The sequence below is a fragment of the Vombatus ursinus genome, unplaced genomic scaffold (genome assembly GCF_900497805.2).
Source record: "Vombatus ursinus unplaced genomic scaffold, bare-nosed wombat genome assembly UNPS02014793.1, whole genome shotgun sequence".
NCBI lineage: Eukaryota > Metazoa > Chordata > Mammalia > Diprotodontia > Vombatidae > Vombatus > Vombatus ursinus.
In genome coordinates, this window is record NW_020954571.1 from 7,095,349 (window position 1) to 7,220,324 (window position 124,976).

Sequence of the window (124,976 nt, forward strand, 5' to 3'; positions counted from 1 at the left end):
ATTAGCTCCACGGGCCTTTCATTTCCATGCCTTGGTATGGGCCTGGAATGCCCTCTCTCCTTGCCCCCACTTTCTTGTCTCCCTGTCTTCTTTCAAGACTGAGGGCAGATCTCACCTTCTGTGGGAGGCCTTCCCTCTATGATTATCTCCAATTTATTCTATATATATCTTTTTTGTATATTGCCTCCCCAATTAGAACTCTTGTGAACTCTTCAGGAGCAGGGACTGTCTTTGCTGTTCTTCGTATGGGTCAGGGCTTAGCATAGCGCCTGGCACATTGTAAACACTCAATTAATGCTTGTTGACTGGGAAACTGTGCACAGGAAACTTCCCTGGCCTGGGGTCAGGGAACCACATTCTTCTATTTCTTTATGAATCAAAATAAAAAAGACATTAAAAAAATAAAAGAGAACAGAATACCTACACAGAAATGAAAACAGGGTGGAGAAACAGCAGTTAACAGGTCTTTTACTTTGTAGGATTATATGCCATCATCCCAACACCCACGGTGAATGGCTCTTCCCTTCCTGTCCCCTAGATATGTGGGACACAATACAAACAAAAATAATTCTTTACAAAACAAAGTACCCATCCCTACACTCTTCAGAGCCTTCCCCACCTCGAGACAGTGAAGTTCTCACCTCAACCCCAGGGCTGACCTTAGGGACCTGGTGGTTTGCAAAAGGAAACCAAAGTGAGAATACAAAACATCATAAATTCAGCATCGAGATTTGTAGGCAACTGTAATTCCAGGTTGTCCACCCAGCTGTGTGATGAATTGGACAGGTGCTTGCTGCTGGTACTCAGTCCACCAGAAAGATTTGGGAGGGATGCTGTTGTTGCCTTGTCAGAACTTGGGGTGTGGAAGGGGAGAGTGGTCACTGTCCCTCCCTCCCCCACAAAACCCCCCGGGGAAATGAGAAAACCAGAGGTAAAACCAAAATTGTAGGGTGGTTTGCTTTGGCAGGGGGATCTGGGTCCCAGGCCCTGAACAATGGCCTACGTTGGGAAGAGAGGATGGGTCAAGGGTCCATGAAGGAGAAAGAGCAGAGACTTTGCTGAGGAAGCCCGAGAAAGGGCTTGACTGGCACCCTTCTAGCAGGAAGGATTAGTGTTCCTCGGCCAGGTCTCCATGACTGCTCCTGGTATTCAGAAGGACGTGAGTGAGAATGGAGTGGAGGTGAACAGTCCTGGTAGTGAGGCAGTCCCTGGGGGTGAAGATGGGGGGGCACCTTTGCCCCGGTGCTCCCTCCTTGCCCCCAGCTTTGGGGATGAGGCGGTGTCAGTAACCTAGGCAGCCTGCCAGCCACAGAAGCAACCCAGAGCCAAGGAGCACAGCGAGGTGGGGGCCAGCATGGGGAGCAGGGTCGCAGGCTTGGCCTTCCTCCCCCTGGCAGAGAGGCTGGTCGCACAGCACGCCCTGGTAGCCACTGGGACAGAGGCAACGCTGGTTCTGGTAGCACGTCCCCCCATTTTGGCAGAGTAAGGATTCGTCGTCACAGACATTGGCTGGGGAAGGAGAAAGAGAGGGAGGTGCGTAATTAATAAGACAGAGAACAAATCCTAAGCGTTTCAGATGGTTTGCTCAGCTGAATGAAGCCACCTGCCTCCACCAAAGCCAATTCAGAGGCAGAAAAAAAGTCCTCCCTCTAAATTCTTTTTCTTTCTTTCTTCCATCCTATTGACAACTTTTGCGTTTATGTAACAATAATTTCTGGAAGTTTCCTGCTTCTCCCAGCCCTACTCCCACCCTCAGATCAAACTTTTGCACTTGCAATAAAGAAAAACAATGAAGTAAAAACTTGCTACAGTGAACAGATCTGACAGTGTATACAGTAGCCTGTCCCCGAAGTCCCACCCCTCTGCTGTGAGGAGACAAATAGGTTCTATTATCTGGCCTCGGAGACCTTAATTCCTTTTAGGCTATTTCCCTCCAACTCCAGTAAAGGAATTCTCTTGGCCATTTGCTCTCACAGGCTTAAACTGTAAGGATTTTCTTTCTCTAGTCAATCAGAATCCCTCTGGCTGTATTCTCAGCCTACTTCTTCTGATTCTGTCCTCTGGAGACCTGTGCCATAGCTTATGCTACCCTCCTCACAGTGTTCTCCCTCTATTTGCCAGAGTTCATGCATAGTTCCCTCACAGCCTTCTCTTCTCTAGGCTAAATAACCCTGATGCCTTTCATCTTCCCTCAGGAGACCCAGCTTCTAGGGAGCCCACAGATTGCTCTGGGGTCAGCTGGTGCCAGATGAAGTAGGGTCACTGGGACAAGATTTCAAAGGCAAGAACCCACCCACCTGAGAAATAATCAAAAACTGGATTCAGAAGGAGCCAAACCTGGTCCTTGTTAGCATTCTCCACACTTCCAGAAGGAAGAACACTGAATGTGGAAACACTACAGAAAACCCAAAGCCTCCACTCATCAGAGTGCTTGATGGTTGATTGGCCTGGTTTGCATAGCACCCTTCCGCAGGCTCCTCGGCAGCCTGGTGCATGTACTTTTCCCTTGCCCAGATGCAAGGGGGCAGCAGTGGGTAGGTAGGTATAGGGTGGGAGCCTTGGAGAAATAGAATGCAGGCCCCCTTTCCCATTGGAGATTGTCCCTAGAGCAGGGATTCTTAAACCTTTTTTTTATGTCACAGACCCCTTTGGCTGGGTGAAGCTGATGGACCTCTTTTCAGGATGTGTTTAAATGCACAAAATAAAATATATAGGATTATAAAGGAAGCCAGAGGTTAGTGAAATAAAGATGTACTTTCTTTTCCCATTCAGTTTTAGGGACCCTGAAATCTATTCACACACAGACCACAGGTTAAGAACCTTTGCACTAGAAAGACACTCCTCCCCAAATCCTTCCATATATTCAATCAGAAACACACACACACACACACTCTTCTGTTTTTCCCATCTCCATCTTTCCTTGCTCCCATATCTCCATTCTATCTCTGTCCACCTTTCTATTCTCTCTGACCCATCTTCAGTCCCCAGCAGGATCCAGCTGGGAGATTAGCTAGACAAATGCCTTGCTCACTGCTCTGGGTCTTTCCTGAGGTGAGACCTTCCTGTCTACACAGCCTCTGGGCATCCCTGTTTTTTATTCTCCCTGCACTTGCTCTGTGTAAGCATAGGCTCTCCCAGTCTGAAAATATCTAGATTGGATCATAGATTTATTGGGCAGCTAGGTGGCTCGGTGAATAGAGTGCCAGGCCTGGAGTCAGGAAGACCTGAATTCAAATTTGGCCTCATACACTTACTAGATGTGTGACCCTGGGCACTCAACCCTGTTTGCCTCAGTTTCTTTATCTGTAAAATGATCTAGAGGAGGAAATGGCAAACCACTTTAGTATCTTCCAAGAAAACCCCAAATGAGGTCGTGAAGAGTTGGACACAACCAAAACGACTGAACAATACAACAACAATAGATTCAGAGGTGGAAAGGATCTTAGAAATAACTGGGTCCAACCCCCCCATTTTATAGATGAAGAAAATGATGCAAAGAGAGAGGCCCAGGGTGCCAAAGTTAGTAAGTGTCTGAATGGAATTTGACGTAGTAGATCTTCCTGACTCCCAATCCAGCGCCATGTCTACTTCTCCCATGATGCTAAATACCTTTGCGTTCATTACCCTCCCAACTCTACTCTGATTGTTCAAATCCTAGTCATTCTTCAAGGCCTAATCCAAGTGCTCTTCTATGTCCTTCCCTGACTACTTGAGCCCACATTAACCTCTCCCTTCTCTGCATTCCCATCTCCTTTACACTCTCTATCACGTAATCTGGCATTGGCTTCCATATTGTCTAGTATAATTCCCTGATTGTTTTGTGCATTTGGGTGTGCTTTGCATTCTCACTCGGGCTGTGAGCTCCACTGGGATAGGGGGACTCTTGCTATATACTATGCTCATTATAGTGCTTTCTAGCCCAGGGCTACACACATGGAAGGAATGCTTTATTACCTACTGGGTACAGTTTAAATCTTTCAGCCTGGCATTCAAGGCTTTCCAAAATCTAGTGAAAACCTACCTCTCCAGCCTTAGTTTATATTACTGTCCTTTGAACATTCTCTGCTCTGGTCAAACTGAACAAATTCTCTGCCTTCTGATTCTACCCCATGCCCTCCAATCTCCACGCCTTTACTTGGGTTATTCCCTATGCCTGAAATATCCCTTCTTCCTTCCTTTTCCTGTTGAGTTCCTCCCCAGGCTATAAAATTCAAATCAAATTTCCCCTCCCCCCCACCCCAACCCAATCCCTCCTCATAAGTTTTCTCCTTTGACCTTACATAGTACTTTGTTAATTTTGTTGTTCAGTTGTGTCCAACTCTTTGTTGACCTGATTTGGGTCAAAGATACTGGAGTGATTTGCCATTTTTCCTTCTCCAGCTCATTTTACAGATGAGGGAACTGAGGAAAAACATTGTTAAGTGACTTGCCTAGGGGCAGACAGCTAGTAGGCATCTGAGGCCAGACTTGAACTCAGAAAGATGAATGAATCTTCCTGACTGTAGGCCCAGCACTCTCTCCACTGTGCCACCTAGCTGCCCCCACTTTGCTTAGACCTTTCTAATATGCTTTCCCATGTTTTATGTTGTATTGTAGTTAGCTGTGTCTGTGTCATTCCCTCTACCACGCTATTGGGGGGAGGGAAGCAGGGAGGACGGAAAGGGTATCTTACCTAAACTTTGTGAACCTCTGCACACAGTAGATGTGACTGATGAATATGCTGTGGTCAATTTGAAATAAAGACTTTTCGAACTGAATCCCAGAGAAGTAACACAGTCTCAGGCCCCCGTTTTCATTCCATTCCCTGGCTCTCCTTCAGCATCTTCCGAGATACAAATTAGGAGAAAGGGAGCCCAGGCCTCCAGTGTAAACCCTGCCCCCACCAACTTACGGAAGCAGCCCTGGCGCCAGTAGTGACTGGGGAGGCAGTCATCACACTTGGGCCCTGCAGCCCCTTCTCGGCACTCACAGTGACCGGTCTCATTGCACCGGTCATTGATGGATCCTATCTGGTTGCAGTTACATTCTTTGCAAATACAGGAAAGAAAAAACAAAACAAAAATAAAACTACGGTCACTTTTACTGTTATACCTCTTCCCCATACATAACCTCCCTCCTTAGTTCCCTCACCACCAACTTCCTGCCCCTCATCTTCATTCCCTGGAATAGGACCCCAGAAATGATACAACCTTACCAACCATCTGTCCCTCCCTCCTCTGGTTGTTGTTCAGTCGAGTTCAACTCTTCATGACCCCATTTGGGGTTTTCTTGGCGAAGATACAGAAGGGGTTTGGCATTTCCTTCTCTGGCTCATTTTACAGATGAGGAAACTGAGGCAAACAGGATTAAGTGACTTGCCCAGGATCATACAGCTAATAAATATCTAAGGTCAGATTTGAGCTCATGAAGGAGTCTTCCTCACTCCCAACCTGGTGCTCTATCCACTGTGCCACCTAGCTGCTTAACCCCTTCCCATTTTAGAAGGCAGGAACAAGAAGGAAGGGGAAAGTAATACACATTTATTGAACACCTCCTATGTGCCTGGCACTGTACCAACTGCTGATCCTTTCAACAATCCCATGAGGGAGGTGCTATTATGACCCCATTTTACAGTAGAAGAATAGAGGTCTTCCCTAGACGACACTTGGAAATTTGGCTGTGGGGTGCCCTGGGTCTATTATGTTTTTTTAGGGAGGGGGAAGGGCACAAGGGTACATACTGTGCCCTCAGCCCCAGGGTGTGCTACATTATGACTGCACCTCTACAGGCTGGGGCCAGCCTATTTGCATAGGGCAACCCTCCCCACCCAAAGAACATTCAGTAGAGTGTATGGGAAAGTATAGCAGAATCAGAGCCAAGAATCTGGGTTCAAATCCTGGCTCTCTGACCTTGGGTAAGTCACTTCTCTTCTCTGGGCCTCAGTTTCTTTATCTGCAAAATGAGGGATTGTACTAGATGATCTTTGAAGATCTCCTTCCTGCTCTAAATCTTATAATCACCAAGCTCCTTTTGAGCACTAACATTCTCTGGGGCATTGTGGATGACCAATTACTGCATAGTTCCTGGCCACAGATGCTGAATTGGTAATTTTGATTTTGAGACATTCATTCACTCAGCTGTAATCATTTTCTGCCTATAATTTTCCACTCACCTCTACCCCACCTTCCCACCCCACCACCTGTCATTCCCATTCAACCTTCTCCTTCCTGTGTATTGTGTTCCTAATGTTTTTGCCAGCACTGGTGGAATCCCCACTTGTCTTTTTCCCATGATGTCAACCTGGGTCCTATTAGCTCTGTCCTCACCCATTTACACATAGACACATGGACACAGACACACACACACACAGACACACAGACACAGACACACACACACACACACACACACACATACACACACACACACTGCTCTGTGTTCCATAGGGAAAAGGAGGGGAGGGAGCCTACCATAATCCAACCAGAAGGTTCTGACTGTCCTGCTGTAACCTAACCCTGGCCCTAGGGTTGCGGCCAAAGCACAATTTAATTTTGATCACCTGAAAGCTGATGGAATTATCCCCTGTACCCTGGGATACCCAGAGCCTTAATACAGACTGACAGCTCCAGGCCTGGGGCCTGGGACAGGATGGCAAGATGATTCTGACTCTCTCCTTGCAAACAGGCTGCAGGCACTAGAAGTGATGCCCCCCCGAGGACAGGGTAGCCAGCCAAACAGGGCCCAAAGGGCCTAATTGAGAAAAGGTGTGTACATGCATATCTCTCTGTGTTTAGGGGGAGGGAAAGCGGCACTAGCAGTGCAGACATCAGCCTTCTCCTTGGATAGAGGTTAAAAACAAAACAAAGGAAAAATGAAGGGCAGGGTTTGGGCAGCAGAAACTAGGCTCTACCCATGGCCAAGCTGTCCAGACATATTCCCATGATCATGGGCTCTTAAGATTTGGATTTGGCAGGGACCTCCCAAAGCATCTTCTCCAAACCTCTCTTTTAACAGCTCAGGAAACTGAGGTTCACAAAGGGGAAGTGACTTCCCCCAGGTCTCTTAGGTAGCAGAAACAGTATGCAAACTCAGGTCCTCTGACAGTTGGCAGTTTCCAGGGACTCAGGCCCCCTAGAACAAGACAGCCATTAGCTGACTGTTTATTGGCCTTCTGGCATGACCCCTCTTAGCGAGGAGGTCTCCAGCCTTTACTTCTAACCAAGGAATATCATATATTTTTCCTTTCTGGGCTTCCAGGCATAGAATCATTCATTGGTGTAGAAGGTTAGAGCTTGAAGGAGATTTAGAGATTATTCTATAAGCAAGAGAAGGCCTTCTCCTGGCACTGGTGGAATCCCTACTTGTCTTTTTCCCATGATGTCTTTGAGAGGGGTGCTCTGGACATTATTGAATACAGCCCTCTCACTTTAGAGATGGAGAAACTGAGGCCAAAAAAATGGAAAGGACTGGCTCAAGGTCATATAGATGTTTAAGGGCACCAGCAGAATTAAAACCCAGGCCTCCTGGCTCAAAGACCAGAACTTGTTCTGCCCTGCCTTGCTGTTCAGCTCACCATGCTCCCTCCAAAGGGAAGCCCTTCTTGATCAATAAATCAACCCCCAAGTATTTATTACATACCTACTCAGTGCCAGACACTGTGCCAATGTAGTTGGTAGTGCTTGCTCTCTCTTTTCCAAATGATCATGTATCTACTTGTATACCTACCATATCCCCTCTCTGCTTCTCTAGTAGAACGCAAAATCCTTAAAGGCAGGGTTGTTGCTGGTTTGTTTGTTTGTTTGTTTTTTTTATATTGGCTATGCATCCCCAATTTCTGGCACAGTACTTAGCACACTGTAGGGACTTAATAAATGTTGCTGGATTGGTTTGGCATTCTGTGTTACGTGTAACTGGCATACCACTTGCTTGTTGCTGACCGATCCCTTCTCCCCTTTTTCCCTCTGGAGTTCATGCACCCTTCAAGGCCTTCTTGGCTTACCCATGGCCCTGGTTGGGACATTCCCAGTCTGGCCTTGGGCACCAGGTGGGTCTACTCACCAATGCAGACATTTTCATCATCGAGCTCGGCAGAGCCATTGCGGTAGTAGCCCAGGCGGCAGTGCTGGCAGTGTTGGCCTCGGGTGTTGTGTTTACAGCTCACACAGGTCACCACATTCAAGAAGTCGATGTAGCTACAGCGGTTGGAATGACCATAACATTCACAGTCTGCCAAGGAGTGAGAAGATGAATTACATATGGACATCGTAGATAGGTATGTCACAGCCGGGAGGGACTTCAGACGCCATCTGCCCCATCCCCTTTATTTTGCAGAGGTAAAAAAATGGAATCTGGGCCCAAAGAATTCAAGTAACTTGCCCAGCGTCATTTAGCAAGTTAGAGGCTCTCTACTGGAACAAGTATCTAGGTCTCTAAGTAAGAATTCTCTTTAGGTCTCTTGCTGTACATCTCTGGTAGTCCAGCGGCAAGGGGCTCTAGGAAATGGAATAATCATTCTCACTTGCTTCCAAAAATTAATGGGAGCTCTTGGGGCTAATAGACAAATCCTCTTTGGGATTGACCAGTTTTGAGGTCATTTAACTCTGTTCTGACAAAGAATGACTTCCAGAAAGCTTTCAGGTATAGCGAAGAGTAGTCTTTTGGCTAGCATCAAACACTGCACTCAGTCTTTGAGATAGATTCATGGGTCTGGGGATTTGGGGGAGATGTTCGCAGTCCCCTAGGCTTTTTCGGGAGCAGCCAGGAAACAGCACTTAGAAAATGTGGCCTAAAGCACCGGGTTCAAAGAAGAGTCAATCTAGGGCTTCCAGCACTGAGCTGGGCCCCTGACTTGCCAGTTCCCATGGTAGGGATTAGGGGATAGCAGAATCCAATGAAGGTGAGGAACTAGGTTTTGACCAGGTGGAACTGGTAGACCCTAGAAAGAAGTGAGCATGCAAGGAATAGATGGAATGGGCAGATATCTGCAAGGGTTGGGGTGGTGAATTGAAACCACATCAAACATGACAGAATGAGCCAAGAGCTTTCTCCCCCCCTCCCCATGCTGCATTGGAAACAGGAACCTGGAAGCATGAACTCCCCAGAAAGGATGGGAACAGAAGGAGGGAGGCATTAGCCATATTGGCTAGGATAGCCTTTCCCATTAGACTTGAATCCCTTACAGACCTGAGACAGCTCCATAAACTTTCAGCTCACCTGTGTCTGGATTAGTCTTTGTTCCAGCCTGAGGACAAATGTCTTTGTTTCATCTTCTTTGTACATCCAGTGCTTAGCACAGTGTCTGGCTCACAGTAAGCACTTAATAAATTATTCTTGTTGTCTGCCTACTGCTTGAGGTAGAGTGGCCCATTCCCTCCCCTTTCCTACTCCTAGATCCTTTCCCTTGGGGTTCTGGGGAATTAAAAGACATTCTAAGATTAGACTAGATATGCTAAAAGAAGGAGGCAAATTCCATGATGTCCTAAGTGGAGTGTCCAGGGACTGCAAGATTTTGGTCATGTTTCTCTCCTGATGACATCATTAAGGTCAGAGATTTGGGGTGGAGAGGGCAGGGAGGTGAGGAGGAAGAGGTTAGAGCCCAGCGTCCCTTCCCCTATCTCAGGAAGGCAGAGTCTGCCTTTAGAAACACTGGGCAAAATGCCCAAATGTCTTTTGGGGTTGACCCATCCCAAGGGAGTCTTACTCTCCATTGAACACGAATTACAATGTTTATATTACATAATTAAAATGAAAAAGGTTTACAAGGTACTCTCCCCTAAACAGTTGTATGAGGTGTTTAGTATTAAGTATTACTGTCCCCTTCACATGTATAATTGATATCATATTGTTTGCCTTCTCAATGGTTGGGGAGGGGCTCAAGGGAGGGAGAAAATTTGGAACTCAAAATTTAAAAAAAATGAATGTTAAAATAAAATATAATTATATTTAAAAACCCCCAAAATATATATACTATTGTACCCATTTTAAGGATGAGGAAACTGAGCTTCAAAGAAACTTGTCCACAGGAACACCATTTGTCAGAGCTGGGACTCAACCCCAGGTCTCCTGATGCCATATCCAGTGTTCTTTCTACTACATCATGCTCTGTTTCATGGCAAGGAAAGACCTACTATCTCAAAAACACAGATGTCTTTGAAAAAGCCTCTTCCATCTGAAGGAAGAGAAGATTCATTCTTAGTGTCTTGGAGAGTATGGGGTCTCTGAGGGAATAGTCCCTGAGTTCTACTCAAGGAGAGGCAAAGGGCTCTATCCTCTTCATTACCAGAGGGCTGCTTGGCAATGCTCTTTACCTCCAAGAGAGACCAAAAAGACGTAACCTTGATCTCAGCTCATTCCTTCAGGCTGATTCTTTAGACACAGTCCATGCTAAGAGCCCCCCAGTCACCACAGTGTGCCCAAGATGGTAGCAGGCAGACCCAGCCTCCTTCCTGCCACCAATCCCAGGGGTCCTCAAGCTCCTACTTTCCAAAGAAGCCTAAGAAAAAATTAGGTTTCTGGAAGGAAACCTTTTTCTGCTTCAAGCACAGCAGCCCCAAGCCTGGTCAACCTCAGGCTGGCTCTCTAGAGTTGGGAGGATCATAAAGAAAAAAGGAGTTTGACTTTGGCTCAACCATTCAAGTGGATGTTCCCAGTCAGGAGCTAGGAATGGCCTTTTGGAACTCCCTTCTTTTCCTCCTGGTGGCCTGTTAGCTTTGGCTTCCTAGCCTTGCCTTGATGCTCTCCTCTGAGACTCTTGTCTCTCTTACCTTTGAATACTTCAATGGGCACCACTTGAGGAGACTTAGGCTTGAGCTGGAAAAGTTTGGAGATCTTGGCAGGGGCAGCAACAATGGGGGCAGCAACAGTGGTGGTGGCTTGGAGAAACAAGAGACAAACTCTTTTATCACTTTCCCTAAGTTCTCTGGATATACAGGACAGGAGGCCATGAAAAGGCCACTGTTGGCCTTATCAAAGGCCTGGAAAAGTCCCATCCAGGCAGAGAGAGGTTAAATAATTGACTGTAGATCACACAACAAAGCCAAAGAGAACCCTAGCCCTGCCTGATCTCCCTTCCAATCCATCCTACATAGACCTACCAGATTAATCTTCCTAAAACACTGATTTTATGCATGCCATTACCCCCAAAAACTTTTCAGTGGCCCCCTATTTCCAACAGTATAAATTTCAAACTCCTAACTTTGCAATTCAATGCTTCTATTCAAGGTAGTCAAGCCGCTTATTCTTATCTGCTACTAGGCTCTAATCCTTCTGGTTTATTTATTCTCTTCTGAACAAACTAGATTCTTTCCTACCTTGGACCTTCTCTCACACTTACCCAAGACCCAGGACTGGAATACCTTCTCCAACTATATGTTCTATCTTCAAGCATTTAAGGTTCAGTTCAAGGCACACTTTCTCTCCCACTTAAGGTGAATCTTCCCTTCTCTGCACTTCTAGGACACTCAATGGACACCATTGAAAAATGCAGAATCATGGAATCTTACAGTTGGGAGGAATTAGTGATAATCTAGTCCAATCTTTTCATTTTACAGAGCAGAAAACTGAGGTCCTTTGAGAGGGAGAGACTTGCCCAAGGACCCACAACAAGGCAGTGGCTGGACCAGGATTTCTAGAACACTGGTCTTTCAAATCACAATCCAGTGATTTTTATACTATCCCATGCATTCTACACATATCCCCAGCTAGACTGTCAGTTCTTGGAGGACAGGGACCAGGTACTATTTATCTATATAGTCTCCACAGTGCCTAACATACAGTCCACATTTGATAAAGCATAGAACTAAAAGGGACCTTGTTGGTCATTTGGTCTTATTCCTTTTTTTTTACAATGAAAATATTGAGGCCCAGAGAAGGAATGTGACCTGTTCAAAATTATACAACTGAGATTCCAAATCAGGTACTCTGACTCCAAAATTATTTATAAGGATGATGAAAGGGGCTCTAGAACATCAGCTTCTGTTTCCCTTTCAGGTCCCAGATATCCCACCTCTTTAGAATTGGAGTAAAGTTCCAGGTTAGACTATTGGTTCCCATAAAAAAATTGTACTTTGACCCCCAATGCTCTCCAAGGCAGAGCCAGTATTCACCTATCATTCCCCATCACAAGGATGTCGTTCATGTTGGCAGCCAGCTCTGGGAGCTGTTGACCAGCAGAGGGTGCTGAAAGCCTTGATTTATTCGCTGCAGCCCCTTATAAACACAAAGAGACATCATTCTCTGGCAGAGCAGGGACTCAGGGCAGAGAGGGTGGGTCTGGCGAGACTGTTGAGATCCAAGCCCACCATCACTTTCCAGTTTGGAAACGGCTCCTTTCTTAGGGCTAAGGATGCTCGTAGGCAGTAGTGGGAATGGCAGGGAGGAAGCAGGGAACCAAGAGATGAGAAAGTTAGTCTCTGATTCTAGCACTGCTCTGACTCCTTGCAGGAAAATCATTTCCCTTCTTTGGGCCTTAGTGTCCTCATCTGTAGAATGGGGGCTGATAAGCCCTGATTTTCCCCATCTCACAGGGCAGTACGGTGAGGACAAAATGAGATAATGGATGTGAAAGTGCTTTCAAAGCTGTCAAGTATGATTCAAAATGTGAAGGAAGGGAATAAGAATTTACATCGCATCTACTATGTGCCAGGCACTGCGTGCTTTACAAATAACTCATTTGATCTTCACAACAATCCTGTAAGGTAGCTGCTATTATGACCTCCATTTTACAGTTGAGGAAACTGAGGCAAACAGAAGTTGAGTGACTTGCTTAGGGTCATACAGCTGGTGTCGGAGGCCAAATATGAACTCAGGTCTTCCTGACTCCAGGCCCAATGCTTTCTCCATGGTGACTCCCAGCTGCCTTTAAGGCCAGGAAGAAGGGAGAGTAGCAGTGGTGGTATATAGTAGAAAGAGCATTGGCTTTGAAGTCAGAGGACCTAGGTTCAAATTCTGCCTCTGTCACTCTCTATGTGACCCTGGGCAAGTGACTTAATCTCCTTGGGCCTTTGTCTCCTCATCTATAAAATGACAGGGTTTGGACTAGATGACCTCTGTGCCTTTTAGCTCTGATTCTAGAATCTCCCATTATTACTTGGCACAAAAAGACCAGAGATATGCTCAGTTTACCTGATCTTTCCCCATGAGAAAGTCAGAAGAATACATTTTTCCACCTGTCTTCATGACTCAGTCTCTCTATCTGCCTCCTTCCCACTTCTCTCTGCATATTCCCTATTGCTTCAGGAAATAGGATCATAGATGTAGAGCCAGAAGGTGCCATATTGGGAGGGTCTGGAAGAGACTTCACGTGACATACCTTGCCCAATGTCACACAAGAAGTGGGTAACAGTGCCAGAATTCCATCCCAAATCTTCTGACTCCAAATCTAGGCATCCTTCACTCTAAATTCTAAACTCCTTGGCTTGGCATTCTAAGCCCTGGCATTATTTGGCATCATCATAACTACAACAACAACAACAACAACAACAATAATAATAATCCATGTTTCTCCAGGGCTTTCCAGTCTACAAAGAGCTCCCTTCATAGTAAGTGTATAAGGTAGGCAGCATGAAAGCTTACTTATCCTTTTCTGTCCCTGTCCCTTCTTCCCAGAATACTAACCTGTCTGTTGCCCCTTGGTTGGTTTCTTCGTTGTTTTCTCCCCCTAGCAGCAGCTCATTCTTGACCTTGCTACTTCCTCTGAATGAGTTGCTTTCCCTATTCCTTATCTAAACCCTCCCCATCCTTCAAGGCCCAGCTTGTCTTATTGAGCTTCCTCCTCTGAAGCCCTAGAGCACTTGGTGTTGATGCCATGGTCTAGCACTGACTCTTTGAACATGTCACTCCTCTACTCCAAAGCTTTCCGTGGCCCTCCCCCAACCCCATCTTTTCTTAACCAGAACCATAAAATCCAGGGTTAAAGATTTGCTCTTATGTATTTTTGTATCTTTCACTTTGTATGTGTCACCTACTATGTGCCTGACACAGAGAGGGCACGTAGCAGGTGACACATACTTATTAACTGGCTTGTACACATATATGCAAACATATACACATATGCACATGTGTAAGGGCTACTTTCCCCCAATAAAATTGTGTGCTTTATTTAAAGGGCACAATGGAAAAGCATACATTGGCCACAACTCTGTCCATACGTATATACAGAAAGGCAGCCACATCGCCCGCCAGGTGAAAGCTAGGGCTAGCTAAGCATCAAGGCTGAGGTCAGGACAGCTGCTGGTTTCTCCCCAGTGATCTCTATCAGCAAGTATTCACTTCTCTGTAACCAGATGAACATCATGGCCAGAGCAGGTAAGGGGAATAGGCTGGGAGGCACTGGGAGGATCCCTACGTGACTTCAGGTGTCTCCTGGGTAAAGGAAGCCAGATGCCATAGATTCTCAGAGCAAGCCTATTGACCTGCTGAGTGGCCTCATCCCCAGAGCAGGATAGAGGTACTGCCTAGGGTCACGGGATTTGAATCAGACTATTCCAGTGAGCGTTCAGCCAGACAAATTTCCTTTCCAAAGCAGACTGGGTAAATCCCTCAGATGCCAGGCAGAATTCACACAGTTTGGGTGGATGGGGTCAGTAGCATGCTCTTCCCTGTCTTTCCCCGGAAAAATGCAGATTTTTCTAAAGGGCAATTTGATAATGGAAAGAGCCCTCTTTGGCTCTGGAATCAGAGGACCTGGATTCAAATGTTACTTTGACACTACATGTCTGACCTCAAATAACTCATTTGACCTCCACAGGCTTCAGGATCCTCATCTCTAAAGTCAGGGGCTTGCACTAGATGGCCTTGGAGGTCCCCTCCAGATCCATGGTCCTTCATGTCTCAGAGCACATGGGATTACATCCCTGTAGGAGTAACTCCTACCCTAGATTTTCTGAGTTACTCTTATAATTCCCTGCATTTTTTCTTAGGGGAAAAGTGAGACACATCATGTGTAGTACTCTGAAAGAGATAAGTACTCATTAGAGCTCACTGAATGAATGAATGATCCAGAGCAGCTTACTCTACCCTCAGTGACATAATATCATACATAATGCCTTCTCCTTTCCCCCGCTCCCTGGGTGGTTCTATTCAATTTCTACTCAATGTTCATTAATAATCTTCAATGTTCTCCCCAGCTGGAAAGACTAGATCTCCTTCTACAACTTCTCATTTTAAACTCCATTCCTAACAGCACTAACAACTGACATTTCTGTAGCACTTTAAGTTTTATAAAGCACTTTACATGCATGCTATCATTTGGTCCTCACAACCATCCTATGAAGTAAGGGGGCTACTGATAGTAATATCTGCATCATATAGATTTGGAAACTGAGGCAGAGAGAAGTCAAACAGCTGGTAAGTGTCTGTGTGTGTGTGTGAGCAGGATTTATTATTATTATTATTATTATTATTATTTAGGCAATTGGGGTTAAGTGACTTGCCCAGGGTCACACAGCTAGTAAGTGTCAAGTGTTTGGTCTGAGGCCAGATTTGAACTCAGGTCCTCCTGCATCCAGGGCTGGTGCTCTATCCACTGCGCCACCTAGCTGCCCTTGGGAGCAGGATTTAAACCCAGCTCTTCCTGACTCCAAGTCCAATGCTCTATCCACTTCACCATGCTACTGCTCTAGTTACAAAGAAAGACCTAAGGCCGGAGGAAATGCTCTCCCTTCTCTGATCACTAGGAAGAGAGCCCAAGTAGGCTAGCTCCAATAGGAGGCTGAACAAGTTCTTGTGGTACCTTGGCTGGAACTCCCACCTGGTGATCTGTGATGTTTCAGGGATATCCCTTAGGAAAGTAATAACAATAATAGTTGACATGTAGCATGTAAAGCTTTGCAAAGTGCTTCATATGCATTAGGTCATCTGGTGGGGGAAGAATTTTTAAGGATCATAGACTCAGAGCTGAAAGGGGCTTTAGAGGCTATTAGGAACCTGAGGTAGGGAAGAGAGAAGAAGGAAAAAAGAGGGGGAGAGAGAGAGAGAGATGGAGGGAGGGAGGGCAAGAGAGACAGAGACAGAGACACAGAGACAGAGAGAGATAGTGACAAGGACAGAGAGAGATAGAGAGAGGAGGGGGAAGGAATGAGAAGGAGAGACAGAGAGAGAAAGAAGAGAGAGAGAACAGAAAGACAGAAAACTAGAGACAGAGAAGGAGAAGAGACAGACAGAGGCAGGAAAAGACGGAGAGATGGAGACAGAGAGGCAGAGAGAGAGAGACAGACAGAGACAGAAAAGCAAGAGAGAGCAGCAGTGACCTAGGAGACTCTCCTCCAGGTGCTTTCCCCAACAATTTCTTATTCCTGCAAGGCCCAGAAATAGTACCCAGGGGGATGCTGTAATCAGCAATAAATACATCCCTACCTTCTGTTTTGGTGTTAACCTTGGGCATAGGGGTGCCCATCTGCAGAGGGGCAGCTGTTGATGACCTGGTCCACTCTCATGTAGAAATAAGAGGAAAGTCCAGTTACAAGGTGAAATACGCACTAGAGGGTCCCAGTTTCATATTCAATTGTTCCATTCTGATGATATGGATATAACCTTGGGTGTTATATCTCTCAGGGTCCTTTCCCAGAAACCTCTTTTAGTTGCCACCTCCCTAGCTGGGAAAGCTAGGTTGCCCACTTTTATCCTACCTCCCAGACACAGGAATACCCTGAGGAGGATATAAAAAATCATGATGTATCAAGAGTGGCTATGTCTACACTGGTTGAGTAGACTGGATCCAAATCAACATGAATAGCAGCACCTATACTAATATAACCTTTGGCCACATATGTGAATTTGATGCCAAATGTGATAGGTACATGTTATCTTCACTCTCCTGTATGGGCCTTTTGCTCACTTTGAAGTCCAGATATACAAAACACTTGGAATGTGCAGTTCAACTTTCAAATCATCTAATCAATATACAACACAGTCTATCTACACTGCCAAATGTAGACCCAGCCGCTCATGGGGAAACATAGCACTAGAAGCAGTATCTCTGGCAAACATTTGCTAAAGAGCAAAATTATTGCCATACATATGTCTGTTCCTACATTAGACCTGACTCCTAAGTCACTATGGATGGATCTCCATCCCTTTGTCTCATTCTTGAGTTTTCTCAGAAGAATGTTGTTGTTGTTTAGTCGTGTCTAATTCTTCTTGATCCCATTTGGGTTTTTAAAATTTTTTTGCAAAGATAATGTAGTGGTTTGCCATTTCCTTCTCCGGCTTATTTTACATATGAGGAAACTGAGGCAAATAAGGTTAAGTGACTTGCCCAGGGTCACACAGAGAGGGTCTGAGGCTGGATTTGAACTCAGGTCTTCCTGACTCCAGGCCTGGCACTCTATTCACTGAGCCACCTAGCTGCCCATAGTAAGCACTTACCAAATCATTATTCATTCACTCATTAGGAAGTGTTTCATCACATGTAGCCAAAACTCACTTCTCTACAGAGTCTGATCATTGCTTCTAGCTCAGCCTTCTGAGGCTAAGGAAGGAAAATCTTCCTTTTCCACATGACAGCCTTTCAACTGCTTGAACATGGCTATCATGCCTCCTCTCAGTCTTCCCTTCTCTAGGATACACATCTCCACTTCCTCCACCCAATCCTCAAAAAACATAATCTCAAGGCTCTTCATCATCCTGGATGTCCTCCAGTCAAACCCCAAAATACCACTGTTCATTTTAGGATCTAAAAAAGAACTCAATGATGGGAAGATGGAATGAAAGAGAGAATGAGGGTGAACGAAATCTCTCCTTTGCTCAATTTCAAAGGATAAACCCATGGGGACAAAATTTGATTTTTCAGTTCCTTCGAGGGATTTATAAACAACAGCGGCTGGTGGAGTATGAAAAAAAAATCGAATGTCTAAAAAGTACAGGATACTTTTAAACTGTGAGCTGGGAGCCTTTGGATATAAAATTGATATTAATATGGTGCTCAATGAGGAGAGGAGACTGCCCTCCTCAAATTGGCAAGGGCTTAATTAGAGTCATAATAAAATCCAGCCCTGAAGGCATTTTGCTTTTTAGTCATGCACATACATCACCCCTCTTCCTCCTCCTGCTGAGCAGGAAAAACGAAGAGTGGTTTTTCAGATTTCATCCTGACCAGCAGGCCGGTCTCTGCTTTCTCTGAGTCCCCACCTGTGGACATCCTGACTGGCAGGAGGGAAAAGCAGATGTTCCAGATGTTCTGAGTTTTCCTATTTGTGTCCATAGCACTTAGCACAGTTTTGTTCTTTTGTTTTTTGCACATAATACGCACTTAACAAATACTTTATCTTTTGTTCATTTTGGGAGCCTCAGCTGGACTTCGGCCAAAGGGCTGGAATCATGTGTGTAGAGGTACTGAGATGGCCCTAGGAATTTTCTGGCTTGGTATCCGGAGGGAGGAAAGAGTGCACACAGAAAATGATGTCCAGGCTTCCAGGTTGTTCTGGGAATGTTCTCAGGTGCCTCTGAAAAGTGTTCACTTAGGAAGCCTGAGGTAAATGCCAGGGCCACATGGAGGATGTGATTGCGTCTCCCTTACTACTTCTCAAGGCACTGGGGTGCTGGGGGCTCTCTCAGGGAGGGGTGCCAGGAGCAGACAAGGCCAAGAGCCCAGGTATTGGCAGGAACAATAGAGCTCACACAGCTGGTACTCTAGGATTGTTTGTGGATAATATGAACAGTGATGAGGACGGTGATAATAAAAACACTGAAGAGGAAGATGATTTTGTGTGGGCCCAGCCACTTCATCCTTCTGTACTTGGGTCACCTGAATTCTAGCTTCAAGATTGGAGTTTTGTCCTTCTTTTTGACCTGAGGCGAATCACTTTATTTCTCTTAGACTCAGTTTCTTCATTTTTAAAATGAGGAAGTCGGACTAGATGTGCTCTAAGGCTTCTCTTCCAGGTCTAAATTTATGATCCTGTCTATTATTGTCTCCTTCAGAAGGATAATTTGATTCTCCTGCTCTGGGCTGAAAATTTTACAATGTTCTCCACACTGTCTAACTGTTAGCCCCACCATATGGAGGGCTTCCATTAGCTGGATGTACTAGGTTTTTCAAAATGCCCCTTTTTATTGAAGCTCCCTGATCAACCCCCCCAAACCCCTTAGTCAATCCTTGCCTTTGCTTTCTCCCAGGAAAAGGTTCTTAACCTTTAGGGGGTGGTCATGGACCCCTTACGCAGTCTGGTGAAGCCTATGGACCCTTCTCAAAATAATGTTTTTAAATTCATAAAATAAAGTACATAGGATTACGAAAGAAACCAATCATATTGAAATACAGATGTAATTTTTCCTATCCAAATTCCCAGACCTCCAGAAATCTCTCCATGGACCTCAGGTTAAGAACCCATGCTCTCAGCACTTTTTTATGGAGAGAGTTCCCAGTACACCTGTTGGTAGTTGTTTGGCCCTTCCTATATGCTCTCTCAGCTCACATATATGTGTGTGTGTGTGTGTGTGTGTATGTATGTGTATACACACATACACACATACATACACACATACATATATACATACATACACACGCATATATCTCATCTTCCCAACTTAATTGTAAATTCCCTGAAGATAGAAAATGTGTCTCTGATTTTTTTTTCTTTCTCTCTTCTTTCCAAATCAAAGAATCCTTCTGCAAGATGTAGCAGAAACTAGCAACTCGAAACTTAGTCTAAGACCATACACAATCTCTTGGGCTCTCAGACCCTCTAGAAAACCCCACTCATCGCAATCAGTGAGGTCCCCAAGGCCAAGAGGCTCCCTTGACATACCTGGACTTCCCTGAGTTCTTCCATTTGCCCTGGTAACAGGCTGCCCACTGGGAGTGACCTCTGAGTACAGAGGCGGCAAAAGAACAAAAACCCATCAATCATATTAAGCAAAGGACATCACCTCTTAGGGATGAGGAGAACTCTCCTATGGTCTTACCACCCCATCCCCTCCCCTACTTCTGCCTCCCAAGGCTCACAGAATAGTTCAACTAAAAGCAATAGGGAAACCCAACTTGGAGTGATTGCTCTAGCTCTAACTCTTATTTCCAACCCCCAGAGATGGATGTATTCAACCCAAGAAATTGAGGAGGGTTTGCCTGCTAAGACTCGAGGATTAATTGGGATAATGAGTAGAAATCTGCTTATGTGTCTTGCAGGAAGGTTTCTTGGTCCTTGTTTCTCCCATCCACCCAGGACTGCTATGATCTCCTTCAGTATTGGGCTCTGCCCAGTGGGCTGAGAACTGGGGGCAACCCTGATAAAGCTCCAGAGGATCTTCCTGTCCTAGGGGCCACTCTTGTCCTACTTCCCCCTCACCCCAGTTCTATTTTCCTTTTCATGAGGATGCACTTAACCTGTTTCCCCCAGAAAATTTAGAAACAAACAGTGGGCTTTCCCCTTAAACATATTCTGCATGCCTCTTGCTCCTCATCTACCTTGAGTATTAATAGCCGGAAAATTCACCTCCTAGGAAAAATAACAACAACAACAACAGCAATACTTTAGTTATATCCAATTCCCATGCTTGGGAGCCATGAGATCATAGTAAACTAGTTCTCCATCTAATCTTGTGTTTTAAGACGGCTATGGGTCTGAGGGTGCTGGAGATATTGCTGGGCTGGAATTGGAAGGGGAGAAAGCAAGCTAGGCTAGTCAAGTAGCAACCCAGCTCCCACCCAGTCAGTCTAAAAGGACAAGGAAAACTATAGAGATCCTCCCTTTCCCCATCAAGTCACCTTCATTCATTTGGTTCCATTGACATGACTTGGGGAAACCATGTGCTAGGCTTCTGGGGACCCAGCTCAAGTCAACTTAACCAATAAGGTGTCCAGACAATGATGTTTGCCAGGTTTGAGAGGACATCATTTAGTGGTTCTTTTCCCTCTCTCTTGCACCCCGCCCTGGAAATATGGCAAGCAATCAAGAAGATGAGGATCTAAATTTCTGTCCAAGCTGACATTTAATCCCCACAACAGGGATCTGCTGTAGAAGGGCTTCCTCTACTGGGTGGGAACTTGGAGTAGATGACCTGTAAGGTCTTATCCAACTCCAAAAGTCAATGACTCTAAGGGTCTATGAATCAATGATCAGACTAATTTCTTCTCTGCTATCATAAGGGATATTATGGAGAAAGGAAGGACAACTATCTAAGAATGAGATAAGGCAGCCAGGATTATTTGCTGTGCACTATTGGGAAATGGGGTCTAACTTCTGGTACCCACCTGTGGATTGTTGGGTGCTGGGAAGGGTGAGGGCTTGTGTGGTGGGGGTTGTGGGAGTAGAAGTGGTGATGGCCACCTCAGGGGCCATTGAGGTGGCAGTGGCCTTGGGGACAGTGACTTTCTGTGGCCGACTGATTCCTGGCAAGACATGAGGAAAACAAGAGTGGGGCAGATGGAGAAAGGGAATTGGAGGAGGGAAAGGGAATGACCATTTCAGAAACACCATCTATTTCTTGCAATACATCAGGAAAAATCAAATGGATACATGTCTCCTGTTGGATCCAGGACCATTCTCATGACATTTTCCACCCCCACCAGCATCCCGAGCAAGAGGGAAGCAAGATAGGTAGTTGCTTAGGACTCAGCCCTGAAGAATAAAGGTTGGGGCCATGGTATGGCCTTCCCAGCCCATGGAGAAAAATAGGAAATGATGAAAGTTAACATACATCAAATTCCACATCATTTCCTCAGAAGGCCTCCCTGATACTCCCTCAGTTCCCCCACCCTCTGGTCCTAAATGTCTTCCCCCAGCTCTGACACTTGACTACGTGGTGTCTGGATATCAGACAGGTTTCCCTAAGTGGAAGGCTAAAAAAAAAAAGACCCTTTACCCAATTTGGATTAAGAGCTTAGGACTTAAATCTGTCACTGGTTATAAGGAAAACCACCAGCAATGGAATTCCCTGTGAGTGCCACTGCCCACCATCCAGGAGGGGCACTTTCACCAGTCCAGGTGAGAGGAGAGGCTGGTCAGTGGGAAGAAGGAGGAGTTCACTGGGGGGTCAAGGGGACTTGCAAAAAGTCCAGTTTGTTCCTTTTTTCCAAGGCAGTGCTAATGAAGCTCTAGGGGAGAAACTGAAGAGGCAGTAAGCTGCCGGGTGCAGCAAAACAACAAAAAAGAAATCAGAAGAGACTAGGGGAGGGAGGAGGGGGACAGCAAATGAGACACAATTAGAGGAACGAGATGGATGGCTGGCAGGCACAGAAAGAACATTAAAGTCCCTTTGTTTTTTTCCCCGTGCAAACAGGCTCATGCAATAAGGATGTCAACCTTCTTTCCGTTCTCTAGGTCTTTACTTACTGCCAAAGGCGGAGCCTGCAGCCGCACCTAGAAGAGAGAAAAGACAAGGTCACATTATGGAGCCTAAGGAATGGAGCTTCTTCTCTGCAGAGGGTTCATGTCTCCTGAGGAAGGAAGGGAGATGGTGATGAAGCATCCATCTCCAGCTCGAAGATACCCTGGTCCCAAAAGAAAAGGTTGCCAATTAGGTTTGGGGGCATTTCTGAGGACACAAAGGGGAGGTGGCATCCTTCACTGGTTGCAATGTGGATTAGGAGGGGGGTTGCATTTTTTTTCCAAGGTGCTGGAGGAATCCAGAAATAATTCACTCCAGATCCCCCTCGTACATCATCCTCCCCACCCCTGCCCCTAAGCTCTATTACTCTCCACCACACTAGAAGAAAAAACAAAAGCATCTCTTTCTAAGCCTCAGCAATATCTTAGACAACTCTAGAAGACTCCTGGGAATCTGGGAGCTTCTGCAAATATACTGTAGCTACCTGCTATGTAGCTGCCACGGCTTTCCCTGCCACACTTTTCCTCCCAAGTCCAATGAAGGAACTTCCCCTACAAAGAGCTTTCCCCTGTGCAGAGGTGTTTCTCTTCCTATAGTGGAAGGCAGGAAGAGAGAAGAGGATCAAAGTAGTTACATGGATCTCTCTTTCGCACTTCTTACTCAATCTTGTATCATAGTTACTTGTGTACTTGTCCTTCCCACACTTTAGAAAGTCTCTTGAGAGCAGGACCTGTGTGTCATACCTAACCTTGTGTCCTCAGTATGTGATGCAGTGCTTTGCAGATACACTTAAATATTTGTCAAATTGATATGAAGAGAGGTGTGGTATAATGGAAAGAACAATGGACTTGCGGCCAGAGAGCTGGTTTAAATCCCATCTCAGATACTTACTAGTCGAGTGACCCTGGGTCAGTCACTCAACCTCTCTAGGCCTCAGTTACTTTATCTGTAAAATGAGATGGGGTGGGGGGAGGGGAGGAGTCAGATTCCATGACCTCCAAGGTTCCTTCCACTTCCGTATTTATGATCCTATGACCTGAATTTGAGTCCCAGCTCTGACACTTATTAAATATCTGATCTTGAGCAATTCACTCATTTTCTCAGGTTCTCATTTTCTTCAACTAAAAAAATTAGAGGGTTGGACTAGAGTGATCTCTAAGGTCCTTTTCAACTCTGATATTCCAAAATTTTCTGAGTGTACGAAATGATACAGGAAGCCAAGCCATTGGTTAGATGGGAAATCACCAGGCTGCATAGGAAACTGCAAGAGGCAGAAGGTTTTCCTTAATCATTCAAAGTTTATTAGGGATATGAAATAGGTCATGGGTTGGAACGAAAAGAAGACCTCATTTAAGAAATAAGGCTGGCTTTTCAGGCACCGAGTGAGGACCAAAGGTCAGACAAGAGAAGGGAGGGCATCTTGGGATGGGGATGACAAATGGCCTGGAAGAATACTCTACACAAAGAGGGTGAGATAGAGCACACAGAGAGAAGGAAGGAGGAAGGAGGAGGGAGAGAAAAGGAAGGAGGGAGAGGAAGAGGGAAGAAGAGGAAGAAATAGTTCTAGAAGACGTAGGCACAAAGGGAGAGAGAAGGAAATAGAAAGGAAAAGGAGGAGAGGAACAAAGGGGGAGGAAAAAAGTGAGTGGAACACAAAGGAAAGAAGAAGAGAGAGGTACAGAGGGAGAGAAAAAGAAATGGGAAGGAAAAGAAGAGGAACAAAAGGGAAGAAAAAGAGTGAGTGGAACATAAAGGGAAGAAGAGAGGAAGAAGGAAAGGAAAGGAGAGAAAGATGATTTCAACAGATTGAGGCTGATGTGAGAGAGGGAGGGAGGGAGAAAGAGAGAAAGAGACAGAGACAGAGAGACAGAGAGACAGAGAGACAGAGAGACAGAGAGAGAGAGAGAGAAACAGAGATAGTTAAATGAGAATAAAACCTGGAGACAAACAGAGACAAAGGGAGACAAACAGAGACAAAGGGAGACAGGAGAGGAGGCAGCAGTCACGGAGCTCTCATCACAGCCCCAGAATGCTCTCCTTGCTCTCTGAAGACCCACAAGCGCTATCCAGCAGCTGACAAGCTCATTCTCTTTCAAAGGCTCTGTCGTCTCCCATCCCTGGCACACACACAACATTCCTGTCACGGCCCTCGCAGCCTGTATTTTAGCTTTGATCATCTTAAAGCCACATAAATCTTTCACCCACTGAGAGGAGAAGCAAAAGAGCAAGGCTAAGCCTCCATTCCCAGGCAAGACCATTAGAAACCCAAGCAGTGACATTTGCAAGTCTGAGCTGTGTTTAAGGCCTCCAAGTGGGCTGGGGTCCCAGGGGTGGGACATCCAGAGACCAAAGATCATTCTGCCTCCACAGATGATCTCACCAACTTTGGCCTCCCCCTTCCCCTCCCCCTTATCACTGCTTTGTGGAGATTTCTGAGATCACCTACAGAGAGACTTGCAGACCCTCTCAACTGGCTGGCCCTGCTGCTTGTTGGGGATTCTTACAAGATCATAAGATTTTGAGCTGGAAGGGACATTAGAGGTTTTCATTTTGCAGATGAGGAAACTGAGGTCTGGAGAGGTTAAAGACAGAGGTCACACAGGTAAATGAGAAAGCTGTGAATCCTTTGACTACAAATCCTGCTCCCTTTCCACCACACATGCAGCTTCCCTGCAGGACTGCTCATCCCATCAAAGATGCCCTCCCTTAGAAAAGAGGAAGATTGAAGAGTGACGTCGTTGTAGTCTTTAGAACAAGAAATGCTTTCTGAGTGATGGTCTGAACCCACTGAGGGTGAGGCGGATCACACGAACATAGTTCTAGAGCCAGAAGAAAACCCAGAGGGCGTCTAGTCTAACCCTCTCATTTTACAGATGAGGCAACTGAGGCTCAGGGACTTTGAATAACTTGATCAATGTGACCAAAGATTTGAACTGAGGTCTTCTGACTCCAAAGCCATTCTCCTTTGACTGTACCAACTTGCCTCTTGGGTTAGAGGCACCTTATATTCAGGAGATCCTGGATTGTAAATTGATGAAACATTGGGGAATCTTGGTATCATAGTGGATACAACACTGGACTTAGAGTCAGGAAGTCATGAGTTTGAATCCTACCTCAGTCCTACTTATTTACTAGCTATATAACTCTGAGCAAGTTTTTTAAACCTCTTAGCCTGTTTCCTCATCTTCAAAAGAGGCATAATAAAAATACCTACCTAAATCATAAATAAGATAACATAAATAGTGTTTTGAAAACCTTAAAATTCTATTGGAATGTTATTATTATTATTATTATTTGAGATGATTAAGGATGTGGTTTTGCCCAGAGGCAGGGGGGTGAACACAAAGACCTCTGCCATCCCCAGCCTCAGAGTTAGCTCCTTGTTATACATACATGCATTAGGGGAGCCATTAGGGAGGGGCAGGTAGGACCCTGCTCTCCATGAGCGGGTTCGAAAGTTCTTCTTGCATTTGCCACAGTCCTGGCCGGTGGTATTGTGTTCACACTCACACTGAAGGCCTCCTTCTTTGTAGGAACACAGGTTGGCATGGAGGTTGCATTTACACCTGAAAGGACACAAGACAGGAGACATCATGTGAGTCATCAGGGACTCCTGGAGCTAACAGGACAGAATTTCGCCAGAATTCCCCAGGGACACCTCAAGGTTACGGATGCAACCTCAGCTGAGAGGAGTAGAAGGAAAGGTTCATGAAGCATTTAGAAGGTCTTGGATGAGAGAGGCCCAACAAGAGTTGAGCGTTGTCTATCTGTTTCTAAGCACTTCTCTACCAGATTTCACTCTCCAGAGACAAGGGCTTTCCAACATTTTTTTTTCCAGTTTGTGCTAGATGTGGGAATTTTCTGGTTTATTCAGAAGAGAAAAGAACCTCTAACCTTCTCCATCCATCTCCTCACCCATCCTGCTACCCTCAAATCCATTATTTAGCCATATGATAGATTCAGTACTATCTAACCTCTGTTAAACAGAATATTTAATTAACTAGTATGGCCTAGTTCCTTAACTTGTAACACTTTTCATTGCTGCTCTCCAACATGAGGCAGAGTGTGGTCAATTCTAGACAGTAGTAATGAAGTGGGCTGATTTTCTTTGGTGCTCTGAATTGCCCCTTTAACAACACAGGGGTATGTTGGAGCCAGCTCATACCAATTTTCAAGTATTATTTATGAAGAGGTATGAGAAGACACTCCCAATTCTTCTTTGGGGGAGGTGGGAGTTCCACAGGTTTTCTGACTTTTTCAATATATTAATTGGTTATGCTGGTTTTTTCCTTTTCTTTTTCTTTCTATTTTTTTTGTCTTTAAAAATACTATTTGTTATATGAGATGTCTCTCTGGGAAGGAGGGAGAGAGGGAAACCAAGGAAAACTGGGTTGATATAAAAAAGAAAAGACACCAATAAAAACTTACTTTTTAAAAAAGTGTGTCTTTGTATATTTTTTTTATTTCAGAGAGCCAGTTGTTAAACATTTAACACTGCACTGCTGTGGTGTTACTTTCCCCACTGTTACTTAGGTTCAATCTTTTAAGGTTTTTTTTAAAATTCAGCTTTATTTAGTTTTCAGTTCTGAATTCTCTACCTCTACCTCTACCTCCCCTACCCATTGAGAAGGCAAGAAAAACAAAATCTACTATGAATATGTAGAGTCTTCTGAAATAAATTCTCACATTAGCCATGTCCAAAAGAAAAAGAAAGAAAGAAAGAAAAAGAGAAGATAATATGTTTCAATCTGTACTGTGAATCCATCCATTCTCTATTTGGAGAAGGACAACATATTTCATCATGAGTCCTTCAGAATTGTGGTCATCGTGTTGATCAAAATTATTAAGTTTTCCAGAGGTCTTTACAATATTGCTGTTACTGTATAAATTGTTGTCCTGGTTCTACTCACTTCACTTTGCATCAGTTCATATAAGTCTTCCCAGGTTTTTCTGAAACCATTCCTTTCATCATTTCTTACAGCACAATAGTATTCCATCACAATCATACACCACAACTTGTTCAGTCATTCCCTAATTGACAGATACAGTGTTTATCTACTTTGGTTGTTCATAAGACCAGGTCTGTGTCTGTTTCTCCTAACCACCCCCAATCATCCTCCCTCTTCTCCTTAGCATGGTGACCTATACCTCCACTCTCCTAATCAAACAGTAACAAAGGAGAACAAGGAAACCGGGACATTTGGACAAAATTGGAATGACTGATATTCAGTAAGAGGAAGAACGTTGGGCTCATGAGGGTTCTCAAACACTGGAGGTCTTTAAAGACAAAACTTATGGGTCCCGGTTGGTTTATGGGACTTCCTGCCAGGAAGCAGATGATAGACTAAATGACCCCTCAAAGTCTCTTCCAGCCCTAAAATTTTATCTATCTTGCCTCCACTATATGCTCCCTGTGCGACCTTGGGTAAGTCATTGCCTCATCTGGACATCAGTTTTCTCATATGTAAAATGAGAGTACTGGACTGGATAATCTTTAAAGTCTCTTCTAGTTCTAAATACTGTGAATATATGATGAATCCTAGGGTCTTACCCTTATTACTCTTGGGCATCTTGTGGTCTGGAAATTTCAGGACTTCCCCTGATCAGTTTAGTATCTTCCCATAGGTGTACCTAGACCCAGCTCATCCCTAACATCCCTCTCGGGGATGCGCAATTTGGCTAAACTGTATTAACACTAGAAGCTAGGTGCATCAAGTGACACAAAAATTTATTATAATAATACATTGAAATAAAATACTTTAGTCCACCTCTATTTTCTTTGCCTGATGGATAAAAAAAATGCACTGTGTCAATTGGTACAGATAGGTCCTTTGAGGCATTCTTAAATTCCAGTCTATCTTTAAGATAGCTTGGTGGTGCAGTAGATAGACTGTTGGACTTAAGAGTCAAGAAGACCTTAGTTGAAATCTATCTTCAGAAACTTATTAACTGTGTGACTCAGGGTTTGTCATTTAACCTTTTTGCCTCAGTTGCCTCTTCTGTAAAATAAGGATAATAATAGCACCCATCTCCCAGGGTTGTTTTGAAGAGCCAATGAGATATTTGTAAAATGCTCGACAAATCTTAAAGCACTCTATAAATGCTATCTATTATTAAGTTATAGGTTGAACATATCCCATTGTATAGGTCTCAAGATCTCTGTACACTTGAGTTTCTCTTGCGTGAGCAGGAATATGTCCATACTCTATGCATGCCTGTGGGTCTACTATCACTCAAATTTTCTCCTGACATTTAACCAACATTTTTTCCCACTTAATCTGCTTTAAGCTCATCCTTCTCTTCATAGTGATACCCTTTCCATTGTACTGATTCTTCTTTCTCCAATAGGAGGATTTAAAAATACTTGCAGACAGTTATATCTCCCTTTAGCTGTTGCTTATCCACATTCTACATATTTAACTCTTTTAATCTTCCCTCTACTCATAAATCAATCCTGCTAGCCCCCTAATCACTCCCGTTACTTGCTTCTCCACTTCCTCTCATTTATCTCCATCTGCCTAGTAATGCCAGATCTAGAGATGCACCAGACCTTCCCGAGAAGGTCTGCCATGGTTGTGGAAAAGGGTCAAACATCCCTAATTGGCACCTGGTCTTCTAGACATTCTCTGGTTGTTTGGCTTTGGGCAGACAATAGCTAACTCTCTGTCTATTCACTCCACAGCCTTGTAGGGTGTATTCCAGTCTAAAGACATATCAGGAGAAGCCTGGTAGGGGAAGGCTGCTACCCTTCTTACTAGCCTTGGGATTTTCTTGGACTCTTCCCTCTCCCTCACCTCTCATATCCAATCGATGACCACATCCTTTTGCTTCCCCCTCGACAGCATCTCTCACTCCTGTCTCTTGCTCTCTATTCTTATTCCCAATATTCTAATAGAGGTAATCGTTATCATCTGCCCAGACTCTTACAACAGCTTCCTAACAGATCTACCTGCCTCTGCCCTATGTCTGCTTCAGCCCATCCTTCATTCTACTGCCAGATAAGGCCATGTCATTCCTCTGCTCAAAGATCTTAGGTGGCTCATTATTGCCTCTGGAGTAAAACTCAAGCTTCCCTGCTTGGCATTTGGGGTCCTCCACAATCTGACCCCAGCTAACCTTCTCAGTCTTATTTAATATCACGCCCTTCTACCTAGTGAGTGTGGTGTAGTGAATAGAGAGCTAGTCTTAGAGGCAGGCTGACCTGAGTTCAAGCGCCACATCTGGTACATCCTGGCTGTGTGACCCTGGGTAAATTGTTTAACCTTTCTGTGCTCCCAGGCAACTTTCTTACAGACCATAAATTGTAGAGAAGGTGTTGACCTGATTGGTAGGAGGAGTTTCCTCATCTGGGACTTCTGAATACCAATTAAAGCAGAGATGCAGTCCCTACATACACTTTACACCCCAACCAAATTATACTACTCTGCCCTCATGTCCCCTGTGCTTTCCCACCTCCATTCCTTTGTTCAATCTGCTCCTCATGCTTGGAATGACCTTTCTTCCTTCCTACTTCTTCTCTAAAGACCATTTCAAATTCTTCCTCCTCCAAGGAGCCTTCCCTGTTTCCCCAGGTGGGGTAACAACCTTGCCCCTCCTACCTTGTTTTACAAAGTTAATGCATCTGGTCTGCAATGTTGCACATTACAGTCATCTATATTTGTGTCTTATCTGCCTATTAGATTGTAAGTCTAATGAAAGCATTAGACATGGAATAATATGAAAGCAGGGACTATGCCTTATCTAAATTTGGTAGAACAGGGCTCTATAAATCGCTTGCACATAGTTATTTGAATGTTGTCCCCACCATTAAAGTATAAGCTCCTTGAAGGCAGGGACTGTCTTCTGCCTCTTTTTGCATCCCCAGTGCTTGGCACAGTGTCTTTCACATAGTAAGCACTTAATAAATGCTTATTGATTGACTGATTGCATGTAGTAGGCATAGAATCAATGTTTCTTGAATGAATGAATAAATATATGGTCACTAAGACCTTGGAGAAACCATATTAATGTCTGGTTCCCTTCAAAGCTCAGCTCAAGGATTCCTTCCTACATGGGACCTTTCTTCCATACATGCCCATTGTCTTGATTTGATGACTCTCTCCAGCTGCAAGTGCCTCTGAAATGACCTAGCACTTACTTTTTATATATTTTACATTTTAGAGAGTTGCCTAGAGTAGTGGAGTCAAACTTGAATAGAATGAGGGCCACTAAGCCATAAGCATCCCAACAGGCACATGTTGACTTAGAAAACCACATGTAAACATTATCTACGTTCTATTGTATTTTTATTTCTTTTGTTAAATACTTCCAATTACAGTTTAATGTAGTTCCCGGATGTGTTATGGGCTGCACAGGGTCCATGGGTCATGTCTGACGCTTCTGGCCTAGAGCATAGAGAGGTAAAGTCACTTGCCCATAGACACACAGCCAGTAGGTGTCCAAAGTACATTTATAAATATGTCTAAATGTTGTTCCTCCCATAGAATGTAAGCACCTTGAGAGCAGGGACTGTTTGTCTTGGTCTTTCCAGATTCTAGTACTGTGTCTGGCACACAGTCCAGGCTTAATAAAAGTTTACTGCTTGACTGCCTGAGGCCCCAAAGAGCAGATAACAAAACAACTCTTCTGTGTTACAACATAGCCCCTTAAGGCAGCTAGGTGGTACAGTGGATATAATGTTGGCACTTTGGGTCAGGGAGACCTGAGTTCAAATCCAGTCTTAGAAACTTACTGGCTATGTAACCCTGGGCAAGTCACGTTACCTTTTGCCTCAGTTTTCCCAAATGAAAAATGGGGAAATTAACAGCACCTATCTCTCAGGGCTGTTGTGAGGATGAAATAAAATGTTTGCTTTGCAAAACTCAAAGCACTATATAAATGCTATAGCTAGTGTATCTCTGTCCCACTCCATTCTGATCATCCTGATCATTATATCTTATGGATCATACTGAGAAAAAACTCAATGGGACTCAGGAGAGGCCATAGGGAGAATGGGGAAGATTATAATGAGCCTGGCTGGTTGCCAAATATCAAACTAACAACAAGTCTAGATTTGATGATGACCAGTGGCAAAGTTCAGCTGTAACTCAGGTCCCCTATTCTGCCTGTTCTGTGGCAACTACCCATCAAAGCTCCTATGGAATTTCTTCAGTGTCTTTCTTGCAATCAGTTTTCCCTATTGGAATTATGTAGGGATGTGGGTAGCACAGACATCGTGTGTGTGTGTGTGTGTGTGTGTGTGTGTGTGTGTGTGTGTGTGTCTGGAGGGCTCTGGTCATCATGACTAGCACAAAACTAAGATGAGGCTCCTGCTGAGCCAGACTCACTTGGGGCATAATGAGGAGAATTTGCATTTCTAAGCAGAGTTTCTGCTCTCCCCCTGGAGCTTGTGGACACAGAAGAACAGGGGGAGGGAGCTGGGATGGCCGAATGACTCTTTGATTGCTCAGGCTTTGGAGGTGACCCCAACCCCCTTCTGCTTCCCTAGGGCACCAGACTGTCCATGCAGCTCAGGGGCCTCCGTGACCCTCAACTTGATGTTTTCCTTTCTTCTGCATACTCTAGCTGCTGCCCATAGAAAGTCTTGAATTCTGTCTGTCCATTCTTGCCCAGTGAGTGAGACAGAAGAATTTTTTTTTTGACTCTTTCACTACCTAAACAACCTTAGGGAAGTCATTTCTCCTCTCTAGGTCTTGGTTTCCTCTTCTATCAAATGATGGCTTTGAACTAGATGAACTTTGAGACCCTTCTAGCTTTTATAATCTATAATTCCTGAAACTCCACTTGCCCAGTTCCTCTGGCAGCTAGTGCCAGGATGTCTGTTACACCTTAATTCCTGAGCCCTCGGGCACTCCCTCCCCTGTAGCTGTGCCTTAGTCTGGCCCTTCTTTGTCTTACTCCTGGCCCTAGTGAGAAGCCTTTCCTAGAAGGGATAAAGCTAATAAATCTAATCAGCCTTAAAAACGAAGAAGGTTTCTATTCACAAAACAGATAGGACTGCACTGAGGAAGGGAAGGAGAAAAGGCCAGTCTATAGGCGGTAGAACCACAGCAAGAGTACTCCATGTTGGAAGGACTGTAGAGCATCACCTAGTCCAACCTATCACCCAATGGTGAAAACCTAACTTCAGCATCTTTGGGAAAAAGAAAATCATCTGGCCTTTGCTTGAATACCTGCAGTGATAGGGAACTCACTATTGTTTAAAATCAATTATGGGACAATCCCATTCAGAAAAAAAAAACATTCTTATGCTGAACCAAAGTCAGCTTCTTTGTAACTCCTCCTCTTTAGTCATAGTGATGCCCTCTGGAATCATACAGACCTATAAGCTATTTCTCCTCCATGACAATCCTGCAGATATTTGAAGTATAGCAAGAATGTTGAATTAGAATACTTCTCATGGAATTGAGCATGTTTACTTTGGCTCTGAAAAGGGGGACATGTGCTTGAGCTCCTTACAAAAGGGTATGTGAGACCAAGAGGCACCTGGAGGATTCCTTGGTGTAACATTGGAATGGCTGGAGGGTGTGGGATTTCTGCCAAAGGGGATTAGTAACCAAGCCAGGAATTGCCTCATACTCTGGGGGCCATAAAGAATGAAAAGAGATGGCCTTCAATTTCCTTTGAAGTGGATTAACTGAAGTTAGTTTCTTTCACTGCCAGAGACATCTCTTCCTTAGACTTCTAGAGAGGGAGAAGGGGATTTCTCTCTGGCTCATCCTCAGAGGCATCTATGCTCTTTGTCCAAGGAGACGAAGTGTACACAACTGTACGGGAGGGGCTCCAATGTTCTCCCCTGCTCCTCACTACCTTGCATAAGATAGCTTGGTGTCAGCGGAAAGAGCACAGGACGTGGAGTCAGATGACTTGGATTTACTCCATATAAGACCTTGGGCAAGTCACTGAACCTCACCTATAAAATGGCAGGGTGCACCCTTCTAGCTCTAAATCTATGATCGTTTGTTCAGGTTCCTCCTCATCTCCAAGGCAAACAATCTCAATTTCTTCAACTGTTACACATGTGACATGGTTTCTAGACTTCCACTCACTGTTATGGTTGCCCTTCTCCAAATGCACCCTGTAGATTCTCAGTGCTCTCTTAAAGTGTGTCCCCTGGAAGGTGAGAGGGAATGAGTGAATCTTATTCTCATAGGATTTGGCTTAAGGAGGGAATAACATACACAGTGGAGTATGGAAATCTCTTACCCTACAGGAAAATAAGGGGGGAAGAGGACAAGAGAGCAGGGGGTTGATAGAGGGGAGAGCAGATTGGGGGAGGGGATAATCAAAAGCAAACACTTCTGAGGAGGGACAGGGTCAAAAGAGAGAATAGAATAAATGGGGGCGGCAGGATAGGATTAAGGGAAATAGAGTTAGTTTTTCACAACAGGACTACTATGGAAGTGTTTTGCATGGCTACACATCTATAACCCGTATCGAGATGCTTGCTTTTTCAATGAGGGTGGGTGGGGAGGGAGGAAGGGAGAAAATTTGCAACCCAAAGTTTTAAAAATACATGTTGAAAATAAAAAAAAGAAAATAAGAATTAAAAAAAGAAAAAAAAAAGTGTATCCCCTGGTGTTGAACTGGTCTCTCTAGGAACACATGAAAAAGGCAGTGTCACCCACCCCCTAGGCTTCTGTGGAAAAAAGAATTTCCTCAAATTGGAAGAGAATCAGCTTCCCTACTCACTCTCTCCCTCCCATAATCTTCCTTCCTTTCTCTTCCTCTCTCCCTTTCCCTCCCCTTCCCCTTTCTCCCCCCCCTCTGTCTTTCTCTCTCTCCCTTCCTCCCTCCTTCCCTTTCTCTCTTTCTTCTCTCCCTCCTTCTCCCCTTCTCCCTCTTTCTCTCTCTCCTCCCTCTCCTTTCCCACCATCCATGTTTTAGTTGTTTTTTTTTGTCCCAGGCAAAGCCAGTGACTGGGGCTCCCTGATCCCCAGACCCCTAATGGAACGGGCCCCATGAATTATTTAGTGGTCAGGACTTGTTAGGTCTGCTCAGGATATTCTTTTCTCCTGAAGAGGGAAAGAAGTATGGAGGCTGAAGAAGAGGATGCCCCTCCCTGATGCTTCCCTCGGCCGCAGAGGGTAAAGACAGGACTGAATTCCTAAGCTCTCTTCTGGCTCCTTAGCTACCACTTAGGTCTCCCAAGTGACCCAACCTGGGGTGAAGTCCAGGATCACCACACCTTTGGCACAAGCCTTCTGTGACTGCTGGGAAGACGGGTGAAGGGATGAAGCTCCATGTTTCTTTCTCTCAAGGAGTTCAACTCCCATAGGTTACAGGAGAGGTAGCATTGTATCATGGATACAGTACATACTAGATCTACAATCAGGACGACCCGGGTTTGAATCCTCCCTCAGATGTTTACTAGCTGTGTGAGCCTGGGCAAGTCACTTAATTTCTTTCTGCCTCATTTTCTTCATTTGCAAAACAAGGGGGCTGAACCTCAAAGGTCCCTTCTAGCTCCAAATCTGTGATCCTATTCTATCATCTGCCTTCCTGGGAGACATTCAAGTTACTGCCCTGTCTCACTTAAGTGGGATGAGATGAGGTCCAGAGACCTCAGGGGATTGGGCAAAGGCTACACAGAAAAGCAAATTTGCTGGAGAATGAACCCAGATGTGCCAACTTCTGGAATCTAGCACATTCTTGACTATGCTCCCCATCTAACTTCTTCATATGTAGAAAGACATGAGTGCTAGCTTTGGACCCAGGACATGTGGGTGGATCATGGACCAGTCACTTACTCTCAACCTCAGTCTTCTTTTCTGTAAGATGGGGGTCATAACACAGAGAAGGACACTGAGGCAGAGGTTCAACAACTTGCCCAGAGTCACACAGCTAGTAAAATGTCTGAGGTGGGATTTGAACTCAGGTCTTCCTGACTCCAGGTCCAGTGCTCCACCCACTGTGCCCTCTAGCTGCCACAGGGTCATTGTGGGGAAAGCCTTTTGGAAGACCCATCACAGGTACAGAACTGGACCTAGAGTCAGGAAGTCTTGGTTTCAAAACTAGCCTATGGTACTTATTAGCTGTGTGACCCTAGGCAAATCATTTAACCTCTCTGAGCCTCAGTTTTCTCATCTATAAATGGGGACAGAATGTCTGTTGTACTTATCTTGGAGGGCTATTGTGAGGCTCAAGTGAGATAAGCAATATGAAATGCTTTGCAAACTTTCAAGTGTCCTGCAAACATCACTTTGATTGTGCAGCACTGAGCAAGTCACTCATCCTCATCGTCCCCCACGGAACTCTCTAAAACTATACATTTCATACATTTCAAGGCAGGTGCCAACCTGAATGAGTGGAAGGAGTTTCCTCTCCCAGAGTTCCTCATACAAAAACTTACTGAGTCTTAAAATGCTACAGAAATGCTATTTGCTAAATGCTAAAATGCTATTATTAAGAACACAGTTGCTCACCTCTGCACGGACTCCCTCCTCACACACATACCCTTTTATTTTGACTTCCGAGGTCCTGATTAACTTTCTTTCATTTCATCTACAGGTATTGAAAAGGGGGGGGAGGATAAGTTTAGAGGAAGTAACTCTTCTCTTCCTCCACCCCTTCCCCATTCAGCACTTAGAGAGATGATTCTTTTAATGATGAAGTTAATAATGCCCTTTTAGGGTGAATTCTTAGGGTTAGAAAGGACTTGAGAGTTGGGACTGAAATAAGATCCCCTTCTATAATACCCTTGACAAATGAGTTTCTAGCCTCTCTTTGAATATCTACAGTGACAAGCAACTCACTACTTCTCTTCTTTTGTTTTTTTAATTCTGAACTTTACAAACAGCAATTAAAATGAGCATTTCCAAGTATGTAGTAGAGAAGAAGGGACCTGTACACAAATCAGCAAATCTCTATTATGTAGAGCTTGCTTTTCTTTTTAAGTACAGAATAAATTCAACATGTAACTTTCAAAGTTTCCCTACTTGTCAATGATCCCTTGAACTCACTTCTCCAGACTTTCCATTCCTCTCTGGGAAAGTTCTAACTGTTTGGGAGTTTTCCCTTATATTGAGTTGAAATCAGCCTGTTCATCCTAGCAAAGAAGTCTAATCTCTTAACCTCTATATGCCTCAGTTTCCTCAGTTGTAAAGTAAACATAATAATAACACCTACCTCGAAGGGTTGTTATGTGGATCAGATGAGATAATGTTTGTAAAAAAGCACTAAGCATGGTGCCTGGCACCGAGTAGGTACTATATAAATGCTTTTTTCTTTCCCTTTTCCCTCCTCTTCCATGTCAGCCCCTAGAACGATTGAAGACAGTGATTAGGTCTTCCTGAAGTCTCCTTCCAAGAGCTTGGACAGACTTCGGGAGATGGTGGAGGATAGAAGGGCCTGGTGTGCAATGGTCAGTGGGGGTCACCAAGAGTTGGACATGACTGAATGACTGAACAAGAGGTCTTCTTTTCCCCAGACTAAATACCTTTAGTTCCTTCGATTTTGCCCTCATGTGCCACAGTCTTGAGGGCCCTCATTACCCTGGTTGCCCTCCTCTGGATGTCCTCCAGCTTGTCAATGTCTATTCTAAAATGTCAGCCAGGAACAGGACACTCTTTTGTGAAGGTGGGACATTCACAGTTTTCACAGGAGCTGGCAGCTGTGCTCTGGGTTTCATTTGTTTCCTTTCTCCAACTCCATCAAAGGCATGGGCACAATGGAAAGACCGTGACATGTATGGTGGCTCTCAACCCCAAAGATGCTGCTCTAAATAGCAAAAATGTGACCTAAGCAACCTGAAAAAAAGCACAGTCAGAAGAGGACTGGGAAGACATCGCTTCAATACCTTGTCACCCAATTGGTGAGGCATGATTGATCAGCCCTTCCCTGGGAGGCTAGAGCCCTCAGCAGTGACACAGGGACGAAGCAGGGAGGGGAAAGGGAAGCTGAAGCATGGTACAGTGGAAAGAGCAAAGCACCTGGTGTCAGAGGAGAGTTGGGTTCACAATTGCATCTCTGACACTTTCTAGTTACTTGTGGGATTCAACCTCTGTTTCTTCATCTATAGAATGAGGATAATATCACTAGTATTTACTTCCTAGGACAGTTATAAAGCTCAAGAGACAATAAATGTCTTGTGCTTGGCAAACCTTAAAGCACAAAATAAATGTCATTTTAAAATTTGCTAATGGGGCAGCTAGGTGGTCCAGTGGACAGAGCACCAGCCCTGAAGTCAGGAGGACCTGAGTTCAAATCTGGCCTGAGGCCAAACACTTGACACTTACTAGCTGTGTGACCCTGGGCAAGTCACTTAACCCCAATCACCAAAAAAAATTGTTAATGATAGAGGCAGCCAGGGGGTATAGCTGATAGAGTACCAGACTTGGAGTTAAGGAGAGCTGAGTTCAAATTCTCCATTAGACACCAACTACCTTTGTGACTCTGAGCGAATTTTCTATGCTCTTTCAACTTCAGTTTTCTCATCTGTAGAATGATACAAATAGACCCTACTTCACAGGTTTGTTGCGATGCTCTCATGAACCAATAGATGTAAAACGCTTTGTAAAGTTTAAAGAGCTTCATGAATGTTACATTATCATCGTTGTTATCTGCCAGCTAGTGCTAAAAAAAAAAAAAGACTCAAGGCTCCCCTGATAGAATGTAGGTTCCTAGGGATCATGGACCCTTTATTTTTGTATCCCCAGTGCCTAGTGCAATGCTTGGCATATAATAAATGTCGATTGATGGATATACTACAACTAGTCCTTCCTTTCCTCACAATCTTTACAAGGTCACTGGAGCTCTGTAGAACTGTCAAATATGTAATAGAGGGAATATCATGCTTTAAGTGGCAGCCTGGGGGATTCCTAGAGAACTAAAGTTTTTTTTTGTTGTTGCTCAGTTGTTTTTCAGTCATGTCTGACCCTCTGTCATTTGTGTTTTCTTGGCAAAGATACTGGAGTGGTTTGCCATTTTCTTCTCCAGGTCATTTTACAGATGAGGAAACTGAGGCAAACAGGGTTAAGTGACTTGTCCAGGATCACACAGTTAGTATCTGAAGTGGAATTTGAACTCAGATCTTCCTGACTCCAGGCCTTGTGCTCTACCCATTGTGGTACCTAGCAACTCATGAGGGGTTTAGTGGAAAGACAACAGACTTGGGATCATGGATGATGGTGGGCAGGGGAGCTGAAGTGGAAGAGTACAAGTATTTATCATGTGCCCAGGTATCAGGCACTAGTTTACAAATATTATCTCATTTGACCCACACAAAAACCCTGTGAGGTAGGTGCTAGACCATCTTGCCCAGGGTCACTGTAGCTAGAAAGTGTGTGAAGTCACATTTAAACTCAGGTCTTCCCTGACTCCAAGTCCGGAGTTCTATCCACTATCCATAGCCCCCCAGCTGCCTCTATTATTAGCCATTTTTAAACAACATTTGTTTCATTTTTTAAGGTTTTTAAGGTCATCTGGTTTAATTCTCTCACTTCACAGTTGAGGAAAGTGAGGCTTGGAGAAGTTAAGAGATTTGCTCAAGGTCATATCCCCAGTCCTCTTTCTACTGTCCCTCACTGCCTCACCAACCCCAGCTCTGCTACTCATTAGTGATGTGATTTTGAGCAATTAATTTAACCTTCTGATCTTCATCTGCAAAATAAGGCAGTTGGACTAGATGATCTCTCCTTTCGTATCTGAATCTTATGACCTCTGAGATCTCTTCCAATTCTGTGATTTTGTGATTCTAAACGAGTCTGTCCTCTCACGATGCTGCCTGATTCCTGTGACTTCTTTCCTCTTCCAGTTGTCCTCTTCCAGGCATTTATACTTAGTTTCACCAGCATAACTATGTTGGGAGGAAGGGACTGACTGCACAGGATGATTTCTCTGGTCAGTGGCGCTGCTGAGCTCCAACCTACAGCCTTGTACCAGCCTCAATTCTTCCATTCTCTCCTAGTGACCGGCATCCTCCTTTCTTTACTCTCCCTCCCCTGGGCTAATTTTTCCAGTTTTGTTCTCCCCTTCCCCTCTCCAGTCCAAATACTTTCCCTTTGTCCACAGGCTCAATTTTCTTTAGGAATAACTTCCTCAACCCGACCTTCGAGAACCATCAGTCTCACCAGAAAATGCTAACCCGAGCCACCTGACCCCACAACACAGCACTTTTCAGACCAATCCATCAGGATGCATTATTTAATAATGATCAAAGGAACAATTCTGGATGGGTCAGGCCACCTGGCTGCCACAGCAACAAATTCCTAGCCCATCATCAGTCACCCTTCTCTCCCTCGTCCATGGCCACAAGGTCCTGCCACTTTAATGCTCTGGGAGCTGGCAAGGGCAGCTCCAATGGAAAGGGCACCATACTGTGTGCCAGGGCCAAGAGTGACCCCGATCAACCTTAGGGCCAAGACTGGAGGCAATGTAGAATAGTGGAAAGGGCTCTGGACTTGCAGTGCAAGGTCCTATGTTTGAATGTTAGCCATGCTGTAGAGTAACTGTGTGACCCCCTAATAGTCGCAAACCATCCTCTGGCCATCAGTTTCCTCATTTGTAAAATAAGGAGGGGTTGAACTAGATGATCCTGAAATCCGACGAATGCACTGTGTTACCTTAGGCTTCCATTTGGGCCCTTCACCACCTGGGCTTCCCTTTCTCATCATTTTTTTTTGGTTAGGGTGAAGTGACTTGCCCAGAGTCACACAGCTAGTAAGTGTCAAGTGTCTGAGGCCTGATTTGAACTCAGGTCCTCCTGACACCAGGGCTGGTGCTCTATCCACTATGCCACCTAGCTGCCCCACCTTTCTTACCATTTGTACCAATTCTGCCCCGATGCCTTTTACAAGACGCAGGGAGGTGTATTAGACAATTGGCCTTGGAGTCAGGAAGACAGAGACTCATGTCTCTGCCTCTAACAGATACCAGCTATATAATCCTAGGCAAGTCACCTGACTTCCCAGGGTCCCAGGCAACTCTCTAAGGACCGTAAATTGCGTGGCAATTGGCAATCTGCTTCCCTTCACCAATGAAATCGCAAGTCTGCAAAAAAAAGAAATACCCTCCCTTCACAGAGAAAGGATGAGGGCAAGTGTGAGCTCACAGAGATACTCTAAGTCCTTACTCTAGACAGCAAGTATTTTCAAAGTTACCTGGACAATGAAGACTGGTTCTACTAAGTATATTTTCATATTACCATTTGCTCCAGATAGCCATGGTCAAGGTTACTGTAGGTTCCCAAGGTCATTTTCAGCCCAGGTGCACAGGGAATTCTGATTCACTCGCAAGAGTAAGCAGAGAGTTCTTTGGAAAGGTCTTTAGAGAAATTCCAAGGAAGCAGCAGTAATTATCATGACTATTAAAAAACTTTTATAGCACAGATGAATTTTGTCTTAAATCATTATAGCAGCATGGGGTCCTATGGGCCATATTTATTCCAATGATCACTTATTCAACAATCATTTATTGGGCACCTACTGTATGTAAAGTATCTAGCACTGGGGGACAAGACAAGGAATTAAACATAAATGAAAAACAAGATGTGCTCTTGGTCCTGGTGGAATCAATCAATTAATCAATCAACAAGCATTTTAGTGCATACTATGTGCCAGGCACTGTGTTAAGGTTCAAGGATACAAAAACAAAAGTCAAATTGGCCCTACCCTTAAGGAGCTTACAGCTAGTAAGTGTCTAAGGCTGGATTTGAACTCAGGTCTTCTTAACTCCCAACCTTGTGCTCTATCCACTGGGCCACCTAGCTTCTCTCAAACTTTTGTTGTTGTTGAGTCATTTCAATCACGTCCAATTTTTTTGTGACCCATTTGGGGTTTTCTTGGCAAAGATACTGGAGTGGTTTACTATTTCCTTCTCCAGCTCCTCAACTATAAAATGAGGGTAATAACGACCTCCCTCCCAGAGTTGTTGTAGGGGTCAAATGAAATATTAGTTGCAACACACTTAGCACTCTGCCTGGCACAAAGTAGGTGCTTAATAAATAGTTTTTTTCCTTCCTTCTATAGTTCTAGACATTTTCTGGTGATCTGATAAATGTTTAAAAATGTTACCTTCAGAATAAATGATTGCCAAGTCCGTAAAAACTATGATTCTGTGCATCAGGACCTATTGCTGTTGCTCAGACAATGGACTTTCACTTTAGTTTAGCTCCTCTGCTGGGGTCCATGCTGCTTTATTTCTTCTTCTTCTTTTTTTCTGTATAAGCATTTACTGTATTTCCACTGAGTACTAAGACTCTATGAAGAGAACAGCACTGAACTCTTTTGGGGTCAAGAGTCCTGGGTTCAAATTTAGAACTAGAAGGGTCTTCAGAGATTATCCTGTCTAATCCTTTTATTTCACAGACTGGGAAAACGGAGCTCCTTCAGAGAAAATGACTTGCCCAAGGTCATTCATGTATTTAACGGGCAGAGGTCGCCAAACTCCCAATCCAGTGCTCTTTCTACTACTCTACATGCACATTTAGACTTAAAAGATGGGTTAGGCCCTAGATAGATGAGGGAGCAAAGGCCCAGAAAGTGCAAAGAACTTGCTGAATGTCACACAGCAAGTTAGTGGCCAAGGCAGAACTAGAACCCAGTGTGTGCTGGAAATCTAAAAACAGAAGGCCAATTTGTTGATAGGCACAGTCTGTTTAGGAGAATCTAATCAAAGGTCACAGTATCACAGATTTAGGGCTGGAAGAGACCTTCGATCCCCTAGTCCATCCCTGTCATCTTGCAGCTAAACAATCTTCCACAAGTATTAAGTGTCAAAGCTGGCATTTGAACCCAGTTCCTTTGATTCCAAAATGTAGCTCTTGCTCCCGTGCCCTCCAAAAGACAGTTTCAAGACTCTCCTGCATGAAAGGAAAACAGTACAAGGCCATCGGCCATCATTAGGTCCCTGAGAGATCTTGGGCAGATTCCTTTTCCTCTTTGGGATTCAGGTTTTTCTGTTTTGTTTTGTTTTCTATGTTAAAAGACAGAGTTGAGATAGAGGACCTTGAGCGGCCTGGCCATGAGGGCATTTGCCTGGCTTACTTTAGAGCTGGGTTAGTTAGAAAGAGACATTGGGAACTGAGGGCCCAGCTGGGCAATGCCATAACCATTACTGTCCTCAGTGTTTTCTCTTCAAGCATCCCTCTGGCTCTTTCTTTCTAGCTCTTGAGAACCTCTTTCCCCCATTAGAAATGACAGGCTTTCAGAGTTTTTCTGTCCTTTGGCCACACAGATATGGTGGTTCTTACTAGCTCAGAAAAGGGCTCTTTTCTGGTCTGCACCTGGGACAGCTGTGGTTCTGCCTCAGAACTGGGCTCAGCATCAGCGACATCTCTTAAGCCAAATGCTCCCTGGAGCAGACAGTGACCTATACTTTCTCCAGGCCTTGCCAGCCTGAGGCTAAGGGCCTGCACGCCATCTGGAATCTTATTCTGTTCCTGCTCTCCTTGGCTCTGCAGTCCAACTCTCTCTCCTGAGGCTCCCTCCCACGTGGGCCATCCAGGAGCAGGACACAGATCCAGAGGCTGATGGAAAACCAGTCCCCTTTGCCATCCTCCCAGTGTTCCACTCACCCCTTTGGCCCAGGGCAAACTCTTCTGCTGCCCCCGCCCTCCAGAGAAGCCAATCAGTCTGACTTTCTAGTGGAATTGTTTGCTTCGCTGTAATTGATGAGTCTCTAACAAGCCCCAGGAGACTGGGTTTGTTTGAAGGGAGCTCTCTGCTTCTGGTCCCTAAGGAAGTCCCCAATTCAGTCAATCTGAGTTCCCAGGGAGATATGAACCAAACCAGGCTGCCTTTCAGCCCAGCATCAGTGTCTGCCCAAGCTAGGTCTGGCACATTCGTTTAACCCCCTCCTGGCTACAGTGACTAGTGCTCTGGTCGGGGGTAGTTAGCAACATCACGAAACAAGCTGCTGGGTCTGTGGGACGACGGCCTGTGGTACGCTGGAGTGTGCCCTGCCCCACAGGGAGGAGTGGGCAGTGCCCAGGAGCTGCTGGGGGAGCTCCGTATGGGCACTGGGCCTAAAGCAGGGTCTTTGTGGAAAATCGTGAGCTAGGGCCTTTCCTTCCTCTCCAGGAGAAGAATTGGATGTTTGGAGTCCCTCCCAGATACAGATGGCAGTATAAATGTAGGTCAATTCCTAGCTGCCTAAAATAGTGATGTCATCTGCTCCCCGGGGGAGGCAAGAGGAACTGGTAAGTTTGGGAGGAAGGGCGAGGAAGAGGCTCATATAGCCTGGCACTGGTACTGGGATGCTTTAGGTCTGCCCACTTTCCAAGTTCAAAAGAGACAAAACTATTTGGGAAGCTGTCCTGGGGCTTGAAATGGAGGGGGAACCCAACTCCCCAGGCCTTTGTAACCACCTAGCTTGGAGGCTGTCAGCGCTGTATAAATATGTGCACGGAGGATCTTAGCATTTAGAACTGGGAAGAGGCCTTACAGAGAATCTAGTCCAACCCCCTCATTTTACAGATGGGGAAGCTTAGGTTTATGGATGTATCACATCTCTCAAAAGAATCAAATCCATTTTCATCACTCTGTCTCTCCTTGGACTTCTAAAAAAAAAACCTACAAAAAAACCTGGCTATGTGATTTCACGGGTGAAGGAAACGCCTAGTGTAGAAACTCTATCTATTTATGCTGACTGGTAATTCATTGGTAACTTATGGGGCTGCTAGTTGGCACAGTGGATACGGAGCTGGGCCTGGAGCCTGAGTTCAAATCTGACCTCACATACTTTCTAGGTGTGTGACTCTGAGCAAGTCAGTTAACCTCTTGTTTACCTGAGTTTCCTCATCTGTAAAATGGGGATGATAATAATAGCACCTGCCTCCCAGGGTTGTTGTGACAATCAAAAGAGAAAATATTTGTAAAGCACTTAGAACAGTGCCTGGCACATAGTAAGCGCTATATAAATATTGGCTATTCTTCTTATCAATTTATAGTCTTGGGAAGTTGCCTGGCACAATGTGGGGTTAAGTGATTTAACCTCATGGTCACATGGTCCAAGGTAGGACTTGCATCCTAGCCTTCCTGATTCCAAGACTAGTCTACTGCCACATTACACCACCTCATTTTCTTGTTTAAAAAAATAAATAATTATGACCTATGTTTCTATACTGTTTTAAGAAAAATCTTATTAGGTAGACAGTATAAGTATTCTAGTTCCATTTTCATTGTTGTTGTTGAGTTGTTTCTATTCTCCATGATGCCATTTGGGGTTTTCTTGGCAAAGATACTGGAGTGGGTTGCCATTTCCTTCTCCAGCTCATTTTACAAATGTAGAAACTGAGGTAAACAGGGTTAAGTGACTTGCCTAGAGTCACACAGCTAGTTAGTGTCTGAGGACAGTTTTGAACTCAGGTTCTTCTGACTCCAGGGTCAGTGCTCTATCCGAGGCACAACCTAGCTGCACCAGTTTCATTTTATAAATGAGGAAACTGAGGTTCAAAAGGGGAAGTAACATTCAGAATCATACAGCTCATAAATGCCAGAGGCAGAATTCAAACCCACTTCTCCTGACTCCATGGTTAGCACTTTCCCCACAACATCATGCTAAAGTTATGAGCAATAATCTTAGTTAATTCCCTTCCCTTTTTGTTGGGAGGTGGCTGCAATGGCTGTTGGGTGTGCAGGGTGCAGGCACGAGAGGAATTGTTCTCTAGGGTTCCTTCCGGTTTTAAATCCTATAGTGCTATGAACTTGGGTAATGGGAAAGGAGAAACAAGAGGGAAGTAGACTGAAAGAAAGCAGGGGACTAGAGGACCCAGGTCTCACTGCAATAATCCAAGTGTTGCCGGGTAATGTGTATAAACGCTGGCCAGCCTTCCTCCAGGAACACAGCCGTGCCGGCAATTGAGTTCATTGGCCAAATCGAATTTGGGCTTCTGTACGAAGTTCTTTTCTATTAAGTGCTTTAACATACATCATCTCCCTCAGTCTATTGATGAAATCCTATTATCCACTCAGAGCCGGAGGCAGCTTCCTCAGCAACCTTCCACCCACCAGCTCTGCAAGGGGTGAGGGTGGTCTGGGAGTTGGGGGTGGGCCAGCACCACGAACATCCATGAAGCTACGTGGAGTTGCAGATGTGAATGGGGGCAGGAAAGGCACCTCACCCTTCTTAAAGCTTGAGGCTTAGAAGGAAGTCTGTTTTTACTCCAGAACCCTGCCAGAATGAGCAGGTTGGGGACTTAGCCACCCCCACTCCTCTAGAAGAAGAGGCAAAATTCTAACCACCTTCTTGGGCTGACTCAAGCTCTAAGCACTCACTGCACCAGAGGTGCCAGGATGGTGCTGGGGATGAAACCAGGGTTTGAAAATTGTGGGTGGGGAAAGGGCTGTCTGCAAGACTGGTGGGTGTCCCATATATACCAAAATATTCATAGCAACATTCCTCGTGGCAACAAAAAAAAGTAGAAACCAAGTGGGTGGTCATTGATTGTGGAATGGTTGAGCAAACTGTGGTAAATGAATGAAATGGAATACTATCATGCTATGAGAAATGACGAATCTGAGGAACTCGGAGAAACATGGGAAGACTTACATGAATTGGTGCAGAGCAAAGAAAGAAAAACAAGAGTAATAGCACCTACCTCTTAGGCTTGTTGTGAGGATCAAAGCACTTAGCACAGCTCCTGGTACACAGTAGGCACTTAATAAATGCTTGTTTCCTTTCTTCCTATATCTATGTCTATGTATCTGAGTTAATTATATATGGGTAACTGGATTATAAATGAATATGTGCATATGTATATGGGTGTATATATAAACATGTATACAATAAGTTATACAGATGTGTGTATATGGGTGTACATATAAGCAAGACACATAAATGTATTGCACTGTATATGCATATAATTATCTATTTGTATAGTCATACATGTAAGCATGTATTTGTATGGCATATATATAAACAGGTATGTATGTGGAAGAGTGTATATATGTATATATGTGTGTAAATGGGTATGTGTGAGCATAAGTATGTATGTTTATGTAAGCATGTGTGAATGGTTGTATGCACATATAAAATGGGTATCGAATAAAGGTGGATATGTTCATGGATGGACAGGTAAGCATGTTCAGTGTATCTGTTGCTTTTCAAATAACACATATCAGGGCTCTTTCTGTCTGTGCCTGTGTACAAAGATGTGTACATGGGGTGGGAGAGGAAGAAAATTCCTGTTAATTAGCCTGGAATTGATCTGTATCCTCCCAAATTTGATTTTTCTTAAGCATCCCCGTCTGTCCTGTGCATGGCCAATTAGCTTCAATTACAGCCTGTTAGTCAATGTGATGAAAAAGACTTAGAGAGTTCCAGTGGCCAGAAGTGGAAACTGGCACAGACAGAGGACAAAGAACAACGGGGAGTGAGCTGGAGCCTCCTGGACAAGGTCACTGACCCATTATAGGACTTCAGAATGGGGGCGGACTTGATTTGGTTTGGTGATGGAGGCAAGGGTAAAGAGAGGGAGTCAGGTAGCAGACACACCTTTTTCATTCTTTTGGAATTTCCCTTCCCTGAGCTCACACTGACAATGAGGGGCTAGGCCTAGAAAGGAGAAACCAAGCAATCTGAAACATTTCCTTCAGATCCTCTCTAAAGAAGAGTAATCCACATGGGGCTGAGGGCTGACTGTGTTGTGTTTATAGGGACACGTGTCTGCTCATTACAATTACACCTGTGCTAATGAAGAAGGTACACATCCACATCCCACTTTGTTGGCAGAAATGTTACCAGAGGTAGAACTAATACAGGAGACAGAGATACCAGAAAGGAGAATTTATAGTATGAAAATATCATTAAATATTCACTAAATAACAGCCGTGTGAGATAACAGGTTGGCCAAGCCTCATTCATACTCAAGAGTAATCAATAATAACAGCTTATGTTTATAGGACTCTTTATTATCACATGGAGCATTTCTACCTATGCCCTCTCATTCCATCTTCACAACCTGTGTGGCACTACAAATCTATTATCCCCATTTTATAGAAGAGAAAATGGAGTCTTAGAGAGTCAAGGTCACATAACTAGCAAGTCACAGAGTAATTGGCACAGATATGAATGAAATTCAGATGTTTGTGGAGTCCAAGCACAACTCTCTTTCCAGTATACCACATTTCTTAGTCTGTGATGGTTCTAGAGCTTTTCCAGTTGGGGGCAGGGGGGATATAGATAGCAAATGGATACTAAGCACTCAAAGCCAGGGGCCAGATTCTATAGATGGGGTAAAACCAGTCCAGAAAGTGGTTGGGGCACCAGAAGACAAATGTCCTTGGCTTCATAGTTTGGCTGTGGGCCTACCCATTTACCTTCCTATGGGTGCAGGCTGATCAGAACTGTTCATGGAGGTATTTTTGTCTTAGTGGGAACACTGCTGCTGGGTGTTATGACAGAAGCCAACACTGCTATGTAGGAATCAAGAAGATTTTTGCTTTAAAAAAACACAGGCAACTTTGAAAAGAGCTGTGTCTATGTTTAGGGGGGAGGTGGGAAGGAGAGAAAATAGGTTCTTTTTTTTGTTAATTGAAAAAAAATTAATTTAAAAAACAAAACAAAAGAGTTATTTTCCAGGGGATACCCTGGGCCTCCCTAATTGAGGCATCATTGTATAAAGACTAGCACTTATTTATCATTTTAAGGTTTCCAAAGTGTTTTACAAATATTATCTCATTTGATCCTCACAGCAATCCTGGGAGGTAAATGCTATTCTTATCCCTATTTTATAGATGAAGAAGCTGAGGCAGACAGAGGTTAAATGGCTTGGCCAAGGTCACACGGACAAAAAGTATCTGAGGCTAGATTTGCACTCAGGTCTTCCTGATTCCAGGTCCAGTGCTCTAAACACTATACCAGCTAGCTATCCATATAGGTCTGCCTCCCTCATCCTCCCAGCAGATGGTGAGCTCACTGAAGAGCCACATACAATGGATCTAGGGAAAGGTAGCATTTTCTACTGGAAGAAGTTTTGGTCTTAGCAGGAGTCAGGAAACCTGAGTTCCAGTCCTGATACCACCCACTGATGTCTTGTGTGATTTGGGGTAAGTTGGTTAACCTCTCCAAGCCTCAGTTTGCCTCCTCTGTTATATACAAAGAATAAAAATTGCCCTTCTTCACCTTGCCTATTTCTTGTAAGGATAAAAGGAGGGTGTACTATCATGGTTCAGAGCCAAGAAGGGCTTAAAAGCTCATTTGCCAACTCCCTCATTTTCTAATTGAAGAAAATTAGATTGAGGTTCAAGGTCATGAGGTTCAAATGGATTATTTGTGCCTGATCTGTAGTAGAACTTTCCTAGCTCGTAATGGACTGATCAGCCAGAGACAAACACACAGTATCTTGACCCCAACATTGTGACGTCCTTGGTCCTTTGCCCATATGAAGGGCAAACAACAACAGGTCACGAGTTACATCCTTCCTATCCCCTCCTCTTTCAGCATCCTTATATATGTTGTTTTCCCAATTAGAACTTAAGCTTCTTGAGGGCAGAAACTGTCCCAGTTGCAAGTCTGTCATCTATAACCTCTATCAGACGGTCCCTCTTTTAGCTGTAGTAACTCCTAAAGATCATCTACCAAGGCATGGGTGAGCTGTATCAGCACGGGTAGACCATGTGCCTATGTGTCCATGAATAAAATCATGCATTCCTGCAAAGTAAACGCTGCTCTAACATCTATGCCCAGTACCTTTCAGAAGCTCAGTATCTCATTTTGGTTCAGCAGCCTCGTAGGACTATAGCCAATCAGTCACCATTCCCTCTCCTCCCCAGGGAAAGGAGTAGGACTGGCTGGGGCTCTAGAGATCACAGAATCAGAGCTTTAGGGATGAAAGGCACTTTAGAAAGCACCTACTCCAACCCCTTCATTTTACAAATGAGGAAACTCAGATACAGCCTAGAAAAAAGAAGTGATTTCCCTAAGATCCCAGGGGACTGGAAACAGCAGAGCTGAGATTTCAACCCAGGCTCTCTGACTCTAAATCCAATGTTCTTGCCATTGTACCATCAGGAGGAGTCAGGTAAGGAGAATTCAAGAGGACATTCTTTCAAATGTACTTATATATCTTTGGGACTTCCTATCCTTATCAAGACAGGTCAAGCCGGCTGAACACAGACTTACCATATAAACTTGTGTACATTCAAAACCCCCTTCTTCCCCAACCTCCACCCCTAGTTGTCCTCAGCTGTTCAGTTGTTTCAGTCGTGTCTGACTCTGTATGACCCCACTAAGGGTTTTCTTGGTAAAGATACTGGAGTGGTTTGCCATTTCCTTCTCCAGCTCATTTTACAGATGAGGAAACTGAGGCAAACAGGGTTAAGTGACTTACCCCAGATCACACAGCTAGGAAGTGTCTCAGGCCAGATTTGAACCTAGGTCTTCCTGACTCCGGGTCTGGCACTCTATCCCCTCTAAGTCTAAGATGCTTGAGGGAAGATACTGTATCTTTCTAGTGCATGCCAGACACACATTCAGCATTCAAATTTGCACTGCTAACCTACAAGACTGTTGGCTCCTTGAGAGCTGGGGCCATTCATCTTCATATCCCCCACACAATACCTAGCACCATGATTTGCACATAATAGGCACTGAATTTAATATTTGCTCCACTGACTTCAATTTCTTGAGCCTAATTGAGCTAAAGGTTATTTTTTTCTTTGCATAACTTGTCCCTTTGAGTGGACTGCCACTGTCAGCAGTAGTAGTCCTGAAAATCTGAAGGCCGGACAAGAGTAAGAGGTGTGAATGGTGTTTTGCAGAAAATCAGGGGGAAAGTGCTTCCTATGAGATAGCAACTTTCTACCTCGGGTTGGGGGAGAGAGGTAGGGGCTATATTCTGCAGAGCCACCAGGGCTCTGGTGCTTCGGGAACAGTATCAATAAATGCTTTCCCTTCCACTCTCTTTAGCTATAAAGTACCGTGTAAAGAGGCAGGGAGTGTGCCCATAAGTACAGTAAGTAGAAAGGCCTCTGTCTCCCCACCGCCTACCCTATTCCCTCCCACACTGACATGCACAAACCAGGGATTTTTTTCCCCAGCAGTTTCTATTCTCAGCCCTAGTTCCGTCCATCTCCAATTACCCAGCCAATCAATAGAAATAGTATGTTTATGGAAGATGAGGAAAAGAATTCAGAAGAGAGACAGACAGAGAGAAATAGAGACAGAGACAGAGAGATGGAGACAGAAAGAAAGACAGAAATGAGAGAGAGAGACAGAGAAAGAAGAGTCGAAAGAGAGAAAAAACTAAGGGGGGGTGGTTGCCAGCAGCAAAGGTGGGGTGGGGTGGGGGCAGAAGAAGTGATAGGAAGTGAGAAAGCTGGGGCAAAGTTGTGTGGTTAGCTAATCTCTTTCTCTCTTCCCTTTAGAAAGTGACTCTCTAGCTCAAAATCTTTCTAAGGAAGACAAGGCAAATAAATATTCATGCTTCCAGGTTTCTGCTATGGCTTTACCGACTCTCCCTCAGATTCACCCCAAGTTCTCTGGAATGTTTTGAGATAGTAGGAACAGGGACTGGACTTGGGAATCAGGAGAACTGGCTTTTACCTCCAGCCCTACCCTCTAATCGACTACGTGAACCTGGGCAAGTCACTGCTCCTGCTGTTTCCTCATCTGTTAAGTAAAAAAGGTTAGACTAGATGATTTTTAAGGTGCACTCACTTTTTCATTCAGTAAGCATTTATTAAGAGCCTACTATTTACAGAACACTGTGCTAGGTGGAAGTTTAGTGCATAGAGTTATAGACTTAAAGCTGAAAGAGAGCTTAGAAGTTATCTAGTCTAACTCCCACATTTTATAGGTAAAGATATTATAACCCAGAGAGGCTGACACAGGCAGTAAGTGCCAGGTCAGGTTTTGAATCCATGGCCTCAAACTAGAAATCTGGTGCTCTTTCCATTCATACTTCACTGCCTCACTTCCTTCCTCTGAGTCCACCCAAAGGATGTTAGAGACTGAGGCAGAGATTGCCTCTATGCTCTAAAAGCTTATGGTAGAGGCAGGGATGGGGGGTGGTGGGAGAGCAGGGGTTACAAACATGGATAGCTTCAATACATAATATCATAGGCGAGATGCCACTTCTGACTCATGCTTGTTGTGTAATCTATGGCAATTCACTTTAACCTCTCAGCATTCCGAGCAACTCAGAGGCTGAAAGTGGAAGAATGGGCACCAACATACATTTGGTTAGGGGAAGCTTGCTCTCTCAAGAGAAACTTTTACACCAATGACCAAAACAACAATAACTTTAAAAAAATCCCTTCCCCCAAAAAAACACTCTAACCAAAAAAAGGTGGCTTAGGTGCACCAAAAAATACCAGACAAAAGACTGTGAAATCCAACAGGGAAAATCATTACCCACATCAGAATAAGAAGAAAGGCTTCATGGAGGAGGTAGCATTTGACTTCACCTTTATAGGATGGGTAGGAATTTGGTAGTTGAAGAGAAAGAAGTAGCATATTTCAGGCAGAAAAGCATTGAGTATGCAAGGGAGGGGAGAGGGGGGTGGAGAGCGGTGCAGTCTGGCTGGAATGCAGAATGCATGGAGAGGAGTAATATGAGACGGGGCTAGAAAGGTAGGACGGCGCCAGAGGGTGGAAGGCCTTGAATATCAGGTGAAGGAATCTGAGAAAGTCTGATATTCTATAAGATGCTCTGGGCAGAGAGGTTATTTTCTTGTGGTACTCTGGAGAGCACAGTTTCCCGGAACTGAATTGTGCAGAGTGGACACCTAAACTGGGCAGAATTTCTAAGGGCTTGAGTCCCTGTTCCTCCTTTTTTCTGGGAGAAGGAGAAGGTATAGTAGCATGTAGTGTCCAGTAGAGAGACACTTTGTAAAGCCTAGGGGGTAAGGAAGGAGGGAGTTGCTAAAGTCTAAACCTAAGAACCTATTCATTTTGCTTATCTTGGCACTAGATTTGGAGCCAGGAGGACCTAGGCCCCACCTCAGATACTTAACCTCTTTGTGCCTCAGTTTCCTCATGTGAAAAACAGGAGAACTGGACTTGATGATGCTGCTTTCTAAGAGGAAGTGATGAATGTCAGCACCTTGATGCTGGTCACGTCAAGTACTTTCTCCTCCAAGTCCCTACCTTTAGTTCAACAAATATGAATTAAGTACCTACTATGTGCACAAGCAAAGGTAATCAGAGGAACCCAGGATTTATTGGACTGGGGCACCTCCCATGAATTTGGGCATGTGCTCTGGCTCCTTGCTGAGGGGTGTGTGCCTTTTCTCCCAACAAATCAGGGATTCTCTTGGTTATTCCTACTACACGAATGTATACAGTATTGCATTTACAGAGGGAAAACTGTCCTGGGGAATTCCGATTCAGCTTAGACTTCTCCACAAATAACTGTGTCACTCCTAGATGTGTTCAGTGGCTCAAAGCCACTGACTTCTCCACTCTGGGCTTGAGTTTCAATATCAGCACAACAAAGAAAAACAACCCCTGGTTCATCTCTTGCCCTTCCTAGGGATGTGATCAGGTGAATGATTTGAGATCCAAGGTGGGAAGATAGAATTGCATTATCTAGGAGGTCAAGTGCCAGGAAGGTGCTGGCTTTATTTCAGTCTCCCACCCCAGGCTCCCTTCTTGTTTCAGTTCTGTTGGTCTGGGGCCTTTCTTCACTCCCTCTCTGCCTCTTCCTCTTGCTGCTTTCCCACACAGAGCATCAAGATCTGATTTGCACTGATTCCCCACTCCCGCTGCCCCTGGCCCCTCTCCATCTCATCTGGGCACCTAGGGGCAGCTCACTGCCCCTAAGCAGCCTCTGTAATTAGCTTCTCGACAGAACAGGAGCTATTTCCAGCTGCAGCATTCAGTCTTTGGCCAGGCCTGTAGGGCATGTGGGTGAGGGGAAAGTATGAAATTATTCTTGGTGCTTGCACCGGTTTTTCTCCCCTCCCCCTTACCTTTCCCCCTGACAACTCCTAGCTGGGTTCCCTTGCCAAGGCACCTACACCTTCTCCAAATCAGGTGCATCCCCATCAAGTGGGCACCAATAGATTTGTTCCTTTTGCCAATTTCAAGCCTAAACCTAGTCATCAGATCATAGGGTCTTACAGTCATAGAACTACAGATTCATAGAAGGTCAAGACTGGGAGGGACCTGAGAACAAAGGATCATAGATTTAAAACTAGAAGGAACCTTAAAGTTCATCTAGTCCCACCCCCTCAAGGTCAAACAGTTCATTAATAGCAAGCCCCAGATCTCTTGACGGTGTTCCGATAGACAAGAGCAAGCTGGAGGCTGGATTCAATCTGCTGCCAAAGGCCTAAGTACTGTAGAAAGGAACCAGCACAACAGAGGAAGAGGACGAATGAGAAGGTTCAGGCTCCAGGGGACAGTTTCTAGCCGTGCCTTTTCTCCACTGGCTGTGGATGCCCTAGCACATGACCCTGGAAAATGGGGTGGCCAATGTGGTCATGGCTAAGGACTAGTTCAGAAGGCATCACCCCCAGAGTTAGCAAGGTTTTTTATGTGCAAAGATTTCTTCTGAGCTCCCTCAATAGCTTGATTGAAAGTATTTTTTAATACCTAGTGCCTGCATTGGGGATGGAAGTTAGATTGGATATGTGAGGCTAATATTTACTTGGTGTCTTTTATTTTTATTTTATTTTTATTTTTTTGCTAATATTTAATTGGAAGGGCTTGGAAATACCATTCTTGGGAAATATTCTGGCATGGTCATGCCCTGACTGTCCAGCCTTAAGAACAGGATGTTACTTCTGGCTGTGGAGGTGGGTACAGTCTCTGCCATTCACATTCAATATTTCCCTTTGTTTTTCCTGCTCCCGTGGCTGTCAGAGACAGCTTGTGCTCCTTATCTTATTGGAGAAAAAGACCCCCCAAGTCCTAGCCCCAGATGATCTTGTTAAAGTTACTGAGACCTAGTGTCTGGTCCTACTGACCAATCTTTAGAGTTGGGATTGATCAGCCAAAGAGAAAACTACCAGGGCTGAAGTGGGAGCTGACTTCTTGTCATTGCCTTTCTTCATTCCATTGTGGCCATTAAGCTTATGATGATAGAAGGAGATCAAGAAGCCACTCTACCCATTCAGGAAGGAGGAAGAAAAAAACCCTCAAAACTCCTTGACTTAAAACTCTAGGGAATTTCTGCTCTTTGAACAGATTGCATTCAAAAATCCTTCCCGCTATTCCACATCACTGCATGTATAGCACAATATTCTGAGTAATATTAGCCCTGATCAGCACCACCAACCTTCAATGGTCATAGCCAATCGGTCAGTCAATATTCATTTATTAAGAGCTTACCATATATCAGGTACTATGCTAAGCACTGGGGATACAAAGAAAAGCAAAAACATGATCCCTCGCCTCCAGGAGCTCACATTCCAATGGGGAAGGCAACATGTAAGTAATTGTATAGACAAGACATATACATTGCAAATGGAAGGTAATCTAAGAGAAAATCACTAGCTGTGGGGGGGGGGCAGATCAGGTAAGAGGTCTCTTGCAGAAGGTGAGATTTGAGCTGAGTTGAAAACCAGGAGAACCAGGAGGTAGAGGTGGGGAGGGAGGGCATTCTAGGCATAGGAGACACCATAATGGGATGGAGTTGGAAAATGAAGTGGCATATAGAGCACACTCATTTTGTCCCCATCATCAAGACTCTCACAATAATGGTGTTTCCTCCAGATTCTGCTCATTTAAAATGCTGAATTGCTGTACTCAATTAGAAACCACTGGGGGAAGGGAAGACAGGAGGCTGGGGCTCTGGGTACATTTCTCTGCTCTGATGAAGGGGTTTTAGCTATAACTCTTGCCTAGCACTGACTCTCCATCAGTATAGACTTTATGGGACTGCTGACCATGGAATACAGAATGTTAGTCCTGGCAATATAATGGAATATAGAATGCTGGAAAAGTCCTGGCAAGAACACTGCATCTGGAGTCAGAGGACTTGGGCTCAAATCCCACTTCTGTCACTAACCTGTGTTACTTTGTGCAAGGCACTTAATTTCTTTGAACCTCAGTTTCTTCATCTATAAAATGAAAAGGTTGGGCTAGGTGGTTCTAAGTGCCCTTCAACTCTAACCTATGAACTGATTTTCTTTTTTAAAAAATGAACATTTGTTATTATAGCTTGAAGTTATTTTAGAGAACACCAAATTTTATTGATGGGGAAACTGAGGCCTAGAGAGGTGAAGTGAAATGTCTAAGGTAACACAGATAGTAGACAAGGACAGAGGTGAGATTTGAACCCAGGTTCTCTGATTCCAGATCCAGTGCTGTTGCCAGGTTCCTTACTTGAACAAGTAATTAGCCCGAGATCACACAGATGAGTTAGGACCTAAGCTGGAGCAAGAACCCAGGTCTCCTTGACTATACTGATCAGGTTCTACCAAACGTGTCCGAACCAGCCTCAAGGCACAGGTGTAGGTGAAGGTACCCATAGAACACATCTATTCTCAGAAATACAGTGCCTGGGAATACCTGGTTCTGGCCCAACCAGACTTTGTATGGGACATTACTCACGGTGGTTCTGGGAAAGGATCGAGTACATTATGGTTATAGTAGGTCAGATTCTGTCTTCTCCACCATATTTTTCTGGGTTTGACATTCCCATGGCTTCTTGATGCCAACAGGACCCCAAATATCAACTAGGATAGTGGTGGTTTCTCCACCAGAAGTGGGGTAAAAAAAGAAAAGCAAAGAAAATCACTGCCTTATGTTGAACCATCTAACCAGACCTCATAAATCAATACACCAAGCTACAATCTGTGCTGCCAACTAGCCACTGGAAGAGTATTTACTTTATCTATGAATTGATTGCTATAGTTTTGCCACCACTACAGCTAATACCAGCCACCCACAGGGGTCTTCATACCAAGTGTGAGATGAGAACCTCCAGGTTCAGGTGAGGCCTGGGGCAGTGGGGAAAGAGGGTTCTACTAGCCTAACAAAGTGATCACAGAATTTCTAGAGGTAGAGTGGATGTTGAAAATCGTGTAGGCTAATCCCCTTCTTTTACAGACAAGGTAACAATCTCAGAAAGAAGGGATTTGTCCAAATTTTAAGTGATGTGGGGGGGAGAAGCTGGAACATAATGTTAAAGGACTGGATCCATTTTTCTTTATAAATAGATGTCACATCACCTTTCCTTCTCCATCTCCACCCCTTCCATATGCATACTGGTCTTTGTCCCAAGACTCCTCTTCAGGGCTCTGTGAGAGACCACTGAGATTTCTGGAGCTGTCCAAGGTACTGGACTACCGTGGCTTGCACTCTTACTGTGTGTGCCTGACTTACAGCCATCTATAAACACTGAATGTTGTTCAGCTTGACTCTCCCTATACCTGCTGCCTACCATAACCAATGTCTTTCCTGACATTGTCTATCCTGCTCATCACTGTTGCCTATTCTGACCTGGCTGGTATAATGTAGATCCCAGCTAAACCTCAAGACAGGAATTCTGTTTTCTTGACCTTGTTTCACTTCCTCTTCCTACAATTGTAACCACAGATCAACCATGGTGCTCTTCTGCTTGGTATGAAATGCCTCCCATTAGACTGACTTCTTTGGGTTAAAATTAAAGGGGGTGGAAGGCCCCTCTTTAAATGCATGTGTTATCTGGGAGGAGATGGAGAGTCCTATGGAAGGGTCTCCTCTAGCCCTGTCCCATTAGCATGATTACATTTCTCAGATGAGTGATTTGTCATCCTGAATGGCACAGAGAACTTGGTCCTCAGGGGTTTTGATACAGGATGGAGGAACTTCAATAGCTTTATGAGGGAAAAGGAGACATCCTAGCAGGACTCTGTTGCCCTGGATGGGAGCAACAACATAGTGCCAAGCTAGGGAGGATGGGCTGTAAGTAATACAACCTCCACTCAAGAGTTCGCTGAAGGGGGAAAGGGGCCACTGAAGAATAAACTTTGTCTAGTTCATACTTATGCTTGGGTAGAGTTTCCAATTTAGCAACTTTGGTCAAGTGGCCTAGGGAAGGAAAAATTTACTCCAATAGCACTTAATTTGTTTAAGCTTTCATGCAGATGTTCAAATCACCATAAGCCCACTTTCCTTGGGCAAGAAGCTATCTATGCTGACTGAATGTCAAAGTATGTCAATTTAATTTCTCCTGTGACCATAAAAACTAATTAGTCATCCTAGAAAAGGGATGGGAAAATGATGCACTCCTTTCTCTTCTTTCAGAAGTGGGGGACTGTCGGTGTGGAATATTTAATATACTGTCAAACTCAGTTGATATGTTGGTTAATTTTCTCCCTTTTTCTTTTATTCTTTATTGAAAAAGATTTCTAGCTATGTAGTGAAGGGAAATGAAGGATTGGACTATATTTCAGAGTGCAAATCAATCTGAAAGGAGCATGCCCTTATATCTCATTTTCTCTGTTACCTGCCCCTTAAATCTTGAAATTTGACAGAATAGGTTGGGTGGGATTCAGTTGATTGGGGGGGTGTCCCTAATCAACCCAGTGCTATACCAAAACTACAAGTTATTTAAAAAACCAATTAGCCAATTGTACCATAGAACAACCAACCACCACCCAGTAAACCTTATTTAGGCTTTGTTGAAGTTTTTTTTTCTTTTTTTTAAACAGCACAATGTAAGAAATGGAGTCATTACTGATGGCAATCCAACATCTATGTATATTGGAACCACGATCCTTTAATGAAAAATGCCAATATTCAGGACATTGTTAGCTTCCTAGATTAATGACTCACATCCCAGGAGTAGAATTGGCCCCTGTTGAGACTATATTGACATATACCTCCGATAATCTCTCAAGATGCTAGAATAGGAAGCCATTTGGTACCAAACCAATTAAATCCAGTTGACATCCCTTTATGGGTGTCATTCAGTTGCTAAGTAAAAGTTCAATATGATGTGGGATGAGATCCCACTTCTTAAAATTACAACTCCTATTTATATTGATGAGACCTTAAATCAAACATTTGCTTTCACTTCTTATACCAGTCTCCACCCTCCCTCCCACCATTCCCTCAGTCCCAGGCTTTACCTGCCAGTGACCTCGATGTTGGAGATGGCATAGAAGTATTTGTAGAGGTTCTCTCGCTGAACATAGGTGCCACCCAAAGCAGGCCGAAGCAGCTTCATGCGCAGGTCAGTGGCGGTGAAAAACTCCTTGAGTCCCTTGGCACTTTCCAGTCTGGTGTAGAGATTGTCTAGGTTGCGGAGATCTGGGCCAGCAAAGATGGCAAAGCGGTCCCGTACCTCAAAGCGAACATGCTTCTCCTTCTTGGAGCCAGCCCACCGGGAATATTCCTCTGTGCACACAACCCGGTTGGCGCTTGTAGAGGACAAGTCTCGGACCCTGCGGGGAGGCATGTTGAAGGCTTCCATGCAGTCTTCAGCATAATACTGGTAGGGATGCCATGTCCGCCCATTGTCCAGTGACTTTTCCAGCATCATGATAGTGGGCCGACCATACTCAAAGGTCACCACTATGTCATCAGTCAGTTCAATACTCTTGTTCCAGGAAAGGGTGATGTTGGCTTCCAGTGGACTTGGGTATCGGCTCCATGTCACACTCTGCCAGTAGGTGGCCAGCCCCTCATCCTCCTTGTCAAACATGAGCCGAGGTGGGTGGGCCAGGTCTGGGTTTGAAGCATCACACTCATCACTGCACAAGTATGGGTTTTCCTGGGGGAGGTGGGAGAGGAAAGGGGAAGGGCAGCTGTTGGCTTGTTAGGAGGGACCCCCTAGAAACAGAACAAGCATTGCCCTCCCCTCTCTTCCAGAAGCTGTCTCCAATATCTGTGGCTCTAAGGTATGACTATTCTCAAAGCTACCAGAAAATGATTTTCTCAACATAAGGGAACAGAAAGTGCTTGAGGACACCAAATAAATGAGTGGGACAGCCTCTGTCTGCAGGCTGGGAAAATTTCCAAGATACCAGAGTATTAGGCAGAGTTTCCAGAGTTAGCAGGTCAACATCAGTCCCTCTACCTCCCTCTCAAAGTGCAACAATGCAGGTTACTGCATACAACCCCTAGCAAATAATCCCATTGCCTTAGCTCCAGGCACTGACTGGGAAAAAATCTCTCCACCCTCTAGCTCCCTTTGCTCTCATACTGTCTCTTAGGTTGCCTCTACAACCATATCCCAGCATATGGAAGTTCACACTATTATAGACTTCCTGGGAAGCATGGGCTGCATATTTCTAATATGACAATGGTCCCAGGCAGTATGTTTCCTCCTTAGATTAGCCCCGGTCCCTATTGTTGCCATTTAAATCTATTTCCTCTTATTTGCTTTATATATGTGAATTCACACTGGAATCCTCAAAAGGTTACTCATGAAATTCTGACTCCCCAGGCCATTTGCAGTCTTATTTGATGAATATTTCAAATCCTTCATTTGGTCAGAAACAGAACAGCTAGAATCTCAGCATTAAAACTTCTTGCTGCTTGCCTCATATGGGGGCAAGAGGTGCTCATTAACTCCTGAGATGGGGAACCAGCATGGGACCCAGTGTCTAGATGGGATAGAGGCAAGACACCAAAGGTAAATCCCCAATTTCTATAGCCAGGCATAGGTAGCCCAGAAGGACTTTTATTTGCTCTTAAGCCAGATGATTGCTCATTCCTCTCTCAGCTCTAATGCTTTAAAGGGCACCCCAAAGCCCCCTTGTACAAAAATAGTCCTTCTCCAATCCCTTACCTTCTAACCAGCCTGAAATTCACAGACTTATAGGATCAAAGAGCTATCAGAGTGAGGATTCTTAGTCCAATCCTGACATTTTAGAGAGAAGGAAACCAGGGCCCAGAGAAGGAATGTGAGTTGACTAAGGTCATACAGTGAGTAAGTGGTAGAAGTGGAGACCAGAAGCCATATTCTAACTACAGAGTTCATAATGTCTTAAGCAGCAAAAGACACAGCCCTGTCTCCAGATGTCCATAATCAGTCTTCTCTAACCCTCTCTTATTGGCACAGCTGAATTTATGAGATTAACATACTATTACTTTAGGTCCAGAGGATATCTGATACTCTCCCTATCACTGCTTCCTACCTTCCTCAAACTCCAATCCCCTATTTTTTACAAGCTCCATCCAATCCAGTGGAAGGAGTGCTAGTTCTGGAATCAGAGGAAATGGATTCAGATCTTGCATCTGTCACTTGTGTGACCTTGGGCAAATTACAACCTCTCAGGATCTCAGATCCTCACCTATAAAATGAAGGGATTGGACTAAATGGTCTTCAAGGTCCTGTCCGGCTCTAAATATATGATCTGCCACTTCCTTCCTCATTTTGGGCTTTTCCGAGAAGGCACACAGGGTTAGGGATGGGTTGGGAGACAATGGCTTTACGAAGCAATGTTTCATTTTGGATAATTTTCCTGGAAGCCTCATCTGGAGCCCTTTTCCACTATCCTAGAATATCAATACCCTACACATTGGTATTAGGCTAAGGGCACCCTCTCAACTACTTAATAAACATTTCTCTAAGTATAATAAAATTGCCTTATACTGCACAGATTGTAGCAAGGGCAGGGACTATCCATTTTCCTATGTCCTCTCCTCTGACACTGTCTCAAAATGTAACACAAGACTGACCACGGTGGACTCTTGATCAGTACTTTGGCTGACTACTGCAGGGGAAAGGGAGCTACCAGATAGGACCCTCCTCCCTTGTGTCCTTTTTTTTTCATTCTGGAAGTTCATTCTTCCCCACCCCCACCTCAAAGAGTAGTACCCCAGGACAAGGATCCTAAAGATGTCATAGCTGACACCCCCACCCCTTCCTCATTATCTGTCCATCACTGGGAAGACTGAAACCATGCTACCACTGAGATCTAACCTGTCTGCCAAACACGGTCCTGACCTAACCTGGGGAGTCAGAACGCAGCCCCCTACTCCTGGTTCTGAGAAGCAGATGGCCAGAAATGCTAATGAATCAGCTTGTGTATTTACCAGCCCGCTCCTGCTGTGGAGAGAGTTTAATAAACAGCAAGTACAATAAATAAATCTAGAGGCTGAACCGGAATGATATTCTCCCATTATCCATTCTCTCTCTCTCTGTCTGACTCCCTCCCTCCCACACTCTTTCTCTGTCTCTGTCTTTGTCTCTCACTGTCTTTTCCACTTCCATCTACAACTTAGACTTGACTATTTGATCTTTATTTTTTTTAAGTTGCAAGGTGTCCTGTTGGAATAGAGCAAGTCTTGCCAAAAACAAAGTCCCAAACACACAACTATTCTCATTACACCTGACACCACCCTGCTCCTCACCCCTAACCCCAGCTTTCTTTTCTGTTTAAGGGAATTTGAAAAAGTAATTGAACTGTTAGAAGCATGGCCACCCCTAATACTCCCACCAACCCCAAGTGCCCTGGATCACAGCTGATTCAATTGTGTGTGAGTGATGGGAGTTTCGACCCAATCTCTATAAAGGGCAGCTGTGGTTCACCCTAGTCCATTGCTCCTTTGCAGCTTCCCACTTATTTTCATTAGACACAGCTGAATAATAAGATAAATGATGATGATAATAATGAGATATAATATGAAAAAGAAGGATTACATTAGGATTATGTTCCTAACCTTTTGGGAGGACAGAAGCATAGCGTATGAAGGCTGGAAGGGATTTCAGAGATAATCTAGTTCATATGAGCGTAGAGTTAGAGCTAGAAAAGATCTTAGTGGTTATCTAGTCCAACCCTCTCATTTTACAGAGGAGGAAAACTGAGGCCTGAACAGGGCAAGTGAGTTGCCTAAGTTAGTAAGTGTAGAGCTAGAATTCAAACCTAGGTCTTCCAACTGAAAAGTCAGCGTGTTATCTACTGCACCATGGGGATGGAGACGAGAAATCTGACTTTGAACCCCACCTCCAATACTTATTATCTGTGTGACCTCATATAAGTCAATCCACCTCTCAGACCATTTCTTCATCTGTAAGTTGGGGATAATCATATTTACTCTACTTATCCTACAGGATTGCTTTGAAGCTAGCATGTTGTAAACCTTAAAATGCTCCAAAAATATAAGCTGTTATTGTGACAGAGGAGGAAACTAAGGCTGAGGTAGGGAAAGTCACCTGCCCAAGGTCATGTGGTAAATAAGTGGCAGAGATAAGACCAGAACCCAGGATTCCAGACTCTGTACAAAGCCCTTTCTGTTACATAGTGCCAATTCTCAGGGGCAATTAGATTGGGAGACCTTAACCGAATGTTGACTCAGAGCCCCCTCCCAAGTGTAGTTATAACCAGTCTCGGAAAAAGCCGAAACCTTACATCTGCCAGCCGGTCTTTAAAATTACATGGCAGCAAATAGTCAGAAAGGTTAGTCAGGCATAAACTGGTGGGGGTGGGAAGGTAGGTGGTGCAGGGGGAGAGGGGTAGAGAGTGGCATAAGAGTATAACTGACAGCTAGTCTAGACCGACAGACCCAAAGAGACACATCAGCCAGATGCTCTGCAAAGTCCAGAGATGGGGGATGCATGGGAGGTTGAGAGAATAATCTTAGATCTCATCCAGATCAAACTCCAGTCCCTCCTTGGGGATAACATTCCATTGGTGCAGTCTGACACAGACCAAAGTGGGGGATGGGGGGGGTGTCGTAATATCTAACTGCTCTCAAGGAAGAGTGGTATAAGCTGGGATCCTTGTTCCATGACCCGTTTAGTGCTTCCTCCTCTGTGAACCAGCAGTGAGTAGAACCTGCACCCAAAAGCTAACCAGGACCAGGAGATACGATGAAGGCTTCTCTCCCTTCCCCAACCCAGCTCTTAGCTCCCCAAAAGACAACAAATATGATGTCTCTCTATCAATCCACATGGACTCATATACATGTAAACACAGGAGGTATGACTGTAATAATTAGAATATTCAGGCCCTAATGAAAGAGCAGAAAACTTATGGACCCAATCAACGATGTCCCTTAAAGTTGGCTTTTGAGGGGGATGTCACACTTATTCCAATAATGCTTCTATCACTTAAGACATTCTCAGCTTTGCCATCTTGGGGAAGCATTAATAGATCTATTGTATTCAAAATGATGAAGGTGAAAACCCTTGTTCAGACCACCTACAGTACTGAGTTCAAAGCTGAGCATGTCATTTTTTCAGCCAGTCACCAACAAATATGAATTCATCCAAAGGAACACTGATGGGGGGGGGGCACTTGACATGATGTTGTGCAAGGATTTCCAGAAGAAAATAGGGATACTGAGTCTAGAGAAGAGGAAATTTTAGGGGGAGATGACCATTGTCTTTAAATATACATAGGATTGTCTTTGGAAGGACAAATTGGGTTTACTTTAATTTCTCCTGTAAGATTATATAAGGAAGAAATTCTAGACTTGTGGTATGGTGGAAAGAGCACTATCCCTGAAGTCAGAGGACCTGGGTTCAAATCAAGAACTCATTCCCTGTCTCTGTCTCTTCTCTTCTCTTCCCTCCACCCCCACTTTCCTTTCTGTCTAAAGGAATTGAACTGAACTGTTAGAATGCTGGTCATCCCTAATACCCTACCAGCACCAAGTGCTCTGGATCATAGCTAATTAAATGGTGTGTCAGTGGTGTGATTCAGGCAAGTTATTTAACTTTCCTGGGTCTCAGCTTTCTCATAGATAAAATGAAGTGGTTGAAACTAGATGGCCTTTGACATCCCTTCTTATTCCAGATCTATGCTCCTTTTTGGCTAGGCAATGGGGTTAAGTGACTTGCCCAGGGTCACACAGCTAGTGAATGTTATGTGTCTGAGGTCAGATTTGAACTCAGGTCCTTCTGAATCCAGGGCCACTGCTCTATCCACTATGCCAACCTAACTGCCTCCAGATCTATGCTCCTTACAACACCAAATGTCACATTTGAAAATTATGATACCACTTTGATACTTGAGAGGCATCATAGCATAATGGATGAATCAAGAAGACCTAGGTTCTAGTCTTTCCTTTGTCATATATTGATTTCAAGACCCTGGGCAAGGTACTTAACCTCAAAGTACCCCCATCAACTCTTAAGACTTTAAATTGCAGGGACAGCTAAGTGGTGCAATGGATAGAGCACCGGCCCTGGAGTCAGGACGACCTAAGTTCAAATACGGCCTCAGACCAGACACTTGATACTTTACTAGCTGTGTGATCCTGGGCAAGTCACTTAATCCCAATTGCCTAAAAAAAAAGATTTTAAGTTGCAGACAGAGAAGGCTCTGACCTATATTGGTAGAGGGAGTTTCCTTGCTGGGAGCTCCCTACACTCCAATGATATCATAGGACCAGTTTAAAAAAAAAAAAAGATACCACCTTCACATATATAGCAGTCATACTATCTTGTTTGGCATGGACTAGTGTCTGGCACCCTGGATTTGGAAACAGAAAGACCTGGGCTTGAATTCTTTCTCTAACGTTTAGCAGCTGTATGACCAAGCACAGCTCACCCTCTCTGAGCATCAACTTCCTCACCTATAAAATGGAGATAATTATGCCTCTAGTAACTGTCTCTCAAGGTTGTTGTCAGGTTTCGATTAGATAATTTATGTAAGCATTTTGCCAACCTTACAATGCCAGATAAATGTTAGCTGTTTTTTATTATATCCACACAACAACCTTTTGAAATAGGGAGAGCAGGTGCTAATTTTACTTCACAAATAAAGAAAAGGTAAATGACTGGCTTACAGTCAGTCACATGCAACCATAAGGTGGCAAAACTACAGTTAGAGCTCAGGGCTTCTGACTTCTTGCCCAATGCTCTGTCTACCATACCATATTTTGATGCTTTGCCCAAAAAGTATCTATCATCCATCCAAATTAGTTCAGGCCTGAAGTATGAACAAAATTAGTCTAGGTGTAAAAGAAAGCTGCAAAAAATCTCCAGTTTAGTTTTCTTTTAAGGGAAAATATAGTCCCACAGTCTTTCTGCTATGCTTTTTCACCAAGCATCACTCCTACTGTCAGACACCCTACTGCTCTGACATGGGGGAGTATGGCCAGGGCCAAGGAACATCTTAGCAGCTAACAGATTTTTTTTTAACTTGTCTACTGAGTTGCCAACAAAAACCCTGTCTCATCTTCAATGCTGCCAACCTCAACTGGGTGCTGAGAAGCAGCTGTTGGCAGAATCTAAGGTGGGTGGCAAGTAGCTGCCAAGGACAAGCCCTGGGGGTGACAGTGGGGTGGAGAGAGGACAATCAGGAGAAGATGAGGATCAATAGAAAAATCATCTGGGCCTCACACAGGCTTGTAGGATGACAGAACACCAGTTCTTGACAGTACAAAGCGGGACTTGGGATGAATAGGGAAATGGAACTAGAAGCTCTTTCACCCCCACTCCCATTCTCCACCCATACCATGACTTATTCCCTTGATCCACCATAATTTGGATCTTTCACAGGGGCAGAGAGAAACATGATTCCTTTCACCCTCCATTTCTCCCTCCTTCCTTACTCGAGAGGCGAGAAGGCCAAATTAATGTCCTAAAATGATTTTTTTAAATCACCAGAAGCTTATTGCAATGGACAGAACACTAAATGGATATTCAGAAGCTCACGCTTCTGTCATTGACCAAGTCTATGTCCTTAGCCAGGACCTTTTTAGTTTCCTCTATGGTAAAAATGAGGGTCTTGGACTAGATTCTGTGGAAGGTTCCTCCTAGTTCTGGCGTTTTATGCTCTAAAGTCCCTTCTAAGTCTAACACTTTATGGTCTGAGGGCTTTTGTTCTAAGGTCTAAGATTCTGGGCCCTAGGTATGGAAGAATGGATGGGGAAACTAGACTGGCAAAGAGGTGGATGGAGGGGAGCTACTAACATTCCTTTCTGCCATTTTGTTCTTCTCCAGAGGAAGGGTTTGAAAGGCTGGGGGAGGCGGGGGTGGGGCGGGGGGGGGGGAGGGGTCTTCCATTCAGGGAGAAAAGGGCAGGGGAAATTCTTCCTAACAAGCTGTTTCCTATTTATTGATAAAAAAAGTTGGAGCTGGAATAAATTATTAACACAGTGGAAATGGAGCCTTTGTAGAGAGGAGTTTCTAATTCTAGCATATTCAGCATCTCTTCCTCTCTCCTTTTATCTCTCTCTCCCTCCTTCCACTTACACTCCCATTCTTCTTCTCCCCTTTCTTTCCATCTCCCTCTCTCTCTCTCTCCTACCTCTTCTCTCCCATTTCCCTTCCTCCTCCATCCCTTTCTCTCTCTCCATCTCCCTCTCTCTGCCTCTCTCTCTGTTTTTCTCTGTCTCTTTCCCCTCTTTCTCTATTCCTTCTCCCCTCTCCATCTCTCTCCCTCCTCCTCCTCTCCCCCTTCCTTTCCTTCTGTTTGTCCCTTTCACTCTCTATCTCCCTTCCCTCTTCTCCCACTCATTTCTCCCCCTCCTCCCTATCCCCTTTCTTTCCCTTTCCCTCCCCCTCTCTCCTCTCTGGTATATTGATTCTCCTCTCCTCCCTCCACCTCCCTCCACTTCTCCCTCCCATCCTCATCCCTAACCTCCTTCCCTCACAGTCCCCATCTTTAAAGTGTCTCTTAAAGAAGAAAGAACACTAATGCAAGGTGACCCCCTCAGCCAGGGTAGCAGAAAACTGTTGTGTCGATGTGTTCCATTCAGGATCCTGTGAATCAGCAGAAACTGACACGGCCCTGTCTAACAGAACAGCCCTTAGTAATCACAAGTCAAGATCTGGGGTGGGGGGGATGAGAGATGCTTTTTGCTTTTCTGAGATTCTTCCTCTTGGATTGAAACAATTACTTAGGCAGAGCAAGGAGAGCCAGGTAAGGTGTGCCTCTTTCCCTGGAGACCTGCTTACTGTGGAAACCAAGAGAAGCCAATATACTTATTTATTTCTCACCCTGAACCTTGCCCCTGAGATGACCAGTCTGTACCCAAGAAAGGGAAGGCTGCCTCAGCATACAGAATGAAATAGCATTTTAGAGGTCAAAGGGAAAATTTTAGTTCAATCCCTTCATTTTACACAGTGGGAAAGTGAGTCTCTGAGAGGGATTAGGGGAAATGACTTGTCCAGGATCACACAATTAGTGGTAAGATCCAAGACCAGAACCCTGGTTTCTCTGTTCCCAGCTCAGAACTTTTTCCAACTGTAGTATCCTACTTCCTTCTTAATTCCCAGAGAGCTCTCTAGTGCATTTACTATGGGGCTAAGGTACTCCCAGCCCACAGCATGGTTAGGGCGATGCTACTGCGATAATATCAGCAGTGCACTTATATATTGCATTTTCATTATATAAGTGCTTTAATCATCCAGAGAGTTCAGCCCCCACGCAAGCCATAATTCAAGCAATTATGTCAATTAAGGAAGCTGTCCCTTCCAGTCCTAACAGTCTATGTTCTAAGGTCCCTAATAATAGTGCCTACCTCACAGAGTTGTTGTGAGGATCAAATGAGTTAACACATGTAAAGTGCTTTGCGCCCCTTAAAGAGGCATATAAATACTATTATTATCATTGTTATATTGTGTTTTGCTCTATGTCTATGCCCTAAAATTATTTCTAATACTGATAGTCTATGTTCTAAGGCTCTAAATTTCTATATTCTAAAAACGCCTTCCTACTCTGACATCCTATGTGCTAAGCTAAGCAGCGATAGTCTATGATTCAGTGAATTTGGGGTCCCCACAGGGCAAGTAGTGCTCAGGGGTATGTGAAGTAAAAGGTAAAGAACAGATCAAGACCCTGACTCTTGAGAGCTTAACTATTTTTTTAAAAAACCACTCAAAACCTAGTTCTTTCACTCCTGGCAGCTAGGGGCCCTTGGCCTCATGACTTTCTCAGGTAACCTCATTTTCTTCAAGGAAGTTTCCAAGGCTGGGTGGAGGATAGTGGTAGAAGGCTTGCCACGAGAACGAATGGTTATTAGCAGGGTCTGGAACTCTCTGAAGGAAAGGGGATATGGGTCCATGAACCTTCTGCCATTCAATGTCCCTGATGGAGCTAAAGGATCGTTAGTGCTAAGAACTGTGACCAGCACATGTCTATTGGGTTATTGTGTTCCTTCCTCCCTTGGCCTCAATCCACCAGAGAATAAATTCTTTATGCTTCCCCAGGAGAGTGATAGTATTCACAGTAGTCACACATAGAATGTGATCCAGACTGCCAGTACACTCGGATGGTTCACACTACCATCAATCCTTCCCTTCCATTGTAACGTATTACAAACTGAGTCCATACTCTCGGACTTCTTCACCATGTTTGTATCATGGATCCCTTTGGCAGTCTGGTGAAGTCTACGGACCCTTTCTTAGAATAAAAGTGTTTTTTTTTTTAATTCATAATTAAAGGAAATGCTAAATTTCAGTTAAAGGTTAGTGAAGATAAAGTTGTAATTTTTTCCTGTCCAAGTTTATTGAATCATGTACCCCAGGTTAAGACCCCCTACTCCACACACAGCTGTGATATTCATCCTGATGCAGTGGTCCAGTGGGTCTGGATTAAAGTAATCGAGGGGCATTTTAGGATGTGTCTACCAAGTCAATAATGTGGAATCTAGGATCCATCGCCTCTTACACTCCATAAGGAACTGGGGTATACATACCCATGTGTGTACAACACATAAATACACCCAGCACAGACACAGATCCCTGAAATATCAATCAGCCTTTCTTCTCCTATCACTTATTCAATCTGCTGGCTAGCAAGTGTTTATCTTTCTAGGACCTGACCTAAGCAGTGACACAGCTGAAAAGACATCAGGTGTTGAGGTCCCAAAGAAATCAAGGGACAAATGAGGAAAATTTTCAATAAATATTGTTTCTTCTTCCTCTATTAACTCTTTGCTTTTTTCATTTTATTTCTCTTCTCTCCCACTGACAAACACCCTTTGAAAGTATTTCAACCAGATAAGTAACGAGGTGTGTGTGTGTGTGCGTGCGCGTGCGCGCGTGTGCTCGTGTGAGAGCTCAGGTGAACAGTAAGATAACTATATATATGAGTAGAGTTGTAAGTTTAAATTCCATGCCCTGAAGTACAAAATGTTAGCCTAGGCTAAAGGCAAAATAAATGTATCCGCAGGGAGAGGTTCATTTTCATTCCATCCCCTCCCACTCCCTAAAATGCAGGGATTTCTTGGGCAATAGTGATACCCACCACTATAAGAGCGCCTTTGAGAGTGCCTGGCAGCTAGTATTTACCAAAAGTCCCTCAAGTTAGTGTTTCAGGAAGCAGAAGGGAGTGGGGTTGGGCAAAGCATCCTTAAAGGTTAAATGTGGGTCAGGAGCCCTGCACACGCTATCTGCAAAACTTCAGTAACTCCCTGTAGGATCTCAGTACTTGAGATGCAGTGGTGTCACTGGAAGGTTTGATTTACTGGAGTACAATGCACCAGGATAAGATTTGTCTCAGTGGGCCTGGTGGCTCTACTATTTTTGCCTTTTTCTTTCTGTGTGTGTGGGGCAGGAGTGGCAATGTGCTGTCCCCAGGAAGCTAACTATAATTGTCCAACCTCACCTACCAGTTTGGGGAAAGTGAGCCTACCGTGACCAGCACTTCTTGCCATCTCAGTTTTTTGTTTGACTTTTTTTTTGATGAGGCAATTGGGGTTAAGTGACTTGCCTAGGGTCACACAGCTAATGTCAAGTGTCTGAGGCTGGATTTGAACTCAGGGCCTGACTCCAGGGCCAGAGCTCTATACACTGAGCCACCTAGCTGCCCCTATCTCAGTTTTTTGGACCACTATGCGGGGGTGCTCTAACATATCAAATCAGCAAACACCAGAGATTGGCAGTCAATCCCTTTCTAAAAGGTTCTATTGTGTATCAACTAGAGCAGGAGTTTTGAATCTGGGGTCCATAGACCCCTTTCCCCAAGGGACATGGATAAAATTCCAGGGGATCAGAGAACCTGGATAGGAACATAATTCATCTTTATTTTCACTAAGGAAAACGTAGCATTTCCTGCAATTAGGAATTTTTAAAAAATTATCCTGAAAAGGGGTTCATAGGCTTTCCCAAAGAGTCCACGACACAAAAAAGGCTAAGAACCCTGGAACTAAAGTAATCTGGCTATGATCGAGGCATAGCTCCTGGGAAGGAGAGAGATGTTAAGGGAGGTTCCGGTTAAGGAATAAGAGCAGCCAGGAGCAACAAATGTCAAGTCCAGAACTGCCTTCTGAATACCCCCTCCTTCCCATCAGACACTAGATTTTAGAGTTGTCTGATTCTCCCACCTCCCTCTACCCCTCACTCCCAGCAATATAACCTGGCAGAGAGGCTGCAGGAGTCCTGACAGGGAAGGGTTAATCTCTCTAGAAGCTAAAAATTCTATTCTTAAAGTGATAATCTCTGCTTTGCCCCAGGGCACATACAATTCGTCCTCAGTCCCCTTTTCCATGTAATAATTTCCAAACGACTCCTTCTTTGGGGCTGATAATCCCATCACCAGCTGATACTGCACCTGCCCTGTTCCCCATGGCCTCCCTCAGCCCCCACCTAACCTTACCAAAGACTAATGTATGTCTAATTCGGAGCAGCTCTCTCTCTCTCTCTCTCTCTCTCTCTCTCTCTCTCTCTCTCTCTCTCTCTCTCTCTCTCTCCCCCCTCTGTTTCTGTCTCTTTCTCTCTCTCTGTCTGTCTTTTTCTCTCCATCTTTCTGTCTTTCTCTCTGTCTCTATCCTTCTGTTTCTGTCTCTGTCTGTCTCTGGCCTTCCTGCAAGCTAAAGGATCACTGAATACAGTACACAAATGTAGAGTTATTTCCCAGGCTCATAAACTCATAATAGATTATTAGAACCACTTCTGCCTTAGAAATCATCTACTCTAACCCTTTCATTTCATAGATGAGGAAAGTACATATCAGAGAGGCAAAGTCACAGTGCTAGTCAGAAGACCTGGGTTCAAATCCTAACTCTGCCATTCACTATCCTTGTGACCTTGGGCAAAGTCCCTCATTCTTTCTGGGCCTCAGTTCCTCCTTCTTCAAAATGAGGAGTATGGACTAAATGACCACTAAATTCCCTTCCAACTAAAGCCATTATCCTGTTATTTGCCTGAGGTCGAAAAGAAGAAAAACAGAAAGTAGGATTAGAATTCGTATACCCACACCTGGCTTTTGCTTCTACACCTCTGCCTCCAGTCTTCATTTCAGTAGTCAGTTTTGTCACTGTCCCTTAACCCCACACACTTGCCTGTTCCCACCTCCACACCTTTGGTCACATTTTTCTCCCTCCCTTGAATGCCTTCCCTTTTTCCTCTCTGCCTATCTAAATCTTATACACCATTCAAGGGCCACCTCATGTCCTACCTCCCTCATGATGTCATCCTTGACTCCCCCAGCTGCTTATCATACTCTGCTTTTCTGAATTGCTACAGAATTGAATAGGAACCATGCTTCGGTAGTTTATTTTTAAACCATGTTAAATTATTCTCTAATCATTTCCTGTGCGTATGTATGTTAATTTCCTCAACTAGTCTATAAGTTCTGCAAAGGCAGGAACCAGTATCTCACATATCTCTCACATTCCATCGTTGGACAATTAGTTATGAGGTCTTTCTTAAAGTGATAGCTTGCATTTTTTTACATGTTTTCTTTCTAGTGCTTCTAGTATTAGCCTGTACTTGTTTATGTTTGCTCTTGCATTAGAATATAAGTCCCCTTAGGGCAAGAACTGCTTCATTTATGTCTTTGTTTCCTCCGTGCCTAGCACACTGCTTGGAAGATTATTGATAGACAATTTCCCCTACACCTAGCACAATGCTGACCTCACTGAAGGAACATTATGAATACTTGCTGATTTGATTTTTATGATAGTCCCTTACTTATCAGTTTGGTAAATTGGATTTGGGGACATTGTTTTCTCAAATGACAACATACCCATACTAGGTACTACGGTAAAGCATGCAGTAAGATTCGTTACCTGAAAGGTGTTTGTAATCTAGTTTAGAGACACCAACTCAGCCCCAGGAGAATGACTTAAGGACATTTACGGAATAACATATTGTGAATTCAATTACAATTTGAAACAGCATGAACGAGAAATGAGCGATGGGCCAGAAGAGGAGCTTGTACTGAATCAGAATTCACCTCTATAAAGCACTTCTAAGGTTTATATGATGACAACCTTACAAGCAAGCTGACCAAAAAATTTGCCTAGGTTCCCACAGCTATTAAACGTCAGAGCCAGAGTTTTAACTCACATCTCTGGGTATCTAGGTGGTGTGGTGGATTGAGTGTTGGGCTTAGAATCAGGAAGATCTGAGTTTAAATCCAGTCTCAGACATTTATTAGCTGGGCAACCCACAGCAAGTCACTTATCCTTTCTCAGCCTCAGTTTCCTCATCCCTAAGACAGGGATAATAATTACACTGACCTCCCAAGGTTATTATGAGGTTTAAAATGAGACAGTATTTATAAAGTGTTTTGCAAACAAAGTCAACTATTTTATTATTATCCTAACTCCAAGACCAGTGTTCTTTTTGCTACATCAAATAGCGTATTAGAGGCAGAAGGTTCCTGAGAAGTTATCTAATTCAACCTCGTGCCTCCCTGAAAGGGGGGGCTTCTGCTTGAATACTTATAATGATGAGAGGCTCAGTTCCTCTCAAAGTAGCCTATTCCCATCATTGGATCACTCTGATTATTAGAAATTTTTTCCTTGTGTTATAGCTTGCATTTATTATACGCTTTTTTTTTGGTATGTATCTTATTTACTTCAAGCTTCCATCATGCTTTCTCCTCGGCTATATTGCAAATGCTCCCAACTAAGCAAGAGAGGGCAAAAATAGTGCTGAGATTAACTTAAGCATCATCCCTCTCTGGGATAATGATAAGAGTTCATATTTATAGAAATAGAACTTCGTAATTTAGAAAGCACTTCTCTTACAACAATCCAATGAGGTAGATATGGCCAGAATTAGTACCCCTGTTTTACAGAGGAGAAATACTGAGGCTCAGATAGGTAGATTGAGTTGTCCAGTTCCTCAGCTAGTTGAGTCAGACCTCAAGGCCAACTGTGACTCTAGAAGCAGTGCACTTTGCACTCTTACATTCTGGGATCTAAGACAGCTGGTGCCTCTCCCTCTCGACTTTGGCCAATAGGGAATTCCCATAACTGATTCCTCCCTTCGCCTCAACAGCAGACACACTCAACCTGCTCGGAATCTTGGCAGCTGTCCCACTCTCTCTCTGCTCCTTCCTCACCACCACCCCTCCCCCTCCTTGGATTCAGGACCTAGGACTCACAACCCAAATGGTTCACCCATTTTTATTTAATAATTTTTAAAAACTGAAATGCTGGGGGGCCGGGGCAGCGGGGGGAGGGGGGGAGAGACACAAGGTATTGAAGGAGGAGAGATGCAGCACAGTAAACAGTATCCAGAGAGCACCCAGTAAAGTGCATTATTGATTCCACACTAAGAAAATGCTTAGAGAGTAGGAAAAACGTCCTGCTCTTTAAAAGCCTGGGCGAAGGATAAGCTGGGTACATGCAGCCTTTGCAAAGAGGGACTGCTCTGCTGACATCAATATTTTATTATGTTAAAAAAAAAAAAGGCCTGGCTGGTTTAAAGGGGGAGGGACAGGGAGAGACTGGGGTGAAAGGTTATGCTCAGAAAAGGAAAAAGGGGGGAGAACAGTTATTTTTCCTCCTCCAGGGTGGGAAGTCCTATCAAGTCACACCCCCAAGACCAAGCAAACCAAAGAAGGCTGGGGCCAGGCAGTGCCCTGGCTCTCAGCGGTAATCTCCCTCCTAGGGAACAGACACCACGAACCCAGAAACGGGGAAGGGTCTCCACTCCTCTCTCCTGGCTTTATGTAACCCCTCTTATCAAAGCAATAAGGGAAAACCGGGGCCTGAGGCTAAGTCTGGCTCCAACACCAGGGGATAGAGATGGATTATGGGGTGGGAGGATGGAACCCACCAACTTCCAAGAGGAGAAACGGGGAAAATGTTGGATTTAGAGTCAGAGGACCAATCCTGGCTCTGCTACTTACTACCCATGTACTTTTGGGCAAATTCCTTAACCTTTTTGCCTTAGTTTCCCCATAAATAAAGTGAGAAGGTTGGATTACATGATCTCTAAGGTCCCTTCCAGCTCTAAATTCTATGAACCCATGATCCTATGATCTCTTGCCTTTCTAAATAGCCTACTACTTCCTAGAAAGGCAGAATCATAAATGGCAAGTTCTGAATTCTGTGATCTATGATCTAAGATAGAGGTGGGGAACCTGCGGCTTCAAGGTCACATGTGGCCCTATAGGTCGTCAAGGGCAGCCCTTTGACTGAGGTCCATGTGGCCTCGGAGCTGCAGGTTCCCCACCCCTGAGACATAGTTAGCAGCCCTCCATTATTATTTTTGGATGAGACAGGTCAGGTCACGTGATATCTCACTCATTCCTTTGTTTGACAAATATATTTTATCACTTGCAAGGCAACTAGGTGGTACAGTGGACAGTACAGGAAGGTACAGGAAGACCTAAGTTCAAATCCAGTTTCAGACACTAGCTGTGTGACCCTGGGTAAGTCACTTATCCCTATTTGTCTCAGTTTCCCCATCTATAAAATGAGATGGAGAAGGAAATGGCAAACCACTCCAGTATCTTCCCCAAGAAAACCCCAAAGGGGAAACAGAAAGTGGGACGCAATGAAATGAGTCAACAACAGCAAGGCACTGCGCTGGGCACTGGGTGGGAGACAGATTCGTTTGGGACTGTCCCAGACCTCAAAGAACTTACAGTCTAACAAAGGAACTAGAACTGGAACACAGATTTCCATCCTATAAAGCAGTTCGTTGTAAGAGGCAGAAGACTGGCCGACACTAAGGGCTGGAGCCATCGGAGCAGATGTTTGTCAGCTTGTCCCCTCCAAGGGGAGGGTCCTGTCTCGGCAGCGGCTGGACCAGATGACCTCTGAGGTCCCTTCCAAGTCAAAAGCTGTAATATTGTCCTGTAGGAGTTCAGAGGAGGGAGATACCACAGTAATTTAGGATAATCAGGGAGGCTTCATAGAGGAGGTGGGATTTGACCTGGGCCTTGTGAGACGGACGGACTAGTGGAGAATAGGGGAGGGGTGGGAGGGGCCAGGAGAGCACAACCCAGCTGGGAGGAAAGCACAAGGCTTGTTCTGGGAACAGGGAGCCTGATTTGGCTGGAGCAGAGGGTGTGTGAAGGGGAGCGGTGGGAGATCAGGCTGGAGAGGTAAGCCAGGACCAGATGGTGGAGAGCCTTGACATTTAGCAACTCCAGGGACAAACACAGGCTTCTCATCACCAGACCAGCCCCCCTCCACGAGGAAAAAGGTTAAAGGGTCGGTGATTAATCCATCTAGAGAGGAGGATATTGAAAGGTGACAAGCCAGGAGGGGCAATCATAGCGGGAACCCTAAGCCACCGCTGCCTGGCCCCTGGGGAGAGAAAACAAAATGAAAGAGGCTTATGCTATAATAGGAGAGATTTGGGTTAGACACAAAGCAATTCCCAGGTGTGGTGACTGCTCAAGCACCTTGGAAGGATCCCTGCCTTTGGAGTTATCAAATCTGGGTTCAAATCCTGATTCTTCCCCTTAATCTCCATGGGACCATTTTTACATCTCTGAAACTCAGTTTACTCACATGTAGATTAGAATGTTGGAGTACTGACCTACCTATCAGATCCCTTCTAGCTCAATAATCCTATGAACCTTTCTGTATAGTTGTTTTTTTAAAGACACAGTGATAAAATGTGGCCCTCAGTTTGTCCATCTGTAAAATGAGAGGTTTGTACCCAGATAACTGTTAAGAACTCCCAGCTTGGATAGTCTATGCTTCTAAGTCTGGGATAACTGAAAGCAGGAAAATGAGCTAAATGACACTTTAAGGTCCTTTATCCAGATAGGTTTCTAATAATGACTCAGCCCTTTAAGGTTTACTTGGATAGAGAGCAGAATGCTGATCTCCAAGTCAGGAAAACCTGCATTCAAATCCAACCTTTGACTTGTGCCAGCTTCGTGGCCTCTCAGTGCTCCAGACAGTTCCTAAGAGTTTAAGTGGATCTTACCAAACTACAATGGTAGAGTACTTTCCTCCTCTGGGAGACCCCGACCAATGAAAGTCACCTCTAGTACCCTTCTTTTCCTCCTAACAATCCAGTAAGACAGGTAGCAGAAGTGCTATTATTCACATTTTACCAAAGAGAAAACTGAGACCCATCACGGGGGAAATGACTTGTCCAAGGTCAAATAGCCTGTAAGTGTCAGATCAAGGACAGATGCAGGTTTGTGGGCTTCAAAACCATACCCCTACACAACACTACCTCTCTATTAGACTTGACAGCTCCTAAATCCCTTCCCTGCCTTTCTGATATACTCAACCCGTACTCGTCTCTCCTTCACCCCAGTCGCTTGTCCTCGATCAGGGTCCTCTAGGAGCGAGGCTCCAGTGGGGCAGAGAAAGACCAGGTCAGTGGATGACATCACAAAAGCCAAATTTCTCTTCTTGGCAAAAACACCAACAGCTGCTCAATAAAGGCTCTTTGATGGTGAGGAGAAGGCAAAAGACTAAAATGGCCAAGAAAAAATGAGACAGAGACGAAGCAGAGCACCCTTGTGCAGTCAGACCTGGAGGCCGCCAGAATTCCCAAGGATCCTTCCAGCCCACCACTTCCCATATCCCCTGCACAGGTCGGGACCCAGCCAAGCTCTCAAGCTCCCTCCAGGCAGAGAGAAGGCTCCTCCCTGGCCAGGCAGACTGCCTTGGAGCCAAATAGCTTCCACCAGCCCTTCAGCCCTGCCTTTTAGAGAGAAGGGGCTAATTTGAAAGCAGACTCCACACAGCCCCCTTCCAACTAGGCTCCACTCCCCCTCCCATACTCACCCCCACCATATTCTTAGTTTCTTAGTATATACATATATATGTGTATATATAACATTATATGTGTGTGTATGTATAGATATAGATACAGATACAGATACAGATACATGTATTTCTCATCTTTCTCTCTTTCCCCTAAAAACAGATCAGGTTCTTCCTAACATAACCATCTTACTTCCTCTAGAGCTGGTGCGTGGGAGAGCTCCCTCTGCCAAACAGACATGAAATAAATGAATTATCAAATAAGTAGATTAGCAAACTCAAACTCGGTGATATTGCAAAGGGCAGGGGAGGAGGGGTGGATAACTTGAAGGCAGCTACTCTTCCAATCTCCTTCTTCTGAGATGGTGTGTGTGTGTGTGTGTGTGTGTTTGCTGAGAGGAAAGGAAGGAAGCTGATAAAGACAGCATGCTCAATCAGCTATGCACACACATATATAATGATGACAAATAATGCCCTGAATTTATCGGGCACCTTCTGAGAGGCTCAGAGTGTATGTTGCACATCAATTTGTTCCATTCATCCTAGAAACCCTCTGGTGACAGGACCAGTTTATTAAACAAATGGAAAACAAGCTACAGCTGGTTCGGAGACCATCCGCTCCTAAAGGGCAGGACCCCTCTAAATTTTACTATCTAATAAGGGGCTGGTCCACCACAGTTATTTTGCCTCATGCGTGTCCTTTCCACGTCTCTCCGTGCAGGGTGGTCTGTCTTAGACGAGACATTCCTAGAGATCGGGGGTCACAGGTTCATCTGGATCCCAGAACTGACAAAGACTTTAAAAATCACTTAGGGATAACAGCAAATTGCTTGTCTTCTGAAGGAGGGGGTGTGGGATGGGAGGGCCAGGAGATAATTTGGAATTCAAACATTTTTTAAAAATTGATTGTTAAAAATTCTTTTACATGTAATTGGGAAATATTTAATGAAATAAATAAAAAGAATTTAAAAAAAGAAATCACTTAGGTCAACTCCCTCTTTTTACATTCAAGATTTAAACACCTTTCCCATCTCTGTGCCCTTGCTGACACTGTTCCCTATGCCTCCAATGTCTCCTCAAGTACCCACCAGATGAAACCCTAGCCACTTCTTTTTTCTTTCCAGTGAGGCAATCGGGACTAAGTGACTTGCCCAGGGTCACACAGCTAGTACATGTCAAGTGTCTGAGGCCAGATTTGAACTCAGGTCCTCCTGACTCCAAGTCCAGAGTTCTCTCCACTCAGTCAACTAGCTGCCCCAACCCTATCCATTCTTCAAGGTCTTCCTTAAACACTTGCTCCATGAAGCATTCTCTAATCACCTCTCCCACTAGCCCTTACTAACCACAAACTCTCTCTCTCTGAGAAGTAATAGCACTTTGTACTTTTCAAACTCTTACACCCTATTTTATATTATTTATATTTATGTACTTGTCTTATGGGGCAGCTAGGTGGTACAGTGAATACAGCACTGGGCCTGGAGTCCAGAGGACCTGAGTTCAAATCCAGCCTCACATACTTATTAACTGTGTGACTCTGGGCAAGTCACTTAACCTGGTTTGCCTCAGTTTCCTCATCTGTAAAATGAGCCGGAGAAAGAAATGGCAAACCACTCCAGTATCTCTAACAAGAAAACCCCAAATAGGGTCATGAAGAGTTGAATACAACTAATCAACAAGTAAAAAACAAAACTTGTCTTATTCCCCCAACTGTCTTAGTCCCCCCACTAGATGGTAGCTTCTTGCAGTCACTCCTCTTTACAAATTCCACTTAGTGGGATCGTCATCATGGATGTGGAGCTAGAAGGGACCTTAGAGGTCAGTGAGTCCAGTTCCCTCATTTTATAACTGAGGCTGGAAGGCAAGAGAGATAGAGTGATTTGCCTAAAGTCACACAGATAATAAGTGGCAATAATGGAATTTGAATGCAGCTCTTTGATGCCATATCCAGGGTTCTTGCCTCTGTACCCCATCACCTAGCAAAGGGACTTGCAAGTACTCTGCTGTTGAATTCTCATCATATGTCTGTTGAAGTTTACAAAAGAGGAAACTGAGGCTGAAAAAGATGACGCAATCTGCTCGTCACAGAGACAATCGGTGACTAGGACAAGAACCAAAGTCTCCTGACCCACCTAAAGTTCTTTCCCGCATATAGCAAGTGGCCTGACACCATATCAAACACCAACAGCTGCTTAATAAAGGCTTTTTGATGGTGATGGGGGTGAGGGGAGGGAAGAAGACTGACTACAAAATAAAAGTGACATGGGACAGAGAGGCTGCTGAGTACCCCTGTACGATGAGAACCTGGAAGTCCCCAGATTTTTCAGGGATGCTCCCACCCTGGCTGAGAACGAGCTAACCAGCTAGAGTTCTCTTCACTCTGTTGATTACCCATCAGATGTTTCTCTCCTGCTCAGTACTTTCCACCAGAGGTCAGGGGAAGGATAGGAATAGTTGGGAACTTTAAATCCAGCAAATGTTGTTCCTTGTTCATTCTTAGATGGGGTTAGTGACAGAAGGAGGTTGAAGCTCTTGGCTAAAATGAGATTTGGAGATTATCTACAGATTCTATTTTCTACGTTCTCTTTTTTACCCATTAGCACAGATAACCCACCAGAGGATTTCCTTCCTGCCTCTTTCCTCTCCAAACCTTTCACTGGAGCTCCACACAGTAAAGGAATGGATTGGCATGTTTGTTATCTCCTTTGATTTCCCCTGCCAACCTTTTGTAATCAAATAGCCAAAAGGCAGAGATAATAGGAAGAATGGAGAATAAAGCAAATGGCCTAGGTCTTCCATTCCCTCCTCCCTAGATCACTTAGTGTGAATGCTGGAGACAGAGAATGTCAGTTCATCGAAGGCAGGGCCTGAATCTCTTATGTATTCAGTACAATCATAAAGTGTCAGAGCTGGAGGGACCTTAGAGGTCATCTGGGTCAACCCTTCTTTTTCCAAATGGAAACTGAGGACTAGAGAAGGAAAGGGCAGAGCCATAATCAGGAATGTTTAAGGACAAAGGAGTAGAAGGGGAGAAAGGAGTTTATCTGGCATGTGTGTGTGTGTGTGTGTGTGTGTGTGTGTGTGTGTGTGTAGGAGACAATACCCCCATGACAGTAATGTCACGAGTCTCCAAATTTAAGCTATTTCTGCATAGTTCCCAATTCTTTTGCCTAGTTAGTACCTATCAAGGTCATGCCAAAGGAACCCCTCAAAGAGTTACACCTGGACTCACAAGTCAGTCTTCCTTAATACCATCTCTATTTAGTGGGATCCCATTATAACTCTCGTGTCAGAGTTAGAAAGTAATATTCAGGGGCAGCTGGGTGGCCCAGTGGATAGAGCACCGGCCCTGGAGTCAGGAGGACCTGAGTTCAAATCTGGCCTCAGACATATAACACTCACTAGCTGTGTGACTGTGGGCAAGTCACTTAACCCCAATTGCCCTCACCAAAAACAAAAAAAGAGAAAGTAATATTCACTTAACAGCCCAACTTAGCTATTTGGGGTTTTGATGATTCGGCCATGACTTGACCTGAAAGGCACTGAAACACAGTGAGTTGAGAACTAGCTGGTCTCAGAGCCAGGAAGACCTGGGTTCAAGGTGTTCCTCTGACACATACTGACTCAGACATAGCTGGGCAAATCATTTAATCTCAATCAGTATCGGTTTCTTGATTTGTTAAGTAAGGATGATAAAACTCTTATTTCACAGGGTTGCTGTGCAGATCAAATGAGTTAATATATGTAAATCACTTTGCAAACCTTGAAATGCTATATAAATGATAGCTGTTATTATTAACCTCTCAGTGCCCAGCCAACTCTACAAACATGTGGCAGGGAAGGTGCTGACCTATATTGGTAGAGGGAGCTCCTTGTGGGGACCGATGAAATGATAGGTCTGATAAAACAAAAGAAAACAAGACAAGACAAAGCAAAACCATCAGCAATCCCGCTCTGAATCTGTGTGATAAGTTGAGTTAAAACAGAGTTTAATTCTATTTGGTGGTAATAACAGTTGTTAATAACAACCTGGTTTTATTCTCTTGTTCAGAAAAAGGAGACCCCTTTCTTTGCTTCTTACCTGCCCTATAGAGAGACAGTAAAGTAGTCATTGGCTTGGAATTAGGAGAAGAGACCTGAGTTTAAACTCTGTCTCTGATGCTTACTAACTGTGTGATCCTAGGCATGCCACGTCATTGCCCTGAGTCTCAATTTTTCTCATCTGTAAAACGGGGCTAATAACACTTTCACTCCCTACCCCATAGGGCTGTTGCAAGGAATATTATTATCATTGTTGTTACCACAGTCTTCCCCATCCCCCATTTTCTCAATGGTACCGCTGCTCATTGGTTCTCGTTGCTGTTGCTCCAGCGTATGCCAGCCAGCTAAGGAGGTCACAGTCCCTTCTGTCCTTTCTGTGCCCAGAGAAAACCTGAGATGTGGGGTGAGCCATTGGAGCAGAGCTGAGTCACCACCGTAGCTTTGCTACATGTATGAGAGAACATCCAAAATAGGTCAAAAAGAGAATTCATTAACCTCAGAGTCCCTCTGGTTGGCAGGAGGTTGTTACCTGGCTTGAGGTGACCTGGTGACTGGTGGAATATCCCCAACTTTTGTAGACTGGTGTCATGGACTACAGCTACACTCTCCTGCCAAGTGACCCTTGATGCTTCAGCCTGAGACTAAGCTGGATGAACCGCCAGTAGTCATACCAGTAAGACATTTTCTAAGTTCTCATCTAGCCATTCTTCCCTTTTGGAAAGAGCATTGGGCTTAGAATCCAGAGACCAGTGTTTTAGTATTGATTCTTCAAACTAACTCAGAGAGTAACCTTGGGCAGGTCACTTCCCTTCATTTAAGCCTATTTCCCCATATGGCAAATGACAGAGTTGGACTAGATCACATCTAAGGTCCCTCCCAACTCTGAAGTTCCATGCTTACCCGTGTTGAATGGACTTAAACTACTCTCTGATATCACAGATGGTTATGATGAGGACGATGAAAATGATATCCTACTATAGTCTCCTTCATTGGGGACAGAGAATGAAAAGAGCTCCAAACAAGAGGAGTCAGATCAAAATAGTACAAGTTTGTGATAATGCTCAAGAAACAAAAGTGAAAAATAAAGACTTTAAAAAATCACAGGGTTAGGGCAGCTAGCTGGAGCAATGGCTAGAGCACTGGCCCTGGAGTCAGGAGGACCTGAGTTCAAATCCGGCCTTATATATTTACTAGTTGCATGTCTCTAGACAAGTCACTTAATCCTTTTGCTTCCAAAAAAAATCCCAGGGTTGCCAGACAATAGATAATTAAAGGAATCAAATGGTATTTCACAAAGTTGGACCAAATTTTGGGAAGTAGAAAGGGAGACATGACTGAAATATAGGACCTAGAGATAGACTTCAGGTATTACTAATTACCAAATGGACAGCAATATAAGTTCACTGTTTGTTTTGCTGCAAAACGAAATGACTTTGTGAAAGTTGTTTAAAATAAGGTACTGTGGTCAATAAGCAAGCAAGCATTCATTAAGCACCTACTATGTGCCAAACAGAGGGCTATCTGCTTGGAATACAAAGAAGGAAATGCAATAGTTCCTGTTTTCTACTGGAACAAATAAAATTTTTTTTACTGTTTTTGTGATAAACAAAAAAAAATGAACAAATAAATAAATGACTAAATCATTCTGTTCCAAAAAGTGACATGGCCCTCAGACCTCATTTTTTGGCACCTTTTTTACACACTTAGAACATATTATGTACCTACTACGTATTATTCTGAATTATGATTATTTTCTTTGCCAATCCTCTACTGGGGCAGCTGGGAGGCAAAGTGGATAGAGTGCTGGGCCTGGAGTCAGGAAGACTCATCTTCTTGAGTTTGAATCTGGCCTCAGACCCTTACTAGCTGTGTGACCCTGGGTAAGTCACTTTTCCTTGTTTGCCTCAGTTTTCCTCATCTGTAAAATGAGCTGGAGAAGGAAATGGCAAACCACTTTAGTATCTTTGTCAAGAAAATCCCTGATAGGATTACAAAGAGTTGGACATGACAGAACAACAACAACAAACCTCCTACTAGATTGTAAACTCCATGAGGGGAAGGACCCTGTCTTATTCAAGCTTTGCATCTCCCTCACCACCTAGCATTGTAAGGCATTCTGCACTAAGTAAGGACTTGCTAGGTTTTTGCAGAATTGAATTAAATCACACATTTACTGAGTGCCTCCTATGGTTAAGGTGCTGCTTTCTGAGATCAGCTACAGTGCAGTGCTACATTTGAAATCATAGGCCTGGGTTCAAATCCTGGCTTGGTCATTTACTGTATGTACCATGCTACCTCAACTTCCTCAACTGTGAGATGAGATGACTGAACTATGCGATCTAAGATTCCTCCTGCCTCAGTTCTAGGCTCTTAGGGTCGGATCCAAGAGAGCAGTCAGATCCAAACTGGATGATAATGAAGCAGAGACTTGAAAGGAAGCATTTGGGGAACAGGTAACCTCTCACTACCTCTGTTCACCTGAGGGTCACAGTACCACCACATTACAAAAAGTGGCATTTGGCTTCCTTTTCAGTTCTAGGTCTCACTCTTGTGGTCCTTGGGACTAAGTGGGTTATCTGCCTTTGGATTTTTGAATTAGTACTTATCAAATGAGATAATATTTATTAGAAGAAAAAAAACACTGAGTACAGTGCCTGGCAGTTAGGAGGTACTATAGAAATGCTTATTCCTTCTCCTCCTTCCTAGTGGCATGGTCTAATGGATGGAGTTGAGATAAGGCTTTGGAGTTAGGAAGGTTCAAGCCCTGCCCCTGGAATATATGAGCTGTGTGACCAAAGACAAATCACTTGACCTCTCAGTGACTCAGGCAACTCTCTAAGATTGTAAGGGTCAGATGAATTGTAAATCTTCATAAAAAAATATACACAGGGCAGAACCAGGAGGACATTGTACACAGTAATAACAATATTATACAATGATCAGCTGTGGATGACTTAGCTATTCTCAGTAGAACAATGATCCAAGAAAATTCCAAAGGACTCATGATAAAAAATGCTATCCACCTTCTGAGAAAGAACTGATGGAATCTGAATTAAGATTGAAGCAGGCTGGCTTTTTTTTTTAAACATTCTTTATTGTTCTTTTTTTTGCCTGTTTTCTTTTACAACATGACTATTATGGAAATATGCTTTGCATGATTGCATATATACAACTTATTGTTTGCATTCTCAATGATAGGGGAGGGGAGAGAGGGTGGGAGAAAATTTGGAAGTTAAAATTGTAAAAATGAAGGTTAAAAATTGTTTTTCATGGAATTGGGAAAAAATAAAATATTAAAAAGGGAAAAAAACCACAAGACTGGTCCAAGCAAAGAAAGAAATGTTATCTGTTGCTAATATTGACCTAGGATGCCCACTCCACAACCTCCCACATACACACACATACCAAGCCATCCAACTTTATACTGGGACAGTCAAACACAAATACAAATGCCAAATACTATTTGGTATTAGAATTTGCAGGACTTCAGGAGTTAAAATGTAGAAGGGACCATCTAATTTAATCCCCACCTCCTTTCTCCCTCTTTTTTTTTTTTTTTTGGACAGGTCGAAGAATCTGAGGCCCCAGGGTTAGGGATTAAGGAAGAAAGAAGGCAGCAAGATATACTAGAAAGGGCACTGGTAAGGTTCAAATCTTGCCTCTGATATTTGCGTGACCTTGGACAACCTCCACGGATCTCAGTTTCCTCATCGATAAAATGAAGGGTTGGGATTAGATGGTCACTGAGGTCTTTTCCAGGTCTGTATCAGTGATCCTAAGTGACTTGCTCAAGGTCATGTAACTGGTTGGTAGCAAAAATGGGACTAGAGTCCAGTGTCATCTTCTACCACAATGCCCTTTGCCACTACAGCATGCTGCTATCCACCAGGAGTCTGTATGTGCTAAGTGAATAGAAACCAGTTTTAACATGTGTAAGTGATTTGGCTATGGAGGTGTGGTGGGGGAGAAATTGAACAATACAAATCAGAGACAAGTGATGTTGAAGTTACCTGTTTTTTCCTATGCTCTGCATCCCTGCTCCTTTCCAACAGGACAGATAATTGAGGCCGGACTATGTGTGAGCTGGCCAGCAAACATGCAGGCATCACACGCCTCTACAGTATACCCAAGTGGAGAATCCTAGCAATGCATCTTCCCAGACGATAAACGAAAGCAGCTTCAATGCGCTCCTTTCTCCCTCACCTCCCACAATCCAATCAATTCATCCTTAAGAATAGAGCTGGGAACCGTAAGGGAGTATTCTTTTTTTTTTTTTTTTTTTTTAAGCAGTTGGGGTTAAGAGACTTGGGAGTATTCTTACCAGCCCCATCCTTTGTGGGCAGGTTATGTCTCAGTTAGGGCTGCAGCCTCTGCTTGCTCTTGAATAGATCTGCCCATATACTCTGCTGCCCCTCTCCCCTCTCCCTCACTTCTTCCCCTCCACTAAAAAAAAAATGAAGAATCATAGAACATTGGAGCTAGATACCACCCGTTTAACTATCTTTTTGCCGAGAAGTAAATTGAAGGAAGTGACTGTAAGTTACCTCCCTCAGTTCTCCTGAATCCCTCTTGACCTCACCCACCTCCACTACTCATCTAACCTTATTTCCCACTATTTCTGTGAAGGAATTGTTCTCTCCAGCCAGGATTCTTTGGTTTTCGTTCAGCCCTGCCCTGATCTGTTGGTAGGGTGGGGAGGAAATGAGAAGGGGCAATGAGGTTGAGAAATTATTCTTCTTCCTCCTCTCTGCCTATATGAATCTCATCTAAAGCTCAAGGATGAGTTCAAGTCCCGACCTAAGGCAGCGTGGTACAGTGTGAAGTGTCCTGACTGAGGAGTCAGATGACTTTGGTTCAAAACCTGCCTTTGATGATTAATATGTCAAGTCATCTCACCTCCTGAAGTATCAGTTCCATCATCTGTAAAATAAAAGGGATAGACTAGAAGTCCCTTCCAGCTCCAAATGTATGATTTTAACCCCCATGAAGCCTTCCATGACTACCCCAACCCACAGGGACCTCTCTGTCCTCTAAATGTCCTTGTGCGGGGCGCTTGGTATTAATCTCTTTGTATGCACTCATACAAGTCAACCCATATAGAGTACAAGCCTGCAGGCGTCCTTTTTCTTATCTTAGTATCTTTCTCAACCCCCAGCACTCAGCCTTGCACATTAAAGGTGTTCAATAAATATTTGCCAATTGATTGCCTGCCTTGAGTGTTAAGTGGCCTGTGATCCTTAATCCCTGTTCCCAAGAGTGGCCAAATCATCTCTATTCTTTACTGTGGTCACATCTGTCCTCTCTGCCTTCCTCCCTTTTCATTATCATAATTAAACCCTCTGCCACTAACTAGGTCTATGATTTTGGACAAGTAACTTAACCTCTTTGGCCATCAGTGGCTTGGGAAAAAGCTCCAATCTTGGAAGATAGAAGACCAGCTTCGAGTGCTGGCTCTGCCAGATTTACTCGCTATTTGACCTTGGGAAAATCCTTTCCCTTCTTCAGGCATCAGTTTTCTCATCTAACAAGCAAACGAGTTGAATGAGGTGACCTTTAAGGTGCTTCCAGTGCTAAATCTACAGTCCTATGGCCTCTCAGGTCCTTTCTAGTTCTAACTAATTCTGTAATCCTCTGATCTGTTGCTTTATCTTAAAAACAGGACATTATACTTTGCCTTTGAAGCAGGTTAGACTAGAAAAGCTCTTCCATCTCATATAGGTTTAAGATTATGACTCTGTGATAGCTCTTCCAACAACTTCCTATCCTCCTTTACCCCCAGCTACATCCCCTAACACATATGAACATCTGTCTAAACAGTGCCCTTTGCTATCTATCTATTTATCTATCTATCTATCTATCTATCTATCTATCTATCTATCATCTATCTATATCTAGTCTGTCTATTCTACCTATCTCTATATATGAATATATATAATATATATATAGTATGTATATATGTTTGTGTGTATATATATTTTTCTTTAGGTTTTTTTTTTCTATCAGGTGTGGGACACCTACTGATTTCCTCCAAGGTATGTCAGGAAATATTTAGAAATTGACAAGTCCTCCACACAAGCAAGCCGTCAGGAAGCCCTGCTGTAGAGAATTTTTCCCTTCTGTTTCTCCACAGGCCAGCACCTCTCTGACAGGCCTCTTGGACCAAGGCAAGCTGCTGGCCCAGTTCTCTCGGTTCCCTGCTCCCCAGGAAGGAGATTTCACTGTATAACAAGATGTCATCAAACAGAACTATTCTTATCCTAGGCAGGGTCCTGCCTCGGGCATTTATATAGATCATTGAACTGTTTTAACTAAAGTGACTGGGTGAAACTCAGTCTCCCAAGTGGATTCTAACTGAGGGTCAGAGATGCCCCAGACATCCAGAGACTCCCTGCGTGTTTGCCTGTTTTTTGTTTTTGTTTTGTTTTGTTTTGTTTTGTTGTTCTGATCCTTTGGCCTTTCAAATCCCACAAGACTTGAAGATTCACCAGAGAAGAAAATTGGGGGCAAGAGTGGCTGACTGAGGGGGTTTATGCATGCTCTTCTTCCTCCTCTCTCTCTCTTTTCATATCCCTCCCATACTTTAAAATTTAGCTTAAATCCCTGATGGTACAGTGGAAAGAGCAATGAATTTGAAGTGAGAGCCCTGTGTTCAAATCCTGCCTTGGATACTACTGGTGTGGCTACAAGCAAATCACTTAAACCTCTCTGGGCTCCTATTTTCTCACCTGTATAATGAGAGGGCTGGGTTAGATGACTTCTAAAGTCCCTTTCAGCTTCTAAGATCTCCCTTGGGTCCAAATCCTTGATCCTACTTTGATCGTCCTCTAGGACCACACCAAAACACAAAAATGACTCCCTCCTCTGAACTCCCGTAACACTCACTATTTGTACCCCTAGACTGGCAATTAATCAGCCACCACCTTATAACATCTCCTATACTGCCATATTAGACACTTCTTTATCTTTCATATCTCTGAGGGGTTATGTCTCTGTTTCCCAACTAGACTGTAAGCTTTCAAGGGAAAAGTCATAGAATCATAGTTTTAGACCTAGAAGTGATCTTGGAGACTAATTAGTCCAATGCCTTCATCTTACAGATGAAGAAACCAAGACCCAGAAAAGTGAATCAACTTGATGGGGGTTCCATAGATAGTTAAGTGTCAAAGTCAGAATTTGAAACCAGGCCTTCTGACTCCAAATTCCATATGGGCTTCCTCTACTGCACCAAAGGTCCTTGTCTTTTTCTTTTTATTCTATTCCCCTAGCACTCAACAGAGAGACTTTGTACATTAGTTAGTACTCAGTAAATGTTTGTTTAGTGATCGAGTCCTTGTGTATTCATACTCATTTGTGGGGTTGAGGGGAAAGAATTCAGTGGGTAAAAAGACCTGAGTCAGCCACCATGGCAGCTTCGCATCCCATAAGTGGAAACTTTTCCATAAATATTGAGTTCTGGCGAGAGACACGGAACCTCTGACCTTAATTTTGCATGCAGTGTTCAATGTCAAACATTTATCGATGTGAAGGAGGAGACATCTAGGGAGCACTGAGACTACATCTGACTCCCGTAGGTTAATTCGTGTCACAGCCCTGGCAACAGGGGCTTTGCAAGTGGGTAAATTGAGGCACAGAGATGTTAAAATCAAATAAGAAGCTGGTGTTCAAGCAGAGCCCTTCTCTATCCCTGACTAGTGGGATGGCTGCACTACTTTTGTGACACATAGCTTTGATACAAGCGTAATGCTTGGGAAATAAGAGGTTTCATTCATGTTAACCCCGAGACACTTGACCTCCAAGGTCCCATCTGGCTCTAAATTTTAAGATTCTACAATCAAGAAAATGGAAGCCCTGTGGTACCTTTGAGTGAGTCAAGCTCAGGAGAAAGAAGCTGCTCCAAGTCCTAGGAAAGCATTGCTGATGCCTCAGAAATCAGGAAATTATAGCTTTAGAGCCAGAAAGGTCCTCAGACGTTCTCTAATCCAGTGGTGTCCAACTTAAATAGAACGGAGGGCCACTAAACCATACATGAGGATCCCTGTGGGCACATGATGACTTAGAAAACCACATATTAGTAGTACCTGTATTTTATTGTATTTTTTTATTTGTTTTAAAAAATATTTCCCAATTACATTCTAATCCAGTTTGGTCACACTTCAGCATATTTTGGGCTGTAATGTGGGACCACATGTTTGGCACCTCCGCTCTGGTCCCAAACCCTTATTTTATACATGAAGAAACTGAAGCCCAGAAACTGAAGACAGCTTGCCCAAGTTTCCACAGGTTTTAAGTGGCAGAACCAGCCCTGGAACCCAACTTTTCTTTCCCCACTGAATCAAATTGCCTTTATATATAAATATATAGCCATATCTAAAGAGAAATACATACACATGTGTGTTTGTGTATATGTATATGTATACATAGGGGCAGCGAGGTGGCACAGCTAGAGTGCCAGGCCTGGAGTCAAGAAGACCTATCTTCTTGAGTTCAAATCTGGTCTCAGACAGCTACTAGCTGTGTGACCCTGGGTAAGTCACTTTACCCTGTTTCCTCATTTGTAAAATGAGCTGGTGAAGGAAATGGCAAACCACTTCAGTATCTTTGCCAAGAAAACCCCAAATGGGGTCAGGAAGAGTTGGACAGGACTGAAAAAACGAGTGAACAACTGAAATATATGTGCATATAAATGTGTGTATACATGTAGCCTATATACATAGTAGATACTTATACATAGATACATACATGCATAGTATACATATACATAGCATATACCTATACAATGTACACACATATACACTATATACCTACACATATGTATATACATACATAGTATATACACACATGTCCTATATATCATATGCATATGACACCTATATAGGATTTTTCTATATGATCATACATGTGATCGTGTATATATATATACACATAAAATCCCTCCAAGTCCTTCCAAATACCTTAATTTGCTCCTGTCAAATGAGAGAAATGGATTTGCAGCCCTACCACCTCACTCCAGACTTGCAATATTCATAAATAACAATAGCTAGCATTTATACAGCATTGTAAGGTTTGCGAAGCACTATCCGTATATTATCTCATTTGATCCTCTCAACACCCCTGTGACAGACAGGTGCTATTATTGTCCCTATTTTATAGATGAGGAAACTGAAGTTGACTGCAGTGCCTTGGCCAAAATCACACAACCATTTAGGTCCCAAGGTATTATCTGAACTCGGGTCTTCCTGACTCCAAGTTCAGTGTTCTGTCCACTATGCTAAGCTGTCTCTCAGATGCTAAGGTAATGAGGATACTGACAAAGGGACATAGAGGATAGTTCTAGCCACTGGCTTTTACCCTTTTTCCACTACCCCTCTCCTCAGATTAGTTATTGTCTCCAAGGCACAAAGAAAGTTTATTCCTCCTTTTTTATAAGCAGCACAGGTAGCTGGCTGGCAACCTTTCTTCCTTGCAGAAAACTGCCTAATTACTTACTATGCCAAGTCATCTCCCACCCTCCACAAAGGGAGGCTGAAAGTGCAGTGATGTCTATTGGTAACATCTACTCCCTCTCTTCATCCCGTCCCCAGGCCATAGACCAAGAACAGTAGCTCCTGGTGCTGTGTGTTTGCCCCAAGCTGAGAAGATGGCATGCTACCATTTCTGCAGCTCTGCAGCTCTCATTCAAATTTCACCCTTGCCCAAGCATCCTTGGTTGAGAGCTCTTCCCTATTAATTCTCATTGTGCATTTAGAACCCTCCAGGTTTTTATTTATTCATTTATCTTGTCTATCTTCCCCCTCCCCTTCCTCGACAGAGTGAAATTTACAATTCATTTCTCAGGTGGCCTTGCCAGAAGGGCGTTGATGTGAACAACAAGAAGGAGAGAGGCAGCTGGAGAGGGAAAATTCTCACCCCAGACCCCCGAAAAAGGCAACGACTTCTTTGTTCCTCTCTGCATGCCTTAGCCTGCAGCCCTGTAGCAGGTTTTAGGACTCAGAGTTTTGGCCTCATAGCTAGATTGGTAGAAACATAATGCTCAGAGTATGGATGGTCACTTGCCGCATGAGTTTTTTATGGCAGGGGACAGGTTGGCTTTGGATTGAGGGAAGATGGGGCTGTCACATTTTAAGAACTGCTAACAATTGGGCAGAAGATGTAGTTGCACAGGACCCATTGCTGTTAGGGGGGCAGCCCTGACCCTTATGTCAATCACATTTAGGGAGAGTTAGTTAGTAAAACTGAACCTGAATATACATGCTCTGCTATTTATTTCCAGTCTTAAGCAAGAGATGGCATTGTGCACTATATAGGGCACTAGGTTTGGAAGAAGAAAGGCCTAGATTCCACCCACTTGGGACACTTACTAGGTGTGTAACCCTGGGAAAAGCATTTACCTACCATCTCTGGACTTCAGTTTCCTCACCTGTAAAATGGGAAGAATATTATCTATATTCCCTTTCACCATTGTGGTCAGACTCAAATGAGCTAATGTATATAAAGTGCTTTGCAAATCTTAAAGCGCATGCAAAGAGAATGCATGGCAGCTATTATTAGTGGCTGTAGTAGAAACATCATTGGATTTGAAGAAAGCAGACATAGCTTGAAGAGTCCCTTCACCCCTGGGGGAGCCAAGTCCTCAAAGGGTGGTCTCCACCACCTCAAAGCCACTCTCCCCATCAAGCCAGTCAATCTCATTCTTGCAGGCTGCACATTTGTAATCAAAGTCCAAGGGTAGGATGGCAGCCCATGATAAAACAGTTAAGGCAGCCCAACAGGTGGAGGGGTGCTAAGGTGCTGCCTGCAACAGAGACCCTAGAAATGCTTTGTTTTGGTCTCCTAGTTTATTCTGCCCACCACCTGTGCTCACTCACAGTGGAGGTGAGGGTGGGGCCTGGGGAAGAGGAAAGGGGATACTAACTAGGATGAGTTGGTGGGGGAGAGGTGAAGAGATTCTACCCACTGCCAAGTTTAGCCTATTACAGCCAGTGGCTCCTAATGCCTGTTTCATGATTTGCTAGTCTCAGGACAAGGACTCCAACAAGGGGACGGAAGGGGGCATAAGGTCAGAGGAGAAGGAGGTTATTATTCTGAACTGGATATAGATGGGGGAAGGCTTCTGACTTAGCTTTTATGGTTGTCTCTGACCCCTGAAGCTCTTTAAACAAAAGTGAGTCTTTTGAATTATGAATCAGCCATTTCCCCTCCCCCACAAAAACAAGTCTTGCGGTATGCCAAATAAAAGGCAATGATTAATATTTAAAAGAAAAAAATACATTCGAGGTTTTAAATATAAGAGCTAGTGGCTGTCGTTCATTTTGGAGGGTGAAGAGTAGTTCTTTCACAGGCTAGGAAGAGGGATGCCACCTCTGAGGTACTCTCATTCTGGACTTTCTGTCCCCTCTCCTGCCCTGAAAAAGCCTGGACACCTAGACCTTCATCAACATTGCCCTGAAAGCATTGCCTCCTCTTCCCATTCCTGAGCTCTCAGGTGACCTTCTCAGTCACCTCTAGGCATGGGGACGGCTTCCCTGCATCCATGTGCCCTCTTGGATGGATCTCTATGTGCCAGAAACCAAAGCAGTCACATGTAACTGTGTATGTATGTGTGTGGATCAGCAATTGCATCCCTATTTTCAACCAAGAAACAGAAGGACCTTTGCAAGGTCACAAAAGATTTGCATCACAAGTTAGGGAAGAAACTGAAGTATGCCTGGATCTAATGGCTGATTTCTTAGAGAATCAGATATGGAGGAAACAGCATTTTAACAGGAGTCAAAAATACCTGGATTTTTATACCTGTGTCTACCATTTACTAATCACATGATCATAGGTAGAAATTTAGTCTCTGTAAGCCTTAGTTTTCTCATGTCCAAGTGGGCATACATAACAATCCCTGCTCTCTCTTATCTCACTGGATTGCAAGAGCCACCAAGAAAATTTATGTGAAAATGCTTGACATTACAGAATACTGTAAAAAATGTAAAGTTAGTATTATTGTGCATAATTTTGTCAGACTATTCTTCACTAGCAGAAGGTTGTTTGGAGTGGTGGGATAGAATCACAGGGACTTGAGTTCAAGTCCTCCTTGGTCTCTGAAAAATACTAGCTGTGTGACCTTGAGCAAGTAATTTAACATCTTGGTGCCCCCAGGCAACTCTCTAAGGCTACAGCTTGAAGTGCAATTGCCACAATAGTAGGATCAAGTTGGAAGGGACCTTAAGGCCATTTACTCCAACTCTCTGATTTTGCAAATGAGGAAACTGAGGCACAGGATGGTTTAGCGACTTACTCAGGATAACACAGCTAGAAAGTATCTGAGGGAGGGTATGAATGAACCCAGGTCTTTGTGATTCCACATCCAGTTGCCTTATCTACTGTGCCCAGTTTCCTCATTTGAAGTTCTTTATACTAATGAAATCATGCATTTGGAGAAAAAAAAAACAGCCCACTTTTCATTAATATCTAATAAAAAGCAGCTCTACTGTTCCCATTTATTCTGATCATTGTATGATACTATGAACTGAGAGCTGGATTTGGAGTCTGCATACCTGGGTTTCAATTACGGTTTCACCACTGACTACCTGTGTGACTTTGAACAAATAATGTAACCTTTCTGGGCCTCACTTTCTTCAACTGTAAAATGAAAGAGGTTGAACTAGTTAATCTGTGAGTTCCCTTTCAGCTTTACATCTAAGATCCTATGATCCAAAAAGGGAATGAGGGTAACTGCTTGGCGGGGTCATTTGGACCCACCCAAGTTGCCTGCAGAGGACTACTTCTCTAGGCCATGGAGGGTGCATATCTAGGAGGGAGGCCTGGACAATTTCCTAAATCTTGCAAACAGACTTGTCTGCTCACTCTAAAACAATGCCTTAGACCAGAGGAGCATTCTAATGTCATCAAGTTGAATGGAACTGAAAAAGCAGCACTGGCAATGGGAGAGATGGGGAGGAAAGAAGAAGAAGGGTAAGGGGTATGATGATTACAATCAGGGATTAAGAAGTCCGAGCGCCCATTGGCTTCGGATCCAGTTTTCTCTTAGTTATCTTACTCTTTGTCTTATGGTCTGGTGAGTAACCTGTACTTTTGCATATATTCAAGGGTGAGGGTGAGGGAGGTCAGAGAAGGAAAAGGACAACAGTGAACTGAGAACTTGGAAACTCCCCTAGTAGCATCACCCACTTTGGGGATTTGTCCCACCCTGTTTATCCACCCTCAGGCTTTTATTTCAAATGGACCAACAGGGAAGAAAGACATCCACTTACATGAGTGCAGAATCTCTCTGGGGGGTCTCCACAGGTGATCCCAGTGGGCTCTACCTTCACCGTGACATAGTCCTTCATGCTCGTGGCCTTGGGCTGGCAGGCATAGAACTCCCAGGATGGGCCCTCATCCGTGGTCACCCAGGATTTGCAAATGTCGTAGTCTGCCACGGCCAGCGGGAGGCAGTGCAACAGAAGGGACGCCAGGAGCAGCATGACAGCAGGTGGAGGCGGTGGACTCTGGGCCTGAAGAGGCCCTGGAAAGGCAGCGTCTGGGTTAGGAGTAAATGATGGGCTCAGCATGGAGACACCACATCTACCAAACAGGAGTGGCCAGGAACATTCCAGAGACCCAAGGACCACTGGTTTGTAGGCAAGAAGGAGTCTCTTTGTCCAGAAGGCAAGTCTGGCCAGCTGATGTGGAAAACTCAGAGTGAGTGCTTCTCAAACTGTTGACCAGCAGATCAAAAAGTTGTCCATAACTTCACACTCCCCTATTCTTGGCATAGCAAAGTGGGTGACTTCTCCCACAGGTGAAGCTGATGAAATCGGGCACACTCTCAAATGATGGCAGGGTTTCAAAATGGGATAGGGAGAATATCCACAGGGATCTTGCATGAGGCTGGATCAGATTGCTTTTAATTTCTGTCCTTCCAATCAACGAAGGATTTAAAGCGTCCTTAAAGTGTGGTGTGCTGGAAAGAACTTAAAATGAACCCCCCAGGCCTGAATTAGAAATCAAATCAAATCAAATCAGGTAGTGTACATGTTAGCTGGAAACATATTCCTCTTTGGGACTGAATGTAATGTTTAGAACCAAAAAAATAGAAAGACTTTCATATGGGTTTAAAGTGACAGCTATCTCGTGATTCATCTGAAAAAATAAAAAGCCACTGAGGTGTTGATCAGGGGATGGGTTGTTTGCTCTACTTGAAGAGGGGCTAGGCACTAATAGGAGACCAGCTGACCTTGGTTTCTAGCCACAGGCAACTTATTATGAAGTTTCTGAAGCTTCAGCTACCAATCCATCCAGGTACCTGGGGTCTGGCTTGTCTTTCATTGTAAGAAGGGAGGAGAGAGTGCTCATTAGCAACACCTGCAACAAATTAGAAAGAGAGAGAGAGAGAGAGAGAGAGAGAGAGAGATAAAGATTTACAAGAACAAAAGCTCTCCAACTAAATGTGAAAAAAAAATGAGTGCACTATCTATCAAGGTCTCCTGAGAAATGTGGGTTATTTTTATTAATATTGGAATTGTGCATCTGGAAAAAGCACATCATTAAAAAAAGGTGATGTGTTTTCTTATCATTGGTAGTGGTAAGGATTAGGTCAACAATAGCTCCCCCCATCTTGGGAGGCGGGAGTTGAAAGTCTTCAGACTTTCCAAAAGATCCCCAGGAGCCAAAATTTAATAGTCGCTTTACTAGCAAGTCAAAATGCCAGAGCTATTAAAAGTCAGAGACTAGACTATGAATATAGGTAGAGACAAATAGATAGTAATAGAAACATAGGCCAATAAATAAGAATATTGGGCAGGAAAACATAGTCTGAGAGCCATAAACAAAATTTATTTGGAATATAAAAATTTATATATATTTTTTAAATTTAAGAAACTAGCAATATTGAAGGCTTTCAGAAGAACAATACCGTCTCCTCCTATTGAGTTTTCTGTTCAGAACCAAGGACATTGCAATTATTCTCACTGTTTGTCTTTGTTTGGGTCACCATGATCACTATCATCACTTTCATCAATAATAATTATAAGAAAGTATATATATGATGATCATTTAAATAATATAACTAATATAATCATTATACTCATACATATTTTAAATACTATAAATGTTGTACTAATGGATACTTGCCAAATTAACCAGACCTCAGTAATGTACTTAGCCAATAGAGCCAGTCTCTTTATGATGAATTAACTACAGATTCATGAGTTATTATTTATTATTTCTTATTTTGTTAAATATGACATCAGAACTACCCCAAAGGTGATGGTGAACCATCATTCTGATCCCCATTACACATCTCCAAAAACAGAAATGGGAAGGGCAATTTTCTAACAAGAAGCCTGAGTTAATAAATTTCCATAATTTCCTGTTACACACACACACACACACACACACACACTCACTTACTCACTTACTCACACACCCTCTGTCAAATATGACAAAGTGGATGAGCCATTTTTGCTCAATCCAGATTGAATACTCTTATCAGATCTTGGGTGAAGTCCTAAGTTATAGTCCCATTGATCCCTGTTCAGGGGCATTCATACATCTGTGTTAACCTCTCCCCCTTCCCCTTCTCTCAGGATGAAGGGCTTCTGATGGAGATGAATGAGAACCTAAAACATCCTCATCTTTCTGTGCTGTTCAGAGGGAAAACCTGTTCTACAGCTAGCTTGCCTGGCCTTGAATGCGCTCCCTGATAGAAAACTCTCAGAAAGAATACCGTCTGTGTTCTATTTTTACAGCATGAGTAAATGTAGTAAAAATAAAATAGTGTGTGACAGGCAAAGGTCTGAATGCTGATATCAGAGCTGTTGTTGTGTTCACCAAAAACAGCCCCTTCCTAATTAATTCATCAAATGGGTGACTTCCAACTGTTCAGGAACAGCAGAGACAGGTAGAGCTCAGAACTGAGTCCAGCCAGAAACAATTTTCTCTCTTGCTCTCCCTGGGCTGGACATGGTATTAACTTTAGGGATCCCTTTCCTTAACCTGCAAAACACAGTTGCTTTCATTGGCATTACGGGCAGAAGGACTATGTTTAAGTGTGAGGCTGGCCGCGGGAGAGAAGGCAGGCTGGCGGGCTGGAGAGCTATGTGGAGCTAAACTGAAATATCCATTAATTACTCCTCAGTTCTGTTGGCTTAAATGCCACACATTCCCCGGGAAATGGCGGGGGGGAGGGGGGAGTAGAGGGAGAGGCAACAACAACAGAATCTGCCTGGGAAACATTTACAATCAGTCAATCAAGTGGGCATTCATGGGGGGGGGATTGTGATTTCAGCACTCTACGCTTGGTTTTGCCAAAACAACAATACCAAAAAAGATCAGCAGAGTTTTCTGAATAATGAAGCATAAATCAGGTGGTGGGAAAAGAGAGAGAAAAATATTCATAATCAGAGGTTTCATTCTGGTAGGTTGCTCTCTCCTTGGAAAATAAATCTCCACCTGCTATTATTAAGAAATTGCAGCTCTCGGAAACAAATAGAATTAATGTTCTTTATTTTCGTTTAAGAGTCTTAGAGAAGCAAAGTGGGGGGGGGGGGAGAGAAGGGCAATGGGGGAGGGGTACACACCAAATTAGATTTTACCAGGACAGCTGAACTGAGATTTCTATTGTATTGAATTATCGCCTCTGTCTGGTTGGGATCTCAGAGAGGTAGCACTCGGAGTTGCAATCAGCTCCAGTGACAATGAGTAAACTTGGAGCTACTCAGGTCCCGACGCACTGTTCCTAGAAGGGTCTTCTCCTTGGGGTGACGGGATCCGGTCCACTTGTCATCCCCAACTGCCCTCCTCGGGGTGGTCCCACCCCCTCAGCCCCCGGCCCAACACACACACTTTTCGGGAGACGGCTGTTGAGCTGGCCTGAGAAAGCGAGCGGTCTTGGAAAGCTGTACAGCAGAAGGCAAGAAGAAACGAAGACGGGAGCGCCAAGCTCAGAGGCCAGGTGGGTGACCTCCCAGCCGGCGGCGTCTGCTGCCTCTACTCCACCTCCCTTCGCCTCATCAGGCATTCGTGGCTGGAGGTGGGCGGCTGCTTCTCCTCACTGGTATCTTTTCACCGCACTCTCGAGCACTCGGCACTGACTCCTAGGCTGATGGTCGAGTAGGCAGGACATCCGAAAACAGGGGTTAAAGCCAAGGTGCTCCTTGCCTGGTCCGACTACTCACAAAGTTATGGATAGTTGAGAAATTTAATTCTTTCTTTTTTAAAAAGGTGAATTCTCTAGTGCACAGGGTCGGGAGAAGCCCCTGCACAAGAAATCCCTTTGAGTTTTGGGCTGTTTTGAAGGGATCTTTCTCCCCATTTTGTGGGCGCTAGGAGCGGGTGAGGGGAGCCAGTAGGTGGCCGCGGGCAACTGACTTAGGTAGGGCTGGAGTTAAGTAAGGACCATACTACAACTGATCTCGGAACGCAAGCTGCCTGCATTACAAAAAGAGACTAATTCTGAGCAGTTCTAAGGCAAATTTTATTGAAAGTTGTGTGCAGGCTACGTTATTAATTAATAATAATGCATTTAATAAAACCTCTGGCACCGGCCAGCACTGAGGGTGCCCTACTCATTTGGCATCGCCTCCTTTAATTAGAAGACTATACTCGAAGCCCCCTAGTAATTAGTTGCATCTTTTTTTCCTTCCATTTCCCCAGCATAAAACCATTAAAAAAAAAAAAAAAAGCAGCTGCACCAATATCTAAGCGAACAACTTCTGGAGAAGCTTTGGGAATGCAAGCAACTTGCAGCTAAAGCTTCACTGCTCCCTTGCCTTCTCCACGACATCCTTGTTCTCCTTCACACACTGTCCCCGATCAGTACACACCCACCCACCTACCCATCCCTGTTTCTAGGAGGCAGAGTCCGACCCAGGACAGAAGTTTCCCAGTCATGTCTGGAAAAAAAGGCGCTCTTTGCAACTTGACAGTCATCAGTCTGCAGTGTGGATGGGAGGTATAAGGAGGGAGTGAGGGGAGAGTATTGTTTCTGCCCCTCCCAAGCGGCAGTTAAATTGGAGGGGAGGGATTGTAAGCAAGTGAAGGGTTAATTATTTTTGCATGGGAATACAGACTGATATATGCAAGACATCCTTCTCTAACACGCTCAAACAAACACAAAACAAACACAAAACCCCCAAATCCGAATAGAGCAATACAACAACCCCAGTCCCTTACAAAGCCAGCTAAAAAGAAAACCTTCTCCTTTAAGATCTTGCTACAAATACATACACACACCCCTCTAAGGGGGAGACTCCAGTTCTCTCCTAGTAGAAGACGCTACTAAATAACTTTTACATCTGATAAATCACTGGGTTGCTTTAAGCGTCGCGCGATCATGGGGAAAGCCTGCATGGTCACTGGAGCCCTTTTAAAATGAAACCAGCCTTGCGAAGCTGCAGCAGCTCTTCCCCCCCCCCCCGCCCCCCCCAACCCTACTCTCTCTCTCTCTCTCTCTCTCTCTCTCTCTCTCTCTCTCTCTCTCTCTCTCTCTCTCTCTCTCTCTCTCTCTCTCTCTCTCTGTCTCTCTCTCTCTCCCTCTCCCTCTCTCTCTCTCCCTCTCTCTCTTCCTCTCCACCTTACCAGGGCTTGGAGCCTCTCTAACAGGCGCAGTGAGGGACGGACAGATTCCACCGAGGAGCGCAGGTCAGTCAGTCAGCCAAAGCACCACCACCCCCTCTGGGCTCTGCCTCTCTTCTGACTGTTGACTGGGTGGGTGAGGGGGATGTAGGGGTGAAAGCTGGTCCTTTCTCCTCCCTCCTGCTGCTGCTGCTGCTGCTGCTGCTGCTGCTGCTGCTGCTCCTGCTGCTGCTGCTGCTGCTGCTGCTGCTGCTGCTAGTTTGGGGTTGGAGAGCAATCAGGATGCATGTGGAGCTGCCTGCAGCCGTCCCAGAGACGCTGGATGAGGGGAGGGGGGCAGGCAAGCCTGCCCGCGCCTCCCACTCGGGTGGAGTCGGAGGTCGGTCACAAACAAGTTAAACTTTTGTTTCCCCCTCTCTCCCCGAAAAGAAGCACGGAAAGAACCCACACTGGTTGGGATCTGGTCCTTCCTGGGCTGTGGTGGGTTTCACCTCTTCTCATCTGGGACGGTCAGCATCCCCCCAGCTGAGCTCCAGGACAGATGGCTGGGAGCTTTGGAAAATCTCCCTCTCCCTCTCCCCCTCCACTCCTCTCCAAGTTAATACTGAGGCTAAATCCTTTTGCCATCACTTTCAATCACAATCGGAGCTTTTATCTCACTGTCTGATCCAGGCTGCGTAACTTCCTCTGTGTGGCTTTAACACACCATCCCACCACGGAGCAATGGTCTTCTTAAAGCTGCAGGAAAGAAATACAGCCAGACTCAGGGGAAGAGCCGCAGCAAAGGAGGAAATGCTGAGAGCAGGGTGGTCCAGGGCCAGTGAGATGCCCTGGTCCTGGCAGTCGGCTTGTGATGAAGCGAGGCTGCTCTGAGGGCTAGTTGGTTAAACATCTCCTTTCTTGGGCCTGGGGGCAAGCTCACCAATACAAACAGGGCGCATCCCTAGCTCAATTTAGTCATGAATGTTTGGGGGATAAGCCACTGTTCTTGCTGGAGTTTTCTTGCAGTCTTCTTTTCCTCGGGGTAGCAGAAGGGGCTCCACTGGGCTGGCAAAGGGCCCGTGGGAGTGGGAGCTGCCCCCATCTAAACCCAGACAGGGTGCCAGGAAGAGCCTTAATGTCTGAAGCCAGCTCGGAGGGCTCCCCTCTAACATCCAAGAAGGCTTCTTTCTCTCCTTCAGTGCTACACATAAGGACCAGAGCAATGGAGAAAGGGGTGGGTGGATGGATTTGGGAAGATGGGGGGGGGGAAGAGAACTGAGCAAATAACCAGAGACTGAATATCAGCTGACACATCAACGCCTCCACCCTGATGGGATCTGTTTTTGATTAAGCCAAGCCAGATTTTTCCACGGGAGGAGTAGGGGGATTGGCGCTTAGCTGCAAAAAGGTGTCATCGCACCTACCCTCACTGGCAGAGAGATGGGGTCGATGGAGAACTCCTCCAGGGATTGGGAGGGAAACCAAGGGGGACCCTCTGAGAGTTTATGAGTTAAGGCAAATCACAGTTCTTCAGCCCCTGAGAGATTCTCTGATGTGCAGCTTTTCTGTGGGTTGAAAAGGAGTTTCCTCTGTCCTCTAGAGGGGACTTCTAGGAGGCTGTCTGAGTATTCATAACTCCTTAACTCTACTAGATGGGTTTAGGTCTGAATATCTCAAAGAAGTTATCATTGTTATTCAGGTTCATTAAGAAAGGAGATACTGGGATGCTGAAACAATAAGATAGTAAGTTAGTCCAAGGTCAAGTTAGATGCAGGGAGTAAGCAGGAAGAATTCCAAGCCCTATCCCCTACTGTTTCTCCACTTTAACCCTTTCCTGTTCCCAATCACAAAGTTGATCTTATTTCCTCATCCTTGAAAAATGAGATTATGCCCCCACGTACTATTTCAAGGCCTATTGTGAAATATCATCTACATGCTGTAGAATTATGAAGCCTCACTTGTTGCACGGGGAGGCACACTGCCTGGGAGTCAAGGTTTCTGCATTCTAAGCCCCTGCTTTGTCACTGACTTGCTACTTAACCCTAGACACATCACAATTCCTTTCAAAGTCTTACTTTTCCATTTTAAAATGGCATTGGTGATTCCAATGCCCTCCTTCTCTTCCGGGGAGAACACAACTATGAAAAGAATGCTCTGGAGGACATTTTGTCCATTCCTCAGCTCTAAGCAGAAAAACATCCTCAAGCAGTACCTATTCCAATAAAAATCTTTGAGGATTTTGATTTTGATTTTTGCATATCCCTTAGTCACCCAATCTAGTGCCTCACCACCTTCTTATATGGATGCAACTTTCAAGGTAAAAATATTATCATGATATTTGGACTATACAGTAGTAAAAAAAATGGGGGGCATAGTTGAAGACACCTCCCAAAGGAAATGATGGACTGAGGTCCCCTCAGCCTCTTTTCTCTTCTCAGGCGGAATCATTAATCCCCAGGAAAAACCCTGCTCTTCCATCATCATGGTCTGCCCGGTTGTCAGAACAGCAAACAAGAACTAGAAGAGTTTGCATTTTATTTCCATTTCATCTAAACACAGTAGCAAAAGGATCAGGGCTGATCTCTTATTGACAATGGGTCAAAATGCAATGCTGTGGCAATACCCTAAAACATCCCCTTCTCCCAACTGTTGTGAACTGACCGCAAAATGGCTTCTGAATGAATAGTTTGCCTTCTTGTTTCCTCATCCAAATACTCTGTAAGGTTTCTGTTTTGTTTTTTCTACATGGTCTCTAAGGTCCTTCTGATCATGTTGTGTTCCAAGGTTCCTTCTAGCTCTAGTATTCTGTTATTATAGGATACCACAGCAGCCTTTAGAAAATTACCAAAATTTTCATAAACTCATTGAATCCTAGCATTGAAAGGGGATCTCAGAGGTTATCTAGCCCAAACTCCCACCAGATGCAGAAATTCTCTCCAATATCCTTGACAGATTGTCATATAGTTTCTCCTTGTACACCGCAGTGATGGAGAATTCACTATCTCCTGGGGGTAGCCAATTCCATTGTTGACCAGCTCTAATTGTTAGAAATCTCCTCCTTACAGTGAGCCTGTCTACTGCTCAGTTCTCGTTCTACCTTCTGGAGACACACAAAATAAACCTTGAATCCTATTTTCACAAGGCTCCAGCCAATACTGCCCTGGTTCTGTGATCTTTTATCAATGGGGGCACTTCCTCCAACGATGGAGATCAAAAGTCAAGCTTATCTGTCTATCCTGTTTGTCTCTTGTCCACATCCTCCCATAAATCCCCCACCAGGTGTCGATTCAAGTACTGGGGGCCTTCCTCAAGTTTTCTTGACCTTGTGTGGAGAGCAGTGGAATACACTGACATTCCAGTAGGTACTCCCTTGTTCTTTCAATCTGAAGAGCCCATCTTTTGTCCAGTTATACATTTCTCTCATGATATTTTTTTTCACTTCTCTATAATTTCACATGACAGACCTTCGAATATCTGAAGACTGAGATTATCCTCTCCTTAAATGAGAAGAAAATTCTTCATAGGACAAGGTTACCAGATCCCTGCTTCATTATAGTTATTGCTCATTGTGCCTAACAGGGTCCCTTAGTAATGATGGAGAAAACAAATCAGAATCCTGGTCTTTTTGGCGAACAGGTAGTCAGTTTGTCTGTTTGGGAGATACAATAACCTGTTTGGTCAATTAAAGAGCCTTATGGTAATTACCTTTGCTTTGAAATGAAGTCACAGGATAGCAGCCCAGGGGCCAGAAAGTGTTAACATGCCTCCCAAAATCTCTGCTGTTTTCTTGCTAACCAGTAGAATCAGTCTCTCAATTACTATGATCTTGTATTCTTTGCACAATTTGCTTCAAATGGAAGACATGGAATTCACATTCAAAAAGCATTTGGTAGTTTAGGGTGCAAAGTGAGTGAACAGTCTAGGAACATAGTAACTTTGAAACTGGAAGGCATCTGAGAGATTATCTAGTCCAACCCCCCTGCAATTATGCTCTGGGGTTAATGAGAATAACTGCTATTAATCAAAGAAGCCAGAAAGAGCCTTAGAACGTGTAGAAAGTTAGAGCCCAGAGGACCTTATAGAAAGTGCCATCAATTCCATCCCCACTCCCTCCACACACCACTAACTGGGGCCCACATCACACAGATAGGAATTAGCAGGGTTAGGATTTGAACCCAGTTTTCTGACTCTAAATCCAACATTCTTTCCACTGTGTTAGAGCTATTTCCTTAGGTCCCTACCTTCTTGGGGCATATGAGAAAATACTGATGAAAATATAAGAAGGACTTTGTGTCTTGTACCCAGGCAGTACTTAACCATGTATTTGTTGACTTGAATTATAATTGCCTTGCTCATTTTAAATCTACAGTCCCTATCTCATTGACCTTAAGCAATTGAGATTCTGAGGCTTATTTATGGCAACAGTCTTTACTCTTACTAGGTCTTTTCCATGAATTTCAAAGCATAGATGGGTCATTATACTAATTTCCAAGGTGTGGGGGACAGAGAGAAAAATTTTCCAAGACACAAAGAGCTCAGGAGACCTTCCAAGGTCACCCAGCAAGTCAATGGCAGAGTGGAAAAGGAGAATCCTAGACTCCTCCCCGCTAGTCCACTGCTCTAATCTCTAGACCATACTTCCATTAATTATTATTACTATATTAATCATACATGTGATTAATTCAGTAATAGTGATACATAATTGATTGCATTTTATATGGTGCCTTTCATCCACAGATCTCCAAAGATGTGCATTGCCTACAACAAGAGAGACATAAAACAGGACGTGTTCTTTTCTCTCCTGAATTTTATTGAATAAACTTTCTATGGGCGGAGACAGGGGGCTGATAGTCCTTGTGTGAACCAGACCCTAACAGTTTTCACCTGTTGTTCTGCCAAAGCAATGCTCTCCTGGCCTGTGGTGCTCCTGTGGTGCCTATCTGAAGCCCTTCCTACCAAGAGAGGCATCCTGTCTTGCCAGGAGAAGGGAATACTGTTGGGAGCTCTACACATGAGACGAGGCTGAGGCACATCAAGTCCTATTCCCTGGCAGTATAATTTTGTCTGAATCCTGCTGACCAGTCTAGGTTCGGCTTAGTCTTTGATGAGTGTACCATACTAGGAATCAGAAGAACTGGATTCTGATCCTAGCACTGCCACTGATGGGTCACTGTGTGACCTTGAGCAAGTAGGAACATAGATTTATAGCTGGAAGAGACATCTAGTCATAGGATCTTAGATTTCGAGCTGGAAGGGACCTTAGAAGTCTTCCTTATTTTACAAATGAGGAAACTGAGACCCAGGGAAGTGAAGTGATTTGACCAAGGTCACAGGTAGTAGAGGCAGAACTGGAAATTGAACCTAGGTCCTTTGATCTTAAATCTAGTGGTTTTTTTCCACTATGAAACAATATCTCTCAAGTCCCTTAGTTGTAAAATCAATCATTTAGACTCCGTGATGTCCAAGACCTTCTCCAGCTCTGCTATTTAATGTCCTAATATTAGGTTCAGCCCTGACATTCTGTGTTCTAAGGTTCCTTCCGGCTTTGATGTTTTCTGTTCTTAAGGTCCTTTCTGGCCCTGACTTTCTATGTTCTAAGGCTCCTTTCAGCCTCTCTGATTAAATTCTTTCTGTGAACTCCAGGAGGTGATTAGAATTGTAGTTCCTCTTTGTGGGTGGAAGAAATGGAAGCACAGAAATTTGTGACTTTTTCTTAAACATGCACCAAGTTAGTAACTGGAGTGGGAATAAACATAGACACTTGTAGGTTACCTGCAGGAGAGATGGGGAGGAGAAGGGCACAAAAACCCCATGGAGCTGCACTGCTTCTATTCAATCCAATTCAACAAGGATTTATTAATTGCCTACTATATGCCAAGCACTCAGCTAGGCATTGGGGATACAAAGGCAAAAATGAAGCTGTCCTGACCTCAGGGGCCTTGTATTCTTTGGGGAGGGCATAGAAATTGAAAACATAGAAAATTGCATGTGCATAGAAAATTGAAAACAAAATATGCACAAAGTAATTTTTCAGAGTAGGGCCCTGGTCTGATTTGAAGAAGAGTATGTTAACAATGGAATGAAGGTTCTAGAGGGTACAATGAAAAAGTTGGGTAGAATGAGACCAGGATATAGGAAGAGGAGGACTAACATGGAAGGGGCGTAGAGTAGCCAGGGAAAGGAAGATGTGGGAAAGAGTGCTGAGTGCAGCCAACAAGCAATAGATTGGTGTGCCCTTTACAGTAGTGCTGGCAATGTAGATGTATTATACCTGGGGTGGAAGGAAGTTGGGGGGAGGCAATTATACTAGCAGCAGGATAGATGATCAGTCCCTGGACAAGGCAGGGTTTGGAAGAATTCTGGGGGTCCTGTGTATTTATATAGGAATGAGGCCTATTTGAGGTAGTCAGCTTCCAATGCTCAGCCAGGTGAGCTCTATGGCAGAGCTGTTTCCAGTGGGGGAGAACTAGGAAAGTCTTTGGTCCTGGACTCTGGTGTCGAGTATGGAAGGGCAGAAGGGCATGTAATGGGTCTTTGATCCTGCCTAATGGTTAGGGCAGGGTTGGTAGAGACTTGGAGCCTGGATGGTTATATTAGGATGAGTACTTCCCTGGTCACTTTCCTCCTTTATCCCTTCCCAGCCTCTGTCCCTTCTTTTATTCCCCTGCTCTTCCCGCCCCCCCCCATACACCTGTTGAGATTTTTTTTCTCTTTCTGGATCTCATTCAGGAGTGTTTCCTTCCAATCAGATAAGGAATGCAGTGTCAGGTCCTCCGTGAGTGATAGAAGAGGGAGAATTACCAGCTGCCTGCTCTGGGGAGAGTGCTGGATAGCTCCTGCTGAAGGGGACAGCTCCCAAGCAAGAAGGTATCCTTTGGCAAATCTGGGGAAAAGCTCCAAGAATGTTTTAGGGAGGGCCTACCTAAGCCAAGGAGAACATCCCTCTCTAAGTGAACCCCAAAAGGGTAACATTCAATAGATAATTCCCTTAACCCCAGCATCAAAAGAAAGTGACCTGTCTCCTTCTGGCAAGTTCTGATTATATATGGGTATTGATTCCCCATGGAATGGAAGTCAGATTGGGATTCCTTGAGGGTCTGAAAGGATAAGGAGAACAACTGTTTCTTCTGCAACGGAGGTGGGCAGACATTACTGGTACTGCAAGCTTCATTGCTGTATCCAGTCTCAGCTCAGGCATCTCTTCAAAATAATATTCCTAAGCAGATGGTCAATGTTTTCCAAATTTTCCACAGAAAGGATCATAGACCCTTTAGACCCACAGAGCTGGAAGGGACCTCAAAGGTCATTTAGTCTAATGTTCCGTAGATGAGGGGAGATGTGGGGCTCGGGGAGGTAAGTGACTCACCCAAGGTCATGCAGGTACTAAGTATCAGAGGAAAGATTTGAACTGAGGCCTCCTCACTGCAGAGTCAATGCTCTTTCCCCTGCACCATGCTGTATAGGTGAAATGGGAGTGGATGGGTTGGAATGAAGATGGGGATAGATAGGGGAAGTGAAGCTGGGAATAAAACATCATGAATGTAGAAATATGTGTGTCATTATATATAAGACAGACTGTGTGTATACTGGTATACTTCTCTAATAGCATTCTAAAGTCAGATATAAATACTTTTTGTATTATCCCTTGTTTGTGAGAGAATATCCTCCATTTCAAGATGTTAGCAGGGATAATCAAAAGTTAATTACACAGTCATTTCTTAATGGACTGTGATATTGGGTCAGGGGGATGGGAAGGGAAAAGATGAAGCATGGAGATACACTGAAAAGGCTCCCCCTCCCTCCAATACAGTACACACAGAACTTAAAAGAGACCTTATGCACCACCTAATCTGGGTGATGTGCTGGGTCCTGTAAAATTTTCAGTGTGAGCATTTACACCTTAGAAATCAGCAAATGCTACAAATCAGGGCTTGAGCGACTGTTTTGTTGATTTCTAGACTTAAGAAAGTGATAGAGAAAATACTAATAATGCAAATTAAACTTCAAAGTGTGTCCTGCCTTATTGGAGAGCTGGTTGTTAAACATTTACAAGGACACCCCTGAATCCAAACCCCTTGATTTGCTTGAGGCAGAAACGAGGCTGAGAGTTGTTAAGTGATTTATCTATGGGTTACCCAGTAGGGAAGTGGCGGAGCAGAGTGGAAGTCTCTTGGTTCCTATTCCCTGTTTGCACTCCTTTGCGCTGCTGCTTAAGTGCTGAGTTTCCACCTCTCCTGCCTTCCAGCACAATCTAACAAGGAGCTTTCTGATTTGAATTTCCCCTGCTCACTCTCTTGCACTAATGAGCGGTAAGCCAGCCTAAAGGTAGGCATTCTTTCCAGGGAGTCCTCTTTTCTCCTCCATTGCCTAGTATTACATTTCCTATAATGAATGCCTGAGGTGGGGAGTGGATGTCACTGGAATTTGTCTTGGATGCTCTTTTGCCATCCACTGGCAAATGCAGCCCTTCAAGGGAAGTTAGGGAACCATGATAGTCCACACATATTCATGCCACCTCATTGCCAGGCTCATTTAAAAGCCTGTGCACCTGTCACACAGGCGCCACTCGATATCTCTTTTACAGGCTATCCTCTGTTGCCCTTCTGCATGCTTTTCTTGTTTTGGGTGCCCACCTTTCTCCCCAGTTATTCATCTCTCCATTGCCCTTGGGGTCCCCAACATTTTGGTTCTTCAAAAATCGAAGTGTTAACAAGGTTCACCAAACTTCTTGGTTGACAAAGAGTTTCCCTCACACTAATCCTGTCAGGATAGAAGTACAAGTATTATTCTGATTCTTCATCTATAATATGGAGATAGGAAGCAGTAGATAGAGACACAGTTCTGGGGTCAGGGAGATTTGGGTTCAAGTAACACATAGGTTTTTTTGTGACCCTGGTCAAGTCCCTTAACCTTTCAGTACTCCAGGAAACTCTAAGACTAAAAGACCATAGTTACTACAAGTAACTATAACAATTATTCATATGCATTAGTAGAGCAAATTTTCTAACTGGGAGTTCCCTGAAGCTATCAAATTGTAGGTCTAGATTAAAATTTTTTTTAAAAGTTAAGAAAAGCATTGACACTACCTACATCAAAGCTGTCAGGAAAATTCTTTGTAAAACTTAAATGTTTACAGAAATGTGAGTAATAATTCTTTATTTGTTCTGAACCAGTGATTTTATTGGTATAGGGTTACAGCATGTAAAGATATTCCTGTCCTCAAGAAGTTTGTCCAGAGGGCACATACGAAATGTAGAGTTGATTAAGATGGGGACATGGTGAGGAGTGAGGTTTACATGAATGGGTATGAGGGATTGGGCAGTGACAGCATGAGAAAGTAGGTCCTGGGGGAAAAAAATTCCGAATGGAGCCATATGGCAGTAGAGCCAAATCTCCATTTGAGGAAGCACCCATGCCAGCCATGCTTACTCTAAGTCTAGTACAGCCCATGTCTCAGATTTCTTCTGGACCTTAACCTTCGGGGAATACCTCCTCTCTCCCATTTCAGTTCTCTTTTATGTGTTGTCTTCTCCCATTAGAATGGAAGCTCCTTGAGGGCAGGGACTTTCTTGTTGTTGGGTTTTTTTTTGTGATTGCTTATTCTTATATTTCCAGTGCTTAGCATAGTGTTTACCTCTTCCTCCCTCTCCTTCCGAAGCACTTAATAAATGTTTCTCTCTCTCTCTCTCTCTCTCTCTCTCTCTCTCTCTCTCCCTCCCTCTCTGTCTAAAAATGCCATAAATATAATACCCACCTTTCTCCCCACAGCTGTTCATGTCTCCATTGTACTTAATATATACTCTGCAAAATGAATAAATTAGTGAACAGAGACAGTCATCCAGACACACAAAAATCTACATAGTCCAAAGCAGTCTCTTGGGTCCTCTTCCAGAGTATGAGTGAGGGACTGGAGAGGTTCTAATCTACACAAAAGGGAAGGGTCACTGGTTAAACAGGCACACTAGGCCCCCTTTGATAGGCAGCCAATTCTGAGTGGTAACACTCCAACTGCCTCATTAAAGGAAGTTTAAAAGTCCCTTTGATCACCCAAAGATCCAGAGAGGTGGGGGCCAGAAAAAAAATGAGCCTACATTGCATTATCCAGTTTACCCAACCTCCCTTTGGAGTGGTATCTTTAGTTTTTTCCACTCACTTATCTAAATTATTACCCACCCTAGGGGCAGCTAGGTAGCACAATGGCTAGAGCACCAGCCCTGGATTCAGTAGGACCTGAGTTCAAATCCGGCCTCAGACACATAACACTCACTAGCTATGTGACTCTGGGCAAATCACTTAACCCCATTGCCTAGCAAAAATAAATCAATACATACATACATACCTGCCCTGGGCAAAGGGTCTATGATAATTGACAGTGTAATATGATGGAAAGAATACAGGAAGGTGAGTCAGAAGATCTAAGTTCTAATCCCAACTCTGCTACTAACTAGCTATATGATCTTGGGCAAGTCCCCTCCCCTTTCTGGCCTCATTTTTCCCATATGTAAAATGAAGGGGATGCATTAGATAATCTTTAAAGTCTCTCCAGCCCTAATAGCTTACAATTCTATGAAGAGAACAGAATGCTGGATCCCTGTCTCCCCTAAACCAGGGTTTCTTCTTTCACCAAAATAGAGATCTTGGATCAGATCCTGGGAGACTCCTCTAGATGGAAACTCCACAGTTAAAAGTTGTGGGAGCACCTAGCCTCCATTCTCTCCACTCCTTTACCCCACCACTTCTTTATCCCAGCAGTCCTCCCCCTGCCCCCACCCCAACCCCATTCCCTTGCATTTCTCCTGCAGTATTTCCAAGGCTTATCAGCTTGGGGAGCAAGAGACTAAGTTATTCAAAAAGCAGGCACACTCTTCCTCTGGAATATTTTTAATCCTTAGACACTCCTGCCAGGTGCACATGCCTTCTAATAGATCTGTTGGTAGCAGGGGGAGGTTTCAGGTGAGCCGTGGAGGCTCACACTGGTAATGAGTGAAGTAATTGAATAAATGTTGGCAATCAGATGAGAAAGTGCATAATCAGCTGTAGGAAGCTGCTTTCCCCAATACACGCCCCCTTAACTCCTTACACAGAGAAAAATGGATTTTTTTTCTTTACCAAGCAGGTGATCAGTACCATAGAATAGGCATCACAGATGTGGCCTTCATCTTAGACATGTGCTGAACACAGAATAATTGTCCCATTTATAGAAATAGCTGCTGCTCCACCCAAACCCTCCTGCATACCAGTCCCTTCCATTCTCCTAGTTCCCAGTGACTGGAGCCCACTCAGTGGGGATTAAGTTAGTTTCCTGGAAGTGTGGAAGCATCACTGAATTTTCACTGAGGTTGTGATATACCAGATCTGGAAGACCCTTAGAGCTCATCTAAATCCCTAGTCCAAGCCCCTGATTTTAGAGACAGAGAAACTGAGATTCAGGGGAGCAAAATGACTTATTCAGAAGTTCATAGGATCATAGGAATAGGAGCTGGAAAGCACTTGAAAGATTTTCTAGTCTATACCTTTTGCAGATGAGGAAACTGAAGGTCCAGAGAGGTTAATCTACTTGTCCAGAGTTACACAGGAGTAAGCATTAGAAGATTTGAACCACATAGAACTGATTCATTCTAGAGCCAGGGCTCAGCATCACAGGACCTTAGTAAGAGAGCCAGGACTAGAATTCCCTTTTGCTGACTCCCACATTTGGGCTCTTCCCACTACACTCTACTGTTTCTCTGCTTTCACATTCACTAATAATAATAATAGTAACTCGTGGGATAGTCCACAGAACCTTCAATATAAGAGAGTGACAGGAGGATAGTCACTTGCCCCAGGACAAGTTCTCTGAATTCCATCCAAAAAGATAAGAATGAGATAATGATAACAATAATTACTTACATTTATTTAACACTTTGAGGTTTACAAAGTGCTTTCTGCATAACAACTCTTTGAGTTAGGTAGTACAGGTTTCATAATCCCAATTTTATGGGTGAGGAAACTGAGGGTCAGAGAATTTCATGGTCACATAATGACTTACCCATGATTCCATTGCAAATAACAAAACTGCATTGCACAGATCTTATCCATGGGGAGTCCCTTGTGTACGCAAATGCATGCATGTGAAATCAGATGCACATGCAGGAGCTAGTTAAGTGCAACTGTGCCTTTAAAAAGGAAAAGTATATGCAAACAATCATACAGATGGACATTCCCTGCACTCCGGCCTATCTCCCCAGTGTCACAGACACACACACACACACACACACACACACACACACACACACACACACACTGTGTTAAGTTGCCATTTCCCTAGCTAAGATGTGGAAAACCACAAAGCCAGGCTGCACTCATCTTTTTGGCCATTTCCTGTACTGACACATGGAGTCCCAGGAGAACTATTGGCCCCAGGGGCAGACGTCCTTCCCTTCCCTCCCTCACCCCCTTTGCCCCAAGTTCTGAAGGAAAAGGACTAAGGAAGAAGGACCTTAGACAGCAACTAGAAGCAGCCTGTCCCCTCTGCATCTGGGCAATTCTAGCAGCTGTTAAGTTTACTCCCTCTGGGCTCAATTCCAGATCGTTTCTGCTCGAGTAAGGCCTGCAGAATTGGGGCTCCAAACACAGTATTTTGCAGGTAACATCATTCACAAAGTTGACTTTTGATGTTGGTTATGGGGATTGATTTTTTTTAATGGAACCTGGGCCTGATTGATGGGGACAAATCCCAGCTGTCAGTGTTACCTCACTCTATCGATTGTTCTAGCTCTAGCCTTCCGACCTTTAGGATGTTCACTTTTAACCTACACACTGGCACAGAAAATGAGCCTTCACCTTTGAACTGCTGTTCCCTTGGGGGTTAGAAATCCCTCCCTTTCTTCAGTGCCCTAACAAGGCATTTCTTTGCCTCTGGGATTGTTCACTCACTCCCTTCCCTCCTCCTTTCACTCTCCCTCCCTCTCCTCCCTCCCCATTACTGTTTATACATCTCAAGGAAGAAAAACAATTAACTTCTAACAAATACAAAGAGTTGGGCTCAGATGCTATACAACTCAATCTGTAAGGCAGGGGCTTCATGAAAACTCATTTTCTATTCTTCACTTTCACCATTCCCCTCCCATCAATATAAAAATTAAAAGGGGAGGAGGGGAAAAGAAGTAGAGAGGAAGGAAGGGGGGAATGGTCACTGATGATTTTCAATCTCTTCCATTGCTTAAAGTATCATAGATTTAGAACTGGAAGGTATTTCAGAGATCATCTGATCCAACCTCTATTTTTAATATAAGGAAACTGAGGCCCGGGAAAGGGAGGCCACTTGCCCAAATTCTCAAAAGGAGTAAGTAGTAAAACAGGAGTTTGAACTCAGGTCTTCTTATTCTTATGGGGCAGCTAGGTGGCACAGTGCATAGAGCATCAGGCCCAAAGTCAGGAAGACTCATCTTCCTGAGTTCAAATCTGGCCTCATACACTAACTAGCTATGTGACCTTGGGTAAATCACTTAACCCTATTTACTTCAATTTCTTCATCTATAAAATGAGTTGGAGAAGGAAATGGCAAACCACTCTAGTATATGTGCCAAGAAAACCCCAAATGGGATCACAAAGAATAGGACATGATTGAAACAACTAATCAACAACAACCCCTTATTCCAAATCCATCATTTTTCTGCACCACATTCCCTCAATCACCCAATATACAAGGCCTCACTCAGTCCTGTATCTATTGGACAAAAGATGACAATTAGGTCATGGAAGGAAGGTCAGAAGGAAGGAAATGAGGAGGTCAAACTAGATGATCTGTAAGGGGCCTTCTAGTTCAAAATATTCTGACTTTATCAGCCTACCATTCAGTGATCATAACAACTTGGGAGGGAAGCAGCATAATATAATAGAACGAGCCTTGAATCTGGAGCCTGAAGTCCTAGGTTCAAATCCCAGCTCTTCTACATATATACATATACATATATATATATATACATATATATATACATATATATATATATATAAGCTTAGACCTTGGGAAATATTTTTATTTCATAGATTTAGGGCTGAAGGAGAAGCCTCAGAGGTCACCTAGACCAACTCCCTCATTTTTACTAATAAGGAAACAGAGGCCCAGAGAAATTAAGTTAACACAGATAGTAAGTGCCAGGCCTTGGTTATTTAAGCCAAATCTTCTAACTTCAAATCCAGAGCTATTTTCACTGTACAAAGCTGCCTCCTCACCATTTCCTTGGACCTCATTTATAAAATGGAGTTGAGTTAGATTCTTAGCTCCATTCTAAGAACCTCATCTTCTGATCTCTGACACGTGGTCTTTCATCCCTAGCTTGAACACTTACAGTGAGAAGGAAATCACAACTGCAGCAGGCAGGCTGGTTCAGCGTTGGACAGCTCGAGTTGTTAGAAAATCTTCCCTTTTTGGAGCCAAAATCTGCCCCAACTGGCTGGTTTGGCAGTGAATAGACACAGCCTTTAGATACAATCAGTGCTTTGTTTTTCCTAGAAAATAAAAATACCTGAATTCTTGTCCTTCCGACACTCTGAGCTGGCTCTGAGTCAACAGTGGTGCTGTTACAAAGTAGCAATGTGCTCCAAGATTATTCAGTGAGGCCATCTGTGTGCATGGGTCAAAGATTCTGCCACCTCTCCTTCATCTTTCCTTAAACAGCCAATGTAGGATGTAGTGACAGAGCCAGGGAAACTGCTGCCTGGCATAATTTAGGATCCTAGAATTTAGAGATGGAAGAGACCAGCTCTCTATTCCAATCCCCTCATTTTACAGAGAAGGGAACTAGGACCCAGGGAGGAGAAGCAGTTGTCCAAGGACTTACAGGAGGGATGTGGTAGAAATGGGGTTCAGACTTGGGGCCTCTGTCTGACTCCAAAGGCATTGCTCCTCACACTCACAATGCCACCTTTCCTCTCTACAGAGGCAGCAGCAGTTATCCGTCTCGGATCTTGACATCCATCAGTTTCCTTTTGGTGGTGTCTGTACCAGGACAGGGGTCTTGGACCACTTCTGGATTGGGACAAGACGGAGGGGTGGGTTGTATTTGGGAAGGACGTTCATGAGCAGAGCCCAGTGCGCTGCCCTGCCTGGCCTTGTCTTAGAACTTTGCCAGGATGACCTAAATCTAACCAGAGAGATCACTATTTCTTTTGAAGAAGCCCTTTGATCAAAGTTCTCGTGCTGCGGGGGATTTTTAGAGGCCATCTAGTCCTATCTTAACGAATGTAGAAGTTGAGGCCTATGTAGGTTAACTGACTTGCCCAGGGTCACTCGGTTAAAATAAAAGACTTGGTTAAAATCATTCAGCTAAAACAGAAGGTTTCAAACCCAGGTTCTCCAACTATAGAGTCAATATTCTTTCTACTGTGCTAAATTGCTTTCCCTTTCAGTAGAAAGGGCCCTCAAACCCGTAGAAAGTACCCACTCAAACACCGGAGAGAAAACACAGGCTTATACTTCTGTCTACTGTGCACTGCTCCTTAATACAATGTGACCCTTGACAGGGATGTGCTCGTACACATTTAACAACTAGCCCTTTTGGAGGGGAAATTTATGTATGACTCACTTTTTAAGTTTAAACTTTATTTTTTTTTATTTTTATTTTTAGGCAATTGGGGTTAAGTGACTTGCCCAGGGTCGCACAGCTACTAAGTGTCAAGTGTTCGGTCTGAGGCTGGTTTTGAATTCAGGCCCTCCTGACTTCAGGGCTGGGGCTCTATCCACTGTGCCACCTAGCTGCCCCTAAACTTTATTATTAACATTTTCTCTGTCACTTTCTTAAATCTAGGCAATCAACAAAATAATAAAGTAAGCCCCAATTTGTAGCCTTCGCCCACTTCCAAAATGTAATTGCTTACATTGAAAATTTTAAAATTGCTTCACTTGAACTGGTTTGAGGTGATTCCAGAGCACCCCTATGTATCAAGTTCTTCCTCTCTGGAAATCAGTTACCTGGTTTATGAAACAAGGAAGTTGACTCTCTAAAGTCTTTCCTAGTTCTGAAACCAATGACTGACTAATCTAAAGCTGTTACAATGGAGAAACGCACAAACTCCTGAAGCAAAATGTTTATTTAATGTGAAACACATAAGTTAAGTTTATTTAATGTGAAACAATTTAATGTGATAGAAGTAAGTCAACCATAAAGAAGTCACCAAGTATTTATTAAGTGCTTACTATATGCCAGGCACTGTGCTAAGCAATGGAGACACAAAGACAAAAAGACAGTCCCTGCCCTCAAGAAGCTTATGTTCTAATAGAAGGAATACTGTGTAAATAACTAGGTGCAATATACAAGGTATACACAAAATAGATGGGAAGAGAGCAGAGCAAACAGGTAGATCATTTATCAGGAAGATAGTTTCTTGCCTGGAATGTCCTTCCCTCTCCTCTCTGCCCTAATTCTATCCATTCTTCAAGGCCCCAGATCAAATTTCAATTCCTTGATGAAACTTCCCACAGCCATACGAGGTGGTCTTCTTCCTGCTCTTAAATCTGACACACTATTATTTGGCTACCCCTCCCCCCCCCCACACGTAAGCACTAGCTGGCACGTGCATGTGCATGTGCCTTCTTTCCCCAATTAGACTATAACAAGTTCCTGGAGGGCAAGGACCATGGCTTAACACTTCTTAGCCTTCCCAGATCAACAAATACAGAGCTCTGGACATAGAACTTCAGGTGCTTGGCCACTATTCATTTGTCAAATTGTTCCTTTTCTCAAAAGGGCTTTTTAACCAGGGTAGAGCCCCATCTTTGCACAGTGGTTGGAGGCAGTTCATCCTATAACCCAGAGAAATTGACTAGACATCATTTATAGGTCCCTCCATCTCTATGCTTCTATGCTTACCCCAAACAAAATTTTCCTAGAAGGATAAACAGAATGATAACTTCCCAAGAATAAGAAAGACACTGTGTAGTGAACAGACTTTTTTATTAAATGCCTGGCATTCACACACCAAGTGTTATGGCACTGGTGGAAAAACTTCCAGCAATGTTGTTACAGTATGAATGCTGTACTCTTGGAAATATTCAGAGAACTCAGGGAAGGCCTCCAGTACATTGGGTGGATTGTCTAAAGAGCTTTTATGGGAGGACGTATGGCTAGCATTTGTAAAGCACTTAAAAGTTTGCAGAGGGATTTACAAATCTTGTCTCATTTGACCCTAATAACGATCCTGGAAGGTAGGAGCTATTATTATCCCCATTTTACAGATAAGGAAACTGAGGCTTCTCTGTACTCATCCAGGGCCATGCAACCAATAAATATCTGAGGAAGGATTTGAACTTAGGTCTTCTTGACTCCAAGGTCAGCATGGGAAGACATGAAAGTTTTGCTATCTGTACCAGTAAGGATATAAGCTTCTTGACGACAGCCACTATTTTTGCTTTTTCTTTGAATCCTCAGTGTTTGACATATAAGGAATATAAGCTGAAGACAGGCATAAATTTAAGCTCACGATCCTCAAGAGCAACATCTCAAGGTCTCCACTGGCAGTTGATCAGAAATACCTTTGTTATGTCTCCCAGGAGCCTCTTCCTGATCTTCAATCTCATTCAGCAAATATTTTTGTCTGCATCTTATGATGTAGCCTCATCAATGATGATCTATTTGAGACTGAGGAGAGGCAGTGTGGTGTGGTGAGAAGAGCACCACTCCTGGCCCCAGGTGACCTGGGTTCTCTAATCTTTATTCCTTTGTTATTGGCCTCTGAGGTCCCTTCCAGCTCTAAATCTCTATATGTACCTACATATGGATATATTGTCTCCCCTGGCTGGAGCTACTTAAGGCCAGGGATTAGATCCTTTTCTCTTCATCTCTAGCAGGTAGCTACAGTGCCTGACATGTGAATGAAGCTTTGGGATTCCTAGAGGTTGGGGTGATGATCAAGTGCTTGCCATCAGTGTTGTTCTAGCAACTGTTTAACAACTGGCTCAGTGGGGTGGGGTGGGGAAGGGAATGCATGCATCACACACTTTTAAGTTTAATATTAATTATTAGCATTTTCTCCATCACTTTCTTAAGACAATTGACAAAACAGTAAATCAAACCTTGAATTATAGTATTTGCTAATTTTAGGGGTATAAATGCTCACGTTGAAAATTTAATAATCGTCTCAATAATCGAGCTAGCTCTAGTACACCCCTGAGGGTGGAGTACATACAGCCTGTGAAAATACTGGGGATGAAATGTTGAGTTCATAGAGGAATTAGCTGGTTAGTTTGGCTAATCTGTAGAGAGTGTGGATAGGGAGTAATGTGTGATAAATCTGCAAAAATAAGCTCAAGTCTGACTGGGAAGGGCTTTAAATACCAGTGTGAAGAGTTGGTATTCTATTCTAGAGGCAATAGGAAAACAATGAATATCCTTCAGTAGGAGAGCAACATGGTCAGGCTCACACTTTAGGGAGATTATTTTGGTAGCTTTGTCAAGGATAGATGAGAGAGGGGAGAAACTGGAAGCCAATTAAGCTGTTCCAACAGTCCACATGAGAAATGATCAGGGCTTCAGCTAGGGTTGTGGTTAAAGGCATGGACAGAAGTGGATAGGTGTGAGATGTGTTGTGCAGGTGGAATTGACAAGACTTGTCAAGTGGTTGGATATGGAGAATGAGAGAGAAGAAAGAAAGGTCACCCCAAGACCACAAACCTGGGAAATACTGAATAGAAAAAGGATAAGGTTAGGGGACCGGAGAATATTTGAATGAAAGAAAAATAATTAATGAGCATTTACTATGTGCCAAATACTATGCTAAACAATGAAGATCTGGACAGAAAAAGAAGGTAGCCTCTGCTCTCAAGGTGCTCACTCTCTAGTTGGGAGGAGATAACATCTATAGGAATGTTCAGCTACAAGGAGATGGAAAGGCCCATGGGTCCTAAAAGGATGGGTGGTAAAGGCTCAGGAATCCATTGGGTACATGAGAGTTTCTGTCCCTGAGACTGGTGAATCACCGTTGGGAAGAGGGGAGTAGGCCTAAGGGTCATAGAGAAGTGAGGATTCTGGGTTCTCTCTGGTAGGAGTAGACATGAAGGAAGGGGGAATGTATTGGCAAAAATGTTGGAGGTAAGGTTTGGGATACCTAGGAGAGGGAGGGGAAGGTTATTCTTACTTGGTGCCAGCTCCAGCTAAGGTCTTCCAGGTGCCCCCTGGAAGGGCTGTGGAATGGTCTAGGGCTGGGAGAAGATAATATGTTCTATTTTATACATATCCAATTTGAGACATTTATATAAAATTTAGGTAGAGATATTCAGGAGGCAATTGGTGATATGGTAATGAAGTTCAAGAGAAAAATTAGGGCTGGATGTATAGACTTTGGAATCATATTTATAGAGCTGATTTTGAACCCATGAGAGCTAATGAGATTAAGAGAGAGAGAGAGAGAGAGAGAGAGAGAGAGAGAGAGAGAGAGAGAGAGGGTGTGTAGAGAGAGAAGAGGTCACAGGATGTTGTTTAAGGGGACACTCGAGCTTAATGAAAGGGTGATAGATGATCCATCAGAGGAGCCTGAGATGGAGTAAACTGACAGGTGGGAGGAGAGCTGAGAGAGTGTCCTGAAAACTAAGAGAAAGAGAGAGTATTCAGGAGGAGGCGGTGGTCGATGCTATCAAAGGCTGCAGGGAGATCAGGCGGCATGAGGACTGAGAAATAGCCTTTCGATTTAGCAGTTTAGATATCATTGGTAACCTGGGAGAGAGTAGTATCAATAGAATGGTATGGTCAGAAGCCAGCATTTCTAGGAGATGGGAAGTGAGAATTGGGCAAATGGAAGAAAGAATGCAGAGGACCCCTTTTTGGCAGTTGTGTCTATGAAAGGGAGAAGGGATATAGGAGGAGAGCTAATCTGAGGAAATGACAGGGCCAAGTGAAGGCATCTGAAAAATGGGAGAGACAGGGACACGTTTGGAGGCATCAGGGAAATAGTATATTAAGAAAAATTGAAGATGAGAGAAAGGAAAGCAATGAATCCATCCCTTGATCACCCTTGATCCTGTCCATTTCTGATTGCCCCCACTATTATCCCCAATCTCTCAGTAATCTTCAGTCTTTCTCTTGTTGTTGGCTGTATTTCTGCTGCCTAAAAACATGTTTAAGGTCTCCTTCATCCTTAAAAACCTCTCACTTGATCCTACCATACCCTCTAGCTATCATCCTGTATCTTCTCAACTAAACTCCTTGAGAAATCCATCCACACTGGATTCCTTCACTTCCTTTCCTCTAACTCTCTTGTAAACTCTTCAGTAGGGCTTCCTACCTCATCATTCAACCAAAAATGTCCTCTCTAAAGTTACCAACAATCCCTTAATTTCCAAATCAGCAATTCCTTCTTGGGTGTCATAAAAATGTATATCCTATTTTCAGTTGTGTCCAACTCTTCATGATCACATTTGGGGTTTTCTTGGCAAAGACACTGGAGTGGTTTGCCATTTCCTTTTCCAGCTCATTTTACAAGTGAGGAAACTGAAGAAAGAGGATTAAGTGACTAGTCCAGGGTCACACAGGTAGTAAGTGTCTGAGGCTGAATTTGAATTTACGAAGATGAGTCCTCCTGACTCCAGACCTGGCACTCTATTAACTGAGTCACCTAGGTACCCTATCTCCTAAAATCATTTCAAATTTATCATGACCAAGACAATATTCTTTATCCCCCTCCTCATCTCCACTCCCATCAACCCTTCCTTTTAAACTTCACTATTACTGTTGAAGATACCATCATTGTCCCAATCACTCTGGCCTGAAACCTTAATGTTATTCTCAATTTTTCCTAACTCAGCCCATGTATTCAACACATTTCTAAATTTTGACCTTTGTACCTTCACAATATCTCTCATATAATCCTTCTCTCCACTCACACAACCACCACTGTTGTCACCTCTTACATTGATCACTGATGTGGCCTTTTACCTGGTCTCCCTGTCTTGAGTCTCTCCTCACTCCAATCCATCTTTTACTCAGTTACTACGGTGATTTTTCTAAAGTATATACTCCCTTCACTTGCCCTCCCAAATGAGCTTCAGTGACTCCCTATTACCTTCAGGCTAAAATATGAAGCCTTCTGTTTTCACATTTCATAGCCCTTCCAAATTTTCCAACATCTTAATATTTCTCTTATCCCTTTTCATATCTTATGACCCAACTACTCTGGCCTACTTTGCTATTCCTTGTGCAATGACACTCCATGTTGTTTTTCCTGACTGTCTACCATGCTTGGAATAAACTCTCTTCTCCTCAGAATAAGAAGTTCCAAATCCTCTGGACCCTTTGAAGCTTGAAAAGTTCTCTTCTGGCCAAAAGAGGATAGGGGCTGGGGTTGGTGAGGGAAGGATGGAAATCCAAGATTGGAGCTAAGGCCTTTCATTCTTCTCCCCCTGTCCCTTGACCTGCCCCAAGGAGCTCTTTTTTGGGGGGGAGGGGGCTTTTTGGTGAGGCAATGGGGGTTAAGTGACTTACCCAGGGTCATATAGCTAGTAAGTTTCAAGTGTCTGAAGCCAGATTTGAACTCAGGTCCTCCTGACTCCAAGGCCAGAGTTCTATCCACTGTGCCACCTAGCTGTCCCCCCAAGGAGCTTTTTCTTAGGGGTTTTAGTTAGAATTCCACATTTAACTCCACTTTCTAGAGCTCTTCATTCCAGTGCACTCAAGGTGAACTCAGAATGGGACCCAGAGGACATAACGAAATCTTCAGGCACTTTGAACAGACCTGTCCATGGTTTGGTGTAATTTCACAATACCCTATGGCTTTCAAGGAATTGTCATACTTTTTCTAAAGTCTATGATTGATTGATTGACTGGTTGATAGGGATTCTTACCTAGAGAAGGTATCAAGGCTAAACTGGGGTAGAATAGGTCAAAAACATATGTACAGAGGAGAAATAAAAAAAGGGAGACAAAGAAGAAAATAAGGAGATCAGAAAAAAAGGAAAAGGAAGAGAAAGATGTAAAAGGAGAAAAGGGAGAAATGAGGACAATTGTGCAACAAATATTTACTCTGCAATCCATTGTGTTAGGCACAGTGGGGGAGACAGAGGCATACAAGACACAGTCCCTTTCCTCAGAGAACTCACAGTCTGTTATAAAATCATAGATTTCAGAGAGAGGAAAGACCTTAGAGACAAATCCCCTCACTTTACAGATGAGGAAAATGAAGGTCCTGGGGAAGGAAGTGATTGCCCAAGATCACACAGCCAGAAAGTAGCGGTCAGGCTCCGAGTTTAGCTGGAGAGGGAAGACTAAGGCACATGAAAAGAGAGTGAACCATACAACGCAGGAGGCAAATCCCCAAGGCTTGGCAGAGGCAGTGAGTGTTTCAGGACTCCAGGAGGAGAGACTCCAGGAGCCCCAGAGTGTGGGCTGGCATCCCTAAGGAAGGCTTGAAGGAGCAGGTGGGCTTGCATTTGAAGAATGCAAAGAGTTAGGAGGGGGAGCCAGGCTACAGAGCTACCCCTGGGGCCACTGGTAGAGACAGTCACTCAGAGGCTAGAAGACATCATGCCCGTTTAGGAGCCAGAGAGATCTGTTTGGTTGGTATGGAAGGTTTTTTATTGGGGAGCAAGAGGAGGAAGAGTTGGAAATACAGATTGGGTCCAGATTGCAGAGGGCCTCAAATGCCAGGCTGAGAAGTCTTGACTTTTTCCTGTACACAATAAAGTTTTTGGTTTGGAGAGTGATGTAATGAAAGTGGTATTTTAGGAAGATTAATCTGGCAGCAGTGTGCAGGATAAATTGGAGTGGGAGAGTAGGGAAACAGTGAGACCAGCTAAGAGAATACAGTAGTTTAGGTAAGGTGATCAGGGTCTGTAATAGGACAGTGGCATTGGGGATGAAGGTTCACTTAAAGTAGCAAAAGAACTTCCATCAAAAGAAAGACAGCAAATAAGGCCAGGTTCTAGGGATACAAATAATCATTTACATTTCTATAGCATTTTGCAGTGTTTGCACTTTCCTCATAACATTCTGGGAAATGGGTTGGACAAGTAGTATTATTTTCAGTTTATAGATGAAGAAATTTTGACAGGTTAAGTGCATTGCCTATGCAAAGGTAGGATTCAAACTCAGGTGTCCTGATTTCAAGTATAGCAGGCCATCCACTCTGTCACACTGTCCCTACAGAGGTGAATGAAGGAAAAACATTTATTAAGCGCTTACTGTATGTAAAGCACAATGCTAAGCTCTGGGGATACAAAGACAAAAAAAAATACAAATTCCTGTTTCACAGACAGGGTAGGGAACCTGCAGCCTCGAGGCCACATGTGGCCCTCTAGGTCCTCAAGTTTGACCTTTTGACTAAATCCAAACTTCACAGAATAAAAGGATTTGTTCTGTAAAACTTAGACTCAGTCAAAAGGCCACACCCGAGGACCTAGAAGGCCCCATGTGGCCTCGAGGCCAAAGGTTCCCCACCCCTGGACCATACTGTCTAATGAGGGGAATATTACATGTACATCAGTAACAATGATACAGAGTGAAAAATGGAATAGGAGCAAAGGAGAAATCAAGGTGAAATACACTATGAACCTTTGGGAAAACAAAGATTGCTTCCATATGCACTGTCTCTTATATGTACTGGTTTACATGGCTGTTGTCTCCCTTGAAGGCAGGGACTACTTTGGCTTTTTCTTTGTACCTCCAGCACTCAGCACAGTGCTTGGCACATAGCAAGAGCTTAGACACTGGAAGGACTAGGCACATCCATTTGTGTCAGTTGATGCAGGAATTTTAAAATAATTTTTTAATAATTTTACTATAATTTCTTCTGAGTATATATACTTTGAATGCAAATAATTACAAGCAGATGTTATAAAATTACTATGAAATAAAAATGTTCATCCTACTGTCTGTAGTGTGTGCAAATGCACAACTGTCAACTGATGTAACTTGGTCCTTCAAAGAATTCTTAAGTTCCATGCTTCTTTAATAAATATTTGTTGATTGACTGGTCATTTCCAGATGAAGGAAATTAGGAAGGACTTCTTGGAGGAGGTGCAGAGGAAATGGGCCTTGAGGGAATACAATACAAGTCTTTCCATACTCAGAAATGAGGAGGGAATGTATTTCAGGTTCCAGGTAGAGTCCTCGGTGAGTGCACAGAGGCAGGAGATGAACTGTCTCCCACCTTGTCTAGAATGTAGCCTGAAATAAGCCAGGAAAATAAGATTGGAGCCAGAATGGTGGGGAGTCCTTAAATACTAGCCTGAGGAGTTTGTATGTTATCTTATGGGGAATAGGCAGCAAATGAAACAAAAGGCCGTGTGCATAACATCTTCTGTGCTCTGGGTATCTGTATGCATGAAAACACACACACACACACACACACACACAAGCCAAATGAGAACTTCTTGGGGGGACCCACAGTTTTGTCTTTCTCTTAAAACATTCTACCGAGTTTTCACGAATTTAATTGGAACTCAGGGTGGCCGACGAGCAATTTGTCTGACGACGAGCCTTCTCTAAGCTAGGAGCTGATTTATAGCATGTTCAGTGTTGAGCTTCTCATGTTTTTTTCTTGATTCAGATGCTATTTTCACACGCGATGGGAAAATAACTCTTTCATAGCCCCCTTCTCTGTAGATAGAAGGGAGAGATCGTAAACATATGGTGAGTGAGGGGAGATTCAGCACAGATCTCCTTGACTCAAACTGCTATCTGAGTGCCAGTTTTCAACACAAAACTGAAATGAGAATTGGTTGTGAAACACAGAGAGGGAAATGAAATTTGGAGGGAGGGAGGGAAAACACTCATCACACACACACAAAAATGGTTTCTTTTTCCCCTAGTTTCTGCTCCCTGGGTATAAGGCTGCATGCCATGGCAACAGCATTCACACTTCTCTGAAATAAATGCTCTCACCAGCTGGACCCTCTATTAAATCGTGGCCCCAAGATTAGCATATTTCATGTGAAAGCCAAGGTGGCACCGGGTACCCACCAGCTGAACAGGGTAGCTGCTGGTACTGCAGCCTGGGAGGCAGAATAATGAGCGGCCTTGGGGAGAGCTAGAAGCTTTTCCATCCACACTACTGTACTTGTACAATTCAAATGGAGAGAAGCCTGAGAGAGTGAAAAGAAGGCTAGACTTGGAAATGAGACACTTGAATTGGAGTCCCGCCTTTGACCTTCAGGAGCTGGGTGACATTTTGAATTTCTGCATCTATCAAATGGGAAGAATAACACTTGCACTTTGTAAACTCTAAAGGGTAAGATTAGAGTTACTCTAATAATTGAAGAGGCCCCTTACTACAGGGGATGGAGGGCCTATCTTAAAGTCAGAAGATTCTAGGTTCAAGTCCTGCCTTGGACATATGGTAATTACATGAGCAAGTCAGGGTAAGTCATTTAACCTCTCAATGCCCCAGATAATTCTCTCTCTAGATTATAAATTAATGACAAATTACAGATAGGTATTGATGGAGAGAGTTCCCACCCAGGGACTTCCCCATACTGATAAAATCACAGATCCAGACCAACATAATTATCTATCTATCTATCTATCTATCTATCTATCTATCTATCTATCTAT

The 124,976-nt window shown here is 44.0% G+C and overlaps 1 protein-coding gene across 6 annotated transcripts; it reads right to left on the reverse strand.

Moving 5' to 3' along the window:
• Window positions 1-451: 451 nt before the first annotated feature.
• Window positions 452-100,363, reverse strand: NTNG2 (netrin G2). Of its 6 annotated transcripts, XM_027869647.1 has the most exons (11): window positions 99,481-100,363; window positions 94,173-95,265; window positions 58,182-58,825; window positions 25,633-25,805; window positions 22,245-22,271; window positions 21,164-21,301; window positions 16,330-16,404; window positions 10,740-10,847; window positions 8,035-8,202; window positions 4,892-5,026; window positions 452-1,509 (listed from the first exon to the last, which is right to left on the reverse strand). In XM_027869647.1, exons 2-11 carry the CDS (start codon window positions 94,470-94,472, stop codon window positions 1,283-1,285), a joined length of 1,995 nt encoding a protein of 664 aa, XP_027725448.1. In that variant the 5' UTR covers window positions 94,473-95,265; window positions 99,481-100,363; the 3' UTR covers window positions 452-1,282. The 6 variants fall into 6 exon arrangements, with proteins under 6 accessions (XP_027725448.1, XP_027725449.1, XP_027725450.1 ...); XM_027869648.1 differs by lacking the exon at window positions 21,164-21,301 and having other exon boundaries at window positions 16,330-16,407; window positions 99,481-100,362; XM_027869649.1 differs by lacking the exon at window positions 21,164-21,301 and having other exon boundaries at window positions 99,481-100,361.
• Between the last annotated feature and the right edge of the window lie 24,613 nt (window positions 100,364-124,976).

Excerpts from the sequence above, each read along its gene's own strand:
- NTNG2 (XM_027869647.1), bottom strand. The coding sequence starts at position 94,472 with ATGCTGAGCCCATCATTTACTCCTAACCCAGACGCTGCCTTTCCAGGG. Across the intron at positions 21,302-22,244 it reads TGCAGGCTCCGCCTTTGGCA|GAATCAGTCGGCCACAGAAA; the intron begins GTAAGTAAAGAC and ends ATGTCTTGCCAG. Across the intron at positions 5,027-8,034 it reads TGATGAAAATGTCTGCATTG|AATGTAACTGCAACCAGATA; the intron begins GTGAGTAGACCC and ends GTATTTGCAAAG.